The following is a 121,896-nucleotide window of genomic DNA, read 5'->3' on the forward strand; positions in this document are numbered from 1 at the left end:
AAATGATCATTGTACATATGAAAGAATTTAAGTTATTAAATCCCATTTTAAGTTATGTTTTTCTTTTCGTGTTTAATGTTTATTTTTGGCTTTAACGTTTGAAATACTGTCCTGACCACCAGTGCGTCCAACAGTTTCTGGAAATTTTTGTTCTACATTCTGTGTATAAATCGTTGTTTTTAAGCACGGAAATACATAAATTTCATTAAATATTCTGTCTGTCCGTCTTATATTAATTCAGTTTTTGTCGTCTCTGTGTCACCATGTTATTTTTTCGATAACCCTGTTATCGAAAGTTAGCGACGTCGCTATCTTCACGCAGGTAAAAAATCCTATAAACAATCATTCATGCCTTGGGTGAAGATTGTATCCGGAATCAATGTAATCTGAGACAAAGATATAAAATGGAGATTAGTACCCAGGAAGTTCGTTTGGCCCCACCCGGAGGACCAGTATTGAAAAATGGCTGTGAAGCAAACTATTGTAACCAACAACCACAACAGGGATGCCAACGATCACAGCATCACAATAATGGACTTTTTAACGATGTAATGGAAATGTTTAGCAAATGTTTCTTTTATCAAAACCCCAATAACCGGTGGTCTCTTCCGGCCTGTGATAATCTTTTCACGGAATACTATCAAATTGATAGTTTGCAACAATTAAAAATGAAATTAAATGAGGTTAAGAGTAAACTTAACGACTATGTTATTGAGGAATGGTCCTTGCACACAAGACGCAAGGATCCTGCAGGTAGGTATCCCATATTGGTCTACAAATTATTGTTATTATTAACAAGTATTTTAAACACCTATTACATTGCTATACAGGTGAAGTTCCCTGGCGTTTGAAATCCGAAATTAAGGCTGAATTTGTGACTATTGCTTGGTGTAAGATATTTGAATGCCTTAATCGATTTCCCTCGTTGGTAACAAGTGGTAATATTAACTCACTACATCTATGCGAAGCTCCTGGGGCTTTTATTGCAGCTCTGAATCACTACTTGTACTCCAGATTTGACAAGGATGAGGTGAGTGTAAATAGGGCTAAGAACCGTTATCTGCTGTACTCTAGGTGCACGACCATGATTCCCCACGTCGTTCAGTAGAAAGCGAAACTTAGTCTTTTTAGGATAGGAAATGCCACATTCCGAATCTCTCTCTACCCTATATAAATCCTGGAGATTTTTTTATCTCCTGGACTATACACCTTACAAGGTTTTATAATGTCGGCGTCGGTATCCCTAAAATTATTTCAGAATCTGAATAAAAGTCTGCTGAATTATTAGACTTATAAACACTTATACTATTTAACTTCTCTCTCTTTCTCCAAGGTCCAATGGAAATGGCTGGCCACAACTTTGAATCCCTATTACGAAGGCAATCCAGTCAAGAAAATGATTATGGATGATCGTTTCATGTTGTACACCCTAGACAATTGGCTCTTCCATAAGGATTTCACTGGAAATATAATCGATAATGGAAACATTGAACATATGAAAGAACAGTGTCAGCGGCGTATGGGCGATGTACATCTAATAACGGCTGATGGTTCCATAGACTGTATTGATGCTCCTGATTGTCAAGAGGAAAAAGTGGCTGTACTCCATTTTGCCGAGATTATAGCTGCATTGGAAATTTTAGCCGAGGGTGGATCATTCGTAGTGAAATTATTCACTCTCTTTGAGGCATCGTCGATTAGCAAATTGTATCTATTGAATTGTGCCTTTAAAGAAGTTCATGTTTTCAAACCCTGCACTTCGAAAAGGGGAAATTCCGAAGTTTATGTTATATGTTTGAATTACCAGAAAAATTATGAGAACTTAAAAGAGATTTTAGCGAAAATGAAAGAGAAACTTAATGGAGGCAATAATATAATGTGGCCATTATTTCCAAAGGCTTGCATGCCCAGTGATTTTCTAATGCAGCATGAGATCATGTGTCGGCTATTTATGACATGTCAAATAAATGCTATCGATTCGAATATCTATACATTTGAGATCAAACAAACCAAGGCGAGTATAAAACGTTTGCAAGCTCTTAGAACTTTGGTGTGCGATGAATATTTCAAACGCTATAAGGTGAAAAAATTACCCGAGGAATTGAAAATTCTATACAAATATAAGGCAAGCATCGAAAAGGCCTATAAAACGCAAATCTATCATGGTTCTCATTCAGAGAGAGAAATGCTGAAGGAGACAACTAAGGAAGAGCAAATATTTAAATTGCGGAGTCAATTGAATGATTTGGAAAAAACGGTGATGGAAATGTCAAACACCGCAGATATAGTGAACGATTTTAATAGAAGCGACGAGAAAACATCTTTGAAGCTGACCTTATACTATGGCCAGCAATTAGAAGTTTTACAAAGTAGCTTATTCGCCAATGTTCATCTTTTTGTTATGCGTAGCAAACTAAATGAATTTCATAACACCGACGTATTATGGCTTAATAATCCTCAAGTCAATTTTCCCCAAGAAAATATCACTTGCAAGTTCAATGATTTCAATTACTCAGAGGAGGGAAGTGTTGCAATGAAATTTTCCCAACAACAGAAATCATTCTTTAAAACACTCATCGAAAATCTCATCGAACATAAACCGAAACGAATTAATTTTACAAATATGCCTTTTCTTACGCATTATGCTGCTTCCATATTACGTTATTTATCTTTACGCTGCTATGATAAGTTAACTTTCGTCTTTCATCCATCATTTGAAATTGTTTTAGAAGGATATTCGTTGGATTTCCTCAATTCCCTGGAGGAATTGAATATTGCCCTAAACAATAGTGCTGATGAATGTGACATTTTATGTTTTATAAACATATTACAGCTACATCACAATGATTTCAACAAGTCATTGACTTGTTACAACAATATGTTACTATTGCATAACTTTAAAAGTATTTTAGATCACTAAGAAACTATTTAAATTTTCCATTATTATTTTTTATTTACAATCCATTTGAAATGGTTTTCTTTGAAGAGACTCATGTGTATATAAACATTTTATATACTTTATATACTACGACGCAATGAAATGGCTTTTTTATGTAAATGAATTATTTTTTTTGTGAAAAGTAAATTTGAATTAATAAACAATAATAAACAAAACTAAAACAAGTAAGGAAATATTAAAATCGGGCGAAAGCAGTCGTTTCCAAAAACTACATCTTACAGCCTTGGCCTTTTGGTAGCAAAGTTGAAGTGCGTTAGGCAGCGTTAACATTGAGGATTTCCAAAAAGTAACAATTGCAATGATAGGTGCACATTTTAAACAAAAAAAATAGGAATTATTTGAATTTTATACGTTTTTTTATGAAATTATCAAGTCGCGTCTTTTGTTTAGACTTAAATAGATCCAACAAAAAATCCGTGAAATTAACACTTCATGAGAATTTACTATAGAAAAATTTCTTTGCCTATTTTCAGGCGTCGCAATTGTCCGCTTTATAACGCAATGGTTTAAGAAGAACAAGTATATACGCCCGTAAATTCGGCCAGGCCGAATCTTATGTACCCTCCACCATGGATTGCGTAGAAACTTCTACGAAAGACTGTCATTCACAATCGAATTGCTTGGGTTATGGTATCTTAAAACTTCTTAACATCGTTTTTTTAAATTGTGAGTTAGTCCATACGTGGTATATATTAGACAAAAAAGTTATGTATAGTTAAGTCTACAAACAATTACGAATCGATATGGACTTTTTGCACGGTACGTAGAGAGCCAGAATTGAAATACGGGGGTTGCTTATATGGGGGCTATATAGAATTATGCACTTGATATGGACCAATTTTTGTGTGATTGGGGATCGATTTATCTGAGGGCTATTTATAACTATAGACCGATATGGACCTAGTTAGGCATGGTTGTTTACGGCCATATACTAGCATAATGCACCAAATTTCAACTCACTCGGATGAAATTTGCTCCTCCAAGAGGCTCCAAAACCAAGTCTCGGGATCGGTTTATATGGGGGCTATATATGATTATGGACTGATATGGACCACTTTTGGCATGGTTGTTAAATATCATATACTACCACCATGTACCAAATTTCAACCAGATCGGATGAATTTTGCTTCTCCAAAAGGCACCGGAGGTCAAATCTGGGGATTGGTTTATATGGGGGCTATATATAATTATGGACTGATATGAACCAATTCCTGCATGGTTGTTAGATACCATATACTAACATCACGTACCAAATTCCAACTGAATCAGATGAATTTTGGTCTTCAAAGAGGCTCCGGAGGTCAAATCTGGTAATCGGCTTATATGGGGGCTATATATAATTATGGACCGATGTGGACCAACTTTTGCATGGTTGTTAGAGACCATATACTAACATCACGTACCAAATTTCAGCCGGATCGGATGAAATTTGCTTCTCTTAGAGTCTCCACAAGCCAAATCGGGGGATCGGTTTATATGGGGGCTATATATAATTATGAACCGATGTGGACCATTTTTTACATTTTTTACATCATATGCTGACACCATGACTTTCAATTCAACCGTCGAACTGAACGGACGTGTTTTCTAATAGCGGAGTATTTCATCGTAATAAGTACTTATTACGAATTTCACGTGTGGTGGAAATAATAAACCACCATGCAGCGAAATTCAAAGTCATCCACTGGGTTGCTAACTTCAGGGCCCAGTGGACGGGTAACGACTGAAGTTATAAATTTGGGCAGCGACCAAGAGTCAGGCCCAATTAGTCGACCTGTAGACGGGTCGACTGGCGGTGACACTTTGGCAAGTCGAACCTTTTCTAAGGTGACGACATCAAAAGGAGGCAATCCCTCTCGAAAGAGATTCAAGGAACGAAGAAATGCTTTGTTTATCCTAAAGAAATTAGGATCAGTCGACCCAAACACGTTGTCGGCTAAGCAAAGCGATTCCTTAAAATGGGCTCAAGGAATTCTTGAAGCTGGAAAAAGGGAACGATCACCGGATGAGCTACCATCCTCTAAACGGGATCAAAGATCGTTTGCCTCAGTTGCAAAAGACAGCCTTGTGATGGCTATTATTAATAAAGGAGCATTGGACGGTATGATTCCAAGGCAAAAATGGGGGAAAATTGAGAACGCGATGTCTGGTGTCTACTCAGAGGTGCGAAAAAAGTTTCCCGGACCAAGTCCTCGACAGCAAAATGCTGGATGGTATCAAGGACGATATAAGTTAATAGCTTCTGCAGACCAGAGGTCTATGGATTGCTTTAAAGCCGCATTGATGCTAATTGGTGAAGTTTGGGAAGGAGCCGCTTTGGAGTTAGTCGATAAAAAAGACATACCGGCTAAACCTAGAGCACATGCATGGATACCGGCAAACCCTCCTGATCCTGAGTCAATATTAGAGAGACTAAAAGGATGTAACCCAGATCTTCCAACCCCCGATTGGAAGGTTGGTCGTTTGGATGAGGTGGATGGACCAAGACGACATGCGGTGTTTATATTAAACATAGAGTCGCTGCCACATCTAGCCCAGACCCAAGGACGCGTAAGTTATGGCTTTCATGATATCCATATGAAGGTATACAAAAGCGATCAGCCAAAGGATACCGAAACGGACAAGCCTCCGGTAGAGTCAGCAGTGAAAAAATCTCCTAGCGAAGCCGAAGGAGACATAAAACCTGCAGACTATGGCGAAAATCATATGCGGGAAGTTTCTACAGGCTCAAGCCTCACCAAAGCTGAACCGCGGATTGTTGCGAGAGTTACCGAGATCTGTGAAGAGGAAGCCCTTGATGACTCAATTGAAGCGGCTGATGTGACGGTGGTTGAAAATTTGGATGGTTCTACGGTTCCTCCAGATAAATCTTCACCATTGTAAGGCCGCTTGTGCTGCCTTAAAAGTTCGATGGTGCGATGGAGGGATGGTGGTGCTGAGGTCGACCGAGACTGCAAGCTGCTCAAGATTGAGAAGGCCCACCTCGACCGTCAGTTAAGTGCTAAAAAAGAAAATTAAAAATAATTAATTAAACATTAAATAATAATTAAATAATTAAAATTAAAATAATATATATTAAAATAATAACTAATAAATAATAAAAATACTTACCAATTTGAAGGCCCGGACATACGGATTCTTGGACTTGATGCCATCCCTTTGTAATGCTCTTCTGGCACTTTTTCTTAATTGAGGCATTTTCTCTGCGCCATGAACGGTCCCTGACGGCAAGGTGAACTCTTCTTCCATCTGTCTTTCCACTTTCCGGTACGCCTGAGCTACCTCCTTCTTCATTCCATATTTGTAAGAGGTCTTGTCTGAGAGAGCGGGCTCCATTTCCACCAAACTTATAAATCGGAGCCACAAAGGGTAATTCAGAATGGACACTGCATATAAAAAAAAGATAATAAATAATATTAATAACTAAAATAAAATAAATAAATAATATAAAAATATAAATAAAATAAAAATATAAATAAAATAAAATATTAATACATATATAATAAATTATTATAAATAATTAATAAATTATTAAATATACAAAAATATAAAGTTAAAAAACTTACATTGTTTGGCAATACGCTTGGCATATTGGGGATCCTTAGAGTCCTCAGAATCCTGAGAAATCTCAGGATCCTGAAAAATCTCAGGAGCCAGAGAAATCTCAGGAGCCTGAGATTTCTCAGGAGCCTGAGAAATCTCAAGAACCTGAGTAATCACAGGAGCCTGAGATTTCTCAGGAGCCTGAGAAATCTCAGGAGCCTGAGAAATCTCAAGAACCTGAGTAATCACAGGAGCCTGAGATTTCTCAGGAGCCTGAGAAATCTCAAGAACCTGAGTAATCACAGGAGCCTGAGATTTCTCAGGAGCCTGAGATTTCTCAGGAGCCTGAGATTTCTCAGGAGCCTGAGATTTCTCAGGAGCCTGAGAAAACTCGGGAGCATGAGAAATCTCAAGAACCTGAGAAAACTCAGGAGCCTGAGAAAACTCAGCAACCTGAGAATCTCCGGGATCCTCAACATCGACGTCCATGGGATTCGCAGCGTTGCAGTCTCCACCGAAAACGGCACCACCATCTCCTCTTCCCAGCTCCGCCAGCAACTCAGCTAAACTGTCCGTTTGAATTTTTGATAATTTGTAGGATTGTTGCTGGAGGAACTGGGCCATTTCATCTTTTATTTTATTGAATTCGTCCACCTGCGCAAGTATTTGTATAATTTTGTTTAACAGTGTTTGCGAATGAAAAAAAAAAAATAATTTAAATTTATTTTTATAATTTATTTAATTATAATAATTGATATTACTTACCATCATGATTACACCTTCTCCCCTGAAAGTTCGATTTATCTGAGGGCTATTTATAACTATAGACCGATATGGACCTAGTTAGGCATGGTTGTTTACGGCCATATACTAGCATAATGCACCAAATTTCAACTCACTCGGATGAAATTTGCTCCTCCAAGAGGCTCCAAAACCAAGTCTCGGGATCGGTTTATATGGGGGCTATATATGATTATGGACTGATATGGACCACTTTTGGCATGGTTGTTAAATATCATATACTACCACCATGTACCAAATTTCAACCAGATCGGATGAATTTTGCTTCTCCAAAAGGCACCGGAGGTCAAATCTGGGGATTGGTTTATATGGGGGCTATATATAATTATGGACTGATATGAACCAATTCCTGCATGGTTGTTAGATACCATATACTAACATCACGTACCAAATTCCAACTGAATCAGATGAATTTTGGTCTTCAAAGAGGCTCCGGAGGTCAAATCTGGTAATCGGCTTATATGGGGGCTATATATAATTATGGACCGATGTGGACCAACTTTTGCATGGTTGTTAGAGACCATATACTAACATCACGTACCAAATTTCAGCCGGATCGGATGAAATTTGCTTCTCTTAGAGTCTCCACAAGCCAAATCGGGGGATCGGTTTATATGGGGGCTATATATAATTATGAACCGATGTGGACCATTTTTTACATTTTTTACATCATATGCTGACACCATGACTTTCAATTCAACCGTCGAACTGAACGGACGTGTTTTCTAATAGCGGAGTATTTCATCGTAATAAGTACTTATTACGAATTTCACGTGTGGTGGAAATAATAAACCACCATGCAGCGAAATTCAAAGTCATCCACTGGGTTGCTAACTTCAGGGCCCAGTGGACGGGTAACGACTGAAGTTATAAATTTGGGCAGCGACCAAGAGTCAGGCCCAATTAGTCGACCTGTAGACGGGTCGACTGGCGGTGACACTTTGGCAAGTCGAACCTTTTCTAAGGTGACGACATCAAAAGGAGGCAATCCCTCTCGAAAGAGATTCAAGGAACGAAGAAATGCTTTGTTTATCCTAAAGAAATTAGGATCAGTCGACCCAAACACGTTGTCGGCTAAGCAAAGCGATTCCTTAAAATGGGCTCAAGGAATTCTTGAAGCTGGAAAAAGGGAACGATCACCGGATGAGCTACCATCCTCTAAACGGGATCAAAGATCGTTTGCCTCAGTTGCAAAAGACAGCCTTGTGATGGCTATTATTAATAAAGGAGCATTGGACGGTATGATTCCAAGGCAAAAATGGGGGAAAATTGAGAACGCGATGTCTGGTGTCTACTCAGAGGTGCGAAAAAAGTTTCCCGGACCAAGTCCTCGACAGCAAAATGCTGGATGGTATCAAGGACGATATAAGTTAATAGCTTCTGCAGACCAGAGGTCTATGGATTGCTTTAAAGCCGCATTGATGCTAATTGGTGAAGTTTGGGAAGGAGCCGCTTTGGAGTTAGTCGATAAAAAAGACATACCGGCTAAACCTAGAGCACATGCATGGATACCGGCAAACCCTCCTGATCCTGAGTCAATATTAGAGAGACTAAAAGGATGTAACCCAGATCTTCCAACCCCCGATTGGAAGGTTGGTCGTTTGGATGAGGTGGATGGACCAAGACGACATGCGGTGTTTATATTAAACATAGAGTCGCTGCCACATCTAGCCCAGACCCAAGGACGCGTAAGTTATGGCTTTCATGATATCCATATGAAGGTATACAAAAGCGATCAGCCAAAGGATACCGAAACGGACAAGCCTCCGGTAGAGTCAGCAGTGAAAAAATCTCCTAGCGAAGCCGAAGGAGACATAAAACCTGCAGACTATGGCGAAAATCATATGCGGGAAGTTTCTACAGGCTCAAGCCTCACCAAAGCTGAACCGCGGATTGTTGCGAGAGTTACCGAGATCTGTGAAGAGGAAGCCCTTGATGACTCAATTGAAGCGGCTGATGTGACGGTGGTTGAAAATTTGGATGGTTCTACGGTTCCTCCAGATAAATCTTCACCATTGTAAGGCCGCTTGTGCTGCCTTAAAAGTTCGATGGTGCGATGGAGGGATGGTGGTGCTGAGGTCGACCGAGACTGCAAGCTGCTCAAGATTGAGAAGGCCCACCTCGACCGTCAGTTAAGTGCTAAAAAAGAAAATTAAAAATAATTAATTAAACATTAAATAATAATTAAATAATTAAAATTAAAATAATATATATTAAAATAATAACTAATAAATAATAAAAATACTTACCAATTTGAAGGCCCGGACATACGGATTCTTGGACTTGATGCATTCCCTTTGTAATGCTCTTCTGGCACTTTTTCTTAATTGAGCCATTTTCTCTGCGCCATGAACGGTCCCTGACGGCAAGGTGAACTCTTCTTCCATCTGTCTTTCCACTTTCCGGTACGCCTGAGCTACCTCCTTCTTCATTCCATATTTGTAAGAGGTCTTGTCTGAGAGAGCGGGCTCCATTTCCACCAAACTTATAAATCGGAGCCACAACGGGTAATTCAGAATGGACACTGCATATAAAAAAAAGATAATAAATAATATTAATAACTAAAATAAAATAAATAAATAATATAAAAATATAAATAAAATAAAAATATAAATAAAATAAAATATTAATACATATATAATAAATTATTATAAATAATTAATAAATTATTAAATATACAAAAATATAAAGTTAAAAAACTTACATTGTTTGGCAATACGCTTGGCATATTGGGGATCCTTAGAGTCCTCAGAATCCTGAGAAATCTCAGGATCCTGAAAAATCTCAGGAGCCAGAGAAATCTCAGGAGCCTGAGATTTCTCAGGAGCCTGAGAAATCTCAAGAACCTGAGTAATCACAGGAGCCTGAGATTTCTCAGGAGCCTGAGAAATCTCAGGAGCCTGAGAAATCTCAAGAACCTGAGTAATCACAGGAGCCTGAGATTTCTCAGGAGCCTGAGAAATCTCAAGAACCTGAGTAATCACAGGAGCCTGAGATTTCTCAGGAGCCTGAGATTTCTCAGGAGCCTGAGAAAACTCGGGAGCATGAGAAATCTCAAGAACCTGAGAAAACTCAGGAGCCTGAGAAAACTCAGCAACCTGAGAATCTCCGGGATCCTCAACATCGACGTCCATGGGATTCGCAGCGTTGCAGTCTCCACCGACAACGGCACCACCATCTCCTCTTCCCAGCTCCGCCAGCAACTCAGCTAAACTGTCCGTTTGAATTTTTGATAATTTGTAGGATTGTTGCTGGAGGAACTGGGCCATTTCATCTTTTATTTTATTGAATTCGTCCACCTGCGCAAGTATTTGTATAATTTTGTTTAACAGTGTTTGCGAATGAAAAAAAAAATAATTTAAATTTATTTTTATAATTTATTTAATTATAATAATTGATATTACTTACCATCATGATTACACCTTCTCCCCTGAAAGTTGGCGAATTAATATTTAGGTAGATCGGTAGATCTTTATGCTTCGGTAGCTGGATAACGAATGACACTTTTACTTACCTACCATCACCATTATAACTTTTATAAAAAAAAATATATTTATATAGCTCTCATATATATGTATGACCCGATTTTCCAAAATTTGGCAATACACCCAGAAAAAAGTGACCCCTTCTTTAAGTTAAGTTATAAGTATATTAATATAATTCTTTTTCACAGATTAAAAACATGAACCGTATGTGCATAATTTGCCGTAATAAACAAAATCAAGGTAATTTGTTTACTTTAAACAAATTCGAAAATTACCATGAAATTTGTGCCATACTTGGATTAAACCCAGCAAGAGTTCCACACAATTATAAAATATGTGACAAACATTTCACACAAAAAAACCTTACGGGAAACAAATGAAACCCTGTGGGAGGCCAACGCTATTAATGGAGGGATATACTAATCGTATACCATCAATAGCGGCTGGTAAGAATATTACTTTTCATTAAAAATTATGTAGGAGTGATTTTTACGTTTTTTTGCAGTACTGTCTGGCATTGATGGACGTCCAACATCGTCTGCAGGACAACCTGTTTACAGAAACCCAGATGCTGACATTGATGTACGTCCATGTAAGTTTGATATTTTATATATATTGGACTAATTTTTGTTTCCCGACACAATTAGCATATTGGACTAATTTTTGTTTCCCTACAGCAACATCGTCAGCGGCTGCACGTGCACGTGCAGTTCAAGAACTGCATCCGGAGGCTGCAGGTGCAGTTCAAGAACTGCATCCGGAGGCTGCAGGTGCAGTTCAAGAACAGCACCTGGAGGCTGCAGGTGCAGTTCAAGAACAGCACCTGGAGGCTGCAGGTGCAGTTCAAGAACTGCATCCGGAGGCTGCAGGTGCAGTTCAAGAACAGCACCTGGAGGCTGCAGGTGCAGTTCAAGAACTGCATCCGGAGGCTGCAGGTGCAGTTCAAGAACTGCATCCGGAGGCTGCAGGTGCAGTTCAAGAACTGCATCCGGAGGCTGCAGGTGCAGTTCAAGAACTGCATCCGGAAGCTGCAGGTGCAGTTCAAGAACTGCATCCGGAAGCTGTAGGAGGTATGAATCCACAGCAAATGGATTGGAGAAGCATTAGCAGTTCAACCTCATGTAAGTCGTATTTTTAATCTCATATTTAAAATTTCATCAAACTTTTCCATATATAAAATTCTTAAAATTTTTCCATACAGCTGACGGATTTAGACGCCAAAATGAAAGGATTAGACCCCCACCTTTCAACAACTATATATTTGACGATCTCTATCAATATTATTTATGTGGAAGTGATGAATATGTTTCCTTCTTAAATCGTATGTATTTATAAGTATTTTGCAATATTTTTTATTTTAATAATAATGTTCAAAATGCTAATAAGATAATACTATGTATTTTTAAGGCACACCTGTTCGAACAATATTAAGAAATGCACCTGAAAGGATACCGCAACAAGGCATTTCAGTAAGGATGAAAAATTTGTTGGCGTTTTTCGCAAGAAATTTAATGTCGTATGAAAAATGCGTATGTATAGCATGCGACGAGATGAATGTCAATGCTTTGGGGGGACCCTTGAATGAAACAACCAAAATTCGGGTCTTCTCCATGAGCAGTGTTGCGATGAGGAGACAGTGGTCTGTAGTGGTGGCGTACTACCCATTGACAAGGTACAGCAAATGTGGTTTAGATGTTCGACAACTTAAAGATGTTCTACAAGCGGTGGGAGAGGCCGGATTTAAGCCATATTTTTGCTGTAGCGATTCACTGTCGCAAATAAGAGCTGCATGCAATGAGGAAGACCACCTCTTCATATTAAGACCAGGTTATACTTACCTTTTATATTCATTTATTTCCAAGTTTTCTTCTTTAATTTGATATTTATTTCAGAACTAAATCCTCTAAATGATAATGTTTTATGCATTTTCGACATAATTCATGCAATAAATTTAGCAAGGAAATATATTATAACCGAACTTATTGACATGAATACAATTCCTGAGCTATTCAAGCTTAAATATCGCTATCGTTCTAAACAATTCCTCCAATTTTATGACACTAACACCGGCAACTATGCGTTTAACAGAGATTTTTTTTCATCTGATTTTGTTCATTTGCAATCTCACACGGAAGATGTTAGGGATATTTTACAAAAACTCCACAACCTTTTAAATTCAAATTTTGCCAAATACGAATTTGAAAAATTGGTTTATAGAGATATTGGTAAATATATTAATTCATATCAATATATTATATTTATATATTATATTTATTTTTTTATTTTAGAAACAATCGATGAGTATGTCCAATTTTTCATGCAGCATGGGGGACCATTGAATAACTTGGCATACGCTCTAATGGGCATTAAAGCGGCGGCTACGACCATATTCCCAAAATTTGATATTGTGAATATAATCAAATGCAGATCTCTAACCACTGTGTGGTTAGAACAATTATTTTCAATCTGGCGTCACAATTACCCCATTAGAACAACGTCGTTGTATCCCACATTGTATCTTATTGGGAGATTATACTCCCAATATTACATAGCGGGAAACCCATACAAAACAAGGCATTTCCAATACATTTCAGATCTTGAAAAAGAAATGGAAATATTTGAAATAAATTTTTAAATTATCAGGTAACTAATCAGATAATTTTCAAAATATCGTAACTTTATAAAGATTTATTTAATACAAGGTGCATTTTCAACATAATCACTTTCAATTGAACAAATACAAAAATATGGAAATATATATAATAATTGGTAAGAAAACCTACAACACGAAATGAAAACTTTAAGCAATCACTAAACTCAAATCTCTTTGCAGACAACTAAAATATATCTTGAAGAATTGGAGAATATGGGTGATGCTGTTAGCAGGAGCAGGATCTTACACCCCATACACAAATACATTTACACCCCATACACAAATACAAATTGAATTACTTACATACTACCATATGTCGTGCTGAATTCAGTGACCTTAAAAGTTGAAAAATCATGTGCGGAACAATCATAAATTTCATCGCCGGAAGCAGATGTCGAAGATGTGACTCCGTTAACATAACCGTTGCCATCAATTGATATCCAAAGTTCGTCGTTCAATAAAACATTTGGATACTCAACGATGACCTTTAGCCGATAGAAACCATTGGCAGCTAGAATCTAAGAAAAGTTCATAAGTAATTGCATTTACAGTTTGCCAATAATGTTTGCATAATAAAAACATTTAAGAAACTAATGACATAAACGTCATTTTTTCCATAATTTAATAAACTTTTTGTTTGAATTTTTAATGATTTTATTAAATTCGTATGGTCATCGTCGTAAACTATCAAAAAGTTTTCTATTTCAATGAAATGTGGAAGCATAGGACGAAATAATTCAAAACAATTCTGTTTGACTGCTGTCAATAAATTCCTTGCAAACTTTTGAAATTTTCCTCTTCATCAAGATAACCTTCACCATCATCGTCTTCTTCGGCTATCAAATCTTCACGGTCATTTGTTTCAGCATCCGAAAATTCAGCCTTTGAGTAACGCCCACCTTCACCATCATACACAGAACGAGATACCGATGACTGCGTGTATATGAACCCTCACGTTGTTCGGAACCGCCTCTAGATCTCCCCAAGGTTTTTGACACAGAACGACGTAACGACGTATATATTCGGATAATTTATTTATATCCGATAACTGTTCCCCACTGGATGTTCGTATGGTGTTGAACTATAAGAACTTTGAACTGATGATGTTGTTGCTCGATTTGGTTGTTAATGTTTGTGGTAGGTTTGTTTGAGAGACATTTGTCTAAAAAGAAAAATAGAAAACACAACACAAAATACATTGAGATAGGAATAAAGAAAGACTAAAGATAATACTAAAGACTACTGTATTCACTACAATTCCTCCAAAGATAAAGATAATAGTGACTACTGTATTTACTAGGCTTTTGTACCTTAAAACGGAAGTGAAATAATGGTAAGATTATATAGAAACCTATACTTTTCTAAATAACTAAATAATTTTTTTTGATAAGTTTATATTTCGCTTAGGTATCACACATACGCATTACTAACAACTAACGTTAATTTAATTAATCTTCATAACTTTTTGCCAAGGTGATTTTCTTGACGATAGCCATTAATTAATTTTATTTACACCGAAGATGTTCATGTCATCAATCATAAATGGAAAATAATAATGAATAATAGTGAACGTTATTACCGCCCTCCTCGTTGTCATGGCTCCACTTCGAATATAAATTGACTTCAAATTGTTTAATAAAATAACATTTTTTGTAAAATAGCGTAAAAAACATTTTTTTGTAAAATAGCGTAAAATAACATTTTTTGTAAAATAGCGTAAAATAATGGTTTCGTATGTCGAGAAGTAAAATCTTCTTAAAGCAATGTCGTGAGACATTCATTAAAAGTTCTGGAATCCTCGTCGAATCCTGAGTTTACGGCATATCTGTTAATTGTAGGTCGCTTGTGCTGAGGATGATACAGAACCTGCCCCAATTTGGAAACAAGGATTGTTCATTAATAATAATAATGAAAATAAATAATAGGAAGTTTTGATGATAAAAGAGTATATATTATCTATATATATATTTAAGTATATATTATCTATCTTGAGAGAATTAAGCTTGGCTCCTTTTTTTGGAATGATTGGTTCATAGAGGATTCTGATGAGGAATGTCAAAGTTTCAATCTACCGTATTACATTCTAAAAGGTTTGCCTTAATCAATTATAGCTTTTTAGTTTAGTCGTTAAATGGCGTTAATATGAGCATTAATGAAACCAACATTAACAAACCGGTGGTCTCTTCCGGCCTGTGATAATCTCTTCACGGAATACTATCAAATTGATAGTTTGCAACAATTAAAAATTAAATTAAATGAGGTTAAGAGTATACTTAACGACTATGTTATTGAGGAATGGTCCTTGCACACAAGACGCAAGGATCCTGCAGGTAGGTATCCCATATTGGTCTAAAAATTATTGTTATTATTAACAAGTATTTTAAACACCTATTACATTGCTATACAGGTGAAGTTCCCTGGCGTTTGAAATCCGAAATTAAGGCTGAATTTGTGACTATTGCTTGGTGTAAGATATTTGAATGCCTTAATCGATTTCCCTCGTTGGTAACAAGTGGTAATATTAACTCACTACATCTATGCGAAGCTCCTGGGGCTTTTATTGCAGCTCTGAATCACTACTTGTACTCCAGATTTGACAAGGATGAGGTGAGTGTAAATAGGGCTAAGAACCGTTATCTGCTGTACTCTAGGTGCACGACCATGATTCCCCACGTCGTTCAGTAGAAAGCGAAACTTAGTCTTTTTAGGATAGGAACTGCCACATTCCGAATCTCTCTCTACCCTATATAAATCCTGGAGATTTTTTTATCTCCTGGACTATACACCTTACAAGGTTTTATAATGTCGGCGTCGGTATCCCTAAAATTATTTCAGAATCTGAATAAAAGTCTGCTGAATTATTAGACTTATAAACACTTATACTATTTAACTTCTCTCTCTTTCTCCAAGGTCCAATGGAAATGGCTGGCCACAACTTTGAATCCCTATTACGAAGGCAATCCAGTCAAGAAAATGATTATGGATGATCGTTTCATATTGTACACCCTAGACAATTGGCTCTTCCATAAGGATTTCACTGGAAATATAATCGATAATGGAAACATTGAACATATGAAAGAACAGTGTCAGCGGCGTATGGGCGATGTACATCTAATAACGGCTGATGGTTCCATAGACTGTATTGATGCTCCTGATTGTCAAGAGGAAAAAGTGGCTGTACTCCATTTTGCCGAGATTATAGCTGCATTGGAAATTTTAGCCGAGGGTGGATCATTCGTAGTGAAATTATTCACTCTCTTTGAGGCATCGTCGATTAGCAAATTGTATCTATTGAATTGTGCCTTTAAAGAAGTTCATGTTTTCAAACCCTGCACTTCGAAAAGGGGAAATTCCGAAGTTTATGTTATATGTTTGAATTACCAGAAAAATTATGAGAACTTAAAAGAGATTTTAGCGAAAATGAAAGAGAAACTTAATGGAGGCAATAATATAATGTGGCCATTATTTCCAAAGGCTTGCATGCCCAGTGATTTTCTAATGCAGCATGAGATCATGTGTCGGCTATTTATGACATGTCAAATAAATGCTATCGATTCGAATATCTATACATTTGAGATCAAACAAACCAAGGCGAGTATAAAACGTTTGCAAGCTCTTAGAACTTTGGTGTGCGATGAATATTTCAAACGCTATAAGGTGAAAAAATTACCCGAGGAATTGAAAATTCTATACAAATATAAGGCAAGCATCGAAAAGGCCTATAAAACGCAAATCTATCATGGTTCTCATTCAGAGAGAGAAATGCTGAAGGAGACAACTAAGGAAGAGCAAATATTTAAATTGCGGAGTCAATTGAATGATTTGGAAAAAACGGTGATGGAAATGTCAAACACCGCAGATATAGTGAACGATTTTAATAGAAGCGACGAGAAAACATCTTTGAAGCTGACCTTATACTATGGCCAGCAATTAGAAGTTTTACAAAGTAGCTTATTCGCCAATGTTCATCTTTTTGTTATGCGTAGCAAACTAAATGAATTTCATAACACCGACGTATTATGGCTTAATAATCCTCAAGTCAATTTTCCCCAAGAAAATATCACTTGCAAGTTCAATGATTTCAATTACTCAGAGGAGGGAAGTGTTGCAATGAAATTTTCCCAACAACAGAAATCATTCTTTAAAACACTCATCGAAAATCTCATCGAACATAAACCGAAACGAATTAATTTTACAAATATGCCTTTTCTTACGCATTATGCTGCTTCCATATTACGTTATTTATCTTTACGCTGCTATGATAAGTTAACTTTCGTCTTTCATCCATCATTTGAAATTGTTTTAGAAGGATATTCGTTGGATTTCCTCAATTCCCTGGAGGAATTGAATATTGCCCTAAACAATAGTGCTGATGAATGTGACATTTTATGTTTTATAAACATATTACAGCTACATCACAATGATTTCAACAAGTCATTGACTTGTTACAACAATATGTTACTATTGCATAACTTTAAAAGTATTTTAGATCACTAAGAAACTATTTAAATTTTCCATTATTATTTTTTATTTACAATCCATTTGAAATGGTTTTCTTTGAAGAGACTCATGTGTATATAAACATTTTATACACTTTATATACTAAGACGCAATGAAATGGCTTTTTTATGTAAATGAATTATTTTTTTTGTGAAAAGTAAATTTGAATTAATAAACAATAATAAACAAAACTAAAACAAGCAAGGAAATATTAAAATCGGGCGAAAGCAGTCGTTTCCAAAAACTACATCTTACAGCCGTGACCTTTGGTAGCAAAGTTGAAGTGCGTTAGGCAGCGTTGTCATTGAGGATTTCCAAAGGTATCAATTGCAATGATAGGTGGCACATTAAAAAAAAATAGGAATTATTTGAATTTTATAAGTTTTTTATGAAATTATCAAGTCGCGTCTTTTGTTTAGACTTAAATAGATCCAACAAAAAATCCGTGAAATTAACACTTCATGAGAATTTACTATAGAAAAATTTCTTTGCCTATTTTCAGGCGTCGCAATTGTCCGCTTTATAACGCAATGGTTTAAGAAGAACAAGTATATACGCCCGTAAATTCGGCCAGGCCGAATCTTATGTACCCTCCACCATGGATTGCGTAGAAACTTCTACGAAAGACTGTCATTCACAATCGAATTGCTTGGGTTATGGTATCTTAAAACTTCTTAACATCGTTTTTTTAAATTGTGAGTTAGTCCATACGTGGTATATATTAGACAAAAAAGTTATGTATAGTTAAGTCTACAAATAATTACGAATCGATATGGACTTTTTGCACGGTACGTAGAGAGCCAGAATTGAAATACGGGGGTTGCTTATATGGGGGCTATATAGAATTATGCACTTGATATGGACCAATTTTTGTGTGATTGGGGATCGATTTATCTGAGGGCTATTTATAACTATAGACCGATATGGACCTAGTTAGGCATGGTTGTTAACGGCCATATACTAGCATAATGCACCAAATTTCAACTCACTCGGATGAAATTTGCTCCTCCAAGAGGCTCCAAAACCAAGTCTCGGGATCGGTTTATATGGGGGCTATATATGATTATGGACTGATATGGACCACTTTTGGCATGGTTGTTAAATATCATATACTACCACCATGTACCAAATTTCAACCAGATCGGATGAATTTTGCTTCTCCAAAAGGCACCGGAGGTCAAATCTGGGGATTGGTTTATATGGGGGCTATATATAATTATGGACTGATATGAACCAATTCCTGCATGGTTGTTAGATACCATATACTAACATCACGTACCAAATTCCAACTGAATCAGATGAATTTTGGTCTTCCAAGAGGCTCCGGAGGTCAAATCTGGTAATCGGCTTATATGGGGGCTATATATAATTATGGACCGATGTGGACCAACTTTTGCATGGTTGTTAGAGACCATATACTAACATCACGTACCAAATTTCAGCCGGATCGGATGAAATTTGCTTCTCTTAGAGTCTCCACAAGCCAAATCGGGGGATCGGTTTATATGGGGGCTATATATAATTATGAACCGATGTGGACCATTTTTTACATTTTTTACATCATATGCTGACACCATGACTTTCAATTCAACCGTCGAACTGAACGGACGTGGTTTCTAATAGCGGAGTATTTCATCGTAATAAGTACTTATTACGAATTTCACGTGTGGTGGAAATAATAAACCACCATGCAGCGAAATTCAAAGTCATCCACTGGGTTGCTAACTTCAGGGCCCAGTGGACGGGTAACGACTGAAGTTATAAATTTGGGCAGCGACCAAGAGTCAGGCCCAATTAGTCGACCTGTAGACGGGTCGACTGGCGGTGACACTTTGGCAAGTCGAACCTTTTCTAAGGTGACGACATCAAAAGGAGGCAATCCCTCTCGAAAGAGATTCAAGGAACGAAGAAATGCTTTGTTTATCCTAAAGAAATTAGGATCAGTCGACCCAAACACGTTGTCGGCTAAGCAAAGCGATTCCTTAAAATGGGCTCAAGGAATTCTTGAAGCTGGAAAAAGGGAACGATCACCGGATGAGCTACCATCCTCTAAACGGGATCAAAGATCGTTTGCCTCAGTTGCAAAAGACAGCCTTGTGATGGCTATTATTAATAAAGGAGCATTGGACGGTGTGATTCCAAGGCAAAAATGGGGGGAAATTGAGAACGCGATGTCTGGTGTCTACTCAGAGGTGCGAAAAAAGTTTCCCGGACCAAGTCCTCGACAGCAAAATGCTGGATGGTATCAAGGACGATATAAGTTAATAGCTTTTGCAGACCAGAGGTCTATGGATTGCTTTAAAGCCGCATTGATGCTAATTGGTGAAGTTTGGGAAGGAGCCGCTTTGGAGTTAGTCGATAAAAAAGACATACCGGCTAAACCTAGAGCACATGCATGGATACCGGCAAACCCTCCTGATCCTGAGTCAATATTAGAGAGACTAAAAGGATGTAACCCAGATCTTCCAACCGCCGATTGGAAGGTTGGTCGTTTGGATGAGGTGGATGGACCAAGACGACATGCGGTGTTTATATTAAACATAGAGTCGCTGCCACATCTAGCCCAGACCCAAGGACGCGTAAGTTATGGCTTTCATGATATCCATATGAAGGTATACAAAAGCGATCAGCCAAAGGATACCGAAACGGACAAGCCTCCGGTAGAGTCAGCAGTGAAAAAATCTCCTAGCGAAGCCGAAGGAGACATAAAACCTGCAGACTATGGCGAAAATCATATGCGGGAAGTTTCTACAGGCTCAAGCCTCACCAAAGCTGAACCGCGGATTGTTGCGAGAGTTACCGAGATCTGTGAAGAGGAAGCCCTTGATGACTCAATTGAAGCGGCTGATGTGACGGTGGTTGAAAATTTGGATGGTTCTACGGTTCCTCCAGATAAATCTTCACCATTGTAAGGCCGCTTGTGCTGCCTTAAAAGTTCTCCTGATGAAAGGACACATAGATATAGTTCTTATTCAAGAACCATACATATATAAGAACAAGAACAAGAGCACTTTTGCATAATACCGGTAACGATATAAATCGAGCATGTATAATTGCTAAAAACGAACTAAACTTGTTTCTGCTTCCTTCATTGAGCAATGCAGACACTGTCGTAGCCAGTCTAGAGATATCCACATGCAAATATTGGGTATCTTCGGTCTACATGGGACATGATAGGGATATGCCACCCTGTGCCGTTAAGACCTTAGTTGAGGAGTCACTAAAAACAAAGACAAAACTCATTATGGGATGCGATGCAAATGCACATCATAGTATTTGGGGAAGTAGTGATACTAATGCAAGGGGAGAGTCGCTAATAGAGTTTATTTTGCGTACTAACCTGGTAGTTTGCAATAAGGGAGATGCACCAACCTTCGTCACCAGGAACAGACAAGAGGTTTTGGACGTAACGTTGACCTCTCCGGAACTGAATGATAAGATATCTGAGTGGCAAGTTTTGAGGGAACATAGCTTCTCAGATCATCGCTACATCAGTTTCAGATTGGCCGTTCGTACTTCGAAGACCATATTTCCGCCAAATGTTAGGAAAGCTGATTGGAATAGGTATAGGGAATCGTTCAATTTGATGATACCGGAAATGCCGGAGACAAATATGAGCACTGTGCAAGATATCGAACACGCAGTGGAGCGGATTACGAAGGCCTTCAACATTTCACTGAAAGCTGCTTGCCCTAGAGGAAAGCCAAGGGGAAAAAATCGGCCGCCATGGTGGACTACCGAGTTAAGTAATATGAGGAAATCCTGCACGAGAACTGAGAAGGTCTCAACAAAACTCTTGGGATGATTACTGTAGCAGTATTGAGAATACGTCAGAGGCTTTCAGACTACGGAAGGTACTAGCATCCACTAACACCGCTCCAGGTTTCATTAAAACATCGGAGGGAAATTGGACAACGTCCAGTGAGGAGACGTTGGACGTACTTTTGGACAGACACTTCCCTGGAAATCAGACGGTTGAACCATGTTCCGGCGGTGTAACAGAGGCTCGGCGATCATTTCCTATCGAGGAAATTGTGTCGGAATCTAGAATAAAATGGGCTTTAAATAGCTTTGGACTATTCAAATCCCCCGGACCTGATGGAATTACTCCGGCGGAGTTACAGGCAGTGGTTGAAAGAATTATCCCCTGTTTGACGGTGATATATAAACAATGTGTAAACTTAGCATATATTCCAGAAAAGTGGAGGGAAACAAAAGTCGTCTTCATACCTAAAGCAGGAAAAGCCTCTCACTCGAGTGCGAAGGATTTCCGACCAATCAGCTTATCCTCATTCCTACTTAAGACCCTGGAGAGGATGATAGACATGTATCTTAGAACTAGCGTGGATTCAAGTTTGCTCTCGAAACGACAGCATGCATACTCGAAGGGCAGGTCTACTGAGACCGCATTGCATGAACTGGTCAGCTTTATTGAAAGCTCACTATCTGTCAAAGAATACACAATCGTGGCGTTTCTAGACATCGAAGGGGCGTTCAATAATGTCCATCCGAGCTCGATATTAAATGGACTGACAACTCTGAATGTTGATCCAGGTATACTTAGACTGTTAGACGAACTTCTAATAAAGAGACGTATTTCAGCCACACTAGGGCAAGCAAACATACAAAGGTATGTGAATAGAGGCACTCCCCAAGGAGGAGTTCTATCACCTCTTCTTTGGAATGTTGCTATAAACGACCTTCTGGTTTCTCTAGAAAAAGAAAGGATAAAAGTGGTGGCATACGCAGATGATGTGGCGCTAGCAGTCAGGGGAAAATTCCCATCCACAATCAGAGATATTATACAGAGAGCTCTCCGGATGACTGAGAAATGGGCGAAAGATAATGGTCTTGGTGTAAATCCAGCAAAGACAGAAATAGTCATGTCTTTGCTGACATAGTCCCTTAATGTCATGCTACATCTATTGCCTTTAGACATTTTGGCCAAACAGTCAGCTGCAACAACGGCTGTGCGGTTGCGCGAGCTATAGCTGTGGTCGGAAAAAATGTACGGTCATAGTTCGGTCCTCAAAGTAATGCCAGATGTGCCTAACGTAGTGGATTACACCCTGGCAAAACCACTTTTCGACAAAAAGTTTGAAACTCTAATTCCCAACAGTGAGGCGTGGTGTACACAGACCCCGGGGAATAAAAGATATATAGATTTCTATACTGATGGCTCCAAATTGAATGGACAAGTGGGGTTCGGAGTATATTCTAAAGATCTGGAAATTCGAATAGCGAAAAGATTACCTAATCACTGTAGTGTTTTTCAGGCTGAAATATTGGCAATAAGAGAGGTGGTGAATTGGCTGAGAAGTAATGTTCCAACAAATATTGGCATTAATATATACTCAGACAGTCAACCTGCAATAAAATCCTTGGACTCTGTGTTCCTTAACTCAAAAAGGGCCATAGACTGACGCAAATCTCTCAACGAGATGGCTGAGCAGTACAATATTCACCTAATATGGGTGCCTGGTCATAGGAACATACCGGGGAACTGTGAAGCAGATGTGTTAGCAAGGCTAGGAACTACCTTACATATTCCAGGGGAACTAGAATCTGTTGGTATGCCTCTGGCCACCTGCAAGCTCTTACTGCGTGAGAAGGCTGTTATGATGGCCAATATTCGATGGGAAAATTGCAAGAGTTGTAACGACACCAAGCAAATATGGCCCCATTTAAACTTAAACCGCACACTAGATATGCTAGTGTTCTCAAGGCGTCAGATAGCACTCCTAATATCTGCTATAACGGGTCGCTGCCTGATAGGCGAATTTGCAAAAACTATAGGTGCGAAGTATAATGACTATTGTATAAGCTGTCATGACGTGGATGAAAAGGAATCAATTAAACACCTCTTGTGTGAGTGTCCTGCTTTTTGTGTAAGGCGTAAGCGAATTTTAGGAGCATACAGCTTTAGATTACTGGCTGACCTGGAAAACGTTAACTTAAGCAGTTTGTTAATGTTTTTGGAGCAATCTGGTTGGTTCCACAAAAGTAAATAATAGAGAAGGTTCAGTGGTTAAGACTAGAAGTGCCCATATGTAATAGGTACTTTTAGTTAAATGTGGTATCACAATGGACTGAATAGTCTAAGTGAGTCTGAAATTTAATCGGGCTGCCACTTTAACCTAACCTATGTACCAAATTTCAGCCGGATCGGATGAAATTTGCTTCTCTTAGAGGCCTCGCAAGCCAAATTTGGGGGTCCGTTTATATGGGGGCTATACGTAAAAGTGGATCGATATGGCCCGATTACCATCCGACCTACATCAATAACAACTACTTGTGCCAAGTTTCAAGTCGATAGCTTGTTTCGTTCGGAAGTTAGCGTGATTTCAACAGACGGACGGACGGACATGCTCAGATCGACTCAGAATTTCACCACGACCCAGAATATATATACTTTATGGGGTCTTAGAGCAATATTTCGATGTGTTACAAACGGAATGACAAAGTTAATATACCCCCCATCCTATGGTAGAGGGTATAAAAAGTGCAAATATTATAGTATTCGTTCAATTTCATTTTAATGAACAGATCTCATCAGTAATTTTAAAGGTATCCGGGCACGTGCCAAAAATAATTTACCAAAATTACTTTTATTCTGAGGAAATTTTTTTTTCAGAATTTTATTTTTATAGAAAATTGTGTGAACATTTTACTTCTATAAAAAATTTTGTCGAAATTTTACTTCTATAGAAAATTTTGTCAAAATTTTATTTCTTTGGATTTTATAAGAAATTTTATGGAGCAACACACATTAAAAAGCTAGATATACTCAAACAACAACACAAAAACAGCTTAACAGCAAATCTCAAAATTTTATTTCTATAGAAAATTTTTGTCAAAACTTTTTCTATAGAAAATTTTTGTCAAAATTTTATTTCAATAAAAAATTTTGTCCAAATTTTATTTGTATGGAAAATTTTTGTACAAATTTTACTTCTATAGAAAATGTTGTCAACATTTTATTTCTATAGAAAATGTTGTCAAAATTTTAGTTCTATAGAAAATCTTGTCAAAATTTTAGTTCTATAGAACACTTTGTCAAAATTTCTATAGAAAACTTTGTGAAAATTGTATTTCGATGGAAAATTTTGTCAAACTTTAATTTTGCCAAACGTTTATTTCTGTAGAAAATTTTGTCAAAATTTTAGTTCTATAGAAAATCTTGTCAAAATTTTAGTTCTATAGAACATTTTGTCAAAATTTCTATAGAAAATATTGTCAAAATTGTATTTCGATGGGAAATTTGTTCAAACTTTTATTTCTATAGAAAAATTTGTTAAACTTTTATTTCTGTAGAAAATTTTGTCAAAATTTTAGTTCTATAGAACATTTTGTCAAAATTATATTTCGATGGAAAATGTTGTCAATCTTTTATTTCTATAGACATTTTTGTCAAACTTTCATTTCTGTAGAAAATTTTTTCAACATTTTAGTTCTATAGAAAATCTTGTCAAAATTTTATTCCTATAGAAAATTTTGCCATAATTTTACTTCTATAGAAAATTTTGTCAAAATTTTACTTCTATAGAAAATTTTGTCAATATTTTACTTGTATAGAAAATTTTGTCAAAATGTTATTTCTATATATAAACTTGAAGTACCTCTTAGTTGGAGAGGAAGATTTTGCAAAATCTACGAAAACATCAAAAATTCTACCGAACTGTAAAATATCTACCATTTTTTGTAGAATTCTACCAACTGTGGGTCCGGGATCAAAATGTACGAAAACTATTGTACTAAACAAGGAATTAATTAAAAAGTGGCACAGTATTGGATTTAGTGGCACAAAAGTGTCAAGGGCAAATTTGCCACTAAAATGGCACAACGTTAACACTGGTGTTAGGGACCGGCGAATTCAACTCCGGGAAACAAAATGTTTGCATTTTAGATTTCTAAGTATATTCGAGGGCTGGAATATATATGTAATAAAAACGGGTTTTCTTGAAAATGCAAATTTTACGAATTTTTGTTGGCTATACTACAAAGTGCAAAAATAAACATCAGACACCGAACAAAATTTTTTCTGGTCGCTTTTCATTCATTTATTTATTTGAGTTTCTAATACACGGAATATTCAAGGGCTGGAATGAAGAGCAAACTGTTTTTGTTCTTGGAAACACTTTTTGGAATTTCTGATCGGAAAAGGATGTTTTCTGCAATACATTTTATTTGCAGACAAGAACCATAAAATGAACCTATTTTGCAGGAAAATAACAGTGGGATGTGAAAAAAGAAAAAAACCAACCCCAGAAGAATTTTTCGCTCAAATTTTAGATAATTTTGTAAAATTGTATTTCGTGGAATATTCAACTGATTTTGCTCAATAAAACGTGCAAAATATATAAAACAAAAACATATCGAAGTTTCGAATTATGTTATTTATTTGCATACGATAGCTCACACAGAAAAAATGTTCGTATACATTTTTCAGGTCTGTGACGTTGTAAAGTGTAGTCCAGAACACCTCTTAAGCGTGACACCTCACGAAAGCGATACATGTGTGTACCAGAACAGGTACGAATATCATGATCTTGTGACAGTTATTTAACAAATCCATTGATATGCTGAAAATATAAGCAGTGAAGAAGAAAAGTATTCCATGATGATCGGATATATTAAAGCCGGAAAGAAATCTTCAGACTTATCCTCACGAGTTGTTTCTTAGTAACCACCCAAATCAACATCATCTAGATAGACTTGATCAGGCAATATAGCAGACATTTCTGAAAAGCGGTAAACACTGCAAGGCTATTTCCATTCTTGAACTCTTGTCGACTCAACACCTACTTATGCTGAATTTATGCAACCCCAGCTAACTTTTTCCCCACATCTTTAGCCCACTAACTAATTGGGCGATTAACCCAACACAGTAAAAAGTCAAAAAGAAATCGGTCGATGCAATCATCATTTTACTCAGTATACAACAAAAAAAGTCTCATCAAAGTTTATGGAATTGCATTTGATATTTCATCCTCCAATATAACAGCGCTAAATTTTGTAGAAATGTCGAAAATACTTAAATTAATCCGATCAGAAATTAATTGAAAATATCACGTGGGAGTTAATTGGAAGCAGGTGCTCATATAACATTGTTAATAGCATCTACAATCGAATATTTAAATCTATGTAGACATACATTGTTTTTGTACCTTGTTCGGTCTATCACTAAATCATGTCACCGAATTCAATGTAAATCAAATTTGATATACATTTTGCATTAGAACACGCAATATTATGAACATTTAAAAATGGATTAGCGTTTAAGTTTAACAATAGTCGTGATTAACATTGCAACAATGAACCAAGTAAATACTCTTCGCATAATAATAGCTTGGACATTTATAGTGGTAAGTATTAGAAATCTAATGGAATCATATGTGTTGTCAATTTAGATTTAATACACGTGATTGAAGTCCTTTGCAAATCATATAGAGTATTGGTTATGAATATGAAGTCGTATAGTCCTGATTTAGCATCGACTGACTTCTTTTTTATTCCACTATGTAAAACCTAAAATCAGTGGTCAACGTTTTTCGAAACCTGAAGAAGCAATTGATGAGTTCAAAATACATTTTTTGAATATACTTCAGTGGCAAGAGTGCTGCGACAATTGGTTCAAACACATGCAAAAGAGATTTTCGAGGATTTATATTTGATTGTTTTTTTTTTCTAATCCCAAACCCTCGATTTGAAGATTAATTTTGGAGAAAATAAACCCAGCCAACTGCACTCAAATCGATGATTTGATGGTGGCAAAGGAAAAGACAGTTGTATGAATTTATTTCGGCATAAACCGGCTATCATAAACCTTTTTTCGGAGGGTTCAAGTGTGGTTCAGTGTTCACTTTGGGTTTAGTAGTTGTGTTTCATCATTCTTATAATTCTATTGTTTTCTTTAATCCTCTCGTGATATACATCTCGATTTCTATGCTTTTAAACAGAAAACTATATATAGAACTAAAACCATTTTATTTTTACAGATCGCCCATGCTCAATTTAAATACCTATGTGAATTTTTAGATCCAAAAGTCTTTGCCAAATGTGAAGAGTATCCCGAAAATTTTCTTGATCAGTTTCTTAACATGAGTGAACTGTCCATACAGCAAACAACCGAAGGAGATCTATTGGTAAATGGGTCAATCTTTGTTACGAAAACACTTCCAAATGATTTACCCGTAAGTATGTTACTTAAAACTATATTATTGACAATTTTATTCTAATGAAAGAAGCATGGAAATGCGCTCTATACGTAAAAATATGAATAAAAAATCCAGCATTTGTTCAATATCTTAATGAAAGCAACTCCTTCATCTTCTTCGTCCATGTAAAACAAGAATAATTGAGGGTCACAGTGCTCATGGAAGATCATGGATATAAATTCAAGTTCATCTCCCATTTAAAAATATTAGAGTGATGAAAAACGCTATATTTATAGCCTCGCTTTAAAAATAAGAAGCGTGTTTAGGTCACCAAACGTGTCTTGGTTATTACTTTTAACAGAGACTAGTAGCTTTCAGTTCAATAGTATTACAAAAGTATCCATAAAAATGAAATCAATGTCAATAATATCGCTAACGTTTCCACTCAGGTTGTTTTGGAAACTTACAAAAAAGAACGAGGTACATGGCAACCAACTGTGTTTACATCCAAAAGATCCAGCTTATGTAAAGCTACATTCGATAATACGGAGGTATGGGCTAGTTATTGGGAGAATACACCAAAGGAGCAACAATCGTGTCCACTTACCGAAGGTGTAAGTATGCAATACATCGCTATAAACTAATTGATAAGTCAATGATTTTTTTCGACAGCAACGTATAGATATGGACATTTCAAAGACGATAGCTTTGAATATTCCTATACACAATGCCGATGGCCAATACTTGAGTCGTATGGAGATTGGGGATAAATCGGGAGATTTTTACATATGTACAGATGTCATTTTGCAAATGCATCGGTTGTAATTTTATTTTCAATTCAGTTATGTATGTACAGTAAAACCTCTGAAAGTTCGATACACACGATTGTCTAAAGTTTTGTCCACATTTGAGCGGTGACCAGTTATGAGAGGTTAAATTTAATATGTTCATATAGCAATCGTTCCCAGACAACTGTTGACTTTTGAGAGGTTTCCGGTTTTCAAAGTGTCCAAGTTTGAAAGGTTTCGCTGTATATATTATTGTAACTATTCAGTTTTTAAATAATTTAAGTTCTTATTCTGATCTATAATAAAATTGTTGATAAGAAATCGTGTTGCTGAAATTATGGTAAAAATATCGGCTGCTGCATATACCTTGGCACAAGGACGCTATTGAATGTGTTTAAAAGCGGATCATATTTAAATAAAGCTCCCATATGTATGTATCACCCTATTTCCACAAATTGACTCATATTCACGGTTGCCAAAAATAATCTACCAAAATTTGCCGAAAATTTTACAACTATCTACCAATTTAAAAAATCTTATTTTGATGTTCTTGATAAAATCTTTGTACTTAGTATGAAAAAAATGTTTTTTTTTTTTCTTCGAAATGCGGAATCATATTAGCGATAATTTTTTGGGTGTATACAAAAAAAAGGGGAATTTACTCACAATGGACTTTGATAGTATGAAATAACACGAAAATTAAAACTTGTAAAAATTATAAAAAAAATCTCAAAGTTTTATTCCTATAGAAAATTTTCTCAAAATTGTATTTTGTCAAAATTTTATTTCTATCGAAAATTTTGCGAAAATTTTATTTCTATAGAAAGATTTTGTCGAAATTTTATTTCTATAGAAAATTTTGTCGAAATTTTATTTCTATAGAAAATTTAGTCAAAATTTTTTTTTTCTATAGAAAATTTAGTCAAAATTTTATTTCTATTGAAAATTTTATTTCTTTAGAAAATTTTGTCATTTTTTTCTATAGAAATTTTCAAAATTTTATTTCTGTAGAAAATTTTGTGGAAATTTTATTTCTATAGAAAGTGTTGTCAAAATTTTATTTCTCTAGAAAATATTCTCAAAATTTTATTTCTATAGAAAATTTTGTCAACATTTTATTGCTATAGTAAATTTTGTCAACATTTTATTTCTATAGAAAATTTTGTCAAAATTTTATTTCTTTAGAAATTTTTTTTCCAAATTTTATTCTTTAGAAAATTTTTTCAAATTTTATTTCTTTAGAAAATTTTGTCAACATGTTACTTCTATAGAAAATTTTGTCAAAATTTTATTTCTATAGAAAATTTTGTCAAAATTTTATTTCTACAGAAAATTTTGTCAAAATTTTATTTCTATAGAAAATTTTGTTAAAATTTTATTTCTATATTAAATTTATCAAAATTTTATTTCTATAGAAAATTTTTTTCTAAATTTTATATCTTTGAGTGTTGTTGACCTATTTTATGTTTATTCTGATTATTAATTTTGTTCGGCTTGAGGTCATAGAAACAATCGATTATTGATTTGTTTTAATATTTATTTCCAATATTTCGGTTAGTGCCACTAACCATCTTCTGGGATTTTGTATCTACATAAATTACAAAAATTAAATTACTTTTAATGTTCACAAATCACAATATTATTTTAGATATAATATATTGAAAATAACTAACGTGAGTTCGTGTGATGCTGTTCGTTCTGCAAGCCACCGTACACTAAGCTTCGTTTGTGTCGATGCTTGTTTATGATGTGTCGATACATTCTCGCGCATTCTTCCGTGTCTTTTTTGAAATTCATTCTCTTGTCAGGAGAGAGATCTATTATATTAAGCATCTCAAGAGTGTATCTACGCCTATGATTATTCTCTTGAGCAAGTATCTCGACGTCTGTGCAACAACAGGACACAAGCCCAACTTCACAGACGTCGAGATACTTGCTCAAGAGAATAATCATAGGCGTAGATACACTCTTGAGATGCTTAATATAATAGATCTCTCTCCTGACAAGAGAATGAATTTCAAAAAAGACACGGAAGAATGCGCGAGAATGTATCGACACATCATAAACAAGCATCGACACAAACGAAGCTTAGTGTACGGTGGCTTGCAGAACGAACAGCATCACACGAACTCACGTTAGTTATTTTCAATATATTATATCTAAAATAATATTGTGATTTGTGAACATTAAAAGTAATTTAATTTTTGTAATTTATGTAGATACAAAATCCCAGAAGATGGTTAGTGGCACTAACCGAAATATTGGAAATAAATATTAAAACAAATCAATAATCGATTGTTTCTATGACCTCAAGCCGAACAAAATTAATAATCAGAATAAATTTTATATCTATAGAAATTTTTTCAAATTTTTATTTCTCTCGAGAAAATTTTCTCAAAATTCTATTTCTGTTGTCAAAATTTTATTTCTCTAGAAAATACTCTCAATATTTTATTTCTATAGAAACTTTTGTCAAAATTTTATTTCTACAGAAAATTTTCTCAAAATTTTATTTCTACAGAAAATTTTGTCAAAATTTTATTTCTATAGAAAATTTTGTCAAAATTTTATTTCTATAGAAAATTTTGTCAAAATTTTATTTCTATAGAAAATTTTGTCACAATTTTATTTCTATATTAAATTTATCAAAATTCTATTTCTATAGAAAATTTTTTCTAAATTTTATATCTATAGAAATTTTCTCAAATTTTTATTTCTCTCGAGAAAATTTTCTCAAAATTCTATTTCTGTAGAAAATTTTGTGGAAATTTTATTTCTATAGAAAGTGTTGTCAAAATTTTATTTCTATATAAACATTTCTCAAAATTTTATTTATATAGAAAATTTTCTCAAAATTTTATTTCTATAGAAATTTTTTTCAATATTTTATTTCTATAGAAAATAATCTCAATATTTTATTTCTATAGAAAATTTTCTCAAAATTTTATTCCTATAGAAAATTTTCTCAAAATTTTATTTCTATAGAAAATTTTCTCAAAATTTTATTTCTATAGAAAATTTTCTCAAAATTTTATTTCTTTACAAAATTTTTTCAAAATTTTATTAATATAGAAAATGTTGTCAAAATTTTATTTCTATAGAAAATTTTGCCAAAATTTTATTTCTATAGAAAATTTTGCCAAAATTTTCTTTCTATGGAAAATTTTGTCAAAAAATTTTGTCGAAATTTTATTTCTATAGAAAATTTAGTCATTTTTTTTTTTCTATAGAAAATTTAGTCAAAATTTTATTTCTATTGAAAATTTTATTTCTTTAGAAAATTTTGTCATTTTTTTTCTATAGAAATTTTCTCAAAATTTTATTGCTATAAAAAAATTTCTCTAAATTTTATATCTATGGAAATTATCTCAAATTTTTATTTCTCTTGAGAAAATTTTCTCAAAATTCTATTTCTGTAGAAAATTTTGTGGAAATTTTATTTCTATAGAAAGTGTTGTCAAAATTTTATTTCTCTAGAAAATATTCTCAAAATTTTATTTCTACAGAAAATTTTCTCAAAATTTATTGCTATAGCAATTTTTTCAAAATTTTATTTCTATAGAAAATGTTGTCAAAATTTTATTTCTCTACAAAATTTTGTCAAAATTTTATTTCTATAGAAAATTTGGCAACATTTTATTGCTATAGTACATTTTGTACACATTTTATTTCTATAGAAAATTTTGTAAAAATTTAATTTCTTTAGAAATTTTTTTCCAAATTTTATTTCTTTAGAAAATTTTTTCAAAATTTATTTCTTTAGAAAATTTTGTCAACATGTTACTTCTATAGAAAATTTTGTCAAAATTTTATTTCTATAGAAAATTTTGTCAAAATTTTATTTCTACAGAAAATTTTGTTAACATTTTATTTCTATGTTAAATTTATCAAAATTTTATTTCTATAGAAAATTTTTTTCTAAATTTTATATCTATAGAAATTTTTTCAAATTTTTATTTCTCTCGAGAAAATTTTCTCAAAATTCTATTTCTGTAGAAAATTTTGTGGAAATTTTATTTCTATAGAAAGTGTTGTCAAAATTTTATTTCTCTAGAAAATACTCTCAAAATTTTATTTCTATAGAAAATTTTCTCAAAATTTTATTTCTATAGAAAATTTTGTTAAATTTTTATTTCTACAAAAAATTTTATCAAAATTTTATTTCTATAGAAACTTTTGTCAAAATTTTATTTCTACAGAAAATTTTGTCAAAATTTTATTTCTATAGAAAATTTTGTCAAAATTTTATTTCTATAGAAAATTTTGTCAAAATTTTATTTCTATAGAAAATTTTGTCAAAATTTTATTTCTATAGAAAATTTTGTCAAAATTTTATTTCTACAGAAAATTTTGTTAAAATTTTATTTCTATAGAAAATTTTGTCAAAATTTTATTTCTATATTAAATTTATCAAAATTCTATTTCTATAGAAAATTTTTTCTAAATTTTATATCTATAGAAATTTTCTCAAATTTTTATTTCTCTCGAGAAAATTTTCTCAAAATTCTATTTCTGTAGAAAATTTTGAGGAAATTTTATTTCTATAGAAAGTGTTGTCAAAATTTTATTTCTCTAGAAAATTTTCTCAAAATTTTATTTCTATATAAAAATTTCTCAAAATTTTCTTTATATAGAAAATTTTATTTCTATTGAAAATTTTGTTAAAATTTTTTTCTATAGAAAATTTTCTCAAAATTTTATTTCTATAGAAATTTTTTTCAATATTTTATTTCTATAGAAAATAGTCTCAATATTTTATTTCTATAGAAAATTTTCTCAATATTTTATTTCTATAGAAAATTTTATTTCTATAGAAAATTTTCTCAAAATTTTATTTCTATAGAAAATTTTTTCAAAATTTTATTTCTCTACAAATTTTTTTCAAAATTTTATTTATATAGAAAATGTTGTCAAAATTTTATTTCTATAGAAAATTTTGCCAAAATTTTATTTCTATAGAAAATTTTGTCAAAATTGTATTTCTTTAGAAAATTTTTTCAAAATTTTATTTCTTTAGAAAATTTTGTCAACATGTTACTTCTATAGAAAATTTTGTCAAATTTTTATTTCTACAGAAAATTTTGTCAAATTTTTATTTCTATTCTATTTTATTTCTATAAAAAATTTTCTTAAAAATTTAATTCCATAGAAAATTTTTCCAAAATTTTCTCAAAATTTCATTTCTATAGAAAATTTTTCCAAAATTTTCTCAAAATTTCATTTCTATAGAAAATTTTTCAAATTCTTTGTTTCTCTCGAGAAATTTTTCTGAAAATTCTATTTCTGTAGAAAATTTTGTGGAAATTTTATTTCTAGAGAAAATTTTGTCATAATTTTATTAGATTAGAAAATTTTCTCAAAATATTATTTCTATACAAAATTACATTTATATCGAAAATTGAAGTACCTCACTTAGACTATTCAATCCATTGTGATACCACAGTGGTGAACTTTTCTCAGTGATAACCTGAGTACTGTCCGATTGTATGTTTAGCGCAATGACAAGGGACTCTTTTTATAGCCGAATCCGAACGGCGTTCCACATTGCAGTGAAACCACTTAGAGCCGCTTTGGAACACTCAGAAATATCACCAGCATTACTGAGAGGAGATAATCACCGCTTAAAAACGTTGGTGTTTCAATTACTTGGTTTTTAATTCAGAAATTATCAAACACCGCAAACATCATAGCATTGTACTGGCAGAGACCTCTAGCGAATATGTGTTGCAACTAAACTGCGCAACACAGCTCTTGTTAACCAGCTGAGTTAAGAGGCATAGCAGCTGCTGGCTGTTTTGTTTTGATCTTTGACTTTCTAGAAAATCAACCAAAGAATAAATTAAGAATAAATCATTAAAAATGGGCGAAACAAAGGTATAAATATAAATTTTTGAGAAAATTTAGATGAAATCAATGTTTCGCCTTTATATGCAGGTTGAGTTTGCTGTTCAAATGAAAGGTGAACAATGGGAAAAAGAAATACGTGAAGCTCTAAAAGGTTCTGGCCAACTAGAAGTTGACCGTAAACTGGGAAGGCTTATAATACACACTAAGGAACCATGGTATATGTTACAGGAAAAAATAGAACAGACAGGCCGGAAAGCTGTTTTAGCGGGATTTGGTGGTCAATCCGCTGTGTCTATTATAAATACGACGGGGAGTGATGTTGACCGTTGCCCCATACAAGGTGTAATACGATTTACAGCAATACGAAATGATAAACCAGGGCTTGTGGTTGATGGTGTAGTCGATGGTTTGACACCGGGTTTACATGGTATCCATGTCCATGAAAGTGGAGATGTTTCCGCAGGATGTGCATCAGTGGGAGAGCATTACAATCCTCGAGGTTCTCCACATGGTTCACCCGATGACGATGCCCAGCATAGACATGCCGGTGATTTGGGAAACATAAGGGCTGATGATAGTGGACGAGCCACATTTCGTTTTGTGGACTCTATTTTAGAAGTTTACGATATTATAGGGCGTTCCGTAGTTATAACGCAACACCCAGATGATTTTGGAAGAGGAGGAAATGAGCAAAGCCGGATAGATGGCAATTCTGGCGAAAGGTTGGTAAATTATAAATTGTCGTCCTTGATTTTTTTTTCTTTTTATTATTTTTTACTTAAATTTCAGAATTGCTTGCGGTATTATAGCTCGTTCTGCAGGTATATTGCAAAATTTCAAAAAAATTTGTGCTTGTGATGGTGTTACACTTTGGGATGAACGATATAAACCTCTAGCGGGTGGAACAAGGTCGCAAAAATTATAAAATAAATAAAATTCCATAGTTCTAAGAAGACATATGATTTTGTACATTCTTTATATAAAAAAAATCAATTACTATCCTCAATCACAATACTTTCATTAATATCAATGGCTTTGTATCCCTTTTTTATTTGCTGCAAACGTTGTCTACATTTACTTTTATAAGACTGCACTAATTTGCCACACAGGATTGGAGGTGAAATTGCTATGGTGGCATGGATCTATTTGCGAATAGGCAGGGACAAAAAAAAAATAAATTGTACATGGAATATCCTAAGTGATTAACTTACCTCTAAATAGTCAATTTCTGATTCATAGGTCAAACATTGATCCAAGATATTTAGGATATTTTTAAATTCCTCAGACTTTAAAAATATCTTCATTTCACCAATATTGTTTTTGTACCAATCAGCATAATTATCTAAATTTGTTGACACATCCATGGTAGTGGCATTAGCTGCTCGGGCAGTGAGCAGTGTGTGTAGCATAACTCGTTTACTAGGTACTGAAGCACATTGTTTAATACGGGATTTTAAATATCCTGTAAGAATTTTAAAAGTTGAAAACATAAATACATATTTGTATTTTTGGTATACATATTTACAAAATTTACTTCTAACAAAAGGACCAGATTTTTCAACATTTCCGCTGCATATAGTTTGTAACATAATCAAAAAATATTTCCAATCACGAAAATTTTCACAGGATGACTGTTTAAGAAGGTAGTTCAACGAATCCTCAATATTATCTAACAAAAACTTTTGAAGAATTGTTCACAAATTAATTACAAACTATATGATTTGTTTCTATAACCACCTTGTCATACAGGTCTTTAGGAAATTTCAAATCGTCTACACCTTCATTTATCCAGGATGAAAAATTAGAAAATGCTGCTGTAGTACTGCTTTGATATAACCTTAACACAATACCCAAATGTTTTTGGATTATCTTTATGCGCATTTCACCTTCGAATAAAACGATAATTTTTCTATTAAATATTTCAATAATTCTAGAATACTTACTACACACATAATTACCTGTTATCATTTCGCGCATATGATTCAAATATGCCAAATTATTAAGTTCCGGTTTGGCCACGAGATCTTTAAATAAATTTTCCAAGCATTCATCCAAAATCACATTTAAACGAATAGAATTTGCAGAGTCTACAAAAACATGAATATATTAAAAGTTTGTTAAATATATGATTTACTTTAGGATATTTTACCTATAGTGGAATTCACAAACAGATTGGTAATCAAATCGAACTCAGATTCCAGAAAGTCATTTAAAATGAGCTGAACTTCCTCATTCTTGTCACAACTGAAATTAAGATAAAGAGGAGCAACCGTAGTAATGGCTACCAAATTCCCCAACATATGTCCACTTTTATAAGATATTGTACAAAAATCTACCTTTTTAACTATGCATATTATAGATAAAACATACTATATATATACAAATCAAATTTTGGCATAAAAACAAACAAATTTAATTTTTGTTGAAAATAAAATATACAGCTCCTATTAAACCGATCCTCTGATTTAACTTCTTGAGGGTCAAGATGAAATAAAAGATAGCAGACATTTTCTCTTTAACTATGGCCACTATGTGACACATTTTTAAGTATTGATTCTTTACAAAATTTCCGAAATAAAATGGAGGTTTTTTAGAATAGCGTTTATATCGAACCCTATTTTAAATAGGCCCAATACAGATCGATCTCTTAATTTTACTTCTTGAGGTCATATAATTATTCGTTCTTACCACTTGATATTTCGTGGGCGGATACCCATATTAGATAACTATTAAACTATCGAGCGATTTTGTTGAAAGATTTGTGACAGTCTGTGGCATATTTCGAGTTAAGGAACACCAAGTCCTAGGATTTTATACCACATTATTTGTATGAGTATAAATGTATTTATGCCAACATTATGTTCTAACATTACATCTTAGCCAATGTGCCAATGTTTCGTCCTACAAAACATCACAGTGATAAGGTGGTGTGCATATCGGTCCATTGGGATAGTCATCAAATCTCCGGTCTTAAGTAAAAACTTTTATTCCCTATTCACAAAATTTTAACGATTTTCCAAAATGTGGGCTTACCTCAAAATGTATTCACATGCTGTTAATATTCGCAATTCATGCAGTCGGTTCAGAATGTAAAGGCTTCCAATGTTCCAAGGTAATTTACAAAAATATCTAGCTAGTAGAAACTGCATCAATTATTAATGTACGTCGTTATATAAATAAAAATTGTCAGAAATAAAAGTATAATTCTTACTTTTTCATTTGCATTTAAAGTTGCCAAAAGCTCTGATATTTGGTAGCATTGACCTGTACTATTATATTCGGTCTTCTCCTTTAGGATCTAAGTGGTAGAAAAATTGGATTTTTTAAATCTTCTTAAATAAGATGAAATATCGTATGCCTTTTATATTTATAATCGCTTTCACTTTCATATCCAATGTATTGGAAAAAAAGTTCCCTTCCTAATTTTTAATAAGAACAGATAAGAAATGCTACTTCCAAATGGAGAAACTGACTATATGCTAAATCAAATTAGGAGATGATTTTTAGTGGACCAAGATATATGTAATGCGTCTTCTCTATATAACTTGTAAGCAAATAGAGGGTAGTCCATTGTAGTTACTTTAATTGGCCAAACAGGTTTAGAATTACATACTCTGAATTAATAAATAACAAGTATATACGGCCGTAAGTTCGGCCAGGCCGAATCTTATGTACCCTTCACCATGGATTGCGTAGAAACTTCTACGAAAGACTGTCATCCACAAATTTCAACTCACTCGGATGAAATTTGCTCCTCCAAGATGCTCCAAAACCAAATCTCGGGATCGGTTTGTATGGGGGGTATAAATGATTATGGACTGATATGGACCACTTTTGACATGGTTGTTAAATATCATATACTACCACCACGTACCAAATTTCAACCAGATCGGATGAATTTTGTTTCTCCAAAAGGCACCGGAGGTCAAATCTGGCGATCGGTTTATATGGGAGCTATATATAATTATGGACTGATAGGAACCAATTCCTGCATGGTTGTTGGATACCATATACTAACATCACGTACCAAATTTCAACCGAATGGGAAGAATTTTTCTCTTCCAAGATGCTCCGGAGGTCAAATCTGGGGATCGGTTTATTATATGGGGCTTTTATATAATTATGAACCGCTTTCGACCAATTTTTGCATGGGTGTTTGAGGCCATATATTAACATCACGTACCGAATTTCAACTGAATCAGATGAATTTTGGTCTTCCAAGAGGCTCCGGAGGTCAAATCTGGTGATCGGTTTATATGGGGGCTATATATAATTATGGACCGATATGGACCAATTTTTGCATGGTCGTTAGAGACCATATACTAACACCATGTACCAAATTTCAACCGGATCGGATGAAATTTGTTTCTCTTAGAGGCTCTGCAAGCCAAATCGGGGGATCGGTTTATATGGGGGCTATATATAATTATAGACCGATGTGGACCAATTTTTGCATGGTTGTTAAAGACCATATACTAACACCATGTACCAAATTTCAGCCGGAACGGATGAAATTTGCTTCTCTTAGAGGCTCGGCAAGCTATATCGAGGGATCGGTTTATATAGGGGCTATTTATAAATATGGACCGATGTGGACCAATTTTTGCATGGTTGTTAGAGACCATATACTAACACCATGTACCAAATTTCAGCCGGATCGGATAAAATTTGCTTCTCTGAGAGACCTCGCAAGCCAAATTTGGGGGTCCGTTTATATGGGGGCTATACGTAAAAGTGGACCGATATGGCCCATTTGCAATACCATCCGACCTACATCAATGACAACTACTTGTGCCAAGTTTCAAGTCGATAGCTTGTTTCGTTCGGAAGTTAGCGTGATTTCAACAGACGGACGGACGGACATGATCAGATCGACTCAGAATTTCACCACGACCCAGAATATATATATTTTATGGTGTCTTAGATCAATATTTCGATGTGTTAAAAACGGAATGACAAAGTTAATATACCCCCCATCCTATGGTGGAGGGTATAAAAATATTCTACGATGATTTATCCAATACCAGCTCTGACAAGGTCAATACAGTAGGATACATTCTAACTCAGGTCATATTGGTATTTATGGTAACACAAATGCTAATTCTGCCGATAGATATGCATGCTCAGCACCCTAACAGTCCCAGTTCTGTCCCGTCACTTTAACATAGGTTTGTCATTGACGTGGTAAATTTACACTTTAGGACACGCCTTGGACTCATTCCAATTCACTCACGGCCATTTTCATGTATCTCCGTTAAGCTTTAACTGCCAGTTAAGAGAAAGTATATTGCAAATATCTTCTCTCTGGTTAACTTTAACTAAAATTTTTGGGCAGTTAAGTTCCCAACTGGCATATGGTATACATACGAGTATATAAGCAAGATGACAGATATCTCCATACTACGATTTCAAAGTTCGTTAGTTAACGGAACATTAAAGGAGCTTCATGAAATGGGTATATGTGATAAATAAATTATGACTATTTAAAAATTGTGACTAATTGGAGCACCGAACTACCCCGTAGGGTAGTTAGAAATCCCCTGTTATAAAAATCTCATTTTATGAAAATATGCTCTGTACTCCCAGCACTGAAAACAGTTGCCAATGATTTTTTATATTAATTTTAAAAATTAATGATTCCTAGACCATATAATATATCTTACTCTTACAGGTTCAAATAATAACCACGAATAACGTTTAATTTAAAATCTATATACATACATATACAGTGAAACCTCTCAGAAGTTACTACCAACCTCGCCTAAATTTTGTCCACATTTGGGAGGTATCCACTTGCGACAGTTTACGTTTAAATGTGGGTATTAAGTTCGAGTTTAGCCGCTAAAATCGCTAAAGTGAAAACTAAATCAGTAAGAAAAATGCATGAAATTATACGTATTTGTTGCAAATTTTATTATAACTTGACGGGGAAAAGCCCAAAGCAAATTTTCACAAAGTTTGTATTCCTTAAAATGGATTATTAAAGAAAAGTAATCGTGAAAAAATTACGTTTTTAGCGGCTAAACTCGAACTTATTACCCACCTTAAAGTGATAATATAGGAAAATTCTTACGTTTGAGGGATGACCGCTTCAGATTGTCGAGGTTAGAGGTTTCCTTGTATTGTGATTACAGTAACTTTGAAAGTGAAAGCGCCATAAATTCATATACATACACAATTTTCATCATACTTACATTGCAAATTAACTTTAGGCCGGCTCCAACTTCCAAATACATTGTAATTTTCTTGTTTATTATTGTATAATTAAAAAAAAATTAATAATTTCCAGGACGCGCTACTTGGATTTTGTTTACAAACAAGGATCGATTTTTCTTTTTAATCGTCTACAATAATCGATTACTTATTAGAACAACCAAAGAAAATTAAGGAGAAGATGTCGTTGTCATCTCTTTGTTTTTTGAGAGAGCAAATGCTAAAGACTGTAGATGGCTCTGAGAATAATTTTTTTTAATTTTTTAAGTATCTCTCACTTTATTTCACTTCGAATATCTTTCGCAATTTTAAGCTTAATAACCATCCTTTCAGAAGTGAATATTTGGTTTTCTTCAAATAATTTATAGGAAGCTATTTACACTAAGCGTTTCACAAAATATCATGATCGATCTTTAAGTATAGAAATCTTCATTCATCCAAAGTGATTTATATATTTTTCCCCAAAATTTAATTTTTTGTTTTAATTGTATTGTATTATGTTTTCTTCTTTCTTTCAAATACAAAAGTATTTCTAAGGTACTTGGACTTGGAAACAATATTGTCTTATTTAATATTGAAAATCAAAGTCAACCTAAACCTTATTTGAACTCTCACAAAACCCTATTCGGATTGCTATAGCACAGCAAAGTCTTGCATGCAGAAGAGCGGACTATGACGGAAATGCTCCGAAATAAAACGAAGCCAGATAACGTGAATATTTTCCTCGATAGACCAAGGACAATCAAAACAGAAACAAGTATATGGTCGTAAGTTCGGCCTGGTCGACTCTTATCTCCCTCCAATATGGAAAGCGTTAAAAATTATACTAAGACTATGGTTCTGGTGACAATTGTTAATGGCAAGGTAGGGTATTATTTCTCAACATTGTCTTCTAATTTTTAAGTAGAATTTAAATATACACTAGACCTCGGTTTGCGTCGTTTCGTTTTGCGTTTTTTCGCAGTTGCATCGCTGTTGAATTAGTACTAGTCTTCACTTTATGTCGTTAGATTTTCAAATTTCCGTTATTATCTATCTCCAATTTTTGCATAGTTTGCCATAGAAACTCATAATTCACTTTGCGTCGTTTCAGTTTGCGTCCTGTTTTTTGGAACGTATCTGTGACGCAAAGCGAGGTCTAGGTGTATATTTACATTTCAAACGGATCGAATGAAACTTCCTTCTGAGGCGTCAGAAGCACGGTTGCCACAGTTGGTAGAATTCTACAAAAATGGGTCGATTTTGTACTGTTTGGTACATTGGTAGAATTCATGGTGTTTTGGTAGATTTTGCAATATATTCTTCTCCAACTAAGAAGTACTTGATAATTTCTTTTATTTTGACAAAATTTTCTATAAAAATAAATTTTTGACAAAATTTTCTATAAAAATAAATTTTTGGCAAAACTTTCTATTGAAATAACATTTTGACAAAATTTTCTATAAAAATAAATTTTTGACAAAAGTTTCTATAGAAATAAAATTTTGACAAAATTTTCTATAGAAATAAAATTTTGACAAAATTTTCTATAAAATAAAATTTTTTGACAAAATATATATATATATATATATATATATATATATATATATATATATATATATATATATATATATATATATATATATATATATATATATATATATATATATATATATATATATATATATATATATATATATATATATATATATATATATATATATATATATATATATATATATATATATATATATATATATAAGTATCTATAGAAATAATATTTTGCAGTCTAAGAAATGTTCTCCAAATGTTGGTAGATAATTTTTGGCTCGAGTGGCTACCGTGTACAGAAGTGAAATCTTGGGGTCGGTTTATATGGGGGCTACATATGATTAAGAACCGATATTGACCAATTTTTAAATGGTTGTTCGGGAACACAATTTCATCCGATCCGGTTGAAATTTGGTAAGCGTTGTTCATGCGATCCGGTTGATATTTAGTACCTGATGTTAGTCTTACACAAGTTTACATACACTGAAAAAAAATATTAACATGATATGGAAGATTATGCAACTTAAATTTTAGGACTCGAAATTTACGCAATGCTAAGGACAAAATTCTTTAAAATAATGACATTTTAATTAAAAGAAAGTTTATAATCCTTGCTTCAAAAATTTTTTTCATTAAATTTAGGACACAAATCTTGAAATTTTGCGTTCCTCTGTTGAAGTTGTAGATCTTTGAAGTAAGGCAAATGTTCCTTAAACTAAAGAAAAACATTTTTAATTTAAAGAAATCGTCTTTAACTCAACTGACATATTGAATTTTTAATTTTAAGATAAAAATGCTTCAAATATAGACTAAGACTTATTTTAAGGATTTGCATATTTGGTTTAAAGTTTTTTTTAGCATTAAGAAAACAGTTTTTACTTTGAAGTACTTGGCATAATTTGGATTTTGAAACTGGAAGTTCTTTGTACATGAATACCTTTATTAATATATCGCAAACAGGGAATAAAAATTCGATGAATGACATCTGTATCCAATTTTTAATTTATCGATCCTAGATTTAAAGCCAGGGAGGTCCCTAAAAATGTCTTTTAAAGAATCCGCATCTTTGGCTCGGAGTCAATACCAAAATCCTTAAAGGAAGGTCAACATCTTTGGATCCAAGTAAACTTTTTTTTGAGTGTACCCTTGAGTTTTTTTTACTTTCTAACTAAACATGTTTCTTGTTGTTGTTTATAAACCAGACTAAAAAATCTTCTTGAAAATAACAAATACTTTGTTTTTAAAATTAATTTACTAAAACTAAAGCATATATATGCGTATTTATTATATTTTGTTATTCAAAGAAAATACAAATTCTTAAATCGTATGTAAACTTGTGTAAGACTGTGTACATACCTCACGTACTAAATTTCAACGGTATCGGATGAAATTTACTTTTCCAAGGGGTTGTGGATGCCAAATCTGGGGATCGGTTTATATGGGGACTATAATAACTATGGACCTACATGGACAAATTTTTGTATGGTTGTCAGAGGGCATATACTAACATCACGTTCCAAATTTCAACTGTATCGGATGAGTTTTGCTCTTCCAGGAGACTCCGTGATCCAATATGGATCACTATTCTCTGGCGGTTAGATATATGGATCACGGTTGTCGCAGTTGAAATAAAATGTTGACAAAATTTTCTATAGAAGTAAATATTTGACAAAATTTTCAATAGATAATAAATAAAATGCTGAGCAAATTTTCTATAGAAATAAAATTTTGACAAAATTTTCTATAGATAATAAATAAAATTTTGACAAAATTTTCTATAGAAATAAAATTTTGCAAAATAGAAATGTTTGCTTGGTAGTTTTTTGGTAAAATTTTCTCCAAATTTTGGTAGATTATTTTTGTAATCTTCAAATTCGACTGTAATGTGTCCATTTTTCAATTATTGAGTTCGAAGTTTAAAAACAAAAAAGACTGCAGAGAACAGCAGTCGGTGTCTATTTGAAAAGTTGTTAGGTCGAACTTTTGATATTTTTGAGAAAAAAAAAACTTAAGTCGATTAATCAACCAAAATTTTTAATAAAAATATCGACATTCGAATTAAAGTTCATTATGATGCAAATAACATATTTCTATGGTACAGAGAAAAAAATTTTTTTTTGTTCAATCATGAAATTACGAGGGCAATTCGGAAACTTCTTAGCCTATCAATGAAAGAGAATAGTTAGTTTTTCAAAAATATTTTTATTTTACAATATAATCTCCTGAAACTTCAATACACTTAGTCCAACGCTTTTCTAACAATTCTATCCCTTGATTAAAAAAGTTTTCCTCAAGGACTTCAAAATAGTGGTGGTATAAGTAGTTACATTTTTTTAATTTAAATTAAATATTAGTATCAATCACAGAAAATAAAAAAATACTTGAAAACAAAAAAATTAATTTGCACTTTCAATTAATGTTTTAACAAGTTTAATTAAAACTTTAATTATTTTGGTCGCAAAATTTTAATAATATTTGAATTGAAACAATTAATTCTTTATTGCATTAACGGCCATTTTCATGCATCTCCGTTAGACTTTAATTCTCAGTTAACAGAAAGTAAAATCGAAATATCTTCTCTCCGGTTAGCTTTAATTGAAAAATGTTTAGCATTTAAGTTCCTAACTGGCATATGGAATATATAGACAAGATGACAGACATGTCCATAGTACGGTTTAAAAGTTCGTTAGCTAACGTTGCACTAACGGAGCTTCCTGAAAATGGGGGTAAGTTTTATAATTATTTTTCGTTTAGATGAAATAATTTTTTTGTAATTTTATAATAGTTCATAATATGTACCACTTTCCTATGATTTTTTTTTTTTTTTTTGATTTTAGTCAATTTTTTTTTAATTATATTTTTAACCGAAAATATTTTAAAATTTGGAATTAATTAATATGTTAATAGGGATATTTCAAATTTTAATGAAATAAAATGTTCAATAAGTATAATTATTTTATAATTTGATTACAACTTTAAATGTATCATTTAGTTTTTAAGTGCCCAGCAAAAAAAATTGGAAGTTGCTCCACAAACATTTCTTTTAAAGTCCATAAAAAAGTAAAAAAAAAATAAAAATAAAAAACAATAAATTAATAAAAAATTAAAAAAAAATAATAATAAAACAATAAATTTCATCCCCGCTGGGATTTGGAAGTTCTTTTGAGAAGGTTTTGCAAATTACGAGAATTTTTAATTTTTTTGTTGATTTTTAATGGAAGAAATATATTTATACGAAAATAAAAAATAAAAACGATGCATAACATAGAAAAATAATTTTTTAGAAAAATATTTGATAAAAAATTTGCCGCTGGTGAGATTTGAACCTGCGTTTCTTATTTTTTCGTTCACACTAATAAAGAACATCTCGAGAAGCAATTAGAATGTTATTCCTTGGTGTCACAAACATTTGAATTGACCTTTCGACGCTTTATGTTCAATGGCGTTTGTGGCTGAGTGTGCTAAGGCGTTCTGTTATGGTGCCTGCATACACAGGTTCAACCCCTGCTCGGAGCGAAAAAGTTTTCCAATTTGTAAAAATTAGATAATAGGAAAATATTAGTGTTAATAAAAACATATGGATGAAAAAAAGTGAAATTGGTTGAAAAAAATTCTTCATTCAAATTAACTTCCAGGGCACAACTTCTAAAGTAATGCAAAGGATCCAAAAAGGGAGTACTTCCGTCCTATGACAAGCCCATGTAAAATTCATTGGAGATGATCCAAGTTTGCACTACTTCCGGATCACAGATTGGGGATCCAAATTACTTTTTTTGAAGCTCTTTTTTGCTGGGTGATGAAGTAACAGGTTGCCTGATAAGTCCCCGGTCTGACACATAGATGGCGTCGCTAGTATTAAATGCATATTATTTTTATATAGTACCAACCTTCAAATGATTCGTGTCAAAATTTGACGTCTGTAAATCAATTAGTTTGTGGGATAGAGCGTCATTTGTGTAGCAACTTTTGTTGTTGTGAAAAAAATTGAAAAAAGGAATTTCGTGTTTTGATAAAATACTGTTTTCTGAAGGGAAAAAATACGGTGGAAGCAAAAACTTGGCTTGATAATGAGTTTCCGGACTCTGCCCCAGGAAAATCAACAATAATTGATTGGTATGCAAAATTCAAGCGTGGTGAAATGAGCACGGAGGACGGTGAACGCAGTGGACGCCCGAAAGAGGTGTTTACCGACAAAAACATCAAAAAAATCCACAAAATGATTTTGAATGACCGTAAAATGAAGTTGATCGAGACAGCAGATGCCTTAAAGATATCAAAGGAAAGTGTTGGTGTTAAAGATATCAAAGGAAAGTGTTGGTCATATCATTCATCAATATGTGGATATGCGGAAGCTCTGTGCAAAATGGGTGCCGACCTGTGCGAGCTCACATTTGACCAAAAACAACAACGTGTTGATGATTCTGAGCGGTGTTTGCAGCTGTTAACTCGTAATACAACCGAGTTTTTCCGTCGATATGTGACAATGGATGAAACACGGCTCCATCACTACACTCGTGAGTCGAATCGACAGTCGGCTGAGTGGACAGCGACCGGTGAACCGTCTCCGAAGCGTGGAAAGACTCAAAAGTCCGCTGGCAAAGTAATGGCCTCTGTTTTTTGGGATGCGCACGGAATAATTTTTATCGATTATCTTGAGAAGGGAAAAACCATCAACAATGACTATTATATGGCGTTATTGGAGCGTTGGAAGGTCGAAATCGCGGCAAAACGGCCCCATATGAAGAAGAAAAAAGTGTTATTCCACCAAGACAATGCACCGTGCCACAAGTCATTGGGAACGATGGCAAAAATTCATGAATTGGGCTTCGAATTGCTTCCCCACCCACCGTATTCTCCAGATCTGGCACCCAACGACTTTTTCATGTTCTCAGACCCAGGGATCCGGAGCGGTCCATTTTTTTCGCTCCGCTCCGCTCCCGCTCCGGAGAAAAAAAAAACCGCTCCGCTCCTCGCTCCGCTCCGAGAAAAAAAAAATCGCTCCGCTCCGCTCCACGCTCCGCTCCGCTCCTCTTCGAGAAAATTATAGTACAAACAATGTATTATTTGTTCAATTGAGTTTTATTTTATTTAGAAAAATCGGGCGGTACATATATGGGAGCTATAGCTAAATCTGAACCGATTTCGATGATTTTTTGCACATATAGTTAGTGCTATAGAAGATTACATTTCGCCAACTTTGAGTAAGATCGGTTGATAAATAAGGGTTTTATGACCTAATTTGACAAAATCGGGCGATACATATATATGCACTGAAAAAACAGTGAACCCACCAGGAAGAAATGTTTCGGTTAATTTTAGAAAATTTTGAATATTTGTAGAAAATTTTAACTAAACAGTATTACAAACGTTGGCATCACGCCGATGTCATCAAAATAAGTAAATATTTCTCGACAAATTCAAGAAAATTTATTAGACATAACTAAGTTTTTTCACTTGTTAAAGAAAATTTTGTAGTTTGAAGGAAAAACTTGGAGTTCAAAATTGCAAGAATGTCTTTAGTGATATACGAAGTTCATGATGGACACATTTTTGGTAAAATTTACAAATTTAAAGAAATTCTGAACTATTTTGTGGAAGGTACGAATTTAGTTAATCATTATGCTTCATTTGAGTTTAGTTTTTTCCTCGGTTTTAGTTAATTTAACTAACTTAAACAAAAAATTATTAGAGTAAAGGAAACTTTCTCCAAACGTAATAATTCCATGAACTAAAATAAAGTTAAATTGGCTTTAGTGAAATAGAGAATCACTTAGCTATAAGGACAAACAGACTTCATTGAAAAGTTTAGAGACTTTTAGACAAGGAAAAACTTTTTTTCAGAGAAATACGTCTTCTATTCTAAGCAAAATTCGTATTCGTATTTTAAGCATGTGAAATATTTGGCCTCCCGACAATATTCTTTGCGGTGCACCGTCTACTATTTAATATGTGATAGAAACCAAATTTATGAAAATGGACCAAAATGGACCAAATTCTGTTTGGTCTGACCATCGGACTAAATTTAAAAATTAGAAATCTTTTGGACCAATTTTGGTCCGATCGGACCAAAACGGCAACGCTGATTGGAATTGAAAGTCTATACACAGAGTATAAGTAACTACTCTCCGAAAGTTTTTTTTTTTTGTTTTGCAACAGACGTAGAGAAGAGGTTTTGTTATATTTGTAATGTGTGTGTATGTTTATGTTTGCAACAACCTCCATCGACATCAGTCCGTGGTATACCTACGAATATTCTTACTCAGATCTAGTGTTACCTAATTTTTTTCCCCTTTATTGCATAATAAATGTATGTGCGCACATTTCTCAACCAAAATTGAAACTATCCATAATTTTAATTAAATTTTCGAGAACTAATATCAGAAATAAGAGAATGCTAGGATATAGTACAATAGTAAAGCAAATGTGAATGAAAAAAGCATGCCCGGTTCCAAAGTTTTTGTCTTTACTTTAACCGTTTGGGTATTAATTCCGAGCCAAAGAAGCGGAGAATACAATTAAGGATACTTTAAAGACGTAATTCTCTTTTAAATTTGGGGGTTATGTAATTGCTTCTAGGAAGCAAATGTTAATTTTTCATTTTTTTAGATTTTTTCGTCAGTTGTTATCAAAATCCTTTAAAAACGAGTTAACGAGTTATTTTTTTTTTTCCATATTAAGACTCGACTTCCAGTAGAAATTATGCTATGTTTCAAGTAAAAAGCGTCTTTAAAATAAAGTGTTGAAAAACATGTCTTATTTTTTAACGATTTTTTGCTTTGTAGGCAAGATGCAAAAAGGAAACAAATTTAAAGACAATTTTATTAATTTTAAAGAATTTTTCTTAATTATTAAAGGCACGTTGACCTTACCTCAAAAATTGTATCTTTCATGTTATGATACACATTTTTAAGTAAAATCACTTAATTATAAGGACATTACAACTTCATTCAAAAGTTTATTGCCTTTTGGACAAGAAAAAAAACTTTATTTTAGAGAAATGCGTCTTCCATGTTAAGCAAAATTTGCATTCTTATTCTAAGGACATGGAATCTTTGACTTCATGACAATATTTTTTTCAGTGTAGAAAACTAAAAAATTAAATATAAATAAGATCGTTTAATTGCATTTATTTGACGTTCATTACAAACATCTTTGTAGTAATACGGGATGAAATTGATCGAATGTACTGTTGTTACTTTTACAACACATACTATATATATATTTTGACATTTGCCGTTTTTGAAAACAATTACTAAAAAACACGTTGTGTTTTCCCCAATGTACGTACGTACAAAAATACCTATCGTACATTTTAAACGTTTACTCACACTACGCTAAGTACTAGCTAAATTTGAAATTACCTACACAGTGTAATTTCAAAGTTACACATTTCATTCAAGTAATATTTTATTCGGAGCGGAGCGGTTTTTAATTTGGAAACCGCTCCGCTCCCGCTCCGCTCCGGATTTTAGAAATGCCGCTCCCGCTCCGCTCCCGCTCCGGCAAAAAAAGGGCTTGCTCCGCTCCGGATCCCTGCTCAGACCTCAAAAGAATGCTCGCAGGGAAAAAATTTGGCTGCAATGTGAGGTGATCGCCGATACTGAGGCCTATTTTGAGGAGTACTACCAAAATGGTATCAAAAAATTGGAAGGTCGTTATAATCGTTGTATCGCTCTTGAAGGGAACTATGTTGTATAATAAAAACTAATTTTGACAAAAAAATGTGTTTTTCCTTGTTAGACCGGGGACTTATCAGCCAACCTGTTACGTATAGACCACATAATTTATTTTAAAATGTTCAAAAGTCGGAAATACCAAAATACCAAATTTCAAAATCAGATTTATTCGAATTGACTACTTTTGGCCTTCACACGGACAACAAAACCATTACACTCAGTGGGTCCGCCCATTCCCGGCTATGCGTCATCTTGAGATATTCGACACTTTGGTATTTTTTAGAGCAATCCTTGCCCTTCAAAATGCCCGAGTCACAAAAATCCAACGGATTGAAATCCGTAGATTTTGTTGGTCGCTGTCCGATAGAAATGAGCCATTCTTGGTTGACACGTGATGTGTGCGATAGTGCTGAGTCCTGTTGGAATGTATATTGTCTGTGGCCGAAATGTTTGCCTGTCCAGGGCTTCAAATCCGTAGATTTTGTTGGTCGCTGTCCGATAGAAATGATGTGTGGAACCTCCTTTTTAAGCCATTCTTGGTTGACACGTGATGTGTGCGATAGTGCGAAGTCCTGTTGGAATGTATATGGTCTGTGGCCGAAATGTTTGTCTGTCCAGGGCTTCAATATTGCTTTAAGACATTTTCCCCAATAATATTCGGCATTTATTTTGACGCCAAGGTCGATGAATACGAACTGGGCCGGCCAACCTGGAATGTTCCCCGAAATGCAGGATCCTTCCTTTCCATAATTGCTGAGAAATGTTGTGTCTATACATCACTGACCTTTTAATGGGACAGATTCAATTTCTTTAATATTTGTCACCTTTTTCTAAGTGTACTTAAAATGATTATATAGATTGTTAATATAGAGATGTAGATATATACATGGATGAATGGATGGATGGATAGATGGATATGTAGGCACATACAGTTGACTTTTATATTAAACTTTACAGTATTCAACCAGAAAGACATCACGACGCACAAAACATCGCGGAACGCTGAAAAGTGATAACAATTTTTTGTGTTTCAAAAAAAGTGGAAAAAATAAGCAAATATTTTGGTACATATAGAATGTGTGTATGTTATTTTTTAAATGAATTTTCCCAAAATATAACACATCTAAAATAACGACAACAACAGTAGTGAAACAAATGATATTTGTCAATAATCCACTCAAGTAGTTGAAGTTAATTTAAAATTTCTTAAATAAGAAAATAAATTAAAAATAAATGCGTCAAATTTTTTTATTGTAATGAACCAACCATCGCCGTAATCAATACAATTATTGTTCAATTAAAATATAAAATCTAAAACGCGCAAAAAAAAGAACGAATCAAATTTTTGCATTTTTATTTAACGTGAAACGGATTAAAAACGCGCCAAGAGATTCAAAATGAACGACATCAGCATTATATTGATATGTTTGATAACATTTCCCTTTATACTTTTCATTTTGAGGGTAAGTTTGTCCACCGACCAATGCCATCAACAAAAACAAAATCCAGATGTTGGTGCTTGGTTATACTTAGTATTCAAAATATATACACTTTTTTATATTCTTTAAAACATATACATATGTTTAGGTTAATATTATGGAAATAATTATCCAAAGCTTGACGAAAAGTCAAAATCTTAAAATGCTTCAAATTTTACCATGCCGGCAAGGCATAGAACAGCGTCAGAAAATCAAAAGAAAATTTTGAAGCTAAAAATAAATTGAATTGACAAATATGCCTTCACCCACATATAAACTTTTTTTTTTGCATTCGCCATGAAAAGTATTTGCTCTGGAAAATTTCGTCACATATCTCCTATGCTCTTTCTAGTGCAAAAAATTATTATGAATCTGTTTTTTGTTTTTTTATTTTTATTTTTTTTTTTTTGTATTAAATTGAGTCACCTTAATTTACAAAACAAAAAAAAAATAAATTTACTACACATTCAGAAAAATCAGGGCGGTATTTTTGTTGTACATTAACAAATACATGTATTAACTTTAATTTTTATTATTTATTAAAATAAGAATATTGAGGAATTTTAGAAGTTCATCCAAAAGAAAAAGTCCGTAATAACAATAAATTCAAGAAAGATTGAACACTGGGGAACCCTGGGCTGGGGAAAATTTCTTACAATATTTGAAAAACAAAATAATTTTTTTGCAACAAATATAAGTTAATTTTACTATCAGTTTTACAACTTTTTAACACACACCCCAATATGATCCAATCAATTTGATTGCGGTTTGTTTCAATTAAAAACTTTAATATTTTTAATAATTCATAATTGGAAAAATTGGAAAAATTGTTGTGATATTTTTTTCTGTGCATGGATTGAGTATCTCGAATTACTTGAGTTGTGGTAACCCTTGTCGATGCCATGAAAGTAATTGATCCAATTAATTTTTAATTGATATATCTTCAATCACTGAATTGATAGTATCAATCACCAAAGTCAATTAAAATATTAATTGGTCCAATCAATTTGATTGATTAGTATAATTCATATACTGTCATCACGAACCTAATTTCAATTGGATCGGATAAAATTTGCTTTTTCAAGAGGCTCAATAAGTAAAATTTATGTATCAGTTTATATGAGGGCTATATAATTATGGATCAATAAGAACCCATTTTTGCATGGTGGAACGGATGAAATTTGACCTCCACGAAGCTCCGGAAATCAAATCTGGGGATTGATTTATATGCGGACTATATAATTATGAACTAACACCGCGTACCTGATAGAATGAAATTTGCTCCTCCAAAAAGCTCCGCAAGCCCTATATGGGCTATTGTATTTTTGGAATGATTATTAGAAGGCATATACTAAATTTCAACCGGATCGGATGAAATTTATCCTCCCAGAGGTTCCGCAATCTAAATCTGGGGATCGGTTTACATGGGGGTCTATATAATTATGGGCCGATGTGGACCAATTTTTGCATGGTTATTCAAGTGGACATCTTGTTTCGTTCGGAAGTTAGCGTGATTTCAAAAGACCCAGAATATATACACATCATGGAGTCTGAGTCTAATATTTCGGTGTGGTAAAAACGTGGTAAAAACGGAATGACACAGTTACTTTAGAATCAGTTTAGATACTTTTCGAATTGATGGAGGTAAAAAATACCGATTTAAAAACAACAAAAAAAGCTAATTTCTTTAAGTGTGTGTCTTCATATATTTTTTGGCACTATTTGACCTTGATTTGAATTTGTAGAAAATAAAGAAATTGATATTTTAACAAAAAATATATGATGTAGTTTTGGAAATATCAAAGATTTCATTTATGTTCTTATGCTATGGTCACACTGAGCAAATATTTGACAGACTCGAAAAAGAATCCGTCGCCAGAGCCAAACCAGCAAACATTTTGAGCTCATATTAGATATATAACATCATGGTAGGCCTATTTTCCAAAAACTGTTTCCAGATATATGAAAATGGTCTGGTTCTGGCCTAGTGTGACCATAGCCTTAGGCCACCCATATATTAGGGTGGTACACGCAAAGTTTCCGAAATTTATTCTACTTTTTATATCTGACTTTGTTAGAAACTAAGTTAATTTTTAATTGTATATTATACCCTCCACCATAGGTATATTAACTTTGTCATTCCGTTTGTAACACATCGAAATATTGCTCTAAGACCCCATAAAGTATATATATTCTGGGTCGTGGTGAAATTCTGAGTCGATCTGAGCATGTCCGTCCGTCCGTCTGTTGAAATCACGCTAACTTCCGAACGAAACAAGCTATCGACTTGAAACTTGGCACAAGTAGTTGTTATTGATGTAGCTCGGATGGTATTGCAAATGGGCCATATCGGCCCACTTTTACGTATAGCCCCCATATAAACGGACCCGCAAATTTGGCTTGCGATTGCTCTTAGAGAAGCAAATTTCATCCGATCTGGCTGAAATTTGGTACATGATGTTAGTATATGGTCTCTAACAACCATGCAACCATGGTCCATATCGGTCCATATCGGTCTACTTTTACGTATAGCCCCCATATAAACAAACCCCCAAATTTTGCTTTCGATTTCTCTAAGAGAAGCAAATTTCATCCGATCCGGCTGAAATTTGGTACATGGTGTTAGTATATGGTCTCTAACAACCATGCAGAAATTGGTCCATATCGGTGCATAATTACATATAGCCCCCATATAAACCGATCCCCCGATTTGGCTTGCGGAGCCTCTAAGAAAACCAAATTTCATCCGATCCGGCTGAAATTTGGTACATGGTTTTAGTATATGGTCTCTAACATCCATGCAAAAATTGGTCCATATCGGCCCATAATTATATATAGCCCCCATATAAACCGATCCCCAGATTTGAACTCCGGAGCCTCTTAGAGGAGCAAAAGTCATCCGATCCGATTGAAATTTGGTACGTGTTGTTAGTATATTGTCTCTAACAACCATGCCAAAATTGGTCCATATCGGTCCATAATTGTATATAGCCCCCATATAATCCGATCCCCAGATTTGAACTCCGGAGCCTCTTAGAGAAGCAAAATTCATCCGATCCGGTTGAAATTTGGTACGTGGTGTTAATATATGGTATCCAACAACCATGCAGGAATTGGTCCATATCGGTCCATAATTATATATAGGCCCCATATAAATCGATCCCCAGATTTGGCATGCGGAGCCTCTAAGAGAAGCAAATTTCATCCGGTCCGGTTGAAATTTGGTACGTGGTGTCAGCATATGATATCGGTTCATAATCATGGTTGCCACTAGGGTTGCCAGATGATGGTTGCCGAAATCCGGGACATTGCGCCGTACATTCCGGGATTTGTCGGGACAAGCAAAAACAGTCATATTTTTCGATATTAGTTCCCCATATTTTATAACTTGGTAAATTTGCATAAACGCCATGGCGTAGTCGTAATTATCAGCAAGCTTTGAAATTCCTAAATATATTGGAGCCTCTGAAACTTTCTCCCAAGATGGCTGCGACGATTTTATATAAAACGTAAATAATTTTGGGAATATTTTTTTAAACGGAAACCTAAACTCATATTTACTGGCATATTACTTTCGGGTTTGACAAACAAACTTAAGCTCTGAGGTGACAATCGCTGCTTCTTTTGTAGTGGCTTTCGACTGGACTGGGAATTTGGATATCGGCATGGACATGGTTTTAGGTATATTTCGTATCCGAATTGGGGATTGTTATAGTGTCACTAAAGGGTCTATGGTAATCATAGGATAAAATCGAACTTTGAAATGATGGCAGGAAGCACAAACTTGATTTATAATTTGTTAAAATGCATTTTGCAGAAAAACGTGAATTGGATATTTGCGTATATTTTTTTTTACATTTACTACTCAAGTGACAGCTGATGATTCGCAAGACAGTGATTTGATTTTTTTCTCAAAGTGGTGAGATTAAATGAAATGGTACAAAATCGGACAAACAAATGTACATTTAAAATGTATGAAAATCCAAAACCAAAAATATTTTTGAAAGCGATTTAATTTTAAATCGTTTTCATTTTTAAGAAATGTAAAAAAATAAAACATATGCCTTGAGTAATTGAAATTCCGGGATATTTGGTAAATTTTGTGAAAGATCCGGGACACTTCCTAGAGACGAAATTCCGGGACAATCCAGGCGAATCCAGGCCATCTGGCAAGCCTAGTTGCCACTCGAGCCAAAAATAATCTACCAAAATTTTATTTTTATAGAAAACATTTTCAAAATGTTATTTCTATAGAAAATTATGTCAAAATTTTTTTTCTATAGAAACTTTTGTCAAAATTTTATTTCTATAGAAAATTTTGTCAAAATTTTATTTCTATAGAAAATTTTGCCAAAATTGTATTTCTATAGAAAATGTTGCCAAAATTTTATTTCTATAGAAATTTTTTTTCAAATTTTATTTCTATAGAATTTTTTTCAAATTTTACTTCTATAGAAAATGTTGTAAAAATTTTATTTCTATAGAAACTTTAAACTTAATTATATACGTATTTAATCGGCCTTTTTTAGTTTAATATATACCACGTATGGACCATGTGGTATATATTACGGTGTTAGGAAGTTTTAAGATACCTTGCCATCGGCAAGTGTTACCGCAACCCAAGTAATTCGATTGTGGATGACAGTCTTTAGTAGAAGTTTCTACGCAATCCATGCTGAGGGGTACATAAGCTTCGGCCTGGCCGAACTTACGGCCCTATATACTTGTTTTAAAATCTGATTTTATTTTTAATTTAATCATATATATTACTCATTTCAGATTATAATTTTATCATGGAAATACTTTTTGCAAATGCGTCAATTAAAGGCCATGGAACAAATGTCTTGTAAGTATTTTATTAGTAGGCATTTATTGAGTTTTATTGATACAAAATCAATTTATTCCGGTTAAATAACCGATTTAAATACTAACTCTTTCAATATATGTATCATTCAAAAAATGAACAGATATTGTGGTAAGAACAAATATTTCATGTCCTTAAAATACGAATGCCATTTTTATATTTTTTTATTTTTATAGAAAATTGTGTCACATTTTATTGTCAAAGGTTTATTCCTATAGAAAATTTTGTGAAAATTTTATTTCAATGGAAAATTTTGACAAAACTTTATTTCAATAGAAAATTTTGGCAAAATTTTATTTCTGTAGAACATTTTGTCAAAATTCTATTTCTATAGATAATTTTCCCAAATTTTTTTTCTATAGAAAATTTTGTCTAAATTTTATTTCTATAGAAAATTTTATAAAAATTTTATTTTATAATTAACAAAATTTTATAAATATGTTAGTTGGTATGAATAGTTTGAGATTCGCTCATTTATTTTTTTATTAAAATCGTATCGGGCGATATTTCTATAGAAAATTTAGTCAAAATTTTATATCTATAGAAAATTTCGTCCAAATTTTATTTCTGTAGAAAATGTTGTCAACATTTTTGTTCTATAAAAAATTTTGTCAAAACCTTATTTCTATAGGAAATTTTGTCAAAAGTTTTTTCCAATAGAAATTTTGTCAAAATTTTATTTCTATAGAAAATTTTGACAAAATTTTATTTCCATAGAAATTTTTATCAAAATTTTATTTCTATAGAAAATTTTGTCAAAATTTTATATCTATAGAAAATTTTGTCAAAATTTTATTTCTATAGAAAATTTTGTCAAAAGTTTATTCCAATAGAAAATTTTGTCAAAATTTTATCAAAAATTTATTTCTATAAAAAATTTTGTCAAAACCGTTTTTCTATAAAAAAATTTGACAAAATTTTATTTTTATAGAAAATTTTGTCAAAATTTTATATCTATAGAAAATTTTGTCAAAATTGTATTTCTGTAGAAAATTTTGTCAACGTTTTTTTTTCTATAAAAAATTTTGTCGAAACCTTATTTCTATAGAAAATTTTGTCAAAATTTTATTTCTATAGAAAATTTTGTCAAAATTTTATTTCTATGGAAAATTTTGTCAAAATTTTATTTCTATAGAAAATTTTGTCAAAATTTCATTTCTATAGAAAATTTTGTCAAAATTTTATATCTATAGGAAATTTTGTCAAAATTGTATTTCTGTAGAAAATTTTGTCAACGTTTTTTTTCTATAAAAAATTTTGTCGAAACCTTATTTCTATAGAAAATTTTGTCAAAATTTTATTTCTATAGAAAATTTTGTCCAAATTTTATTTCTATAGAAAATTTTGTCAAAATTTTATTTCTATAGAAAATTTTGTCAAAATTTTATTTCTATAGAAAATTTTGTCAAAATTTTATTTCTATAGAAAATTTTGTCAAAATTGTATATGTATAGAAAATTTTGTCAAAATTGTATTTCTGTAGAAAATTTTGTCAAAATTGTATTTCTGTAGAAAATTTTGTCAACCTTTTTTTTCTATAAAAAATTTTGTCAAAACCTTATTTCTATAGAAAATTTTGACAAAATTTTATTTTTTTTTATTTCTATAGAAAATTTTGTCAAAATTGTATATCTATAGAAAATTTTGTCAAAATTGTATTTCTGTAGAAAATTTTGTCAACATTTTTTTTCTATAAAAAATTTTGTCAAAACCTTATTTCTATAGAAAATTTTGTCAAAATTTATTTCTATAGAAAATTTTGTCAAAATTTTATTTCTACAGAAAATGTTGTCAAAATTTTATTTCTATAGAAAATTTTGTCAAAATTTTATCAAAATTGTATATCTATAGAGAGTTTTGTCAAAATTGTATTTCTGTAGAAAATTTTGTCAACATTTTTTTCTATAAAAAATTTTGTCAAAATTTTATTTCTGCAGAAAATTTTGTCAACATTTTTTTCCATTTGTTTTGTTTTGTTATTGTTGGATTTGTTCTTTAAGCATTGTTGTTGTTTTTTCATTTCAACCATACATTGACTAAACTACAAGTGTAGCTTAACCAACAGAGGAAAAGAATGTTTGTCAAATTTATTTGGGCAAAGCCCTATAGACTGCAAGATGGTTGGATGGACGCACGTTTCGGAATTACCACATTCTATAAATAACTTTGTCGAAACCTTATTTCTATAGAAAATTTTGTCAAAAGTTTATTCCAATAGAAAATTTTGTCAAAATTTTATTTCTATAGAAAATTTTGTCAAAAATCTATTTCTATAGAAAATTTTGTCAAAATGTTATTTCTATAGAAAATTTTGTAAAAATTTTATTTCTATAAAAATTTTATATCTATAGAAAATTTTGTCAAAATTGTATTTCTGTAGAAAATTTTGTCAACATTTTTTTTCTATAAAAAATTTTGTCAAACCCGTTTTTCTATATAAAATTTTGACAAAATTTTATTTTTATAAAAAATTTTGTCAAAATCTTATTTCTATAGAAAATTTTGTCAAAATTTTATTTCTATAGAAAATTTTGTCAAAAGTTTATTCCAATAGAAAATTTTGTCAAAATTGTATTTCTGTAGAAAATTTTGTCAACATTTTTTTTCTATAAAAAATTTTGTCAAACCCTTATTTCTATAGGAAAATTTGTCAAAAGTTTATTCCAATAGAAAATTTTGTATATAACTTTTTTTTAACGAAATCTGTTCCTGTCTAACCACTGCCGTGTCCTGCAAGTGGTCGATTTTCGGTCTTAGCCCCCACTTTCTCCCTATTTCATTTTTGCACGAGTACAAGGGTATAGTGGCTGTTCTCGCACTTTTACAAAGTGCAGCTTAAAGTACAAACCTGTCTAATATAACCCCAAGGTATTTTGCGCACTCACCAAAGGGATTTTCAATACCACCTAAGGAGATGGGTTTAACCTAGAGAATTTTTGAGGATGTGAAATTTCCCTGACTGCTGAAGCCACATACCCCCTCCCTCATGTTCTGAATTCGCAAAACGCAAGATTTATTTCTGAACCATAGTGATATATAATTCGAAATTTTTATACATAATTCTTATAGATAAGAAATTTAATTAGAACAAATTTAATGGCAAAACATGGATAAAAAGTTATTTATGATTCCAAATTTAGCGTTTTACGAATTTGAAAACCAGGACGTATACAGGGCTTTATTTCATTTGGGTTTTGGGTTCTTATTTCTTGGGGGCTTGTTTCCCGAAGCCGACGAAAGCGGGCAGAATAAACAATAAATAGTCCAAGTATCAAATGCGTAAGACTTAAATTTTAAAGTGTGTCTCAAATGTATGCTTAATGTAATTCCTCGCTTCTGTCTAGCTCGAAAACAATACCCAAATTATTTATTTAAATTTTTTTCGAATTAGATAAGCTTTTTTCAGTGCAATTTCTTCCTCTAAGCATTCTTTGGAATGAGTGTATATTCGTCCGACTCTTCCTACTAAAGCTGCATCATTTATTGAGGACAATTTCACCAAATTTGAGGAAACATTTAGCTGATGCAGATGCAGAAAGGTTAACAACTTCAAATACATGGATCAGCCAAAGTTCATTAACTTGAGATAAGAAATTAACTTTTATACCATATAAACTCACCTTTTTAAGGTATCACAATGAAATTCAAAATCAAATTAAATATCTGTCAGATTGTATATCGTGTTTCGTCAACTTTTATGTATTTTATTTACCAAAGCAATTGCCTATCATAAATCATACAAAAAATTTGAAGATTTTCACATTCATTCTGTTATTACCTATAATTTTGTGCTTTGTCTCTTGATGGCCATTTGTTGATAAAGATTATCAAGCACCCGCATCGTATTTCGAGTAATACATCCTGCAATACTGCGAAATAAAAGCTCTAGATAAATATTGTAAAAATTTGTCCCAAGTTTGGAAATTGGGGATATAAGAACATTACCCGATAAAAAAAAAAACAAATAAAGTATATTTACAGACTTGGCCAATGAAAAATATAGAAATAAAGCCTATTACAGAAACGCAGTAAGAAATTCGGAAATTAGAATTTTCCACTAAACACAGAGAACCAATATGATCACCTCAAACATATTTGAAGAGAAAAACAAAAATAGGATCACATGTTTGAGGTGATCATATTACTTCTCTAAACTCAAAAAAAAAAAAGAAACAAGTATATACGGCCGTAAGTTCGGAATCTTATGTACCCTCCACCATGGATTGAGTAGAAACTTCTACGAAAGACTGTCATCCACAAATTTCAACTCACATGGTTGTTAAATATCATATACTACCACCACGTACCAAATTTCAACCAGATCGGATGAATTTTGCTTCTCCAAAAGGCACCGGAAGTCAAATCTGGGGATCGGTTTATATGGGAGCTATATATTATTATGGACTGATAGGAACCATTTCCTGCATGGTTGTTGGATACCCTATACTAACATCACGTACCAAATTTCAACCGAATGGGAAGAATGTTGCTCTTCCAAGAATATATGGGGCCTATATATAGTTATGGACCGATATCGACCAATTTTGACATGGGTGTTTGAGGCCATATATTAACATCACGTACCAAATTTCAACTGAATCAGATGAATTTTGGTCTTCCAAGAGGCTCCGGAGGTCAAATCTGGTGATTGGTTTATGTGGACCGATATGGACCAATTTTTGCATGGTTGTTAGAGACCATATACTAACACCATGTACCAAATTTCAGCCGGATCGGAAGGGTATAAAAATACTTCGGAGGGTATAAAAATACTTCGATCCAAATATTTTGATGCGAGTTCTTTTAAAATATGGATTTTTTTTGCTACCTATGTGGCTTTAAATCTAGGATCAATAAAATTAAAATTAGGATACAGATCTAATTTATTGAATTTCCATTCTATTTTCCCGTATATTAATAAAGCTATTCACGTACAAACAAATGCCAGTTTAAAAATCTAAAATATGACGGATACTTCGAAGTAAAAAATATTTTCTTAATTCCAAAAAAAAAAAAAAACTCTAAACCAAAGATGCTCAAAATAAGTCTTAGCCTATATTTCAAAATAAGTCTTAGCCTATATTTGAAGCTTTTTTAACTTAAATCTAGAGATTCAACATTTCAGTTAATTTAAGGACGATTTCCTTAAATCAAAAATGTTTTTTTTTACTTTAAGGAAAATTTTCTTTAGTTTAAAGATATGCAACTTTAACGAAGCGACGCAAATTTTCAAAATGTGTGTCCTAAATTTAATGAAAACAATCTTTGAAGCAAAGATTAAAAACTTTCTTTTAATTAAAATTTCAAAGAAGTTTGTCCTTAATAGTGTGTAAATTACGCATCCAAAAATTTAGGTTGCGTAATCTTTAATATCACGTAAATATTTTTTAGGACATCAATCGTAGTAAGTTTTGTTTTTTTTTCGATTACATAAAAAGAAAGTCCTCTCAAATAACTTTCCATGTGTCATAAATTTGCACTAAACCTCACTAACAGGTTGGCTGATAAGTCCCCGGTCCAACAAAGAAAAACACATTTTTTTTGTCAAAATTCGTTTTTAATATTCAACATAGTTCCCTTCAAGAGCGATACAACGATTATAACGACCTTCCAATTTTTTTTATACCATTTTGGTAGTACTCCTTCAGTTTTGCCTCAAAATAGGCCTCAGTTTCGGCGATCACCTCTTCATTGCAGCCAAATTTTTTCCCTGCGAGCATCCTTTGAGGTCTGAGAACAAGAAAAAGTCGCTGGGGCCAGATCTGGAGAATACGGTGGGTGGGGAAGCAATTCGAAGCCCAATTCATGAATTTTTGCCTTCGATCTCAATGACTTGTGGCACGGTGCGTTGTCTTGGTGGAACAACACTTTTATCTTCTTCATATGGGGCCGTTTTGCCGCGATTTCGACCTTCATGGTTTTTTTTGATGGTTTTTCGCTTCTCAAGATAATCGATAAAAATTATTCCATGCGTATCCCAAAAAAAGAGGCCATTACTTTGCCAGCGGACTTTTGAGTCTTTCCACGCTTCGGAGACGGTTCACCGGTTGCTGCCCACTCAGCCGACTGTCGATTGGACGCAGTTTCATCCATTGTCACATATCGACGGAAAAACTCAAGTGCATTACGAGTTAACAGCTGCAAACACCGCTCAGAATCATCAACACGTTGTTGTTTTTGGTCAAATGTGAGCTCGCGCGGCACCCATTTTGCACAGAGCTTCCACATATCCAAATATTGAAGAATGATATGACCAACACGTTCCTTTGATATCTTTAAGGCCTCTGCTATCTCGCTCAACTTCATTTTACGGTCATTCAAAATCATTTTGTGGATTTTTATGATGTTTTCGTCGGTAACCACCTCTTTCGGGCGTCCACCGTCCTCCGTGCTCATTTCACCACGCTTCAATTTTGCATACCAATCAATTATTGTTGATTTTCCTGGGGCAGAGTCCGGAAACTCATTATCAAGCCAAGTTTTTGCTTCCACCGTATTTTTTCCCTTCAGAAAACAGTATTTTATCAAAACACGAAATTACTTTTTTTCCAATTTTTTTCACAATAACAATAGTTGCTTCACAAAAGACGCTCTATCTCACAAACTAATTGACTTACAGACGTCAAATTTTGACACGAATCATTTGAGGGTTGGTACTATATAAAAACAAAATACATTTAATACTAGCGACGCCATCTATGTGTCAGACCGGGGACTTATCAGCCAACCTGTTAACTCTGGTGAATTAGCGCATTTCTGTAAATGTGCGCTTATGTGGGGACTATACCCAAATTTGAATCGTTATACACAGGACAAAATTTCACGAACATTTTTCCAATTTAAGTCTTAATTGAGTTAAAAAAAAAATTCAATTAAAAATTTAATTTAATAATATCAATTATATCAAATTGCATATACCCGAGGTGACCAACTTTCAACGCCTATAGACCAGCCCTTGGACCCATAAAATTGCAAACATTATTTCCAAAGATCGATTTGGAACTACTATGTGATGGTCGCTCCCCGCTCGTATTCATCGACTTTGATTGAATATCAGCCATTGCTTACATATCAGCCATCCTGTATATGGGAGCGATAATAAACTGGTAAAAGCCGTGTGTCAAGCAGATCGGACTAAAAATAGGTCAATCTGGAAATCGTTTTATATTAAGGTTATATCTAAATGTGATATCACGGATATTTCGGAGGAACGCAAATATTCAAAGATTGGTGTCCTAAACTTAATTAAAATTTCTTTTTATTTTAAATAAATTTGTTATTCATATTGTATTGATATAGGTATAGAGGACTTAGCCAATATGAAATGCTAGAAACAAAATCAAAATAGCACAGGGTATCTATGATTCTACCTCAATTGATTTGTTTTTTTATTTACTTTTAAATTTAAACAAAACAAAAATAGAGAAAGGTTGCGAATTAGATTTGATGTAATCAATAAATTTTCGTATCCAGTTAAAACACCAACCCATTATCTTATCATCTTAGTCATTTATGAAATCGTTTTACCTATTAAATGATAAAAAAATGCAGAACATTTGTACTTCACACAAAAACAAAGTGATACAAATTTAAATGAATAAAATAACCACCGGCATTGTCCATGTATTGGCGAAATATGATAAAAAAAACATAAGGCTTAGGGTCTTAAAAATATTTTTACATACGTATAATTTAGAACTGCACTCAGAGAAAATATACTGCTATTCAAACCCAAACATAGTCTGTTATTTTTTAAAAATTTTTGCTAAACTGGCAAACAATCTGCAATGGGACTTCTAGATTTAATGATCCATTTTATATACTGATCTACTCAACAATTTATATCAAGAAAATACTCCAATTTGTATATTTAAGATTTTCATGTTCCAAATTTCAAAGATAAGAGTCCCATTGGAACTCCGGTTTCTATATAATTGTTTCAGTAATTGTAGATCAAACTCAAACAAAGTTTATTGGATCCAGAGATTTTGACCTTCCCTTAAGGATTTTCATATTGATTCTGAGCCAAAGATGCGGTTTCATTAAAATAAAGACATTTTTATCGACGTATCTGGCTTAAAATCTAGGGTAAAAAAAATTAAAATTATAATAAATATCTCAAATATGCTAAATCGTCAAAATAAGTCTTAGCCTATATTTGAAGCGTTTTTATTATACATCTAAAGATTCAATAATCCAGTTAATTTAAGGACGATTTCTTTAAATCACAAATGTGTTTCTTTACTTTAAGGAAAATTTGCCTTAGAAATACGGCTTTAACGGAAGGACGAAATTTAATAAAATTTTTTTGAAGCAAAGATTATAAACTTTATTTTAACTAAAATTTAATTTTTTTAAGAAATTTGTCTTTACTATTTAGTAAATTGACAAAAAAAATGTTTCTATGGAAAATTTTGTCAAAGAAATAAAATTTTTGTAATAATGGTTAGGAGGTTAGGTTAGGATATGTGGCAACCCGATGTATCAGGCTCACTTAGACTATTCAGTCCATTGTGATACCACAGTGGTGAACTTCTCTCTTATCACTGAGTGCTGCCCGATTCCATGTTAAGCTCAATGACAAGGGACCTCCTTTTTATAGCCGAGTCCGAACGGCATTCCACCTTGCAGTGAAACCACTTAGAGAAGTTTTGAAACCCTCAGAAATGTCACCAACATTACTGAGGTGGGATAATCCACCGCTGAAAAAGTTTTTGGTGTTCGGTCGTAGCAGGAATCGAACCCACGACCTTGTGTATGCAAGGCGGGCATGCTAACCATTGCACCACGGTGGCTCCCTTGTAATAATGGAAATTTAACAAAATTTTCTGTAGAAATAAAATTTTGGCAAAATTTTCTGTAGAAATAAAATGTTGGCAAAATTTTCTACAGAAATAAAATTTTGGCAAAATTGTCTATAGAAATAAAACTTTGATAAAATTTTCTATAGAAATAAAATTTTGATAAAAATTTTTATAGAAATAAAACTTTGACAAAATTTTCTACAGAAATAAAATTTTGACAAAATTTTCTATAGAAATAAAATTTTGATAAAAATTTCTATAGAAATAAAATTTTGACAAAAATTTTCTATAGAAATAAAATTTTGACAAAAATTTTCTATAGAAATTAAATTTTTGGCATAATTATCTATAGAAATAAAATGTTGATAAAAATTTCTATAGTAAAAAAATTTTGACAAAATTGTCTATAGAAACAAAATTTTGATAAAAATTTCTATAGAAATAAAATTTTTTGAAGCAAAGATTATAAACTTTATTTTAATTAAAATTTCAGTTTTTTTAAGAAATTTGTCTTTAATATTCAGTAAATTGACAAACATTTTTTTTATTTCTATAGAAAATTTTGTTAAAGAAATAAAATTTCTATAGAAATGGAAATTTAAACAAATTTTCTATAGAAATAAAATTTTGGGAAATTTTTCTACAGATATAAAATTTTGACTAAATTTTCTATAGAAATAAAATTTTGACAAAATTTTCTACAGAAATAAAATTTTGACAAAATTTTCTATAGAAATAAAATGTTAACAAAATTTTCCATAGAAATAAAATTTTAACAAAAATTTTCTATAGAAATACAATTTTGACAAAAATGTTCTATAGAAATAAAATTTTGGCAAAATTATCTATAGAAATAAAATTTTGATAAAAATTTCTATAAAAATAAAATTTTGACAAAATTGTCTATAGAAATAAAATATGATAAAAATTTCTATAGAAATAACATTTTGACAAAATTGTCTATAGAAATAAAATGTTGATAAAAATTTCTATAGAAATAAAATTTTTGACAAATTATTCTATAGAAATAAAATGTTGGCAAAATCTATAGAAATACAATTTTGATAAAAATTTCTATAGAAAACAAATTTTGACAAAATTTTCTATAGAATGAAAATGTTGACAAAATTTTCAATAGATATAAAATTTTGACAAAACTTTCTATAGAAATAAAATTTTGATAAAATTTTCTATAAAAATAATTTTTTGACAAAATTTTCTATAGAAATAAATTTTTGACAAAATTTTCTATAGAAATAAAATTTTGAAAAAATTTTCTATAGAAATAGAAATTTGACAAAATTTTCTATGGAAATAAAATTTTGACAAAATATTCTATTGAAATAAACTTTTGAAAAAATTTTCTATAGAAATTAAAGTTTTACAAAATTTTCTATAGAAATTAAATTTTGATAAAAATTTCTATAGAAATAAAATTTTGACAAAATTTTCTATAGGAATAAAATTTTGACAATAGTTTCTATAGAAATAGAAATTTGACAAAATTTTCTATAGGAATAAAATGTTGACAAAATTTTCTTTAGAAATAGAAATTTGACAAAATTATCTATAGAAATAAACTTTTCAAAAAATTTTCTATAGAAATAAAATGTTGACAAAATTTTCTATAGAAATTAAATTTTGATAAAACTTTCTAAAGAAATAAAATTTTGACAAAATTTTCTATAGAAATAAAATTTTGACAATATTTTCTATAGAAATAGAAATTTGACAAAATTTTCTTTAGATATAGAAATTTGACAAAATTTTCTATAGAAATAAAATTTTGACAAAATTTTCTATAGAAATAAAATGTTGACAAAATTTTCTATAGAAATAAAATGTTGACAAAATTTTCTATAGAAATTAAATTTTGATAAAACTTTCTATAGAAATAAAATTTTGACAAAATTTTCTATAGAAATAAAATTTTGACAAAATTTTCTATTGAAATAAAATTTCTATAGAACAGAGGAAAAACAAAACAACAATAATGATTGAAGAATAACCCAACAATAACAAAATAAAACGAATGAAGTCAGAGGAAGCATGTTCAAAATAAACCAAGCCAACTGCACTCAAATCGATGATTTGAAATTAGCAAAGGAAAAGAGAAATGTTTGTACAAAGATTTATTTCGGCAAAAGCCGACTATCATAAACCTTTTTTCGAAAGGTTCAAGTGTGGTTCACTTTGGGTTTAGTGAACTATCAGAATTTATTCTCATAATTGGTTGATAGTTTTGCTGCAAGTAGTGGATGCTGATGAGGAATGTGGTAATTCCGAAATGTGCGTCCATCCAACCATCTTGCAGTCTATAGGGCTTTGCCCAAATAAATTTGACAAACATTATTTTCCTCTATTGTGTTAAACTTGTAGTTTAGTCAATGCATGGTTTTAAGCTGAAATCAAAAACAACAATAAAATTAAATTTTAACAAAATTTTCTATAGAAATTAAATTTTGACAAAATTTTCTATAGAAATAAAATTTTGACAAAATTTTCTATAAAAATAAAATTTTGATAAAATTTTCTATAGAAATAAAATTTTGACAACATTTTCTGTAGAAATAAAATTTTGAAAAAATTTTCTATAGAAATAAAATTTTGACAAAATTTTCAATTGAAATAAAATTTTGACAAAATTTTCTATAGAAATAAAATTTTGACAAAATTTTCTATAGAAATAAGATTTTGACAAAATTTTCTATATAAATAAAATTTCGACAAAATTTTCTATAGAAATAAAATGTTGACAAAATTTTCCTTAGAAATAAATTTTTGACAAAATTTTCTATAGAACTAAAATTTTGAGAAAAGTTTCTATAGAAAAAAATTTACACAATTTTCTATAGATATAAAACAAGATTTTCTATAGAAATAAATTTTCTATAGGAAAATTTTCTATATAAACAAAATTTTGAAGGTTATATTAACAAATTTTGTTATTGGAGAGTGTACTGTTCTGTGAAATATAATTTGCTATACCAGCAGTGGTCTTTATCGAAAACTTTTAACAAAAATGTTTGTTAATACAGCAGTATTTGTTTGCCAAATGCTGCAACTAAACTTCTATTTTCGTAAGGTTTTTGCTGGTTTAAATAACCAAATGCTTTCAGTGTAGGTACGTAATAGCTCTGAACATGTATACATACATTTATCTAGGAAAAAATAATGATGAGTAAATTACTATCAGGGAGCGAATTACCATAGGTAAAAGGCCAAAATTGAAATTTTTATTATTTTGTTCAGTTACCAATTACCCTTGGCCCTGAATACGCGTTGTACGAAACTCAAAACTATAACGAATCGCTCGTATCGTATATTTAAAAATGTCATCGACTTTGAAACCTGAAGTTTCAAATGTTACCTCCTTCTCCAATATAACGGTTACGGCAAATCCATTGGTAACGCAAAATTTTACCACAACAACTGAAATCAACTGGAATGTGACCAACCAATGGAATGTCACTAGCTATTGGAATAACACTGGCTATTGGAATGGTACTGGCTATTGGAATCCTTATTATCCTATTGCAGTTCCAGTACCGGTCCAAACTCTTAGTTATGGTTACGGATATGGATATTACACCTATGCCTATATTTACTATTGTCTACTGTTGTTACTTTTGATTGCAGCATTAGTTTGCATTAAGGTTTGTTTGTTATTGGTGGCAATTCGTTGGCATTAGATTTTTTCTGAAAAATAATTATATATCTTCTTTAAAGTTGGGCATGAATCGCCGTCGACAATTGCAATTGCAAGCTGCTGCTTTACAACGAGGTAATGTTTTCAAACACACGCACATAATGATTATAAATCACTTATAACTATTTTTTAAGATTTCTTTCCACTAGGAAAGAAAGTTTAGAAAAATTAGATTAATTTTAGAAAATTTTAATTAAACTGTATTAGAAACGTAGATGTCACGCCAATATCACAAAAATAAGTAAATAATTTTAGACAATTTCAAGAAAATCTACACTCCAAAAAAAGTTTACTTGTATCCGAAGATTTTGACCTTCCCTTAAGGATTTTGGTATTGATTCCAAGCCAAAGATGCGACTTCTTTAAAATAAAGAAAAATTTTAGCGACCTATATGGCTTTAAATCTAGGACCAATAAAATTAAAATTATCATTTTCTTTTCTCGTTTTATTAATAAAGGTACTCACGTACAAACAAATGCCAGTTTAAAAATCAAAATTATAACGGATAGTTCAATGTAAAAAATGTTTTCTTAATTCCAAAAAAACTTTAAACCAAAGGCGCTAAATCCTCAAAATAAGTCTTAGCCTATATTTGAAGCGTTTTTATCTTAAATCTAAAGTTTCAATATTTCAGTTAATTTAAGAACAATTTCTTTAAATCAAAAATGTATTTCTTTAGTTTAAGGGAAATTAGGCTTAGTTCAAAGACATCCGACTTTAACGGAGGGACGCAAATTTACAAAATTTGTGTCCTAAATTTAATGAAAAAAAATTTTTAAGCAAAGATTATAAAATTTATTTTGATTAAAATTTCATTATTTTAAAGAAATTTGTCCTTAATATTTTGTAAATAAAACGGGAGCCACCGTGGTGCAATGGTTAGCATGCCCGCCTTGTATACACAAGGTCGTGGGTTCGATTCCTGCTTCGACCGAACACCAAAAAGTTTTTCAGCGGTGGATTATTCCATCTCAGTAATGCTGGTGACATTTCTGAGGGTGTCAAAGCTTCTCTAAGTGGTTTCACTGCAATGTGGAACGCCGTTCGGACTCGGCTATAAAAAGGAGGTCCCTTGTCATTGAGCTTAACATGGAATCGGGCAGCACTCAGTGATAAAAGAGAAGTTCACCAATGTGGTATCACAATGGACTGAATTGTCTAAGTGAGCCTGATACATCGGGCTGCCACCTAACCTCTCCTTGTAAATTTTGCATCCTAAAATTTAGGTTGCGTAATCTTTAATATCACGTAAATATTTTTTTCAGTGTATTAGACAAAATTATTATTTTTCACTTATTAAAGAAAATGTCGTAGTTTGAAGGAACAAATTGGAGTTCAAAATTGCAAAAATGTTTTTAGTGCCATACGAAGTTCAAGATGGACACATTAAAATTTTCAAATTTTAATAAATTCTGAACTATTTTGTGGGAGACACGAATTTAGTTAATCTTTATGTTATATTTGTGTGTAATTTTTCCTCCGTTTTAGTTAATTTAACTAAAGTACGCAAAAATTATTGAAATCATAAAAACTTTCTTAAAACATAAAAACTCCATGAAAAAAAGTTTCACTTTTTTTAGTGTATGCACTTGCTTGATCATAATTGGGCCATAAATATCCTCGGGAGGTCTCTTTCCTCCTGTGCTATGGGCGGTGGTCGAGCTCCGAAAACAGGTTTAACTTGAGTGTATGCACTTGCCGGATCTTAATTGGGCCATAACTATCCTCGGGATAATCATTAACATGGAATCGGGCAGCACTCAGTGATAAGAGAGAAGTTCACCACTGTGGTATCACAATGGACTAAATAGTCTAAGTGAGCCTGATACATCGGGCTGCCACATAACCTAACCTAACCTATCCTCGAGATGTCTCTTTCCTTCTGTGCTATGGGAGGTGGTCGAGCCCCGAGAACAGGTTTAACTTTGTAGTTTCTCACCGCTTCAGCTACAGTATCCTCATGAATCCTGTAGACGCCAGACAAACCATGCTCAATTTCCCCCACTTGTGTTTTGAAACCATACCGTCCACTGCTCCCATATTTACAATAGCCATCACACGACTGTCTCAGTTGCAACTGAGGCAAACGATCTTTGATCCCTTTTAGAAGAAGAATTCCGGCGAACGTTCGTTTTTACCAGTTTCAAGAATTCCTTGCATTGCTTTGGTTGGCCGACAACGTGCTTGGGTCGACTGGTCCTAATTTCTTTGGGATATCAAAGCATTTCTGTGTTCCTTGAAAAAAGAAAGGAAATTCCCAGATGGTCAAAATGGAAAAAATTGAAAATGTCACCCTTTTTACAATCTTTTGCAAACATAGCGTTACTTTTTCAAAATTAGCAAAAAATATTATTTTAATTGAAAGCTTATAACAAATATAAAAGAAATTTATTTAACGAGTTAAAATTCAAAAATAAAAATTGAAAAACAAATAAACTTTTCCCATAGCCGAGGGGACCAATTTTAAGAGGCTTATCAGAAGGATTCCGACCCACCTAGGATCTCAAAATTTAGCTCACTACTTGGATATTTCAATTAAAAATTAATTGGATCAAATACACCCAAAGAAATTTGTTAGAAGGGACAGCAGAAAAGTGTGCTAAAACAGCAGAAAGTCTGCTGAAAAAGGGACAGCAGTCACTGTTAGCTGAAATAGCGAACATTTCCTGCTATTTTTTAAGCTCGATTACACTAAAACATGTTTTATTTTGGCTAAAACAAATAAAAATGTCAACTTAGGAGCTATCCTAATATAATTAACACAATATTTTATGAATATCTATAGTATTTGACCAAAAATCTGAATATTTATCGAATTGGGGCATAACAGCAAACAAAATGTTTGCTGATCGTATTTAGGAGCTTGTAAGTATATTACAGAGCAAAAATATACCAAAAACTACTTTTGGTTCTTAAATATGCTTTGGGAAAAATTTTATAACCTAAAAATTGTATAAATTGTTGTTCATTAGGCCCTGAAGTACAAAAATATAATAGCAGACATCGACTGCTGTTTTTAGCATACTTTTTTCTATGAGTGTACTTTCCTGATTCCTTGTTGATGGCCAAAACTTTTGTGTAGTTTTGGCCATCAACAAGGTCCTTCAAAGTTTCGCTTTCCTACACTGAAAAAAATATTTACGTGATATTAAATATTACGCAACCTAAATTTTAAGATGCGAAATTTACAAAATATTAAGGACAAATTTCTTTAAAATAATTGAATTTTAATTAATATAAAGTTTATATACTTTTCTTTAAAATTATTTTTCATTAAATTTAGAACACAAATTTTGTAAATTTGCTTCCCTCCATTAAAGTCGCATGTCTTTGAACTAAGGCTATGTCCTTAAATTAATTGAAATATTGAAACTTTAGATTTAAGATAAAAACGCTTCAAATATAGGCTAAGACTTTAGCATCTTTGGTTTAAAGGGAGGGTTTAGCATCTTTGGTTTAAAGTTTTTTTTTTCGAATTAAGAAAAAAATTTTTACTTTGAAGTATCCGTTGTAATTTAAATTTTTAAACTGCCAGGTGGTTGTGCGTGAGTACTTTTATTAATAAACCGCAAAAAGAGAATGAAAATTTGATAAATGAGATCTGGACCCTATTTTAGTTTTATTGATCCTAGATTTAAAGCCATATAGGTCGCTAAAAATGTCTTTATTTAAAAAAAGCAGCATCTTTGGCTCGAAATCAATACCAAATCCTTAAGAAAAGGTCAAAATCTTTGGATCCAAGTAAACTATTTTTAGTGAGTGTACGATATCTCCTTCGATTTTTGTCCAGTCGTTGTATGGGATCGAAGCACTGTGCTTAGCGTTCTGGTTTTTTCAGCCAATTGAAGGCCATAATTCGTGCCAAATTCAAACAAATCCAAACAGATTTTAAAGTTTAATATTATTTCCGACTTTTATTGCTTTTGAACAATAAAATTTATTGCATTACATATTTAGCCACCCTGTATATCCGTCAAAATATAATGGACACGCTTTAAAGTTTCATTAAAAATATGCATTTTGTATATATGTAGATAAAAAAAAGTTACACATATTACATGTATAAATTTACATAAATACATATTTAACTAGATTGTTTAATAAAAAAAAGCTATGACATTTTCGTTTGTGCTACTACATCTTATCTCTCCAACTAGGCATTCAGCTTATTGTCAAAGTAACTCTTTAACAGCAGCCAATAATCCAAAATTGATTAAACCCAAATATAAATAATATAAATTTAATTTAAATATTTCCCATTTCTCTTTTAAAATGAGACCTAAGCGTTTTGATTTGGATGTTGCCAGGGATTTCTCCTCGCCAAACGATGATTTGAGGCAGCATTTGGACATGACCCAAAATGCGGTCATGCGATTTTGTGTTTGAAGAGTTGATTCAATGCCTCGAATTAAATCGTTGGTTTTCAAAATCAATAGCATTTGACGATCAACTTGTTCCAGAACATCTGAAATGTGAGGTAGAACGAGTGAGGTGTTTTGTTGTAGAGTATCTTTCTGCAAATGAAAAAAAGCACACAATGGTTAAATGTATTCCACAAGAGACATTTGTATAGCGCTTACCTCTTCATTAGTATATTTAACTTTATTGACTCCTTTCACCAGAGTTTCCCAAGGTCTTCCGGTTACCATACAAACAAATAGGCCATACAAATCGCCTTTAATTCCTAAATTTTGTGCATATTTACGCATATTCGAGCGATCCACACTCAAAATACTCATCCATAATTTCGAATAATTATAACGAAATTGATCGCTTAAATTCGCATAGAGTCCATGATCGAGTAAGATGATCTCTACACCTTTACCAGGTGGCTTGCGTACCAATATATTGCCAGGATGAGGATCACTGTGTACAAAGCCAGTGTTGAAAATCATTTCCGAATATAATTGTCCAATTTTATTCGATATTGAAAATGGATCAATATTGTTCTTCTTGATGTATTCCAAATCGTTAACCTGGCCACCTTCTATGTATTCCATAACCAAAACTCTTGGCGAACAAAAATCCCAATAAATTTGGGGGATTTTAAGCCATTTGTACTTTTTGAATTGCTCTTGGACTTTTTCAGCATTTTTACCTTCATTCAAAAAATCCAATTCAATGGGCAAATTCTTTTTAGATTCATCCACAAGCCATTGAATTTTAAAATCGGGAAATATTAGAGCCAACACCTTAACAGCTACTTCCATGGTGGCCATATCGACACGCGAATTTCCTTTCACATAGGGATGTTGTACTTTAACGGCAACCACTTCTCCTGTTTTCAATGTGGCCTTATGCACCTGAGCCAAAGAGGCTGTACCCAAGGGCTGCCTCTCGAAATTATCAAACAAATCATCGGGATTTCGCTTCAAATCTTGTCTGATCACTTTGTATAGATCTTCAATGGGATTTTGTGGAGCATTGGAATGCAATACCTTCATAGTTTGTACAAACTCTTTGGGTAATAGATAATCCAGGGCCCCAATATGTTGACCCACCTTAATGTAGACACCTTTATTAACACAAATCAATTGAAGTAAACGTTGTGCAGCTATGGTGTGTACACGACTTTTTTCTGCCTTATACTCAGCTGAATTCTTATCCCATTCGCGATAATATAATTCTCGTTTATATGTCAGGGCAACATCCACCACCGCGACTGCCGAACGTCCTAGACGAACAATTCCCAAGGCATTTAAATCATAATCATTGGTATGTAAACTTAGACCGGTTCCAATGGCACTGGCGCCCAGGACGCTGTATGTTAACACACGTCTGAACATCTTCCCTTAGATGTCAAATGGTATGGCACTTTTGTTTTGGTGTGGAGGCACTAGAGGAGTAGAAAGCAAAATGTTTTCAATAGATTATGCATAAATTAAAATATTTTAAATATTTTATGTGTGTTTGGAGGAATAGATAGTAGATTTGTTTTTACTTTGGGTTTTATTTAGCGCGATAAGTTTTATAAACGATAGACTGATGTAAAGGTTACTACTCATTAATAATCCGTATTTATCTTCCATGAAAATCTCTGAAAGGGCAAATAATGTTTAAAAAACGTAGATATAACACTGAACAAAATATTGTCGTGAGGCCAAATATTTGATGTCCTTAAAATGCGAATGCATATTTTTCTTAGCATAGAGACGCATTTCTCTAATATAAAGTTTTTTCCTTGTCCAAAAGTCGATAAACTTTTTAATGAAGTCGTGTTGTCCTTATAATTAAGTGATTTGACTTAAAAATGGGTATCATAACATGAAAACAAATTTTTGGGGTAAGGTCAAATTGAAATTGAAATGGACATGAAATCGTTGGCCTCACGACAATATTTTTTCCAGTGTAGCAGACTTTTCTGCAGCGACTACTAATAAATTTCTTTCGATGTAGCAATGCCAGATTCTCGACTTTTTGACTTTAGCAATGGTTACCTTTCATAAATTTCCGAATCAACTTGCCAACATTTTAAAATTTAAAAAAGGCGACATTCCAATTAGAGGTGTGCACGTGACACGAAATTGTCGTGAATCACGAAAAATTTCGTGACACTGATGGCAACGGCGTGAGTGTGCATGAGCGTGATTAACAAACCAAAAGTCGTGCGTGAGCGTGAATCACGAAAATAATTTATTCGTGAGTATGCTTGAGTAACCAATTTCGGAAAAATACGCTCACGAAAAAAATACCGCCCATGGACATAAAACGCTTACGAGATGAGTTCATTTACAATTTTAGTGACACCTGGGATGTTAAGAGTTTAATAACGCTCTCAATTTGAATCATGCTCATGTTTTCAAACACGTCCCTAAGGTACATTAGTCATAAAATTATTCGTGAGTCACGACGAGTCACGGTATTTTTCGTGAGTCACGACATTTCGTGCGTGAGTACAAATTTTCTTCTCGTGAGTGTGCGTGAGTGCTACCAAACAATATCGTGCCTGAGTAAGATTTTTCCGTCGTGAGTGTGCGTGAGTAAAATATTACTCACGTGCCCACCTCTAATTCAAATCTCCAATTTTTTAACATAAAATGTCGATCAAACGAAAATTCGATTTCCGAAGTTAGCTTACAAGAAGCACGCCCTACTTTTGATTAAAAACAAAAATAATTAATTTGGGCCCATTCACGTACACCAATGTCAATCGGATAGAAAAAAATTTGTTCCTCAAGAAGTGATATCTGGGGATCCCTTAATAAGGGGGCTAGTTTTTGCATGGTTGTTAGAGGACATTGACTAAAATCACATAGCAAATTTCTAGTCAAATGAAATTAGCCCCTTCGGTAGTCAAATCTAGGAATCGGTTTATATAGGGTTCCCGAGACATTCGGAGGCGCCGGTTTTTATAGGGACTATATATATAATTATGAACCAATATGGATCAATTTTTGCATGGCTGTAAGAGGACGTACTTACTAGCATTTCATACAAAATTTCAACTGGATCGGATGAAATTTGCTCAACCAAGAGGCAGCAGAAGTCAAATGAAATTAGCCCCATTCGGTAGTCAAATCTGGGAATCGGTTTATTATCTCGGGACCCCCAGATACATTCGGAGGCACCGGTTTTTATAGGGACTATAGATAATTGTGAACCGATATGGATCAATTTTTGCATGATTGTAAGAGGACGTACTTACTAGGGAGCCACTGTGGTGCAATGATTAGCATGCCCGCCTTGCATACAAAAGGTCGTGGGTTCGATTCCTGCTTCGATAGAACACCAAAACGTTTTTCAGCGGTGGATCATCCCACCTCAGTAATGCTGGTGACATTTCAGAGTGTTTCAAAGCTTCTCTAAGTAGTTTCACTGCAATGTGGAACGCCGTTCGGACTCGGCTATAAAAAGGAGGTCCCTTGTCATTGAGCTTAACATGGAATCGGGCAGCACTCAGTGATAAGAGAGAAGTTCACCACTGTGGTATCACAATGGACTGAATAGTCTAAGTGAGCCTGATATATCGGGCTGCCACCTAACCTAACCTACTAGCATTCCATACAAAATTTCAACTAGATCGTATGAAATTTGCTCCACCAAGAGGCTCCAGAAGTCAAATCTGGGGATTAGCTTATATGGTGGTTATATATAATTACGGACCGATATGGACCAATATTTCCTTGATTGTTAGAGGACGTCTACTAACATTACAGAGGAAATTTTATCTTCCAAGAGGCTCCGGAATTAAAATCTGGGGTCACTTTATATTGGGGCTATCCCCTTTGAAATACCGTCCGACCTACAACAATAACAACTACACTGAAAAAAATATTGTCATGAAAGCCAAATATATCTTCTCCTTAAAATAGAAATGGCAGTTTTGCTTATGGTAGAAGACGCATTTCTTTGATATAAAGATTTATTCCTTATCCAAAAATCAATAAACTTTTCAATTAAGTCGTTTTGTCCTTGTGTGATTCGATTTAAAAAATGGTACCTTTATATGAAAGAAAATTTCCTTCGACTAACTTTAACTTGGCTTTAATAAAACCTTTGGAACCGGGCATGCTTCATTTCTGTGTAAATTCATTTTCAAGTAGGTCAACATTATTATAATACATCCTAACCATATAGTGAAGAGTACAAATATTAAAAAGGTTAACTATATATGAACGACCTAAAATTTTATCTGACTAATAAAACCTCCTGTTCATGTATGCAAGAAAAAAATGATCAAACTCCAAAATAAAGTCAACATATGTATGCAAAACTAATGACGACCTTGAACTTGCCACTTAAAAAAAGGTTTCGCATAATTAAAATATTATGCTTAGACTCTTATAATTAGCATATGTTTTGTCTTTGTAATCGACATTTTGACTTCGAAGCTAGGTTTTATGTTTCAGGGGGTTAGACGTATTTAGCTGTAGTTCAAATACTACAATAAAACCATCATCTAGTCGCTTGAATTATAACAGAGATAATAGGCCACTTACACAGAAAACAAAATAGCTCGTACTTTATGACAAGTTTTGAACTTCATTTTAGTTAATCGCTCTTCCACCCAGTTAGTTCAAATTTCAAGAATTTTATGTAAATCTTTTAATAATTATTATTTTGATAGATTCTTTAAATTACTTTTCGTTTTAAGTCATTACTAAGTCCTATGCACATTCTCTATAAATGATTTGGCACACTGAATCTTATATATTGGCCAACAAGTTGTTTTTCTCATTTCATCTACTCTCTCATAAATTTATCCAAAGAATGCCAAACAGTGCTGTCAATATATGTTTCCAAGGATGTATGGGATTTTTCGGCGGTTTTTCAACTAGAACGTGTAATAATTATAGCTATAAACCGTTATGCATCTCGAGCAATCACGTTTATCCTTCTTGTTGCCCTGATTGGGCCGCGTGTAATTTCTTTTTGTTTCTTATTACTCGAATAAGGTCAAGCCAAACAAAAAGTTAATTGGAACAAGTATATACAGCACTAAGTTGAATAAAAACTGCGGTTTCTATAAGCCCAATAAGTAAAATCGGGAGATCGGTCTATATGGGGGCTATACCAAAATACGGACCGATACTCACAATTTTTGGCACACTTATTTGTGGTCCAACAATACCTCTAGATTTCCAATTTCAGGTAAATTGAATAAAAACTGCGGTTTCTATAAGCCCAAGAAGTAAAATCGGAAGATCAGTCTATATGGGGGCTATACCAAAACATGGACCGATAGTCACCATTTTTGGCACACCTCTTTATGGTCATAAAATACCTGTAGATTTCAAATTTCAGGAAAATTGGATAAAAACTACGATTTCTATAAGCCCAAGACCCCAAATCGGGAGGTCGGTTTATATGGGGACTATATCAAAACCTGGACCGATATAGCCCATCTTCGAACTTGACCTGCCTGCAGACAAAAGACGATTTTGTGCAAGATTGCAGCACGATTGCTTCATTATTGAAGACTGTAGCGTTATTACAACAGACAGACAGACAGCCGGACAGACGGACATCGCTATATCGTCTTAGAATTTCTCCCTGATCAAGAATATATATACTTTATATAGTCGGAAATCGATATTTCGATGTGTTACAAACGGAATGACAAACTTATTATACCCCCGTCACCATTCTATGGTGGTGGGTATAAAAAAGTTGGAAATTGTGTATCAGATTTAAATAATGTTTTGAAAACTAAATTACCAAATAAATGTTTTTGTGGGCCTGGTACTGACCATTAGAACATTATCTACTACGTTTTTCTTAAACCTACACTCAAAGCAATTATTATGTACTACAGGTAATCTGCTAAAACAGAAAAATGAGAAAACACTCCGAAAACAAGTAAATTGTTTTCTAGGAAGAATGAACTATCTCGTGCGAAAATTTAATTAAAATGTCCTCCACATTTTGAGAATTCCACAAAGCGTTGTTATGTTAAAACCAGGAAAATTTAATGCACTCTTGTACATTTTGACTACAGTTCACGAAATTACTCCCTATCATAGAAGAAAAAAATGAACTAAAAGTAAAGAAGAAAACCATTGACCCCAAAACATGACTATTTTAACCATACAGTAGTTCATTCTTAATATTGGGAATCGTACGAAAATTTTCTTTTGCTTTAGTTCAAATTGAACTTTATGTCCACATATAATTCATAAAATGTTTGAGATATATCATTTGGCTACGGGAATTTTTGAAGAAAAAATAATAAAATCTAACTAAAAACAAATAATTTTTTTTCAGTAAAAAGAACGTTAGTTTAACAACTGATTTTTTTTTGTGTATGGTTAATGGAAATTTTATATTTTTTTTCCAATAAACATATTTGGTTACGAATATGTTTAAATAATTTCTGTGCCATACGAAGTTCAAGATAGACACATATTGGTCACATTATAGAAGATTCAAACTACTTTGTGCGAAATTTGAATTTAGTATAATGTTATGCTTCATTTGGGTATATTTGTTTTCTCTTTTTTCTCTCTCATGTAACTAAAGCAAACCAAAAAATTATTAATGTGAAGGAAACCTTTTCTATTTTGAAAATTGTAAATAAAGCCGAAAATTGTAAATTTAGCGCGATAATGTGATCTATTAAGATCATTTATCACGGTTATTTTTCTTAAGTAGATAACTTAATTGGTGCTTTAAATTATTCGCCTAAAATATATATTAAAATTAATATAATATATAATAAAATTAATTGTGCTTTTACAGAGTTATTTTTGATGTTAGCGGCCAAACCCGAACTTAGTACCCACCTTAAAACATAAAAAATTTCCCTGAACAATTATGAAGTTCATTAGAGTGCGACAATTTAAAAAATATAAATTTTCAGGTTTTGATATCTCTAAAACTATGATTTTGCGACAACACATTTACTTAACAGTTTCACTTTAACCCAGATATGCCGATGGGCCGTTATATTCTGTAGCACACCAACAAGTAGATTAGAAAATGTAAAGCACTGTAAACGCAGAAACCTGAACATAACAGGTGTACTACATGTTGTACGGTCGGCATATCTGGGTTAAAATACACCCTTCTACCACCAAAAACACAAAAAAAAATCTGATTAAATCACGAAATTAATTGATCTACAAAATTTTTTAATTGAAATGTCTTCAATCACAGAAGTGGTAGTATCAGTTAAAAAATTAATTGAAAGTCAAATAAAAAATTAATTCATCTAATTAAAAAATTAATTGATACTATTAATTTTTGTGATTGATTTTTGTTTCAGTTCAAAAATTTGTTGAATCAATTAAATTTTTAATTGAATATTTTTCAAAACTCAATTAAGACCTTAAGGTGAGTACTAAGTTCGAGTTTAGCCGCTAAAATAAAAACTAAATCAGTAAAAAAAGACATAAAATTATACATATTTGTTTCATTATAACTTGATAGGGTATAGCTTAAAGCAAATTTTCACAGAGTTTGTATTCCTTAAAATGGATTATTAAAGAAAAGTAATCGTGAAGAATGACGATTTTATCGGCTAAACTCGAACTTAATACCCACCTTTAAGTGACAAAATTTTCGTGATTTTTTTTTTGTAAAATTGTATTAGTGTTTCTTCCCCATTATAATCAAAATGCGTTTTATAATTCACTGTGTATACAAATTAATTTTGTACGATTGACAACACTGTTTTCCTCTCGCTAACTCATTCATGAGTTTTTCAAAGAGGCACTCGTACAACTCTTGTTATTGTTTACATGTTTCTTTAATAAAAACTTTTAATATTTGCACTAACTTTCACTATTTACCGTAGTTTTAAATACAAGTAACAATTGATGAATGCGTTAACGCACAGAAATGAGATTCGCAACCAGAGAAACATAGCCACACTTAGGGAAAGAATGAATGATGAAATAAACGATGAATTAAATGTAAAGAATTTCACTTTTGTTTTCTTGGAGAGTGCTTTTTAATGCGTCTGTGACGTGTTCCGCATATCTATAAACATTATGTAAATGCATTGACATTGACAGTGGGGTTTTCTTTTAGATTTTCTTTAAATGCATTACTCATTTTTACCTTTTAATAGGAATATTTTTGCAAAACTGAAACAATTATATCACGTGTTAAATACGAGTTATTATTTCGACATTTTAATTTAGCTACAATGTTCCGAAACAAAATCTACCGCTCGCTAGCCGTAAATGACGTTGTGCCCCATAGGCAAGAGAATAAAGACTGTGGGGCTGAGTGAACAAGAGCAAGTATTCAGTTGAAATTATGAACAGAGCAGGTGACAACATTTGTTTTTAGTGCATGGTTATTGCTCACTCAAAGAGTTGGAAATAGCAATAGCAGATATACATGTTAACTGATAACTTATGCTGTTAGTAACATACTCAAATTATTAAATGAATTGAAAAAGAGTAAAATCTGTTAATATAATAGTTTAGAGAAAAAATCATTAACCAATGGGTAACCTAGGAAACGGATGAACGGATTTCAGAATATCAGGGCAATATAAAGACTAATTAATGTTGAAAACAGATTACGGGATTGTTTGATACACAGAAAATATACATTCATAAACTGAAATTAACTTATGTTTATTGAAAAGCAAAACTCATTTTGTTTTAGTTTACTCTTAAATACTGTTACGAAGTTTTCCCTAGTCCAATGAAATTCTATTTATTCCAAGTATGCTACTAAACGTGGGTATAAATTGCAATGGCTGTACAAATAAGTCCAATGCAGAAGACGTTTTTCATACAATTGTCAAAAAAAATAATAAGAATAAGAAAAAAGTTCAGTATGGTTAATATGGTAATAATTTGGCGCCAATAATTGTTTCTTTTCTTTTAGTTAATTTTTGTTTTCATGAGAAGGAACACTCAAAAAACAGTGAACTCACCAGCAGGGCTGTGGAGCTGGAGTCGAGCAAAATGTTGCTCGACTCCGGCTAAACTAAACTTTTTAAAACACTTCACATTTTTGTAACTAAACAAGTTTTTATGCAAATTAGTTTCCATTGCGTTATTCATTAGAGGTGTGCACGTGAGTAATAGTTTACACACGCTCACGCACACTCACGACTGAAAAATCATACTCACGCACACTCACGCACGATATTTTTTGGTAGGACTCACGCCCACTCACGAAAAGAAAATTTGTACTCACGCACACTCACGCACGAAAACGTCGTGACTCACGAAAAATATCGTGAATCTCGAACAATTTTATGATTAATTTACCTTACCGAAGTGTCTGAAAACATGAGCGAGAGTGTTATTAAACTCTTAACATCTCAGGTGTCACTAAAATTGTAATTGAATTTAACTCTTAAGCCTAGTACTAAGATTACGTTTTCGCACGAAAAACTGTTATACTCCATATAAAAAACGTTAGAGCGAAATCTTTGTTTTGAGCATTTTCAAAAACATATTTAGACAACCCTGGATTTTTCGCACGAAAAAATAGGCAGGTATATTATTTCGCATAAATAAGTTAACATCCCTGGGTTTGAGACCCTATTTACGGAGATAGATGAAGATATTCGATTTTCGCAGAAACGAACTTAGTACTAAGCATTAAGCGTTTTATGTTGGTGATCAGGAATATTTTCGTGAGTGTAATTCGTTACTCACGCACACTCACGAAGATATTATTTTCGTGACTCACGCTCACGCACGATACACTCACGTTGTTGTCATGAGCGTGACTCACGAATCACGAAAATTTTCGTGAGTCACGACAATTTCGTGTCACGTGCACACCTCTATTATTCATTCGATCAATGTACGGTATGGCTGTAAATGAAAAGCAACTTCCAATTACGGAGATCATTTTATGTTTCCTAGAATGTTAGACTAGCAGATGGGCTGAATCGATCCATTTTAATGTCCACCACCATAACAATTTATTTGAAATATTTCGAACAACCGATTTTAATTTTATAATTTTATTTTAAGACCATATACCTTTGTACATATGTCGAATATTGGCAGAAATTTTTTTCAAAATTTATTTCTATAAAAAATTTTGTCAAAATTTTATTTCTATAGAAAATTTTGTCAAAATTTTATTTCTATAGAAAATTTTGTCAAAATTTTATTTCTATAGAAAATTTTGTCAAAATTGTATTTTTATAGAAAATTTTATCAACATTTTATTTCTATAGAAAATTTTGTCAAAATTTTATTTCTATAGAAAATTTTGTCAAAATTTCATTTCTATAGAAAATTTTGTCAAAATTGTATTTCTATAGAAAATTTAGTCAAAATTTTATTTCTATAGTAATTTTTTTCAAAATTTTATTTCTATAAACAATTTAGTCAAAATTTTATTTCTATAGAAAATTTTGTCAAAATTTTATTTCTATAGAAAATTTTATCAAAATTTTATTTCTATAGAAAATTTTGTCAAAATTTTATTTATATAGAAAATTTTACAAAATTTTATTTCTATTTATAATTTTGTCAAAAATTTATTTCTATAGAAAATTTTGTCAAAATTTATTATTAATTTTTTTTAATTGTTAAATAAAATGTCGTATTTTTAAGGAAAAATTTGGAGTTGGAGAAAATTCTGAACTATTTTTTGCTCACGATGCAATTTATATAGCCTTGGAATAGGCCGTTGTCAAAATGACAAAAGGATGACGTTAGTGTACGAAAAAAAAGATGACGGTGATTTCAACAGACGGACGGACAGACATGGCTAGATCGGCTCAGAAATTCACCAGGAACCAGAATATATAATTTATAGAATCTGAGACCAATATTTCGATGTGTAACAAATGGAATGATAATGTTAGTCTACGCCCCATCCTATGATGGATGGTACAATAAGAGAAAAACATGACCAAAATGAAATAATAATTACGAATTTCGACAAAGTACTTCAGAATTTACTAAAATTTTTAAAAATATTCCAAAAATGCATACATCTTGAACAGCGTATGGACGTAAAGACACATGAAAAAGAGCAAACAATTATTTATATCAGGGAACCACCGTGGTCCAATGGTTAGCATGTCCGCCTTGCATACACAGGGTCGTGGGTTCAAACCCACTTTCGACCAAACACCAAAAAGTTTTTCAGCGGTGGATTATTCCCACAGTAATGCTGGTGACATTTCTGAGTGTTTCAAAGCTTCTCTAAGTGGTTTCACTGCAATGTGGAACGCCGTTCGAACTCGGCTATAAATAGGAGACCCCTTATCATTGAGCTTAACATAGAATCGGGCAGTACTCAGTGATAAGAGGGAAGTTCACCACTATGGCATCACAATGCACTGAATAGTCGTAAGTGAGCCTGAAATATCGGGCTGCCACTATACCTAACCTAACCATTATTTATATCAGGATTCACTTTTTTATGGCAATTTGAATTAGGAAAAAAAAGTAAAACATTCTCGAAATTGATTGCAAACTATGAAGGACACTGTCATAGATTTTGGATCCTGTATCCGTCGCAATATTAAGAATTAACAATAATGTTGGAATTACACTATCATTTGTATGAAAAGATAATGGGGGAAAAAGTAGTTTAACGCCAAGGCAACATATTTTTTGCGAAACGAAAACGCCCTTCGTGTACGAGTACATGAAAACACGTGTTCATACTTCTCCTACGCTTTCCCTATCCCATAGCTAGAGGTGTGCGACCACTCTAGCCACGTGCTCCAACCTTTCCTCCTCCACAGCTAGAGGTGTGCGACCACTGTAGCCACGTGCTCCAACCTTTCCTCCTAGCCGCGTGTTCCTACCTTTCTCTACTCCACAGCTAGAGGTGCGCGACCAATCTAGCCACGTGCTCCTTTTTCTACTCCACTGCTAGAGGTGTGCGACCACTCTAGCCACGTGCTCCAACCTTTCCTCCTAGCCACGTGCTCCAACCTTTTCTCCTAGCCACGTGTTCCTACCTTTCTTCGTTTCTCTACTCCACAGCTAGAGGTGTGCGACCACTCTAGCCACGTGCTCCAACCTTTCCTCCTAGCCACGTGCTCCTACTTCTCCCTCCTCCTTTCTCTACTCCACAGCTAGAGGTGTGCGACCACTCTAGCCACGTGCTCCTACCTTTCTCTACTCCACAGCTAGAGGTGTGCGACCACTCTCGCCACGTGCTCCAACCTTTGCTCCTAGCCACGTGCTCTTACTTCTCCCTCCTCCTTTCCTATCCCACAACTAGAGGTGTGCGACCACTCTAGTCACGTGTTCTACTTCTCCGTACTCCTTTTCCATCCCACAGCTAGAGGTGTGCGACCACTCTAGCCACGTGTTCCTACTTCTCCTCCTTCCCTATCCTTTAACTAGAGGTGTGCGACCACTATAGCCCCGCGCTCCTATATTTCCTCTATCCTCCCCCCCCCCATAGCTAGAGGTGTGCGACATCTCTAGCCACGTGTTCCCCCTTTTCTTTCATCCTTACCTTCCCCTCAGCAAATCCAGCCCGTGTACCTCTATCTACCCATAGTCCTGCCCAGTTCCCGACTAGAGGTGTACATGATCACTCTAGCCCGCTGTACCTCATCTACTAATACTCCGCAACGCCGCCAGCCACGTGGTTCTCCAACCAACATTCCTTTCCCAGCCAAACCCTGTCAGCCAGCATTCTGGGAGCCGCCTATCCAACACCAAGGACCGACGAGTCTCGGCGCACGCAGTCGATACATCACTGCCTCTACCATTCCAAACTAGTATTAAGCTAAACTTCTCTAAACTGCACAATAAAGGTAACTCCACTGAAACATAAACCCCGTCTTCTTCTTTCCCCTGTCCAAAAATAAATATTTTCTGTGACGTACCCTGGCCACCGAGAGCTTTACTCCAGCCAATAGTAGGAAAATCCGTCGTTACATGCTTCATCTTTTTCAGCTGTTTGCTGTTTTACCAGACTTTTCTGCCGTATTTACTACAAAAAATTTTTTGAATGCATCATTACCCTGCTTCGGATACCCATATAGCCCTTTAACCTTTAAATTTTCTGATATGTCTACTAACAATATTTTTGAGTGTACTTATATATAATACTCACTTTTATTTTTATTTACAGCTCGTCAACACTCTGATAATGCTGCTAACACCAATACCGTAAATTCCGATACTACTTGTCAAATGGAAGCTGGCGCCAAAGTTGCAGATTGTCCACCAGCATACGATGATATCGTTCAGCCCCCATTAGATGTCAAGCAACCGTGTCAAGAAGTCGCAACCGGATCAACTGCCAATCAAAGTAGCAATGCTATTTCTACCATTACAATTGACACAAATATTCCTAGCAATGTTGCGAACACCATGGCCAGTGAGAACTCCAAGGACCCTAGTATAGTCTAGGAATAATCAATCACAATATATATATTTTTTAAATTTTATTCAAAACAAAAAAATACCGTTATTTGAAGACTTACCAATTGTTGTTGTCTCTTAACTATATATATTGTTGAAGTCATTTAGACTTCTATGTGCTCCACGATTACCTTTCTCGGCCGAAATACTGTCATTTTTATACAACATTTATTTTTCATTATTATGTCTATCACAAAATAAACAAATAATTTTTTATAATAAATTAAGATTTGAAGAAATTTAATGTACCAACATTTATCAGCATCCTTGTAGAATTGTAAACTATGTAATTTTGTATAACAATGGTCCCCTTAAAATGAAAATAAAAAAATATTATTGCTTTTCATATAAATTTGTGTGTAAAATATTTACTTTTCTAATATACATGAGCAAGCAATGTGATTTTTATATAGTGTAACGAGCCAATTGCTCCTACATATTTCTTTGCATTTAATTTAATTATCCCCATACCCACTTCGTACCACTGTTCCTACTTACGTGCTCTGCGTCACTGTACGTATATGCATTGCTATCATTACTTGGGTAAAGGTTGAAGGTTGAGTTACATACCATGCGTTAATACGTCCGTTGATTGAAGAGTTGAATTTTCTCTTTGAAAACAACAGTTTCGTTAGAGTGCTTCAAACTGAAAAATATCGACCCTTCCATCAACGCACGTATTAATGCATAATATGTAACTCAGCCTTAAGGAACAAGTGATACAGAAGAAAGGTTACTTCGACCAATCGACGTTGATAACTTATAAGTTGGGAATTCTCATTTGGTTGCGGTCACTACCGACTTAAGAATGCGGGCTTGTCGGGACGATGGCATGAATCACCCGAAGCTTGACAAGTAGTAAAGCGTAGTACCACCCACCTAACGCGGTTTGTCCGTTTCCGCAATTTGTTCGCTATGGCAGTTCGGCTATTTTCGCGGTTCGTCCGCTTCAGCGATACGTTCCCTTCCGCAGTTCGGCTGTTTCAAGGGTTCGTCCCCTTCCGCGATTTGTTCGCTTCAGCAGTTCGGTTGCTACCGCGGTTCGTGCGCTTCAGCGATTCTTTCGCTTCCGCAGTTTGGCTGCTTCAGCGGTTCGTCCGCTTCCGCGATTCGTTCGCTTCAGCAGTTCGGCTACTTCCGAGGTTCGTCCGCTTTCCTCTAGTGCTAGCATAGCCGAACCCTCTCATTTCCCTCTTCTCGTTACAGGGATTGAACCATCACCATCACATCTCTGACAGGGATGATAAATGATGACGAAAAAGTACTAAAAATGTATTAAAAATGTACATCTCGAAGCCAAAAGGTGCTAAAATGACATAATATCAACATTGAAGACTATTGTAAAAGTATATGTATATTTAAATCTAGACTTTTTAAGATATTTTTTTAGATTTTCTAAAAAAAATATTTTGCAAAATTTTATATCTATAAAATTTTGTCAAAAAATTTTTTGCCAAAGAGGAAGTACGTAGAGAACTTGCTTTACAGAGCTCACGGTTCTGAATCTGCAATAGAATCACTACCAACAACTAATTGAAATGATCAGATCCGCCGGTTTTTTGCTCAAGAAGATAACTTCAAATCGGTCTGAAATACTCGATTCCAATGGAACGCCCATGACTATCGCTTTCGATTTCCAAACGTCCGATTCTATAAATTATTTGATCCTGCAGGGTGGATCTCACCGATTATAATTCAAGCTAAAATTCTATTACAGCCAATTATGGCTAGAGGGGACTGGATGGGAAAATGAAAATGTTAAACCAAATCTCTGGTAAAATGGAATCATTTCCAATTAAAAAGTTAATTGAAGTTGAATTTTTTTCAATTAATAAATTAATTGACACAATTAACTTTTTAATCAAATTCGGAAGACTAAGTCACTTAAAAAAGTGGTGAACATTTTTTTTTAATTTTTAATTAAAAATGTATTTTAAACAATCAATGGTTATACCACATAAAAACTCTTTGACAATTCAGATAGTAGTTGAAAATAGTTACCTTTTTTAATTAAAAAAATAATTGAGTTTTGCAATCAACATCAATTAAAAAATTAATTGAAATTTGCTAATAAAATCAATTAATTTTTTAATCAAGAATTTTTTCTATGCCCAATTAAAACTGTGATTGATATTATCATTTTCGTGACATTTCATTTAAAAAATTAATTGGATCAATCAATTTCGTGATTCAATCCGAAAAAAAGTTTTTGTGTGTACTCTATACTTCGCTTATCAAAATCCCTCGATGGGTAGACTTTGGCCCACTGTATAGGACTTAAACCAGTTTCCCGACTAATACCGTTTCCCGATCAATGACCTAGGTTAGGTTAGGTTATAGTGGCAGTCCGATTAAGATTCAGGCTCACTTAGACTATTCAGTCCATTGTGATATCAATGACCTAAGTCTATAGTCTTTAACGAAAGTCCCCCAAAGATTCGAAGAGTAGAAACAAAACTTATTGAGGCTGAAGAGGATTTGTTAGCTAGATTTTCTTATTGGGCTCAAGCAAATTTTCGAAAAGTCGACTAGGTATTACATCTGCAGTAATCTCACAGTATATATGATATATGCAGTACTGCAAGCTGTATATATCATATATACCCAGCAAAAACATTTGGAAGTTCTTCCAAAGACACAACTTTAAAAGCACTTCCAGAAGATGCACTCCCAATGATGTTCTTTATTTTAGCTACCCAGGAAGTTCTTTTAATTAAATTTTTTATATTGGTTTTTTCATACTTTTAGTGGATAATTTTAACTTTTTTTGTTTCAAATTGTTTAAAAACAGAGTAAGAATTCATAAAATGGTACACATTATTTAAATTTTGTCGATAAAAATGCTACATCCAATCTGAAAAAATTTTGAATTTTTGAAAATATTTGAGGTCAAACTTTTCCGACAAACGTTAGAATCCATTAAAAATTATAAAAGATTATAAAAATTATTTATTTGACAAAATATCACAGAATTTTTTAATTTACATCCAAAACATTGAATTCGGATCACACCTAAAGAAGTGACGAAAATTCAGTGCAACGGCTGTCTAAATGGAGGACTTCTGTCCTATGACAAGCCCATGTTAAATTCATCGCTTCTGCGTCAATTTTGCACCACTTCCGGATCCAAAAAGAACATTTTCATTACTTTTTTGGCGACGCTCTTTTTGCTGGGTACATTATATTTTATTACAAGCAGAGAATAATTTGATGATGAGGTCGATTCGTGGTGAAATTCACGAAAGTTTTTCCAATTAAAATTTTAGTTGAGTTTTAAAAAATGTTCAATTAAAAATTTAATTGACTCAACAAATTTTTTAATAGAAACAAAAATTAATAGTATCAATTCATTTTTTAATTGACCTTCAATTAATTTTTTAATTGATACTATCAATTCTGTGATTGAAGATATTTCAATGAAAAAAAAATTGGATCAATTAATTTCGTGACAAGGATCGGGATGCAAGGTGGTCAATCCAGCACAAGAAGAAGACCCACGCGAATTTAATAAATAAAGAAATATGTAGTTTGTGCTATATTTATGGTATTCCTGATTTAAAGCTTTTCCAAGTTCTAGAGATTCGTTCACATACAAATCCAACTTCCTTTTGTTTCTCCATTCAAAATTTTTTATTAATTCAGGCCTAGTTAGGTTGGATCTATCGAAACATCTTAGTCTGAACTCTTAGTATAGGACATGAAGCCATAAAATGATATTTTTGTCTTCGGCTTCATCGGTGTTGTACATTGAGAATTTTCTGGAAACTGTTTAATTTTAGGCCCAATAATAGCGTATGGTGGTGTAAAATCTGGGAGTTTCAAATTACTTTTTATGAGATACCTTAGAAGTTTATCCACGGCATCAAATTGCTCATATCCCCAAACTTGAGCTCCATAGGTGTGAACGGATTAGAGCTCGACCGAAGGGTTTTTTTTTGTTTTTGGCCAAAGACGAAGCCGATATTCGGCCAAAAAGCTATATTCCGCCGAAGCCGATTATTTTCCTCAAATTTGTAATTTAGGAAATTTGGTGTATTTTAGTTCAATATTAGAATATTTTTTAAACAAATGCATAAATACAATATTTTTTATAATTTTTTTACGTATTAGTTTTATTGGGTGTTTTGACTGAGACAAATTCAACACTTGGACAATTCAATATCAAAACAAGTATATAAAGCAGTAAGTTCGGCCGGGCCGAATCTTAAATACCCACCACCATGAATCAAATATTACAGTTTCCTATGAAAATTTCAGGGGGATTTGGTGACAAGCAGATCAGTTCAACCAGTACACTTCCCGAAGATAAATTCAAAGATTTTACCTATGAAGACTAGATCAGATTCTGGATTTATAAGAACCATATTTGTTTGAGTTTTAGAGGAATCATAAACATCGTGTGAAAGTGTGCAAGAAAATGAAATGAAAATGAAATAACGCCCTGATTTAAAATCTAACATCTGTAGTTTTGTACCCCCATTATTTAAATGATTACCAGAAGTAAAATCTGGAAACTACAATTCAGTTTCAAGCAATTTTCATTATCAGTGCACATGGACCGATATTCACCATTTTCGGCACACCTCTTTATGTTCCTAAAATACTTCTAGATTTAAAATTTCATGCAAATTTGATAAAAACTATGGTTTCTAAAATCCCAAGAAGTAAAATCGGGGGATCGGTCTATTTCGGAGATAAACCAAAACATGGACCAATACACGCCATTTTCGGCTCTCATATTTAAGGTCCTAAAATACCTGTAGATTTCTCATTTCAGGCAAATTGGATAAAAACTACGGATTCTAGAAGCCTAAAAAAATAAAATCATTTCTTGCACACTTATTTGTATTCCTAAAAACCTCCAGATTTTCGATTTCAGGCAAAGTGGACAACAATTACGGTTTCTAGAAGCCCAAAAAGTAATATCGGGAGATCGGTCTATCTGATGGCTATATCAAAACATGGACCTATACTGACCATTTTCGGCATACCTTTTTATGGTCCTAAAATACCTATAGATTTCCAATTTGAGGCGAGTTGGATAAAAACTACGGTTTCTATAAGCCCAAGAATAAAATCTGGAGATCGGTCTATATGGGGGCTATATAAAAACATGGTCCGATACTCATCATTTTCAGCACACCTCTTTAGGGTTTTAAAATACCTCTAGATTTCTAATTTCAGGTAAATTGGATAAAAACTACAGATTTTAGACGCCCAAGAAGTAAAAACTGGAGATCGGTCTATATGGGGGCTATACCAAAACGTGGACCGATACTCACCATTTTTGGCACACCTCTTTATTGTCCTAAAATACCTCTAGATTTCCAATTTCAGGCAAATTGGATAAAAACTACGGATTCTATAAGCCCAAGACCCCAAATCGGGAGATCGGTCTATATGGGGGATATACCAAAACGTGGACCGATAGTCACCATTTTTGGCACACCTCTTTATGGTGCTACAATACCTCTATATTTCCAATTTCAAGCGAATTGGATAGAAACTATCGATTATAGAAGCCCTAGAAATATAATCGGGAGATCGGTCTATATGGGGGTTATACCAAAATATGGGCCGATACTCACCATTTTTGGCACACCTCTTTGTGGTCATAAAATACCTCTAGATTTCCAATTTCAGGCAAATTGGATAGAAACTAAGGTTTTTATAAGCCCAAGACCCCAAATCGGGAGGTCGGTTTATATGGGGACTATATCAAAACTTGGACCGATATAGCCCATCTTCGAACTTGACCTGCCTGCAGACAAAAGACGAGTTTGTGCGAAATTTCAGCACGATCGCTTTATTATTGAAGACTGTAGCGTGATTACAACAGACAGACAGACGGACATGGCTATATCGTCTTAGAATTTCTCCCTGATCACGAATATATATACTTTATATAGTCGGAAATCGATATTTCGATATATTACAAACGGAATGACAAACTTATTATACCCCCGTCACCATTCAATGGTGGTGGGAATTCGGTTAATCGGCCTCTTGACGCCGAAGACAGATTCGTGGCCGATTATCGATTTTTGGCCGAAACCGATGCTTCGGTCGAGCTCTAGAACAGATCTGCTTACTGCTTGAAATAGTTTCCACTTTACTTTTAATAATATCTCAGTTTTATTAAGGAATTCTTTCCAAGTCCCATTAATCCCAAGCCTTACCTAAATAGCAATACTCTATTATTATTTCTTCACCTTTGTAACTCCATTTTCACGTCTCGATACTTTTTTCCTTTTACTTTTCCGTTGTGATACTTTCCGCCTTTTAAGTACTTCAAATTTACACAATCAGTTTTCTAATTTTTTAATTTACTCTGAATAATGACTACGTGATCAGCAAGCAGGACAAGATCATCTGTATACATTAAAAGCCTTATATTTTCACCACCGATATTGAGACCAACGTGTACATCATTTAAATATAAGATAAGGATGAGATGATATAATTTACATCCGTGTTTCGCCCTAGATCTAGTGTGAAAAGTCTCAGAAAGCTCAGTGCCATTCCACAGTTCCAATAATTTAAATAAATTGTATTTGAATAAACGTGACAAAACCTTATTTATTCAAATATTTACGTAACGCAAGTTTACAAAATATTTTAAAAAATATGAAAAATATTTAGTGTAATTATATCTATTGTATATCTAAGCTATTACTAAAAAAAAACAAAACTAACAAATAGATTTTAGAAAAGTAAACAATAGATTTTAAAATTCATTGTTCCCAAACATATCCAAAAGCTCCCGAATTTCTACTTCATTTAGTTTCTCGGAAGTATAAATTTTTCAAGGATATCAAATCCCTTTCAGTACATATTTTATTATATTTATTAGTGTGTCCTGATTTTTCAAGATACAAGTGATTTCATTTCTGGGAAAATGTTGACATACAAATTTGTTTCAGCCTGGGTAATTTTTGAAACAATTTCGCACAAATCTTAAAGTATATATATGAACATATATACCAGATTGATTTCGTAAAATATATTTATTTATTTTTGTATATATGGGTGGGCCAAAACGATGAAAAATCCTGAGGCCATGCAATATCTAGACTTTAGATTTTGTGATCAATAAACGTATTTTTATATCAAAAAATATGAGTTATCACAAATAATTTATGTCTATATGAATCTCTTACAAATATTTAGTTAGTTTCTAATATTGCAAATACATATTTACAAGAATACGAACACATTAAAACAAAAATAACAAGAATAAATAGACTATGTACGGTTTAATATCATATCGAGTGTTGGCCCCCATTTACCATATGGATCCTTGGGTAAAATAAATATATCATTACACCAAGTATATCCGATGACACGTGTCTCAATAATTTTCTTAAATGCAGGATTTTCATGTAACAAATCACGATAATTATCATTTGAGACAATCGCTCCATCAGTTTCTGCGGCCAATTGTAGAATAAATCTTTATTTGAAAAATAGTAATAATTTGAAGTATTAATTAAAATGTATTTTAAGTCGAATGCTAACTTACCTATCATCATAACTTGTGCTAGTCAATCCTGGTAAATTTTTACATGGTGTCTGTACTATTTTACCACTTTGAGCAAGTTTTTCTAATTCGGCGGGATCGGATGATTTGTAGTTATTCATACGAAATTGCGGTATAACCGCCTTTACATCATGTCCCATCTTTTCAAAATATTCAATTGCTATTTTTAAACCTTTCACCGAAAAGCATTTATTCAAGGAATGTCTAAAAAGAGATTTGAAGGTGTAAGACATTATAGTGTTAGGAATATAATAAATTGATTTATTTGATTTAAAATAAATTTTTTGTTCGGTCCGGTGGAACCCTTCAGCATGGTTCAATATACATATATTCTAACTATATCTGAAAATATCCCCTGAAAGTATGCAACATATATTGTGTCATATATATATAGGAACATGAATGAAAAATAAATTTTATCTCCAAAGAAAATTTTGTCAAATTTTATTTTCATAAAAAATTTCTACAAATATTATCCCTATAATAGAAAGCCAAACAATTTTTTTGTATAGAAAATTTTGTCCATATTTTATTTCTATAGAAAATTTTGTTAAAATTTTATTTCTATAGAAAATTTTGTCAAAATTTTATTTTTATAGAAAACTTTGTCCAAATTTTATTTTTATAAAAAATTTTGTCAAATTTTTTTCTATAATAAATTTTGTCAAAATTTTATTTCTATAGAAAATTTTGACAAAATTTTATTTCTTTAGAAAATTTTGTCAACATTTTATTTTTATAGAATATTTTGTTAAAATTTTATTTCTATAGAAAATTTTGTCATAATTTAATTTCTATAGAAAATTTTGTCCAAATTTTATTTCTATGGAAGATTTTATCTAAATTTTATTTCTATAGAAAATTTTATTTCTGTAGACAAGTTTGTCAAAATTTTATTTTTATAGAAAACTTTGTTAAAAGTTTATTTCTATAGAAAATTTTGTGAAAATTTTATTTTTATAGAAAACTTTGTCCAAATTTTATTTCTATAGAAAATTTCGTCCAAATTTTATTTCTGTAGAAAATTTTGTCAAAATTTTATTTCTATAGAAAATTTTTTGAAAATTTTATTTCTGTAGACAAGTTTGTCAAAATGTTATTTCTATAGAAAATTTTGTCAAAATTTTATTTCTTTAGAAAATTTTATCAAAATTTTATTTTTATAGAAAATTGTGTCAAATTAAAATTATTTCTATAGAAAATTTTGTCAAAATTTTATTTCTATGTAAGATTTTATCCAAATTTTATTTCATTCGTTTTGGTTTGTTATTGTTGGTTTTTGTTCTTTAATCATTGTTGTTGTTTTTTTTTATTTCAGCTTAAAACCATACATTGACTAAACTACAACCATACATTGACAACTATCTTGCAGTCTATAGGGCTTTGCCCAAATAAATTTGACAAACATTCTTTTCTTTTGTTGGTTAAGCTACACTTGTAGTTTAATCAATGTATGGTTTTAAGCTGAAATAAAAAAAAACAACAACAAATTTTATTTCTATAGAAAATTTTGTCCAAATTTTATTTCTATAGAAAATTTTGTCAAAATTTTATTACTATAGAAAATTTTGTCAAAATTTTATTACTATAGAAAATTTTGTCAAAATTTTATTACTATAGAAAATTTTGTCAAAATGTTATTTCTTTGGAAAATTTTGTCAAAATTTTATTTCTATAGAAAATTTTGTCAAAATTTTATTTCTATAGAAAATTTCGTCCAAATTTTATTTCTGTAGAAACTTTTGTCAAAATTTTATTTTTATAGAAAACTTTGTCAAAAGTTTATTTCTATAGAAAATTTTGTCAAAATTTCATTTTTATAGAAAACTTTGTCAAAATTTTATTTCTATAGAAAATTTCGTCCAAATTTTATTTCTGTAGAAAATTTTGTCAAAATTTTATTTCTATAGAAAATTTTGTGAAAATTTTATTTCTGTAGACAAGTTTGTCAAAATTTTATTTCTATAAAAAATTTTGTCAAAATTTTATTACTATAGAAAATTTTGTCAACATTTTATTTCTATAGAATATTTTGTCAAAATTTAATTTTTATAGAAAGTTTTGTCAAAATTTTATTTTTATAGAAAATTGTGTCAAAATTTTAATTCTATAGAAAATTTTGTCAAAATTTTATTTCTATAGAAAATGTTAATATTTCTATAGAAAATTTTGTCAAAATTTTATTTCTATGGAAGATTTTATCCAAATTTTATTTCATTCGTTTTGTTTTGTTATTGTTGGTTTTTGTTCTTTTATCATTGTTGTTGTTTTTTTGATTTCAGCTTAAAACCATACATTGACTAAACTACAACCATGCATTGACAACTATCTTGCAGTCTATAGGGCTTTGCCCAAATAAATTTGACAAACATTATTTTCCTCTGTTGGTTAAGCTACACTTTTAGTTTAGTCAATGTATGGTTTTAAGCTGAAATAAGAAAAACAACAACAAATTTTATTTCTATAGAAAATTTTGTCAAAATTTTATTTCTATAGAAAATTTTGTCAAAATTTTATTTCTGTAGTCAAGTTTGTCAAAATTTTATTTCTATAGAAAATTTTGTCAAAATTTTATTTCTATAGAAAATTTCGTCCAAATTTTATTTCTGTAGAAAATTTCGTCCAAATTTTATTTCTATAGAAAATTTTGTCCAAATTTTATTTCTATAAAAAATGTAGTCAAAATTTTATTTCTATAGAAAATTTAGTCAAAATTTTGTTTCTATAGAAAATTTTGTGAAAATTTTATTTCTGTAGACAAGTTTGTCAAAATTTTATTTCTATAGAAAATTTTGTGAACATTTTATTTCTATAGAAAACTTTGTCAAAATTTTATTTTTATAGAAAACTTTGTCAACATTTTAATTCTATAGAAAATTTTGTGAAAATTTTATTTATGTAGACAAGTTTGTCAAAATTTTATTTTTATAGAAAACTTTGTCAAAAGTTTATTTTTATAGAAAATTTTGTCAAAATTTTATTTCTATAGAAAATTTTGTCCAAATTTTAATTCTATAGAAAATTTCGTCCAAATTTTATTTCTGTAGAAAATTTTGTCAAAATTTTATTTCTATAGAAAATTTTGTCAAAATTTTATTTCTATAGAAAATTTTGTCCAAATTTTATTTCTATAGAAAATTTTGTCCAAATTTTATTTCTATAAAAAATTTTGTCAATTTTTTGTCAAAATTTTATTTCTATAGAAAATTTTGTCCAAATTTTATTTCTATAGAAAATTTTGTCAAAATTTTATTTCGTTTTGTTATTGTTGGTTTTGTTCTTTAAGCATTGTTGTTGTTTTTTTTTTATTTCAGCTTAAAACCATACATTGACTAAACTATAAGTGTAGCTTAACCAACAGAGGAAAAGAATGTTTGTCAAATTTATTGGGGCAAAGCCCTATAGACTGCATTATTTTCCTCTGTTGGTTAAGCTACACTTTTAGTTTAGTCAATGTATGGTTTTTAGCTGAAATAAAAAAAACAACAACAAATTTTATTTCTATAGAAATTTTTGTCAAAATTTTATTTCTATAGAAAATTTTGTTAAAATTGTATTTCTATAGAAAATTTTGTCAAAATTTTATTTTTATAGAAAACTGTCAAAATTTTATTTCTATAGAAAATTTTGTCAAAATTTTATTTCTATAGAAAATTTTGTCAAAATTTTATTTCTATAGAAAATTTTGTCAAAATTTTATTTCTATAGAAAATTTTGTTAAAATTTTATTTCTATAGAAAATTTTGTCAAAATTTTATTTTTATAGAAAACTTTGTCAAAATTTTATTTCTATAGAAAATTTTGTGAAAATTTTATTTCTGTAGATAAGTTTGTCAATTTTTTTTTTTACTATAGAAAATTTTGTTAAAATTTTATTTCTATAGAAAATGTTGTCAAAATTATATTTTTATAGAAAACTTTGAGAGAGTTAGTGTCTTACAACGAGAGAGCAACATAAGCAAGAGATACACCTTAGAAATGTTACACATAACCAACGTACCAACGATGAGGAGAATAAATTACAAAACAGACACGGACAACACCGCTCACATAAACAGACAAATGGTTTGCAGAAACCAAAAGCAAAAATACGACGAGCAATTTACAGAGCAACATTCACATCCAGTGCAATAAAGAAAACAGACGAGAGCAGTGATGTTTCGCTGACTCTAATAAGAATGAGTGTTTAGTTATTGTAACAGATATAAGTGAAAGATAGTTGTGTCCACCTACTTTTTATGTTCGCCCAGTACAATGTGTTATGTTGAGATGTTTCTTATTTATGTTGTAAATGTATTATTATTTAATATTAAAAACAGATTGTTATCATATAGTTTATGGTATTAATTTAATTTAGTATAATATACTTATTATACATCATTACTTCCTGAAGAAGCAATTCAAGGAAATAGCAGAAAAATAAAAATACATATAGATCTCAAGCTCGAAAAAACAGAAAAACTTTTATTTGGAAAATAAAGATCGAAAAAACAATAAAAACCACAAAATTTTATTTCTATAGAAAATTTCGTCCAAATTTTATTTCTATAGAAAACTTTGTTAAAATTTTATTTCTATAGAAAATTTTGTCAAAATTTTATTTCTATAGAAAATTTTGTCAAAATTTTATTTCTATAGAAAATTTTATTTCTGTAGAAAAGTCTGTCAAAATTTTATTATTAAGAAAATTTACTCAAAATTTTATTTCTGTAGAAAATCTAGAAAAAATTTTATTTCTATAAAAAATTGAAGTATCTCTTAGTTGGAGAGAAATATTTTGGCAAAATCTACCAAAACATGAAGAATTCTACCGTTCAGTAAAAAATATTTTCTATAGAAAATTTCTTTCTATAAAAATGTTGTCAAAATTTTATTTCTATAGAAAATTTTGTCAAAATTTTATTTCTATAGAAAATTTTGTGAAAATTTTATTTCTGTAGAAAAGTCTGTCAAAATTTTATTATTAAGAAAATTTACTCAAAATTTTATTTCTGTAGAAAATCTAGAAAAAATTTTATTTCTATAAAAAATTGAAATTGAAAATTGGTGGACAGCTGCCAATCTGGCTTTAGGAGCCACCATAGCACAACTTCATTAATGATTCATGTCACGGACAATATAAGACGATCTTTAGACCGTAGGAATCCGGGTATACTTGCAATATTAGACCTAAGTAAGGCGTTTAATTCTGTTGACCACACTATTCTCTTAAATAAGCTTTTTTCTCTGTTCCGTTTTTCGCACTATTCATGTGTGTTAATTCGTTCTTTCTTGTCGGATCGATCGCAGTTTGTCATATCTAACGGTCGATCATCTGGGACTCGTGCAATACACTATGGTGTCCCGCAAGGTTCCATTCTAGGTCCGTTGCTTTTTATGTTATATGTCAATGACATTTGTGAATGTGTTCATTTTTCTGAGCTTGGGATCTATGCGGATGACATCCAATTATATAATTCTTCGGATTATTCTTTGGGTAATTGCATTCGGGAACTTGACGACGATATTGGGCGTATTTCTGTGTGGTGTTACGAGAATAATATCTGCTTAAATGTGCGGAAAACTAATTGTGTTTTGTTTCATGGGGCGCGCGATCACTCTGCAAGTATTACGGTACAGAATTCTGTTGTACCTTGTTCCACTTCCGTTTCCTGTTTAGGATTTGAGATTGATTCCGGACTGAGTTTCACGGGTCATATTTCCTCTGTCTGCTCAAAAGTGAATCTGACTCTAAGGAAATTATATAGTATTGATGTAATTCTACCGATTCATGTACGACACAGACTAGCTCAGGCCCTACTCATGCCGAATATTGTGTATGGACTGGAGGTTTATTCAGGTACTAATGCATCGAACTTACGCAAATTACATTCTTGTTTTCATGGTATTTTAAGATACGTTTATGGCTCACATGCGCGTGATAACTACGACTTCTACTCTTTTCAGTTTTTGGGTTGTTCATTTGACAACTTTTTAAACTTGAGATGCTTGTATTTTTTCTTCTGTGTGGTGAAATTTGGTTCACCACGGTATTTGATGGAGTCAATAACGTTTTTGAATACGACTAGAAATACACAGGTGCTGTTGGATCATTTTCACCATCTTGTCTTTGAGAGATCGTTTTCTGTACGTGTAGCCAGGTTATGGAACTCGCTACCTCACCACCTTAAAAATTTCTCTATTACTCCTTTTACATTTAAAAAGAATTTGTTAAATTATTTATCTACTCTATAATGCAAATATTTATCATCTCACTGACAATTTCAAACTCAATGCGTTTTAATTTCTTGTTTGCTATGTATAAAGGGTTGTGCGTTAGGATTTTAATTTTAAGTTTTTTTTAGTTTCGTTTTAATTATAAGGTTAAGTTTTTATTTGGAATACTAGAGCTCTATTGATTGAATTTCTATCAACATGTTGTCCAGAAGGGCGTTGGTTGATTAAATAAATAAATAAATAAATAAATAAATAAAATTGAAGTATCTCTTAGTTGGAGAGAAATATTTTGGCAAAATCTACCAAAACATGAAGAATTCTACCGTTCAGTAAAAAATCTTTTCCTTCGTTTTCCTGCTGCTTTCGATTGTACAAATACTATCAAAATTTCTAAATATTTCAGACTTTTTTTATAAACAATATACTTTATATGGTCTCCGGCCAATATTTGAATAAATTAGGGCAAGTTTAGTGGAGCTCAATGATAGACTCCCTAAAATATTTTGCTTGGTGGAATACAATGAAAAATTCAGTTGAGCTATATGATAGACCCAAAATCATCCATGATTTTCACTGATAACACTAGGCAACAAATAACAAACTTTTCTCTGTGAATTGTTTCTAGCATATTTTTTCTTATTGATTATGACCTACTAAACACGAAAATGATTTTTAAAAAATTTTCTGTCGATTGGTTTTCGAGATATAATTTTTTTATTTTTTTTTTTTAATTTTTGGAGGTACACCTACAATTTTGAGCATATCTTTCGTTTTCTTTGACCTTTTTGATCCTAATACTACTCAAATTAAAGAATTTTTTTTATTTTATATGAATTTTTATATTTTTTTTGGCACATTTTTACTTAAAAACGCCGTTTTTTACCTTTTTAAGCCGCTAACATCCAAACTACTTACCCGATTTGAAAATATTCTGAGAATGAGTTGTAGACGGCTCAATTTTCTTTAATTTGAGTAGTATTAGGATCAAAAAGGTCAAAGAAAACGAAAGATATGCTCAAAATTGTAGGTGTACCTCCATTTTCGTCATTTTCGTGTTTAGTAGGTCATAATCAATAAGAAAAAATATGCTAGAAACAATTCACAAAATGGTTGTTGGCTAGTGTAATCAATGCTTCATATATCGATAGCACTATCGGTCAATGATTAGATTCGATTGTTTATAGAATAGAAAGAATATACTAATGGAATCTATATCTTTTAAAACTACAAACTACGCCAATACTTACTTAAAAGCTACATTACTGCCATCAATAAAAACCATACGTTTCTTTGATGTGAAGACTTCACCTGCATTTGGATTGTACGCGTTTGAATTATAGGCTTCTAATTGTTTCTTTTCATTTGAAGTAAATAAACCTCTATAAGTAGGTAACTTTTTCGGAGAGGTATTATGATTTTGATTGTTCTGAAATAAAATTTAGATTTAATAAATAAAAATTATACTATGTAATTTCTAAAGCTAAAATTAATTAAGAAATCTTTATTAATGTTTTTGAATAAGCCCTTGATATATTAAGGGATTTACTTACAGCAATCATTTTGTTGTGGCCAACATTATTTATTGGAATAAAATCATTGGGATTTGTATCTGATACAAATATCACAGATTCATCATCTACATTTATGGTGGAATCTGCAATTTCTCCATCTTCTTTAGATGAATCGCTACTACTTGTCGACTCGTCGCTAGATGAATTATTTGATGAAGAGTAGGATACAAGGTTATTCGTGGCATTGTTTGTTTTTTCTTTGGCTAAACTCTTTGATTTCAAAGTTGTATCATTGTCTATAATAACAATATCGTCTTCCTCATCATTTGTATCTCTAGCAGGTACTCTATAATTGTATTTAATATGCCCTAGGAAAGATTTCTCATTCACATCAATAAAAAATGGAGCATTGCCTGGTACCGGTGGATTGTAAATATTTGTAGTTTTATTCGAAACAATGTCCGAGTATGTAGGACGATATTGATTGCACGATAATGGGCTCGCTCTTATATTGTTACGATTAGATTTGTAATTAGGACGAATTTGACCTTTACGCAGGGCAATGGAATCATTTACTTTTGTTAAAGGTGTTGAAGAAAGGGTATTGCAAAATGATAACGATTGATAATCGGATATAGTTGATAAGCTGGAATTTTTATTTTCACTGTCATCGTCATCGTCCACAATGGTGATATGTGTCATGGGAGTTTCGACAACTATACAATCATCTTCATCACTTTCCATTGTATCCTTGGATTCTTTTTGTTTGCTATTTTCTTCATTGTCTTTTATCGAATTTGTTTCCTTCTTTCCAAAGTTAGCGACATTTCTATTTTGTTTTTGATTTTTCGGCGTGTTAACTTTTTTCGAGATACTTTTATTGCGGTGCGATATGTTAAAAATCTTGTTTGCAGTTTTATTTGCATCTAACACAATTTTCTTGCTGCGTTTAAGTAACCGTTTCTATTAAAATAAAATTCAAAAAAAAATAGTAATAAAAAATAAAAATAGACATTTCGATAAGACTTTATTCAGGGAAATGCTGACAATACCGCTTCCATATGCTTTTAAAAATGGATAGTAATGATATATAGCCGAACATTATCCCTTTCCTACCCAAATATGCTTTCATACGATGGTAACGATAATTTCAGTTTAACTGTATCATATTTTTATTATACTACACATGTGATTACCAAAATATATAGGCTAATTTATTTCATTTATTATTTAAATTTTAATATTCGGCAATTTAAGTTCGAATTTTCTAAGTGAAAAAGTTAACAAAAATTTAATAATCGCTTGTGTTGACGATTTCTCTTCGTCAGTGTAAACATTTTTTATAGTTTTTACACTAAATAAACTGAAATTTTATATGAAATGAAGGTGATAGGGGAAACTAAAGTAATGAATTTTTTTTTTAAATTGTGCCGAATAGATGGAAGATTGCCATAATTCACGTATCATCTTTAAAAGGAATTATGTTGCATTAAAAAAAACTAAATTTGCAAAACAACACGTTGTATTTGGTAATCAAGGGGACATTAACATTTATAGGTCGTCAGACCGATATTCTAATACGTAACAAATACAACACAAAAGCCATTACAGCAGGCAAAGCCTGCTACTGTTTCCATTATTTCAGCATATTTTTTGCTGCCGAGTCGCTATCTCATTTATGCTTGCCCATATACTTACAGCTTTTTCATCTCGAATTTTCTTGAATTTTTTTATATAACCCGACTTAAGAGGACTGGTTTTAACCTTGTTCTGAGATTTATTTCTTATTGCAGCCATGGCACTGGTGCAAGGTGCTTCATCACAAGTTCCAATATTAGTTGACTAGTGGAAAAAATATCAAAATTAGTCTCAACATGTAATGAAATGAAAACAACAAATATTTAGTAAAAAAAAATAAAAAAGGAATTTATTTTAATAAAAATGCGATAAATTAATATTGTTATTATTTTTTTGGTAAAATTTCCTTCTAATTTTTTTATGTATATTAACTTCTTATTAATTTATCACACTTTCTACACTTACCTGTTACAAAAAAGCAAATTGAAATGCCATTCGAAAGCTTTATTCAAAAGATAAATACTATACATTATAGAATTTCTATAGAATTTATCAATTAGAATTTTGTTCACCATGCTTCAATGGTCTTATAGTTATATTATCGTTGACAAGTCATATAAATACCAATATCATCAATCAGAGCTCAACAAATAAGTAAATTGTAATGTAGTTATAAATATGTTTCGCCTTGTGTTAAACTGATTCCCTAACACATACAATCCTAAATCTATAACAAAAATTCCATTCAGGGCTGATTATAGCCAATTGCTTAAGTTTTAAAACTTTTATTCCTGGTTATCTTCACACTCATAGAAAAAGGCTAATAAAAACAACAGTCAGTCTATGCTGTTATATATTTGTAATTTATCATTTAGTGTACAATTCGAAAAGATTTTCGATTTTGAAGTATTGCCCAAAGTATTTTCAAGAACCCAAAATAGTTTTTTTATGCGTCACACTGTGGAACAAGGTATAATAAGTTTGTGAATTTGTATGTAACGCCAAGAAGGAAACATCTGAGATCCTTCGTTTAGTAAACCGATCGGCTTAGAATTAAATTCTGAGTCGATTTAGCGATGTCCGTCTGTCTGTCCGTCCGTCTGTCTGCATATGTAATTTTGTGTGCAAAGTACAGCTCGCAGTTCAAGTCCGATCGTCCTGAAATTTGGCACAGAGTTTTACATTGGCTCAAAGACAATCGCTATTGATTTTGAACAAAATCGTTTCAGATTTAGATATAGCTGCCATATATATTTATCACCGATCTGGTCATAATTGGCGTATTTATCAACGTATTTGCTCAAAATTTCGTGCAGCCAAATATTTTGGGGCTTTCGTCAGACCCATATGACCACGTAGGCGAAAATTATTCTCCCATTTACGTTATTTGCTGAGATAGCAGGATTATTATTCTAACTATGTGTTTTGTTTGAGTAAATAATATTTTCTTATTTTGTCTTTTTTCAATCATAATGGGAACTAAAAATGTTTTGTCATATTTCATTTTTTTTATATTTTTTTTATCATATTATTAATTATAATTGTCATATTTCATTTTTTGTCATATTATTAATTAATCTATTTTATACCTTATATATGTAATTATACTTTTTATATACTCGCATATATTTTCACATTGTCACAACTTCAATTATACTTTAGTCACGGTTAGTAGTCCATTGTAATTTACATAAATTGGCCGCTATGTGGCTTCAAATTACATAATGAAAATAAAAATAAATAAAATAAATAAATTTGGTCAAAATCGATTCATATTTAGATATAGCTCCTAGAGTAGGGGAACTATGGTAGAATGTTTCATATTTTAGAGCCATTTTCAATGGGAGTTTCCTCCAATTGACTCGATAGTTTTCACAGAGAATACATTTAATATGCTATTTAAATGTGTCATCTTGATCTAATATGGCCAAAATACTCATATTTTACACAAAATTCTGCGATGATTTCCTCATATTGTAGTCATATCCTACACATTGCAATGCCAAACTTTCCACAGAATGGTCGAATTTTAAATAAAGCTCCGACTTGTGGAAATATCGCCCGAATTGGCCAAATAATATATCACAACCCACAATTGACCACATATCTTGGCGAAATTTAACCAATATCCTTGTAAAATCACCTCTGCTGAATAGCAAAAATTGTAAATATTACTAAAATTGTCCTATATCTCGAATACATATTATCGCCCGATAAATCATAAATGCTCTTTTGTACAATTTCATCAAAATTGCTCTAGCTTTATATTTCCCATTGTGTTTCATCCCAGTGTGTTAGCCGATTTAATTTTTAATTCTAGCGATTTTGTCGAAGTACAAAAAATTGTCTCCAAATCGTTTCAGATATAAATATTTGTATGTGGGAATATAAACCTTGATAATAACTCCCAACAAATTTGAAGGAGTTGAGATGGTAACACAAATTTTGGTTTACATAATGGTGAAGGGTATAATATAGTCGGCCCCGCCCGACTTTAGACTTTACTTACTTGTTTTTTTTTTATATATATATTCCACCCTCTAGTATAGTTAAAATCCCCTAAATGCAAACATTTTGTTTACTCTTGTGCCTTAAATTGATAGGTTTATATATAAAGGTTTTTGTTCCTATATATTGGAAACATGATCTGGAAAAAAATTGTTAGACTTCTACAATATCTATAGACTTAAAATTTAAGTCGGCTAATACCAAGGGGTAGAGCACAATGTTAGTAAAAAAATATATGGGAAATATTTAAATCTCAAGCAATTTGTTGACAACTTCGCAAAAGTGTATTTATGATTTATCGGTCGATAGATATGTATAAAAAGTAAACATATATATGGGAGCTCTATTTAAATTTGAACCAATTTCAACCAAAATTGGCATATATATCGAGAACGTTAATTCTACTGCCTGTACAAAATTTAAAGCAAATAAGGGTAAAACTCTGGCTTCTGGGACCATATAAGTGCATATCGAGCGAAAGATATATATGAGAGCTATATCTAAATCTGAACCGATTTAAACCAAATTCGGCACACTTTAAGACACTGCACTCCTTGTGCAAAATTTAAAGCAAATAAAGCTGAAATTCTGGCTTCTGGGACCATATTAGTAGATATCGGGCGAAAGATATATATGTTATGGGAACTACATCTAAAACTGAACCGATTTCTTCCATATTTATATTTATTATATACACGCATATGTTCTCATATTGTCATAACTTGAATTGTACTTTATTCATAGTTAGTAGTCCGTTGTAATTTATATAAATTGGCCTCTATGGGGCTTCAAATTACACGATGAAAATAAAAATAAATAAAATCAACAGGATTCTATTCTGACCCAAACACATATACTTGTGCCAAATTTAAAGTCGATTGGACTAAAATTGTAACCTAAGTTTTGATTACAAAAATGTGTTCACAGACAGACGGACGGACAGACGCATATGACTAGATCGACTCAGGGGCCGGCCCTGAGCAATATTGACAGAGACACCATATATATAAAAAGTCTCCTTCTAGGTGTTGCAAACATACAGTATGTCAAGAAAGTGTTTTGAGAAAAAATAAAAATTAAAAATTATGTTTTGTTCCAAAATTAAATATAATGAAATATTGCAAAATATTTTATTATGTATTTTGCAAAGTATACATACGTACACAAAATATTTAATATTTCAATTATTTCTGGAATTTGTCAAAAGACTTTCTTGACATACTGTATGCACTAACATATAATACCCTGTTCCACAGTACGGCGCAGGGTATACAAATTTTGGAATAAAAATATAGCATTTTCAAAAAATTGCTATTTTACTAAATCATATAATTGAAGATTGGGTTACATACACGATTGCCACTCGTGCCAAAACTAAATTTTAAGAAAATTTTACCAAAAGGAAGGAATATTATAATGAAGTTTTCGATCAAATTTTTTTTTTTAGTAATTTTTTTTCTTCGAATAAAATGTTTTATTATGTTATATTACAATATTGTTAACGATTTTAGGGATAGTTAATACTTCTACAAAATTTTGTCAAAATGTCATTTCTATAGAAAATTTCATCAAAATTTTATTGCTATAGAAAATTTTGTAAAAATTTTATTTCTATAAGAAATTTTGTAAAAATGTTATTTCTATAGGAAATTTTGTCAAAATTTTATTTCTATAGAAAATTTTGTCAAAATTTTATTTCTTTAGAAAATTTTGTCAAAATTTTATTTCTATAGAAAATTTTGTCAAAATTTTATTTCTTTAGAAAATTTTGTCAAAATTTTATTTCTTTGGAAAATTTTGTCAAAATTTTATTTCTTTAGAAAATTTTGTCAAAATTTAATTTCTTTAGAAAATTTTGTCAAAATTTTATTTCTATAGAAAATTTTGTCAAAATTTTATTTCTATAGAAAATTTTGTCAACATTTTATTTCTATAGAAAATTTTGTCAAGATTTTATTTCTATAGAAAATTTTGTCAAAATTTTATTTCTATAGAAAATTTTGTCAAAATTTTATTTCTATAAAAAATTTTGTCAAAATTTTATTTCTATCGAAAATTTTGTCAAAATTTTATTTCTGTAGAAAATTTTGTCAAAATTTTATTTCTATAGAAAATTTTGTCAAAATTTTATTTCTATAGAAAATTTTGTCAAAATTTTATTTCTATAGGAAATTTTGTCAAAATTATAGTTCTATAGAAAATTGTGACAAAATTATAGTTCTATAGAAAATTTTGTCAAAATTTATAGAAAACAAAAGAATGTCAGTACTTACTTAAACGCATGTCTGATTGATTACTTTTAATAAAAGTGATTTTTCTATCAGTATACGATATTGTTATTTTTATTTTGCTCTGATATGACAAAAGGTGAACTGGTATATATAATTATATGATGCCAAAACTTAAAACCATTTCAATTCATTAATATCTCCAATCAATATTTGATTCAAACGAACAACATATTTTTATAGTTGATTTATTTCATTTTATTAAGCCATCAATACAAAGGATGCCACTAAAGGCTTATTATACATATAGAATTTTTTGAAATTGCATTATTTCCATGTAACATTTATTCCTTGTATTTTTTATCATTGACAAGAAAATGAGGATATGCTGATTTATTTTTTGGGTTTTAAGTTTATGATGATAATATTCAATTTGCTTTTTTTATTCTAACTTACCTTTTACTTCTGCATATCTTTATTATCCAACTCCATGTGATATAAATTCTCAATAAAACTGCAATATTTTAAGTATTATTTTACGTATATATTTTAATTTGGCATTTACATTTACACAGTTGTTCTATTATACATATTAATTTCAATGTATTTATGTTATAAGAGTACACAAAATTCAAACTATCGTTCTCTCACAAAATATGATCTTTGCAATTGCCTGTACAACAAACAAAGTAAGTAGCAAATTCCAGCAGTAGTCTCTAAGCTACATGAATAAAAGAATCCAAGATATATCTAATGCATACAAACACCTGTTATTGAAAGCAAACTGTAGCATGAAGGGCTGTGTTACAAATAAATTGTCAATAGTATTGCCTAAAAGACACACTGCTTTCGAAATTTGTAGGAGACCATTTGGTGGTCAGCGTTACTGTTGAGAATTTCTAGAAAGTGGCAAAAAATGGCCCATTCGCAATAGAAAGAGGCACTATTGTGTTAAAAATATTTAAAAAACACAACGAACTATTTAAATCCATATAAAATATCCTAACTAGCCTTTCCTCTCCAGTTCCTCGAAAACAATCATTTAAATTGATAGTTCAGGGGAGAACATTTGCTATCTACTATAGAAAATTGTCTTTGCCTATTTTCAAGCGGCACAAGTGTCGGCTAAAAGACATTATGAGAAGAAAAATTTGGTCAAAATGTTGGAATCTTATGTTCAGTGATATAATATTTATATCCACCGACTACATATCGGTATCCAGGGTCAAAATTTACAAAAATATATACTAAGAGTATCATCGCATGAAAAAAGTTACAAATTCGCCACTAAAGTGGCACCACTGTAATTCTGCTGTTGATAATGCATGTAGACATGTATAATAAAATGAGCATGACGATAATGACGCTACTATATCTGCAGATTTAAATGGGTGCTGCGCACGATAGCCATTTTAACAATAATGGTAGAAATAAAATTTTGACAAAATTATCTATAGAAATAAAATTTTGATAAAAATTTCTATAGCAATAAAATTTTGATAAAATTTTCTAAGAAATAAAATTTTGACAAAATTTTCTATAGAAACTAAATTTTGACAAAATTTTCTATACAAATTAAATTTTGACAACATTTTCTATACAAATAAAATTTTGACAACATTTTCTATACAAATAAAATTTTGACAAAATGTTCTATAGAAATAAAATTTTGACAAAATGTTCTATAGAAATAAAATTTTGACAAAATTTTCTATAGAAATCAAATTTTGACAAAATTTTCTATAGAAATAAAATTTTGACAACATTTTCTATAGAAATAGAATTTTTACAAAATTTTCTATAAAAATAAAATTTTGACAAAATTTCCTATAGAAATAAAATTTTGACAAAATTTTCTATAGAAATAACATTTTGACAAAATTTTCTATAGAAATAAAATTTTGACAAAATTTTCTATAGAAATAAAATTTTGACAAAATTTTCTATAGAAATAAAATTTTGACAAAATTTTCTATAGAAATAAAATTTTGACAAAATTTTCTATAGAAATAAAATTTTGACAAAATTTTCTATAGAAATAAAATTTTGACAAAATTTTCTATAGAAATAAAATTTTGATAAAATTTTCTATAGAAATAAAATTTTCACAAAATTTTCTATAGAAATAAAATTTTCACAAAATTTTCTATAGAAATAAAATTTTCACAAAATTTTTTATAGAAATAAAATTTTGACATAATTTTCTATAGAAATAAAATTTTGACAAAATTTTCTATAGAAATAAAATTTTGACAAAATTTTCTATAGAAATAAAATTTTGACAAAATTTTCTATAGAAATAAAATTGTGACAAAATTTTCAATAGAAATAAAATTTTGACAAAACTTTCTATAAAAATAAAATTTGACAAAATTTTCTATAGAAATAAATTTTTAAAAACATTTTCTATAGAAAAGAAAAATTGACCAAATTTTTTACAACATCTTTAAATTCAATGTCTTTAAAATTTTTAATTTTCGTGTTAGGTCATACTATCAAAGTCCCAAGGTGAGTAAGTTCTCCTTTTTGTTTGTACATGTGGTAAATTACTCTTGTTGGCGCAAGCTAAAACCGTTATCAGATTTAAAATTCAACACATGTACAATCCAAGGGAGATATTTATACAAGGGGATATTTATACAGATTTTTTTTTAGATTTGGTGAAATTTTCTTCACATTTCGGTCGATTATTTTTGGCACGCCGTGTTGCTGCATTTATTGCCTACGGCCTACTACCATAAGTGGTGTAACAACGGAACCATGGAAATGTGCGCTTGATTAAGAAAGACATCAGTTCTTCATCATCATCTCGAAATTAGACCTTTTGATTACACTCCTAGCTTGCATAATTCCACAAATGAAGAGTTCAATCAGTAGCCTAATTTTCTTAAATTTTCAAAATAGTAATAAGAAAAATGTTCACATATGTTGAAATACTATGTCTATGTTTCTACTCTGGAAAAGTTGACTATTTGTGTCTGATTACAAAATCTATGGTCAATATTTCTAGTCACCATTTTAATGCAGACATAGTAGATTATTACATTCTGACTACAGTTGTATTGGGTATACAAAATAAGCTGTCCCATATGCAATATGGGCATAAATAAGGGCTAATATTAACTTCCATCAGTTCTATAGTATTTTGCATATAGATTTTAGGATATTGTCTATACAATTTGTTTCAAAAAATGCTATAAAACAAAAACCATTTTTGGAAATCTATCTAAAATAATATAGCAAAAATAAACATTCTATAAAAACACACACAAAAATATTATCTATCTATTGTTCTAATTCCTTTAGCTCTTTCTCAATATTGGAACGAGCTGTTTTGGCATATTTAGCATTAAAATCTGGCGTCTGATAAATATCCAAAGCCAGTAAGGCAGAAAGGGTCTAAAAACAAAAAGGAAATTTGTAATAATGTTAATGTTAATTTAATACAATAGGTAACTCACTTTACGTCTGAGATCTTCATAGTTGGTTTTACCAGCATTTAGCCATTCCTGTCGTGATAATTCTGCATAATTTTTATAATCCTCTGGGGAAGATCTATAGAGACACTATATTCTAAAATCTGTTACTATAACATAAATGAGTAAATAACTTACGCCAAAATTAATAAATCCAAATCTTGTAATTTGGCTTGGTCATCATCTATGTCAGAAGAAATTGCCTCTGTGCTCTTTTCACCCAATAAACGACACACAACTTGTTTCATATCATCCTGGAGAACAAATTAATGGCAACCATTATTATTTTACATATTTCGAAATTTTTTACTTACATCTTCCACCATTGCATCACGACAAAACTCTCGAAAAATTTCACAATTTTCGGGAACACAATTTTTTTTCAAATCAAACTCATAGTACTGAAAAAATGCAGCCAACACTATATGGGGTTTGGCATTTTCCAATTCTGGTCTCTTATGGGCCAACATAAATGACCAATTGTGATAGATTCTTTTACTATCCTCTTCACTTAACTTTGATTTTATTCGTTCATACCAGGAACGTATGCTAGCCTCTGGCAAATCATAGTGATTACAGGCCTTAGACCAGATGTCATATAAGTCACAAGTGGCCATGATTTTTAGTTGAGTAATTGTAGAGGTATTTTATTGTTTATTTATTTTTTTTTAACTAATTAGGAATCGTATGTTAGGAAGTTTAGAGTGACTAGTTTCTCTTTAGAAAATTCTAATAAAAATATTAAATAGTTGTCTGCATATGTGGCCAAAAATGGTTTTTTGTTTAGTAAAAACTGTATGAGTCAAAAAATTTTCTTTAAATGATTGCTTTCTGCTGTGTGTTGTTATGAATGATAAAAAGGGTGGATTTGTTGTTATAAAAGTAGGGGTGGAAAGCTTATAGCAGTAAAAGCTAACATGGCTTAAAATCAGAGTTGCCAAGAACGAATAACAACCCCTATAATAAGAAAATTGACAAGTGGAATGTTTAGAAAACTATGGAGGTCATATACAAGACCAACATCTGTACAAGGCTCAATATCGTTAACCGCATTAGAAATAAAATAAGAAATTAAAAGAACATCCCATGAAAGGTAGAACATCCTCCTTCATATCCCAATTATAAACGTGTCTTTTGTGCCCTCACTCATGGGGAAAAGTGAAATGTTCAACATTTTGCAAAAATTATGGCAAAGCAACCAACAATGACAAATATTCTTTATTCGTAAGAACAAGATAATCATCGTAATAAATTACATTACATTATGCCTTAAACTAGCGACTCATACATTGAATTTGTAGAGGAAGTAGACATATGGAGGAGATATAACATTTGGAGATGAAGCGTTGGAACCAATGCTCCGGTAACAGGCCGTACATAAGTTATTTCTTGAACGTTCAATTGTAGGAGTCTGTATATTGTGCCAAATATATTATCAAAAATACTACAAAAAGAATTATAGGAAATTATGTCACAACTTCGCCAGATAAACAACACACACGTTATGCTACATGCCGTTCGGATAAAATGGAGTCAGTTTCTAATTCATCCATATAATGAGGCAGCACAGATTGATAAGAGAGTAGTTCGCCACTTGTAGTATATAATACACTTTTTATTCTAAGCCTGTTTGCCCCCACATACGGTTACCAAATCTAACTAACCTATGCTATCCTTTAACAATAGGATTTTAACGCGTTTTAAAGTTTATTAAATGAAAATCTTTCCATACGAGAAAATTTCAAATCCCGTCCGACAGTTTTGCACCCCTTGACCCTTACGAATGCCCAACAAATTGAACACGCTGGATTCGCTTAAGCTTACTATGAAATCTATCCTTACGAAACAGTCGAAGAACTGGAACCTTTGTTCTCTAGGTTCCCCCTTCCAGGAACAACGTCCCAATTCCCGGGCTAATCTTAGATTTTGCCCTAGTAGAAAGATTCATGGATTCGCCCAGTTTAAATTCCGTTCAAGACGTTCATTGTAAATTTCATACAAGTTTCGTTTATTTAAGGTCAAAGGAAAAAAATCCCAGATAACAGTTGAGGAAAAACCCAATATTCCAAAATTCAAGGTCAAAATTTAATCCAAAATTTAAGGTCAAAGGAAAAAATTCTAGATAATACTTACGACTGTGATTTTTTTGACTTGACAAACATTTTGTTGTTGCTTTGTCAATTTTTTGCCTGGACGCATCTTCCTTTTTCTACCCGGTTTGTGTTTTCTACCCATTCTCCAATTAAGACAAATAAAAAACAAAAACCAGTCTACTAAACAAATGATTTGTTTTTAGATCTTCAATTTACAAAACAAAATTCACACTCCTGACGTATGACAACAGAGTTCACATGGCATTTTTTTTTTTTTTTTTTTTTTTTTTTTTTTTTTTTCCTTTTAAGTTGCTCCCAATGCCGATGAAAAAAAACACCCTTATTGGAAGACTTATTTGGCCCGGAATCACAAAGCCAACACTAATAGACATCGCAATGCTGTGATGAAACTAAATGCATGGACCAGTCTTCTCCAAGAAATCCGCTAAAATGCTCAAACCTTCTATACCAAATTTGTCAACAAATTGTTCAATATCAAATATACCATCCAATTCGGTGAAGTGCGTTCTTTCCAAGAAAAATCTAGGGCATTCAAAAATCACATGGGATGGGGTCTCCACCCCACCACATGACTCACACTCTGGAGAATCAGCTACTCGCACCTTATAAAGTGTAGAATTGCAGAATGCATTGTCACTCAGTATTCTATTAATTGCTTTACACTGAAGAGTATTCACTGCCACATTACCGAACCACGGCTTCTTCCGCACCGTCGGAAAGATTCTGAAGTAACAGGAATTTCGTACTGACGCCTCTTGTATATATTCCGTTGACCATTTCAACCACAATTTTTCCTCTATTGTACGAATAGCATCACCTAAGGGCCATTTCAAATCTAAACGCCATCCCTCTTCAAATGCCTTTTTCGCTGCTTCATCCACTTTCTCATTGTGAGGTATTCCCATGTGCCCGGGAATGAAATGTATTTCGATGCTTCCACAGTGTTCATTTGCAAGAGCCAGAAATTGATGTGCCAAAAAATTAAGTCCTCCGTTGTTTTTAAGCGCTTGAACTCCAGCTAGACTATCCGTTAAAAATGCAATATTTGTCAGCCCGTTGTTTGTAGCAAATTCAAGAGCTTTATATAACGCAACAAGCTCCGCCGACATAGAAGACAGTCTTTTGGTGACACAGAAGGCCTGAACCAAACCAGAAGCCTGGTGGTAGAAAGCAGCCCCCGTATATTCAGCATGCACTGAGCCATCCGTGAAGATTAAATCAAACTTTCTATCTTGTAGATCCGCCTCCTTCTCCAACCTCAGACTCCTAACCAGTTCAACGCTAGCTTCAGCCTTATTTTTGACAGCTCCTTTGAAAAAGTCCTCATCAAACTTTATATTACTTGGCTTAATGATTGATTCAGAGATCTGTGCGACGTCTTCAAAAATATGCTGGAATTGATGATAGATTCTGTAGTAACTAGAATTCAATGGACGATCCCGAACAGCCATTATCTCCTTTGCCGGAAGGTTCAACGCAAAAACTTTTATTAGTTCCTTTGCCGTTGCCAATTCAAATCTCTTGTCAGGAGGCAATTCACCAGCCATATGATATATGACTGAAACAGGTGTTGTGCGTATGAGACCCAGGGCCTTTCTCAGGACATTATTAAGGCAACTTTTAATTCTGCCAGAAGCAACTTGAGACATATTTGAAAGAGCCGAGGCTCCATATTCAGCTTTCGACCTCACAAATGCTTTATAAAAAAGTAATGCCTTAATCGGATGCACTCCAAAACGACACCCATTGATAATATTCATGAAGCGGCATTTCTTTTCAATCTCCCTGATCGTAAAGTCCACATGTTCGTTCGACGAACCATTTGTCGAGATCACCACACCTAGGTATTTCATTTCCTGTACTTGATTCAGGAGTGTGTTTTCAACGCATATGTTCAAATCTCGTTGTCTTCTGTTAAAGTGAACCACACTTGTCTTGGCCATGTTGAAATTAAGACTCTTTTCATTACATCTTGCCTTAAAGTCAATAATTTTAGACTGAAGCAATGTCTTGGTACTGTTAAAATCCTTGTCATAACAGATCAAAACAAAGTCATCTGCATATTGAAATAAACGACATTGACTCGAATTGACATGATGAAGTGAAATGGTGTATAAGTTAAAAAGAATTGGACTCAGCCCACTCCCTTGAGCTAGTCCACCAAATGTCTCTTTCGACTTTGTCCCGCAAATTAATATCCTTTCTCTAAAAAATTCATAGATCCACCAAGTAATGTGACTGTTAAAGCCCAAAACTTCCATGACATCCTTCAGAACCTCTATATCTGTGCAATCATACGCTTTCTCCACATCAACACACATACCCATTACATGCATTGACCTCGACTTCAGGTCGGCCACAAAATTCACAAGGTCGTTTATGCACATGGCTGTCGAATGATGAGGTCTAAAGGCATAAGAGCGTTCAGGGAGCAGGTTAAATGATCTGATATGTTCATTAATCAGATTTTTCAGCACACCTTCTATTAATTTGACATGTACACTCAGAAGCGATATCGGTCTAAAGTTTACGATCATGGTGGCATCTTTGTTCCTCTTTGGGACCGGCGTTAAAAGAATTCTCCTCCAGGAATTAGGAAAAATACCGTCCTCGAAAAGCTTCTTCAGGATTTCGAAAAACGCAATTCTGTCTGAGTCCTTTAAATTAATAATCATTTCATAAGTTATCTTATCAGCACCAGCTGCAGATCCGGGATTTCTTGATCTAATGAACGATTCAAAATCACATACTCCGAATTGAGGTAATGGGTCTCTATTTTTAAAATCAGTTGAGAGCGGCGGCGGGATGTTAATGGGAGCAGATTCTGTGACCATATTGATAAAACACTCTTTCTGTTCCTCATTCCAGATGTTGTTTATATTTTTTTCCTTACCAAATTTCCGCACGTTCTTCACTTTATCCCAAACCTCCCTCGGAGAGCAAGCCGAAGAGACTTCAGAGAGGAAGGCTTGAAAATTCGATTTCTTTAAAGTTCCAATATAGTTCTTCAATTCATTGTCAGCCATAATCCAATCTTGACAGTTCTCATAAGTTCTGTATCGGTGATATTTCAATCTAAGAGCATTGCGCCTTCGAAATAATCTTGAGGCCTCGGGGTCCCACCATGGTTTGGGTTTATATTTGTTCCTAGAATCTATGTATTCCGAACAATTTTGAATTATAGAATCCATTTTGGAACTGAATTCCTCATATGAGGTGCCCACACTCAAACGACTAACACCGTCTAATACACGGCGATGGCACACTTTGTAGAAACCCCTTGGTGCCGGATCAATATCACAGATTTCAATTACAATGGGAAAATGATTACTGTTAGTCAGTTTTGCCTTCCGAACAGACCAACTCGGATTTCGAACAAAGTTTCTGCAGAACGTAACATCAAGAAAAGAGAATTGGCCATCACGAACAGAAAAAGTGTAGTCACCAGTGTTGAGACAGCAAAAAGAAGAACCATACATCAAATCTGCAAGAATGTCACCTCTCGTATCAGAAACTGGAGACCCCCAAAGATGCGATTTGGCATTCAAATCACCGCCAAAAATCATCGGAAGGGACATGTTCTCAACAGAGTCAATGAAACTGGAAATAATCGCCTTAAAAGCACCGTTTGAGGTATTAGGTGGTATGTAAGCCGAAACAACACAGACATTTTTCCTCAAATTATGAGTACGAATACCAACCACTTCCCCAACAGGAAATTTGTCCAAAATTGAAAATGATATATCTCTTCTAATGTAGATGCCTACACCTCCATATCCATCACTCCTGTTCTTATAAACATAATTAAAATTACAAATGCTTGTAGTCGAATTATCAGTCAACCATGTTTCAGACAGTAGTGCTATGTCTATCTTGTTAGTCTCAAGAAATAATTCCAAGACATCTTTGTTCTCTCTCTTTCTCAGGCTCTGAATATTCAGTTGTAAAATTCTCATCTTTTCTTTAACAATAATAATACAATGAAAAAAACAAAATTACACTGAGAGGCTAGTGGCCCCCCCAGCTTTTATCAACTCGACGTCTTGCGTAGCAAAAAAGCGATTCATATCTTGATGAAGATCTTGAATGAAGTTCAAATGGTCTCCTCCGGAGCCATTTGCACCCACAACAATGTAATTATTTAATTTCTTAGCTAATTCATTTATAGCTCTCTCAAAACCAGATGTCTTCAAATTCTCCGCTGCAATAATACCTACACCGTTTGGAGCTTTATACGTCTCACCTTCTTGTAAAGCAGCCTGGTGCTCTTTTTGTGTCCTTCTTGCGTTAGCCTCCTCTCGTTCCTTATTTATATTCAGTTTGGCGACTCGCGCAAACGAAAATTGTTTATGAAGATCTTTTGCTGCATCAAGATTGTTGCTCACATTGCTGTTATTAGCGAAAGGCTTAAAGTTCGGCTTGTGCCGAATGGGGGGAAAAGCCACATCAAGATTTTGATCCAAAATATCAAACCTATTCGAAAAAATGGCAGAATATTTAGATCTTGCCTCTCGGATGGATAGATTCTCAACGACCATGATTTTTTTAATTCTAAAAGCCTTTTCCCTTGCAGGGCAGTCGCGGCTATTGGAAGGGTGCGCCAGTCCACAGTTAGAGCATGTGATCGGGTTACTGCAATTATTCGGGTCAACCACTTCGTGGCGTTGGAAGCAAATACGACAATTAGCAGGTGATTTGCAGTGATCTGCAAAATGGTTAAATCGGAAACACCGATAGCATTGACCAAAGGGGATAAAATGGTGTACCCTCAATTTTGCACCACTATAGTCAATAACCTCTGGCAATTTGCGCCCCTTGAAGATGACCTTCACTCTCCTTGTATTTATGGTCTCTCCTCTTTCTTTTCTAGTCATTCGAATAATATCCAAAATCGTTGTCTCATTGGTTTTTAAATCCTCTTTTAGCTCCTCTGTGGAAATTTCTTCCGGTACATTATAAATAACTCCTACTATAGACACGAAGTGAGCCAATATTCTGGCCTGATATCCACCTTCACTTAAACGGGCATCCTTCACGAAGTTATTTGCCGAAGCACCATCTTTGAAGACAACTTTCACTCTTCCATACCCAACTTTAACAATTTCCAGAATATTGGGTATATTTAACGTTTTGAGGAATCTAGCCGCAGCCATGGTGTTAATCGGCTTTCTTTCGTTGCCAGACGTAAAAGTTTCTAAAAACGTTAAAAAGGGGCCTTCGCTTGTTGCATCATATTCATAAACACGGCTAGAATTAGTCAGCATGGTCGATTGGTTCACCTGAGAACCTCCAGATGTTTTAACATCACGGCGACCCTCTAATCTCGGTACCTTAGTGCCTTGCTTGTCCAGACTTTCCTCTCTTCCTCCTAGTTTATTCCGGCTTCTAGATCTGCATCTTCGCCCAATGTCCGGTGGTGGTGGAATTGGCGGGACATTTGCCTCAGTCCCATTCGGCATTTTTACCGCCTATAAACAAAAATCAGCAAATACACCTTGCCAATAATAGGTAACAATTTTTCTTTTCCAAATCAAAAAGAAAAGAGAAACCAAATAGATAGAATTTCACAATCTTCTTGATTTCGAAAAACCGCAGTGATCAAGTTCCGTGAAGCTCAGCCTTGAAAAAACACAACCTTGCTTGACGAACGACGCTCACGAAAATGCACATGGCATTTTATAAACGGCCAAAGACTAACATAAATACATATTAAATTCCTCTCTGTTACTTTGCTTTAAAAAAAATCTCACAGATGGCGCTGTCGTAAGATTCTTTAAAAACACAGACATTTGGTCCGAATAAATTTATAGTCGGTACAGCGCATTAGGAATGAGAACTGCCCATTATTAAAACATTAATGCGTCGTTCAATCTATAAGTTTATCCAGACGATTATATTGCTCTGTCCAAAATTTCGAGACATATCCCAAATATTGGTCACACTATAAGTTATGTTCCAAGACATAATCGATACTGATAGCCTGTTTCTGTATATCGAACAAGCTTTATCGATTGACTAAAATGGAAACAAACAGCTGAATTTATAACCAAAAATCAACTGTTTCTATGCATTTCAGTCGATCGAAAGAGCTCGTTCGACATACAGAAACAGGCTGTGAATTTTCTCTTGTAAACTTTCAATTTAATTTATTTTCTCTCTTTCGTTTAATTTAATTCATTTTATGTAAGAGTCCATGCCCTGCCAACATTTTTTGAATTTGGGGACTCTTTTGAGAATCCCCACTACGTCGAAAACAATCATATACGACATCAAAAACTCGTCGGAAAAGCGCCGTCACTATTGAGAAGTTGTACCACGCCAAGTTACTACAAAAATGTTTCGCATGAGTGCAATTATTAGGTGCCTTTATAGATCAATTTAGAACGACGCCAATAAGGGACCCTCCAAACAATCAGAAAAAGTGCATTTTAAGATAGTTGTAAAAGAATCATTGTGGTCGAGTAAAACACGTTTGTTTAGATATTTATTAATTTGATTAAACATTTACAAATTCTTAAAAATATAACATTTATACCACTATCACATTACATTTAACATAATTTTTGGCATTAATGATGATGTTGAGTTACAAGTAGCGAGTTACATGTTGCTGCGTCTATCAACCAGTGTTTTTATTCCATGGAGGCAGCGTGTCTGTAAAATATCTGAAAAACAATCACTTTATTCCATTTGGAAAATCACCAAATTGTTCACCAATATACCTTTCACAATTTTAAGCGTATAATCTATGTTTTCAGAACTTTATTTTCGTTTTTATTTAATTAAAATATAACAAGCTGGTTGCGCTTGGCGTTTCACAAAAAAAATGGCTTTTTTAACAGTAGGGATGGCAAATTACTTGCATGTACTTTTTGGTGTACCTTTTCATGATGGTTGAAGTGACATTTACGAGTCTGTGGTAACGATGAGGTTGAAATGGAACTTTGAAATGCTGGCAGGGTGATAAAAGTAAAAATAATTCTTTTTGAAATGGTTTTCTACGAATGAAATAACAAAAAGGAATTCTTTGAAGTGTTGTAAACGAACCTGCCAACAAGAAAAATAGATAACGAAACAAGAAGAAGAGACGATCAGTAATGCGCTTTACAGACTATCAGTTATTCCGTATGGAATGTCGGTGTTTGTAAAGAATCTTACAGTGTGTCAGATCGATACGACTTGTCGGAGATGATTAAATAATCGGTAAATGTGTTATCGATCCCATAAACATGCAGCTGTATCGATTATGCCTTCGGACTTAATTTATAATGGGCACAATATATGGGATATGTTCGACAAGAGCACTGTCGTCCGGAATAACTGATAGTCTGTAAAGCGCATTAGAGAAGCTTTGAAAACCTCAGAAATGTCACCAGGGGCCAAATCACCGCAGTCGAAATCGAGTACTTCGTCTTCGTAATGTAGTTTACGCGGATCACCGCAGTCGTTATCGAATTGTTTCTACTCGAAGTTGAACACGATAGGTAGCATGCTATCGAAAACGAAGTAGGTAGTGATTTTTGAGCAGAAAAAAGGTGAACAAAAAGAAACAAGTAGTTGGTGAAAATGGAAGTATTATTTATATATTTTGGCGAAATACATTTAAGAAAATGTAATATTACTTGCATTTAGGGAAACGGAACAAAGAAAGGAATGCTCAGTAGCCGCTTCAAAAAACTCTTTTTTTCAAGAACATTTTTAAAATCTTCTTTTGACAGACGAAAGCGTCTTTTAAATCTATAGGCCGGTATGCACCTCTAGCGAAAATTTCATTCCCATAAAGGCCGGTATGCACCTCTAGCGAAAAATTTCATTCCCATAAGAAATGCATTGCTATTTATGCTAACGAAATTTTCGGTAGCGTTCAATTTCGTAAGCTGGTACGCACCTCTAATGAAAATAACAGGGTTGTCAAAAGCATATTTTGGCAGCAAACATTTAATTTATTA

At 32.4% G+C, this 121,896-nt stretch overlaps 10 protein-coding genes and 1 long non-coding RNA gene across 16 annotated transcripts; 6 read left to right on the forward strand and 5 right to left on the reverse strand.

The window, feature by feature from the left end:
* Window positions 1–293: 293 nt before the first annotated feature.
* On the forward strand, window positions 294–3,123 carry LOC142239175 (cap-specific mRNA (nucleoside-2'-O-)-methyltransferase 2-like). The gene is made up of 3 exons (XM_075310941.1): window positions 294–753; window positions 831–1,030; window positions 1,334–3,123. Exons 1-3 carry the CDS (start codon window positions 405–407, stop codon window positions 2,918–2,920), a joined length of 2,136 nt encoding a protein of 711 aa, XP_075167056.1. The 5' UTR covers window positions 294–404; the 3' UTR covers window positions 2,921–3,123.
* Window positions 3,124–11,498: 8,375 nt separating this feature from the next.
* Window positions 11,499–13,711, forward strand: LOC142239105 (uncharacterized). The gene is made up of 7 exons (XM_075310867.1): window positions 11,499–11,909; window positions 11,990–12,109; window positions 12,196–12,615; window positions 12,681–13,013; window positions 13,077–13,431; window positions 13,491–13,557; window positions 13,622–13,711. The coding sequence occupies exons 1-5, from the start codon at window positions 11,861–11,863 to the stop codon at window positions 13,421–13,423; spliced, it is 1,269 nt and encodes a 422-aa protein (XP_075166982.1). The 5' UTR covers window positions 11,499–11,860; the 3' UTR covers window positions 13,424–13,431; window positions 13,491–13,557; window positions 13,622–13,711.
* Window positions 13,712–14,071: 360 nt separating this feature from the next.
* Window positions 14,072–41,100, reverse strand: LOC142239106 (uncharacterized). 3 transcript variants are annotated; one of them, XM_075310869.1, is made up of 9 exons: window positions 40,928–41,100; window positions 37,945–38,031; window positions 37,767–37,876; window positions 36,883–36,977; window positions 36,692–36,820; window positions 36,471–36,619; window positions 36,268–36,412; window positions 35,945–36,195; window positions 14,072–14,603 (listed from the first exon to the last, which is right to left on the reverse strand). In XM_075310869.1, exons 1-9 carry the CDS (start codon window positions 40,967–40,969, stop codon window positions 14,523–14,525), a joined length of 1,089 nt encoding a protein of 362 aa, XP_075166984.1. In that variant the 5' UTR covers window positions 40,970–41,100; the 3' UTR covers window positions 14,072–14,522. The 3 variants fall into 3 exon arrangements, with proteins under 3 accessions (XP_075166984.1, XP_075166983.1, XP_075166985.1); XM_075310868.1 differs by lacking the exon at window positions 14,072–14,603 and adding an exon at window positions 35,678–35,875; XM_075310870.1 differs by lacking the exon at window positions 14,072–14,603 and adding an exon at window positions 35,678–35,875 and having other exon boundaries at window positions 37,767–37,862; window positions 40,928–41,080.
* Window positions 15,579–18,141, forward strand: LOC142240270 (cap-specific mRNA (nucleoside-2'-O-)-methyltransferase 2-like). Its single transcript, XM_075311959.1, has 3 exons — window positions 15,579–15,771; window positions 15,849–16,048; window positions 16,352–18,141. The coding sequence occupies exons 1-3, from the start codon at window positions 15,594–15,596 to the stop codon at window positions 17,936–17,938; spliced, it is 1,965 nt and encodes a 654-aa protein (XP_075168074.1). The 5' UTR covers window positions 15,579–15,593; the 3' UTR covers window positions 17,939–18,141.
* On the forward strand, window positions 27,196–29,207 carry LOC142239011 (uncharacterized). Of its 2 annotated transcripts, none has more exons than XM_075310776.1 (4): window positions 27,196–27,306; window positions 27,940–28,134; window positions 28,548–28,712; window positions 28,771–29,207. In XM_075310776.1, exons 1-4 carry the CDS (start codon window positions 27,256–27,258, stop codon window positions 28,921–28,923), a joined length of 564 nt encoding a protein of 187 aa, XP_075166891.1. In that variant the 5' UTR covers window positions 27,196–27,255; the 3' UTR covers window positions 28,924–29,207. The 2 variants fall into 2 exon arrangements, with proteins under 2 accessions (XP_075166891.1, XP_075166892.1); XM_075310777.1 differs by having other exon boundaries at window positions 28,781–29,207.
* On the forward strand, window positions 34,639–35,739 carry Ccs (Copper chaperone for superoxide dismutase). The gene is made up of 3 exons (XM_075310871.1): window positions 34,639–34,760; window positions 34,821–35,455; window positions 35,523–35,739. Exons 1-3 carry the CDS (start codon window positions 34,746–34,748, stop codon window positions 35,656–35,658), a joined length of 786 nt encoding a protein of 261 aa, XP_075166986.1. The 5' UTR covers window positions 34,639–34,745; the 3' UTR covers window positions 35,659–35,739.
* Window positions 41,101–51,114: 10,014 nt separating the features above from the next.
* Window positions 51,115–87,128, forward strand: LOC142238766 (uncharacterized). Of its 2 annotated transcripts, XM_075310490.1 has the most exons (3): window positions 51,115–51,615; window positions 56,410–56,476; window positions 86,484–87,128. In XM_075310490.1, the coding sequence occupies exons 1-3, from the start codon at window positions 51,550–51,552 to the stop codon at window positions 86,762–86,764; spliced, it is 414 nt and encodes a 137-aa protein (XP_075166605.1). In that variant the 5' UTR covers window positions 51,115–51,549; the 3' UTR covers window positions 86,765–87,128. The 2 variants fall into 2 exon arrangements, with proteins under 2 accessions (XP_075166605.1, XP_075166606.1); XM_075310491.1 differs by lacking the exons at window positions 51,115–51,615; window positions 56,410–56,476 and adding an exon at window positions 68,931–69,082.
* On the reverse strand, window positions 73,002–81,670 carry Adck1 (aarF domain containing kinase 1). The gene is made up of 3 exons (XM_075310890.1): window positions 81,510–81,670; window positions 73,589–74,844; window positions 73,002–73,522 (listed from the first exon to the last, which is right to left on the reverse strand). Exons 2-3 carry the CDS (start codon window positions 74,792–74,794, stop codon window positions 73,181–73,183), a joined length of 1,548 nt encoding a protein of 515 aa, XP_075167005.1. The 5' UTR covers window positions 74,795–74,844; window positions 81,510–81,670; the 3' UTR covers window positions 73,002–73,180.
* A 6,196-nt stretch (window positions 87,129–93,324) lies between the features above and the next one.
* LOC142241416 (uncharacterized) lies at window positions 93,325–114,188 on the reverse strand. 2 transcript variants are annotated; one of them, XM_075313181.1, is made up of 6 exons: window positions 113,967–114,188; window positions 103,742–103,885; window positions 102,083–103,006; window positions 101,780–101,958; window positions 94,299–94,520; window positions 93,325–94,229 (listed from the first exon to the last, which is right to left on the reverse strand). In XM_075313181.1, the coding sequence occupies exons 1-6, from the start codon at window positions 114,066–114,068 to the stop codon at window positions 94,022–94,024; spliced, it is 1,779 nt and encodes a 592-aa protein (XP_075169296.1). In that variant the 5' UTR covers window positions 114,069–114,188; the 3' UTR covers window positions 93,325–94,021. The 2 variants fall into 2 exon arrangements, with proteins under 2 accessions (XP_075169296.1, XP_075169297.1); XM_075313182.1 differs by lacking the exon at window positions 103,742–103,885.
* Window positions 111,282–113,549, reverse strand: LOC142241417 (uncharacterized). The gene is made up of 4 exons (XM_075313183.1): window positions 112,148–113,549; window positions 111,972–112,087; window positions 111,819–111,912; window positions 111,282–111,756 (listed from the first exon to the last, which is right to left on the reverse strand). Exons 1-4 carry the CDS (start codon window positions 112,448–112,450, stop codon window positions 111,643–111,645), a joined length of 627 nt encoding a protein of 208 aa, XP_075169298.1. The 5' UTR covers window positions 112,451–113,549; the 3' UTR covers window positions 111,282–111,642.
* Window positions 114,189–120,418: 6,230 nt separating the features above from the next.
* Window positions 120,419–120,912, reverse strand: LOC142240616 (uncharacterized). The gene is made up of 2 exons (XR_012723332.1): window positions 120,670–120,912; window positions 120,419–120,612 (listed from the first exon to the last, which is right to left on the reverse strand). It is a non-coding gene; the product is annotated as an uncharacterized LOC142240616 (long non-coding RNA).
* Between the last annotated feature and the right edge of the window lie 984 nt (window positions 120,913–121,896).

Source organism: Haematobia irritans, chromosome 5, assembly GCF_050003625.1.
Source record: "Haematobia irritans isolate KBUSLIRL chromosome 5, ASM5000362v1, whole genome shotgun sequence".
NCBI classification, from domain to species: domain Eukaryota; kingdom Metazoa; phylum Arthropoda; class Insecta; order Diptera; family Muscidae; genus Haematobia; species Haematobia irritans.

Excerpts from the sequence above, each read along its gene's own strand:
- LOC142239175 (XM_075310941.1), top strand. The coding sequence starts at position 405 with ATGGAGATTAGTACCCAGGAAGTTCGTTTGGCCCCACCCGGAGGACCA. Across the intron at positions 754-830 it reads AAGACGCAAGGATCCTGCAG|GTGAAGTTCCCTGGCGTTTG; the intron begins GTAGGTATCCCA and ends ATTGCTATACAG. Across the intron at positions 1,031-1,333 it reads CCAGATTTGACAAGGATGAG|GTCCAATGGAAATGGCTGGC; the intron begins GTGAGTGTAAAT and ends TCTTTCTCCAAG.
- LOC142239105 (XM_075310867.1), top strand. The coding sequence starts at position 11,861 with ATGAATCCACAGCAAATGGATTGGAGAAGCATTAGCAGTTCAACCTCA. Across the intron at positions 11,910-11,989 it reads CATTAGCAGTTCAACCTCAT|CTGACGGATTTAGACGCCAA; the intron begins GTAAGTCGTATT and ends TTTTCCATACAG. Across the intron at positions 12,110-12,195 it reads ATATGTTTCCTTCTTAAATC|GCACACCTGTTCGAACAATA; the intron begins GTATGTATTTAT and ends TGTATTTTTAAG.
- LOC142240270 (XM_075311959.1), top strand. The coding sequence starts at position 15,594 with ATGAAACCAACATTAACAAACCGGTGGTCTCTTCCGGCCTGTGATAAT. Across the intron at positions 15,772-15,848 it reads AAGACGCAAGGATCCTGCAG|GTGAAGTTCCCTGGCGTTTG; the intron begins GTAGGTATCCCA and ends ATTGCTATACAG. Across the intron at positions 16,049-16,351 it reads CCAGATTTGACAAGGATGAG|GTCCAATGGAAATGGCTGGC; the intron begins GTGAGTGTAAAT and ends TCTTTCTCCAAG.
- LOC142239011 (XM_075310776.1), top strand. The coding sequence starts at position 27,256 with ATGAACCAAGTAAATACTCTTCGCATAATAATAGCTTGGACATTTATA. Across the intron at positions 27,307-27,939 it reads TAGCTTGGACATTTATAGTG|ATCGCCCATGCTCAATTTAA; the intron begins GTAAGTATTAGA and ends TTATTTTTACAG. Across the intron at positions 28,713-28,770 it reads CGTGTCCACTTACCGAAGGT|CAACGTATAGATATGGACAT; the intron begins GTAAGTATGCAA and ends TTTTTTCGACAG.
- Ccs (XM_075310871.1), top strand. Across the intron at positions 35,456-35,522 it reads GATGGCAATTCTGGCGAAAG|AATTGCTTGCGGTATTATAG; the intron begins GTTGGTAAATTA and ends CTTAAATTTCAG.
- LOC142239106 (XM_075310868.1), bottom strand. The coding sequence starts at position 40,969 with ATGTATTTGGAAGTTGGAGCCGGCCTAAAGTTAATTTGCAAT. Across the intron at positions 36,978-37,766 it reads GCATGTGAATACATTTTGAG|TTGTGACAAGAATGAGGAAG; the intron begins GTAAGCCCACAT and ends TCTTAATTTCAG. Across the intron at positions 36,821-36,882 it reads GTTTGTGAATTCCACTATAG|ACTCTGCAAATTCTATTCGT; the intron begins GTAAAATATCCT and ends ATGTTTTTGTAG.
- LOC142238766 (XM_075310490.1), top strand. The coding sequence starts at position 51,550 with ATGAACGACATCAGCATTATATTGATATGTTTGATAACATTTCCCTTT. Across the intron at positions 51,616-56,409 it reads TTATACTTTTCATTTTGAGG|ATTATAATTTTATCATGGAA; the intron begins GTAAGTTTGTCC and ends TACTCATTTCAG. Across the intron at positions 56,477-86,483 it reads GGCCATGGAACAAATGTCTT|CTCGTCAACACTCTGATAAT; the intron begins GTAAGTATTTTA and ends TTTTATTTACAG.
- Adck1 (XM_075310890.1), bottom strand. The coding sequence starts at position 74,794 with ATGTTCAGACGTGTGTTAACATACAGCGTCCTGGGCGCCAGTGCCATT. Across the intron at positions 73,523-73,588 it reads TTAAATATACTAATGAAGAG|AAAGATACTCTACAACAAAA; the intron begins GTAAGCGCTATA and ends TTTCATTTGCAG.
- LOC142241417 (XM_075313183.1), bottom strand. The coding sequence starts at position 112,450 with ATGGCCACTTGTGACTTATATGACATCTGGTCTAAGGCCTGTAATCAC. Across the intron at positions 112,088-112,147 it reads GTGATGCAATGGTGGAAGAT|GATGATATGAAACAAGTTGT; the intron begins GTAAGTAAAAAA and ends TTTGTTCTCCAG. Across the intron at positions 111,913-111,971 it reads TTGGATTTATTAATTTTGGC|ATCTTCCCCAGAGGATTATA; the intron begins GTAAGTTATTTA and ends GTGTCTCTATAG.
- LOC142241416 (XM_075313181.1), bottom strand. The coding sequence starts at position 114,068 with ATGGGTAGAAAACACAAACCGGGTAGAAAAAGGAAGATGCGTCCAGGC. Across the intron at positions 103,007-103,741 it reads AAATTCGAGATGAAAAAGCT|AAACGGTTACTTAAACGCAG; the intron begins GTAAGTATATGG and ends TTATTTTAATAG. Across the intron at positions 101,959-102,082 it reads GCCACAACAAAATGATTGCT|AACAATCAAAATCATAATAC; the intron begins GTAAGTAAATCC and ends ATTTTATTTCAG.